Source organism: Anoplopoma fimbria, chromosome 13 (genome assembly GCF_027596085.1).
Source record: "Anoplopoma fimbria isolate UVic2021 breed Golden Eagle Sablefish chromosome 13, Afim_UVic_2022, whole genome shotgun sequence".
Classification (NCBI taxonomy): domain Eukaryota; kingdom Metazoa; phylum Chordata; class Actinopteri; order Perciformes; family Anoplopomatidae; genus Anoplopoma; species Anoplopoma fimbria.
Window position 1 is genome coordinate 3567349 of NC_072461.1, and position 134257 is coordinate 3701605.

Below are 134257 nucleotides of genomic sequence, written 5' to 3' on the forward strand. Positions count from 1 at the left end.
TGTATTTTCACAATAATTTACTTTGCAAATGTTACTGTACCTTACTGTTAAACCAATGCAATAGTAATTTAGTATGAATTTACATACAAATAATTTACAGTGCATAGGCTTAGTCTGGTGAAAGAGAGAAAATTGAGTTCAGAGGGTGTACGGTTGTATTTTTCTGTTTAATGTCGAAACAGGTGTGAGTTTATTTTGTTCATTAAAAGATTGAGCAGGTTTTTTTTAAGTTAGTTGATCAGTGGATTCAATGGCATCAGGGCCTCCCAGGATGGACAGAAATGAAATAGATGTCATGTTTACAGAATGAACAACATATCAGAATATTGATGATATCTAGGTTGCTTAAAGAAGTTGTATCTTCAGTTAGCACCTCTTTACTAGATATCATCAATCTGTCTGTAAGTAGACCAATCAAAACATGAAACGAAGTGTGTTTTACGATAAGTCATATTTCCTGCAGTCAATGGATATTTTACAATATAATAAAGTATTCAGACTTTTACTGTGAAATTAATGCAAAGCGTGGCTATTACAGCCATGATCACTGCACACTACCAACAAGAAAGCAAATACACTACATTTAAGGAATTTCCCACTTAAGGAATTCTGACCCTAGTATACTACAATGTAGTAATTATAACATTTACTACACTGGCCCATCTTTTTACCTGAAAACAAACTTCATTTTATTTTAATTATTAACTTAATTTAGAGCATCATTTTGTAGATCCTCTTCCAATTTGCACCAAGTGCAAAAGCTCCTATCTGCAAAATGATTTGATGTTTTGCTCTTCGGCCATCGATAAGCAATTTAAGGTTCTTTAATGCTATTGTAAGGGATTCTCACCATAAGGCATATGGGCGGTCAAAAACCCACCTCCCATTTTTTTAAAAATGTTAAAAATGAGGACACACAAGCATGAGTTTCACAGATCTTTTTAATGAATGTCATCCCTGATTGCTTCAAGATCAATTTTAGCATATCATATGATAAAATGCAAATCCATAGTTTTATAAAAGATCAGCGAGTTCATTTTTATTATTCAGAGCAAATTGCTGATATTTTTGAAAGAGTGAGAGGTTAAAACCAGCACAGAAGTTTAGCTTGTAAGAGGAGCCTTTTGAGTGTACTTTTAATTATGCATAATAAGTGTCAAATGTGAGCATGAATGCAATCTGCATGAATGCAATCTGTATATATATATATATATATATATATATATATATAATATATACATATTTTAAATGATCATCTGATAAACAAACATAGAGCAGTACAAACCTCAGAATAAACTGACAGAATGAAATAGAATGCATGATTCAACCATAGCTGAACCCCACCCCCGTCTCCTCTCCCTCTTTGCTGGTGCCAGGGATGCTTGATAGAGAGATGCAGTCTGAAGCTGAGCAGGAACAGAGAGTAAGAAAGAAAAACAGTGAGAGAAAGAAAAAGCTGGATACAGAGAGAATTAATCATAGAGAATAAATACTTCACAAGGACATCTCAGGATGTGTGAAATATTTCACAAGTTCATCTTGGGGCTTCGTGACTTCATAAAGGAGTATTTTCTTAGTTTCTGGGACTATGAGACACCAAAGGTAATGGTGGTTAAAAACAAAACCCTTGGATTCATATACAGAGGTGTTCAGTTTCTTGTGATCACCTATTTCATCTGGTAAGCTTCATGTTTGTGTATTTGCATGCTAAAGAGGACAATCTGAAAGGCTGTGTTAACTTCACATTGTTGATTTTTCTCCATATGTTGTAATCAGATGTCTGTGTTAGTTTTAGTGCTTCTTTCAGGATTGAAGAAATATAAAATTGCTTGTTTGTCAGTAAAAGGCTTAAGTGTGTAAAAAGAGTGCATACTGATAAAAAAATGCACTCTGATTTAAATTCTTATTATCTTCTTGTTTGCAATTAACAGGAAACAAACAACATAATGATGGAGACACAATTGATGTACATTAGAGAATGTAGCTCCCTATGGAGTCTTTCTGTCAATTAGAAGACATGTTGTTTGAACTGCGGAGACTTTAAATATGTGAAGATATGATTATTCATCTTATTGTTTCAAATCTTAAACAATTTCTTTGATTAGATGTCTTGAGTTTTATGATTAAAGTGCGTCAGTTTTTCTTTTTCTCTTGGCTTCAGCATAGAGGGCTGAACAGATTGAGTAATGTAATCTGATACCTCCAATAGTATCTACATCATGACAGAAAATCTGATGTTGCATCTGTTTGCTCTATCATCCTGAAGGTATGTCTTCATAAGTCAGAAAGCCTACCAAGAGAGTGAAACTCGTCCAGAGAGCTCAGTTTACACGCTCATGAAAGGCATAGCAGTTCATGGAGATGATATCTTGGACACTGTGGAGTACGCTCGACCCTCAGAGGTGAGTCCAGAACAAATGCTGCAGTAAAATCAAGGAAGTCTCACGTCCTGCGCTCTGTCAGCATCATTATGTCTTCATGTCAGAGTAAACCTTACTGACTAATAGTATTTTTGTGGCACATTCCTCACAGGGTGGTGATGTGATTAGTACAATATTGAGACGAGAAGTTACCTATGATCAGAGGCAAGGAAACTGCGCTGAGGTGAGAGGTCAATTAAATCTTTCTCAACAATAACATTTACAAGTATGCAAGAACAGACAATGCTGTACTGTGTCTTATTTCACTTCAGCACTTCAAAGTTGCCAATGCCAACTGTACGAGAGACTCTGACTGTGTCGAGGGAGAGGTTGACTTTGATGGCCATGGTAATGCTTTTACTTCTCATAAAACCATTGTTCAAGCTTTGTCGGTGTGTAGTTGCCATATTTTGTAGCTGTTTTAAACACTTTCTTACAGGCAAAAGGACCGGCAGATGTGTTCAGTACTACAACCACACCTTCAAAACCTGTGAGATCCAAACATGGTGTCCTATTGAGGAGTACGCTGTAGTAAGGTAAGGCAAATGATAGATAGATAGATTTCGGTCATTATTTATATAGGTGCACAACTGTGAGCTAAATGCACGTCCTATTAAGGTTTAAGACAGCAGATGTTATTGCAAATTAGAAAAAAACTATTACATACTACAACCTGGGGTCAGGACCCCCTCAAAGGGCCACAAGATAAATCTAAGGGGTTGAGAGACAATTAACAAAATAAGAAATCAGAAGAAAGATATTTCTGCTACACAAAATTACTTACATTTTTTTCAAACTTTTGTCTAGTCTACAAGTCTGCTTTTTGCTTTTAAATCATTGAATGTTTTTAAATCCAAAGGCCCTTTAAAATCATTCAAATGAACAATTTTGGTAAGATAAAATCACTCTATAGTGGAACTGGCAACTATTTGCAAATTTCCCCGCTGCGGGACTAATAAAGGATTATCTTATCTTATCTCTTATCTTATGAGATGGGGTTGCAAGCCAAAAAGGTTGTTAACCACTTGCACAAATGGCAGTTAGACCCATGGAAAGATAATGAGATGACGGGCCTTAGTTTTAGGGCGCCTGTGCCAAGCACCCATTGATGGTTAGACCGAAGATGTTGTAATAATGAATTATTGTTGGTACAGTAACAAAGAAACACGATTCACAAAAGTATAGACTTACTGTCAAAATATTGCGACTTTTAGCTAGCTTAATGGCTGGCATGGTTAGCAGTAAAACTGATAGCAGAAAAACTGAATTAACGAATCAACAATAACAAAACAGTTGTAATACAAGAGACAGACACAACAGAAAATGCTCCAACCAGGGCATTTGGGGACAAAATGGTGGTGAATATTTAGCTGAAACCAAATGACGGTGGAGGAAACAAGATTACTCTAATTATTTTGTGTTTTCAACAGAGAACCAGCATTAGTGGAGGCCATCAATTTCACAGTGTTTATCAGGAACTCCATCCACTTCCCCAGATTTAAAGTGCTGAGGTAGAGTACCTACACACACACACACACACACGCACGCACACACACACACACACACACACACACACACACACACACACACACACACACACACTGAAGCCAGAGAGCTGCAGAAGTTCAGAAGAGCTCTTGTTCTTGTCTTTGGCAGGGGAAATATTAAAGATGCTGGAAACAAGCGTAACATACAGAAATACCTCAATAAGTGTCATTATAATGAGGAGAAAGAGCCCTACTGTCCAAACTTCCGCCTGGGTTACATCGCAGATCAAGCCAGGGAGAAGTTCAGTGAGCTCTGCAAGACTGTGAGTAAAATATGTCTTCTTGGACCCATGTGTCTTATTTTAAACAATGCATACTGCCTTCATCATATTTTCATGATGTAGGTGTTAAAAATGACCTACTCTGTTACAGTGTAGTATTGCTTAAGAAAAGATATGCTGTGTTGTTGCTCAGGGAGGAGTGATCGGGGTTTTCATCAACTGGAAGTGTAACCTGGACCTGGACTCTTCTCACTGTAAACCCACGTACTCCTTCCGCCGTCTTGATCTCAGGAAGGATCAGGTCAACTCTGGTTACTATTACAGGTGAGCTTCAACACACAACGCTAACCATTTTGTTCAGTATGTTTTTGCCACTTTGGCACCTGGTATGAGTCCCAGCCTTAACCCTTGTAATGTCTGTGTAATTGTGCAGGTTTGCCAAATATTACAGTAAGGATGGGGTAGAGTCTCGGACGCTCATCAAGGCCTACGGCATCCGCTTGGATGTCATAGTTCACGGACATGTAAGTGGAAACTCTATCATTTATTTCCAGCTTACTGTCATTGTGTTATTTACATATCATTTCTATTTTTCAGGCTGGTAAATTCAGTCCCATCCCAACCATCATCAGCACTGTGACGGCAATGACTTCAGTTGGGATTGTGAGTCATCACTACGCTCATTTCTTATCTTTAGACTTTAAGGTGAAAGCCGTCGCTCTCGGCACAACAAACTGATATTCCTTTTTCTGTCGCTCCTCTAGTGTGCTATTATCTGTGATTGGATCATGCTGACTTTTCTTGACAAGAATGAAGTCTATAGTGACAGAAAATTTGATGAGGTGAGTAAAAGGCATCCTTTATTCAACCTCAACACATATATGTTCATTAAAGGTTTTATATCTCACAAAAATAGCTTAAAAGAATAGCTCAATAATCCATTTTTATGAATATAGATGTATCCAAGTACATCATTTGGTAACAGCTTCTCAATACATTTTTATTAATTTTATATTAGTTACCAATTTGGTGGTCATGGTAGTTACCAGTAAATACCTGTTGTGTTTATTTAAGGAAAAGTAATCATCATCTTAACAAACTGACAAGTACATTTAAATTATTTCCTGAATGATATGTAGTAACAGCAGTATTCTCGAAAAGGATTCTGCATTGTATTTTGAGTACTGTACACATCTTTTCACAGAAATAAATAGTAAAACTATTGGTGGTTGAATCTATTTAATGAGCGAGCAGTGTGTTTGGTCATTAAGAGAAGGATATCTGTCTCCGCAGATTGTCAAGGAGCCCGCGGTGCCCATTCCTACAGAGCTCAGCTACATCAACAGCTACGGCTCAAACCATTCAGACCTGTCAGACGGCGTACCGTTGTAATGTCGTCATGAGTGTGGACGCTCCTCTGAGTGGGGCCTCAGGAGTCTGCAGCAGCTCAGTTATGGGCTGCCAGCGGTCGCCATGCTGTTGTTAGTTGACATTAACTGACAGAGAACCAGTGACAGAGGAGGCATCATCTGACAGACAGCTGGTTCTCTCAAAGTATCTACCTGTGCAGTGAATACAGCTCATATATCATCATAAACCTGATGGACCTGAACGTGTGTGACAATGAAGTTAATTGTTTCTCTTTCACTTGACATCACTTGCATTAACACCACTGCTTATTTTCTAAACTAAACCATTTCATAAAAGCAAAAAGTATCGAGAAACATTACAAACTATACTCATTTCTATCAGTGTATTGTGGACATTCAATGCAATAAATGTCTTCTATCAACTCAAGTTCTTACTGAATTTCTCTGTCAACAGTACATCATGAGACATTGACCTCTTCTCTTATAAATCTTAGTTATTACAAACTAAAACATGTATAAAGAGCCATAACATTCTGATTTATTTCCTTTGTCTTCCAACCTGTTCAGCATAACGATAGATACAGGAAGAAACAGCCAGGAGACACAAGGAGAGCTATGAGCAGTAATCAAATAACACTGACATTTTCCTTGAAATGGTTTCTGTAACAAGATTGTGGGGAGGAGTGAATCCATCTTGATGCCTGAGAGCAATACAGATGTCAGTGGTGAAAATGACTTAAGACTATAAGGTTTAATGGATCGATATCTGCCACGATGGAGGGAGCAGGCACATGTCAGTTTGCAAGTTGTTTATGATATGTAAAGAGCTGTAAATTCATATAAGGTTGCATCTTAAACTGGTAGTGGTTGTGTTAATCGATTCCAGAGCGAAGCTTAATAACTGCTGTCTGATCTAAGATGTTTTTATTAACAATTGAAAATGTAACGAAGTAAGTCACAGGCCATTAGTGCTCCTTCGTCCGTCACGTTTCAGGGAGATACTCTAAAGAGCCGATCTAGTTGTGCCTGAGATTAAAATCTGAAATGTGATTACTTGTCTGGGAGACGCCCATCAGCAGGCAAAGTGAGTCATCTGTGGGGGCAACGCGGTTACAGTGAAGGATGTGCATGGGGTAAGATCATGATCCGGACCTGCTCACAATAAACATGATTTTCACATTCAGTAACAATAAAAAAAAATAATAATTCACAACCAGCTATAAGCGCCTGATCTTTTCATATCATCACTGTTAAAATTGATCAAGCTGAATTAAAATGAAAAAAAGACTTAAAAAGGTTCAGATTTGCTCAATAACTCCACAAACATAAAACCCAAAAACAGAGAATCGAAATTATCTTTGAAACTGCCCCACCAAAGAAAAACTAAAATTAACGATTAAGCAATTAGCGATAAAGCAGCATCACTTAGTAGACATAATAAATGGGGGGGGGGGGTGTCAATTCAGAGTAGTTCAGGTCACATAACCATAACAGACACATTAGCAGCCAAATGGGGAGGAAGCTCAGCTGATGTGTGACGAAGTCCCCAGAGTCGATGGCACTCAGGATGTTTATGCTTTTTTCCCCTTTGAGGCAGAACTGCAGTGCATTTCTACAGCACAGAGTGAAATAACTGAGCAGCGAAAGCATTCAGGCTCACAGGTAAAACACAATATTTATTAACAGTCAAAATGAAATTCACAAACATACATCATTTTCTTACGGCATTATCAACACTTAAACATATCTACAGTCCACATATTTCTCCTTTAACCTGTCCTGATTACCAAACATCAGATCAGCATAGAAACAGACGTCATTGAGGCAGATGAACAAGTGCATGAAAAGAGTCCGAATAGAGTGTTTCCATATTGAGAAGTGGTTGCCACAGCTGCAGCTGAGGGAGGGTCGGATGTCACTTTCATTTTGCGCTCTGGCTGATCTGTGGGCTCATAACAAGTAACCACTCAATGGTCTCCTCGAGGAAGCTCATGCTGTAGTGGGACGCTATGTTGCGAAACACAGCGATCTGCTCGGAGAAGCTCTTTAAATGGGAGAGAGGGGGGGGAAAAAACAACAACTGTGAGAACAACGTCAAATGGGAAGAATCATATACTTTCATCTAAAAATTGAATTGAGGAGATGAATTTGAAAGTAGGAACCTTTGTTGGGAACGTGAGTTCAAAGTCTCCGGCACATCTGCAGTACAGAGGCATGTTTGCTTCCTTCACTCCTTTACATTTGGTACATACCTAAAATCACAAAGTGCTTTTTAGCAGTGAGGCAACTTCAGCAAAATGATTAAGTGTCGTATAACAGATTCTGACCATTAATGACTTCTTCACCATCAACGTTTCATTTGTTTGTTGATACTGATGGTACCTGTAGGATTACTGCCCTACTAACTGTCCTAATCTTTACAACAGAGATTCTCAGAAGAGATTCTTTCAATATTGTTTTTAAGCTCAAACCTTTTTTTCTTTAAAGTTAATTTCGCATTTGACTTTATTTGAGTAAAATGAAACTAGAGATACAGACAGGAAACATTGGGGGAGAGGGGGGTGACATACAACAAAAGGAAAACATTACAGTTTATTTTTTATGTATTAACCATGAGGATTACTGACAGCCCAAAAATTGTTATCTAGTTAATAATCTATTCAGTACATAAAATAATAATTTTTCCCTCACCAGGTCCTGCAGCGTGTAGCTCATCAGTTTCTTCTGCAGAGCTTCAACCAGAGCCATCTCAATACACTCAGTCTCATACTGCGCCTGGCAGTTGGAGCAGAACCACTGAGGCAAAACCGATCCATCCTGAGGAGAGGAAATCACATTTTATATAACTGGAATCAGGAGTAATAACAGCGTTAAATAATATGCCACCATATCAGTGCTCCTCCTCTCACTTGTGCCACAGATGGGTCCTTGCAGAGGTCGAGGTCCCGACAGAAATTGCATTGGTGGCAGATGACCTCTGGCAGGACGTAGGAGCTACAGGGGTCACAGAACTGGGCTTCCCCTGAAAACTCTCCCACGTCCACCAGACGCAGGAGGTCTCTCTTCAGCTTGTTCACCTGGTTCACTATGTTGGCATCCAGTGAAAGGACCTGGACAGACAAATCGGAATTGCCGCATGGTGAGAGGAAAGTCATGACTACATGCAACACGTGAAAAGAGCTCTGTACTTTGTAATATACCTGGCAGACATATTTGATAAACTCCAGTGCTGGGTTGTTGAGTGGCAGGTGGGATCCAGGCAGGACGGGGAACATCTCTGAGGGCTGGTTAACACTCCTGGTACCTGTCACCTTCTTTTGGATTTTTTGAGTGATGGTGAAAAAGTTCTGCGTCAGCTCATTTGACACATATTCCTGGGAGAAGGAGATCATTCCTGTGGGGGAGAGTAAAAAAAAACGACATCCCATCTGAGAGGCAATCCATCTAAATACAATTGAAATCTCCCCTTCATAGGTTTTAAGTGGAACAGACACTTGTCTGTAGTGACTCTAATAAGCATCTTACCAGGAAGCGCACTCAAATCCCCCACGGCCTGCTGGGAAGCCTGGCTGCCTCCACGTCTCTTGACTGGCGTTGCTCCAGGAGCGTTCCGTCTCAGCTCCTCTTTCATGCTGTGATACACCGCCGCAAGGTAGGCTGGCGTGGAAAGATTGTGCGTTAGAATTGGTAGAAAGAGATGACCCATAAATGTATTATATAATAATGTATAAATATGTTTTTACCAGAAACAATCATGAGAAAGTATTTCTGGCAGGAGGCAGTTTGGGGCAGATACTGCATGATGTTCCAGTTGCTCTCAATCAGCTCCTCCACCTCATCTGTCTCTCTATCGCCATCATCTTCCTCAACGTCAGCTTCATCCTCGTCTTCATCCTCACTGCCTTCCTCATCTCCCTCCTCCCGGCTCTTTTTCTTCTGTTTGGCTGCTTCCTGAAAAAGACATGTAGTAATGAATTTTGTGTTCTTCTACTTTAATCAGTGCCAATACATTATAAAGGTAGAAGTTACAGTTTGAATTACCTCTCCGCACATGACGCTGGAGGGCAGTTTGCCCTTCACACCGCCGTAGTTGGCTGGATCCATCCACAGCAGGAACTCCCAGCAGCGGGAGAAGGAGATGGACAAAGAGTGGAATATTTCTCTGGAGTGGATGCTAGAGGAGAAACAGCCAGGGAGGTCATTTTTCAGTTAAAATATGATGATTGAGAAGTCATTGTCTTTGATAAAATACAGTATTGAGATATTTTGGGGATGACCACTATACTTTCAAAACATTTAAACACAAGAAATGGTCATTAGCAGTATTGGCGAAACAGTTAAAATCATGTTCAGAAATGCTGCTGCAATGCTGAACTGAAGGCAAGAACAACTTTTGGTGTTAACCATAGCAATATTTCAATAACCAAAGTCCCCATAAGATATTTTGTTTACCGTTACAATATCAATATTATTAATTTTTTATATATTGGCTCAAATTCACCCTTAACATTTTCCCTCCCTCAGTCTAATGGGCAGTTCTTCTCTTTTAACTTTGCCTTACAGTATTCACTTCCAATGTTGGATACTGCAACACCATCTATGGCTAACAACGAACTGTTGTAATGGGTAATGATGGTTTTTCTTCTGATTTTAATGTTCCAACTTTACTTCACACTACAGAAGACAAACCGACAAAGACACAGTCCAAATTGCATAAATCTATTGATTACATTCCTTCACAAAGCAAAAATCTATACATACACTCTCTCCAGACATGCAGAGGGTAACGTCTGACCTGTTGGTGATGTATTCCACGTAGCCGATGGCATCATCTATCCTGCGTTTCTTGGTGCACAACATGATCCTGTTGAAGTTCCCGTACACCACAGTGGAGCCGAGACGTTTAAACTCTGAAACCAACCTGACAGCAGAATGAGAGAAAGATTAATAAAAGATGATGATTTTGTTGTTGTTAGGCATATCAATAGGTGGAGATACAATGCCTATAAAAAGTATTCACTCCCTTGGATTTTTCACCCTTTTGTTGCTTTTATACATGAAATCATGGTCAATATAATTTGGCTTTTTTGACCAGAATTTGCACAAATAAAAACCTCTTTAATATCAAAGTTCAATTAATTAAAAATATATAAGGTAAAGTAAATGATTGCATAAATATTCACCCCCTTCAGGTCAGTATTTAGTAGATGCACCTTTGGCTGCAATCACAGCACTGAGTCTGTGTGGATATGTCTCAATCAGGCTGGCACATCTGGACACTGCAATTTTTCTCCATTCTTCCTTGCAAAACAGCTCAAGCTCTGTCAGGTTGCTCGGGGATCGGGCGTGAACAGCTCTTTTCAAGTCCAGCCACAAATTCTCGATTGGATTGAGATCTGGGCTTTGACTTGGCCACTCCAGAACATTCACCTTGTTGTCTTTGAACCATTTCTGTGGAGCTTTTGCTGTATGCTTGGGGTCGTTGTCTTGCTGGAAAATAAGACAACGACGAATAGTCGTAGTTCTCTTGCAGACTGAGTCAGATTATCTCCCAGGATTTGGCGATATTTTTATGCATTCATGTTCCACTCTACCTTTAGAAGCCTTCAAGGGCCTGCTGCTGAGAAGCATCCCCAGAGCATGATGCTGCCACCACCATGCTTCCCGGTGGAGATGGTGTTTGTGGTGATGTGCAGTGTTTGGTGTTTGCCGAACATAGCGTCTAGTCTGATGGCCAAAAAGCTCAATTTTTGTCTCATCAGACCAAAGAATGTTCTTCCAATTGACCTTGGAGTCTCCCACATGCCTTTGGGCGAATTCCAGGCAAGATTTCATATGAGCTTTTTTCAACAGTGGCTTACAGCTTCGACTGGTGAAGAACCAGGGCAACAGTTGTTGTATGTACAGTCTCTCCCATCTGAGCCACTGAAGCTTTTAACTCCTTCAGAGTGGTCGTAGGTGTCTTGGTGGCCTCCCTCACCAGTTATTTTACACTATATATTTTTAATTAATTGACATTAGTTTGTAAAAATCTGTTTTCAATTTGACATGAAAAAAGCATTTTTTGCAAATTCTTGTCAAAAAAGCCAAATTATATTGACCACAATTTCATGTATAAAAGCAACAAAAGGGGAAAACATCCAAGGGGGGGTGAATCCTTTTTTTAAAGGCATTGTATATCAATGCGGCATAAAAAGATAAAAGCATCACAATGAGAATCACAGATCACACGTTTAATCCAATTCAAAACCAGACAATAATATTTGACCGCAGGATAGCTCAGCAAATCAAAAACTATTAATTAGTTTCGCCCTCATAAAAGACGCTTAACTTAACTCCATTATTGCTCTCTGCATTATTGCTCTCTGCATTATTGCTCTCTGCATACTTTACACAAAAGATTTAACATTTAACTAAATATGTGTCTAAATAAACAAACTTTTTTTTTTGCAGTATAGAGACGATGTGGCACTCACTGTAGAAACACCTTCTTCATCATATTGTTCAAGGTGCGGTGCAGAGCGGGGTCATAGAGCAGGGAGCTCGGGGAGCGCAGCCAGCGGTAGAAGTGCATCACCTGGTTGTCTGCATACACGTTGTGGAACTGCGTGATCTCTCTGACCCATCCGACCACCATGCTCTTCAAGATCCTGCTCATACAACACAGAGCAAAACACTGAGGTGATTGAAACGCGACATGCATCCTTGCCACACCTCTATTGTTAGACCATATGCATGTGGGTTTGAATAGTCACACACAACAGATGTTTACCTGAAGGTGTTGGAGCAGAGAGCAGTCTCATCATAGCTAGCGAGAGCGCTGGCTCCCTGGTTCCCTGACATCATATCCTCCAACGAGGCCTGCTGGATCACATCAAAACTGACACCCAGACTAGCTCCACCCTCCATGTCATTGACGTGTTGTGATTGGAGGATGGTGTTAACTGCCAGGCTTTGAAGGTCCAACTCCACACACACTGAAAGAAACAGAAACAGGATCGTCCATAAGGACAGAGGAAGAGGCTTCAGTAAATATACAGTGGCTTGATGATGTATTGGGTCTTCTTGGACGCAGATCAAGTGTGTTCCTGGTGTGTGAGCACCTGTGGAATAGCATCCTTGAGCATTGATCTCCACAGAGCCCCTGTCATCGTTTTCCATGACCAGGCGACTGTCATCGGCCTCTTTTCCTCCGAGATCGGGCCTGGCTGTGGGCGAAAGCCACAGCAGGTGGTTGTGTTTCCGTAGATGTCTTGCCAGGAACAAGTCCGAGCCGAAGATGGACACGTCCGGAGGCAAGTTCCCCACAGGTAAGTGGTAGTACCTGAGAGCAAGAGACATCGTATGAGTTTTTACAAGTTCAAATGTTTCCTGAATGCTGTCAACACAAAGCACAAACTGAAGACAGACTTTATTAGAGACTACGGCGACAAAGCGAGCATGCTGGGGTGTTGGTAGATAAGATGAAATCCACAGAGCTAGCAGTGTGTAGTTCGTACCTGGCCATGTCGAAAGCCTGTGACAAGCAGCTGTCCAGGTTGAGGTAGTGGCGGATCATGCGGCGGGCACCGTGGCGTTGCCAGTCCAGCACGTTATAGCTGATCTCATCGACCACATGTACTGGAACGACTGGAAACTCTTCAAGCACCGGCATCCCTGCTGCCAACCGCCTCAACTCCCAGTTTGACTGCACCGCGATGAGGGTGGGCCCACGCCGCTCCTCCTGTAAACAGCAACGGCGTAAACATCACCAGTTTAGCCACACGAACAGAAGTAGCTATGTCGTTGTATGTAATAATTATGAGATATTTTGATAGCTCCAGTGTGTCTGACCTTGTAGTTTAGCAGTATGCGTTGAATTGCTCGATTAATAGCCTTCGCATCATTTTCAGCTCGGACCTCGAAGTTGTGTTTCTCTGGAGGCAGGAGTTCTTCGCTCGTCTTCTCCAGGAGAGCAATGCGCTCAGCTGTGTAGAGGTTAGTCAGGTTGGGCATCTGGTTGCTTCTGACCTTAGGAGATAAAATGAAAGCTGATCTTAAGGATTGTTCTCTGCCAGCTGCAGATACATCAACATTAATATCAGCCTTATTTGGTCCTTTGAGAAAAAACCCCCAAAAAAACACCTCTACCATTAAGCTTTCACTAAAGCCACCATGCATTTGTTGGCACTGGAGGAACCTCACTTGACAAGATATGAGTCAAAACACCGACACGATGACCTTGGAAGAAATAGAGAAACATGTGGTTCTTACTGTGTCCAGGACAAAGATGCTGGCTTTGCGCTGAGAGGGGATGAACAGGCCAAACAGAGCCTTGTGACCCTGACTGTGATGATACAGGTACATGTGGCGAACACTCCCTGAGGAGAGAGAGGAAACCACCATGTAAAACGTGTTACAGACAACAAGTTCATGAGCAGGCCAAATATTAGTATAAATAAAAACAATAATCTTGATCAAATCATTCTCACATCAATTCAAAATGACCAGTGTGTCTTACCAGGTTCCAGGTAGCTGAACTGGGCCAGAGATCTCATCTCCAGATGCTCCAGGTCAAAAGTGTCAGCCTCCCTGCCAGCCAGATCCCTCACAACATGTTTATTGACCATACACACACATCCAAGCTGCACCAGTGCACGAAACAGCAATGGGACCTGAAAGAGAGCGTTGATTTCGGTTTACAAAGGCATACAAACTGGACTCGCATACAAAAAGCATCATGAATGAGGTTATGAAAACCTCCTGGAGGTGTATATATATATATATATGATACCTGTGTTTCATAGACTCCTTCAATGTCCGGAGCAGACAGGTCAGCGTTGATCTCATTGATGTGCTCCTGGTACATGTCCTCTGGTACACAGTACTCATAGAGGTAGTACACTATGTTGGAGCGAGGCAGCATGCGGTTCACCTGAAGACGAAAATATGTATTTGGTCAACTTTTTTACGACAACACGTGTATAAAAACTGCAATGCATTTTTTACTGCATTTTTTTATTGCATGCCTTTTTGTATGTGGCTCCCTCCTCCTGTTTTGGGACTTTCTGATTGACATAAAAGACCCGAGGGATGTTGAGCTTCATGCAATGGAGGTCATTTCCAATCACAGCCCACAACTTGTACAGACCAGGATGACTAGTCTCTGCAATCTGAGAGGAACATGAGAGAAGTTTAGAGGATTTTGGTATTTGTTAAACTGACTGTAGCATGATAATGGGTGACTTTGCCTCACCTGCACAATTTGCCAAGGCATGTCCAGGATGCTGCGTGCTGTTCTGCGTAGGAAGCTTCCCAGGCCGGTGGTGGGGCCATCTCTGATCACTCCTCCGCCTACGGGTTGAGCTTCCCCATCCAGCAGCCTCCTCCTCTTCTTTCTCTCCTTCCTCTGTCTCAGCTGCAGCTCCCACTTCTTCTTATGGTAACGCAGCCAAACTAGCCGCTCCTCCTGTATACAGACACAATAGTGTTTTGAGAAGTTTTGTAATATAGCTTTGGGAATACGAGAAAAAAATTGTCTCAAAAATATCCGTGTCATTTTCAAATATATTCATCAGGCATTAGACACAACCTGAAGATGAGGAATCATCTGACGCAACCGGCTACACTTTGTGCTTGTTGCCGCGAGCTTACCCGTGTCTTTCCCATAGGTGGGGGTGGCCCCAGGATCTCTCTCCAGGACTGAGTGAGCACAACATCCTGAGACTCCACCTGGCTGTCCTCTCCCTGAGAAGCCCGCTTCCGCTTTGTGCTGATGAGGATGGCTGGCTGCAGAGGTTTGGCTGGCCTCCCAAAGTCCTCTATGTCCGCAGCTTGGCCTGCTTCAAGAGGCTGATGGGCCACCTGAGGGGAAAAGAGGCCATTTAGAAAAGAAGAAAACGGTGCATAATGGGGCAGCAGGGTGGACTAGTGGCTGGAGACACTGTCTCTCACCAGAAGAAACTCAGCTTGGTAAATATCTGCACATCCCACGAGTTTATGACAGAGGACTGTGTTGACAGTTTGTCAGAACATTGTGCTGAGAGGTGAACACACCTGTCTCTTGCCCTCACTGGTGAACAGCTCACTGATTTTCTTTTGCTTGTAGATATCATTTTTCTCCAGGAGTTTCTTGTGAAGCCAGTCAGGGTGCCTCACTCTGGGTACTGGATTCTTCACCTGATGATGAACAGAAACAATTAAAATGCTATCTACACATCAGCCAAGAATAGACTGTGAGATCAATACAACGTGATTGATTTTTACCTGTTGAAGAGCTGCAGGGATGGTGATGATTTTCTGGATGGCACTACCCAACCGCTCTATGTAATAACTCCAATCAAGAATCTGAAAGGGCCCACCAACAGAAATTTGAATGTCAGAGCAAATTCAATCAGAAAACTAAAAGCAAGTGCTTTTAAATGCATAAAATGTTTGTTTACAAACTCACAGAGCGGATGTCCAAATCATGAAGGCTGGGCATTTTCAACCACTTACGAAGGAAATGTTTTTTCACGCTGGGCTCTGCCTGGAAGATGGCCAGAGGAATGGCTCTGATGGAGAAAGACACAAATCAATTAGTGTCAAACACAAAGCTTTTATTTCTTGTTCTCTACAAACATTTACCATCCAGCATCATTTTATTTGATCCCACCAACATCAGAAAATCTATTATATCCATTATCACGGGAGTGTGGCTTTCAACCAAGTTGTTTTTGTACACGTTTTCGGCATTATGGGCCCTTATTGGACAACTTACATTGTAGATAGATATTGAAAAGCCAGGAGAGATCCTGGCTAAAGCATCTGGATCAAATTGTATCATCACTTCATAACTACAATGTCGTACAGTGACACTGGAGGATAATGGAGCCGTCATTAATTAATAACAGGTCGAAATGTCCACTGTAAAAATAAAAAAGACACATGGAGAACACAAACAGCCACTCAGACCTGGAATCTGTCTCACCTTGAACCTGCTTACACAGCTTGGCTTTGATACCAAAGGGTGAACATTTTATAGAATATATACAATGTTAATGAATGTCTACTGTAAAAGTTTGAGTAATAAAAGTGTATTTTCAGAGCTGTTGTCCCACCTTTCTGTGACAGGCGAACCCTCGGGTTTCCGGGAGATGACATAGCGACAGCTCAGACCAGCGTCTTTCACCATTTGGTCTCCCAGGAACTCAGCCAGTCTCTTAGCTGTGCTGATAGATGTGGACTTCTGCTCTCCGTAGTCCTCCAGCCTTCTGGACATTGAACGATTCTCTGAAATCAGTTCAAACAGCTCTATATCGGGCATGTTGGCAGCCTGGAAAACCAATGAAATAAATCAAATCAGCTTTGTGTGAAGAAGACAACGCCTGGTTAACCCAAGTTACACAAAACACGTTTGAAAGCATGATGTGAATATCTTGTAATACTAGAATGTGTTTTATACATTTAGATCACAGGTTTTTACCTTGCTGTACAGAACATCCAGCCAGTAGTCAGCCACTTTGGCCACGGAGTCGTACACCTCCTCCAGAGTGGTTCCTTTGAGGAAAGCCTCAAACACTGATGACTGAAAAATCTTAATGAGCTGGAGCTCTCCCCTTCTCTTCACTTCAAAACCCTTCAACTCAGCCAGAGAGCCGTCCTCATTAAACACAGCGTACCTAAAATGAACAGAGGACACTTAAATCATAACCATTGAATATTTTAAAAATGAACTTTGCCCATTCACCAATGTTAGTAAAAAATCCATCTGAGCAACCAGAGACAGTCCAATACAACATTTAATCACAAAAAACACAATGCTCTAGTGCTTTACCTTTTCTTCAGCTTCTTCCCTTCCTCCTTTGAGGCAGGCAGGATCATGGCCAGGTACGGTCCGTCCACCTCAAAGAAGATGCTATTCTCTGCCCTGATGTTGTAATCGAGGGAAGCAGGGTCCACCAGCTCGTGGTACTGATCGTTGGTGAATCCCTCCTTCACCAAGATGTTCAGCATGGCCCCTGGGTAAGAGATGGTCACCTTGGGCTTCTTCTCATTGCTGGTTTTCACCACAAAGTTCTCAGGGAAGGTGTTGGGCAGGACACACCAGATACCATCAGTGTCCAACTCCAGGGGCCTCCTGAGTCGCGGCGCAGAAGTTAAGTTAACATATTAGGGAGTTTGCTGACGTCTTTAATTTCATCAGGCAAGAACACGCTGTTAGAAGCTAATTCAGTTATGCTGCCGTAATATGACCTGCAATATAAACAGCATCTGCTACTAAAGTAAATGGGGTAGGAGCTAAAGAGAGTTAGACAAAAACAATACAGCAGGCACTGGATACAAGCCCAAATGTTGGCAAGCACCTGCTGATGAATCATTGTAAAACAAGGCGGTGGATCCCTTCCAGCTCCATCTTTCCTTAGTTGGAGCTGACCCTGCACCAACCAAAGAGATACATTCTGCGATGAGGCATCTCATTATCGGTATGACACTCACCCTATTTGTTCGATGAGCTCTCTGGCCTGAGTGATGATGTTGGCTCCAGTGTAGCACACAATGCCAGCCATCTCCATGGAGTACCAGCGCGCTCTGATGGAAACACAAAGGCAGCACAGACATCAGGTCTGCAGCAGAGTGCATGCTTACGAGCTCATGTAACAGTGAAAGAAAGAAGATATTTGATGATGAAAACAGTAGTTGACTCCTACCCTTTCCTCATGACGTAGCCGTAGAAGGAGTTGAGAATACATTTGTGAGCCAGCTGAAGAGAATCGTACAGGATCTCCATGTTTTTGCAGCGCTTCATCTCAGCAGCGTCTCCGTTGTCCTGAGCTGCTGACAGTTTCTTCTTCCACACCTTGAGCAAAGGTAACAAGTAGTTAACAGCAATTTCAATGGGCAAGGAGAATTTCAAGCACAGAGGGCAATTACAAATGTATGAGCTTTTAACGGCTGAACTTTTAGAAATTCAAAGGAAAAACACATTCAAAACATATAGAAACATGTTATAAATTTAAAATAGCATACAACATGGGGATGATTGTAATTTCCTTTGCTGTAAATACCAAAATGTACCTTGTGAAGTCCTTTGAATTCGTAGCGCCGATCTCTGAAAGCTCTCACGGTGTCGACGTAGAAGGAGTTTTCTCTCTGACAGATTGTGGTGACTCGCTCCTCCCGCCGGGTGACGTGGGTCTTCTTATAGGCCCTCTTACAGTAGTCTGAGACAAAGACAAGACAGGTCAAACTATGGTTCGAAAACCAGAATTTTAAAATGCTTATATAATCAAAATCAACAAAGAAAAGAAAAGTACCTGCCAGTCGTTTCTTCTCATGTTTGGCCTGGTCCTCCCTGTTGAGGTTGTGGAAGGCCCGAGGTGGACCGTTTGGGAAAAACGGTGGGAACTTCTCAGACTCAAGTTGCTGCTGGATGCGGTGGAACTCACTGCGGCTGGCAGGCACTGCAGACGGAGGGAACATTGTGAATTTTCTTTTACTGTATTCAACCCCACATGAACACTGTAGAAGCACTGTTGGCAGGTTTTGAGTCTTTTAGCTCCTCAGTTCTTTGCCATAAACATAAGAACACGACTTTACAACAATAACTTACTGATTTCCCCTCTCCATTGCCAGGCCATCCTCCTCTGGCAGGTGGCACCAGGCTTGTTAAAGTCACAGGCAGCACAAGTGGCCTCATCAACCATCGCAGACGGCTGTAAAAGTAGAAAATTAAGAATTGAATTCCATGCTTTTCTATACGTTTCATCCCATTCGTTTTACTTTTGTGTTTTCTTTTACCTGCAGGCGGTTAGTGAGGATGATATTGGGGTACATCGCCCCAACATCCAAATGGTATATGAGGGGGCATTCAATCCTGTTTGGGACCTCCTTCAGGGAAGTCAGCTTGTTTTTAATCTCCTCGCAAACCTGAGAAGAAAAAAAACATATTTTAGAACATCAACTTTTAAAAACCAAATTTGGTAAAAAAATGAACAAAAAAGAAACACCCTAAAGGAAAAACTGAAAAGTCATCGTACCTCATTAAAGTTGGTGACTTGATCCAAAGGTATTTTCTCTTCTTCCTCAATGGCATGGCGCATCGTCTTCTCAACTCTTTGCAGCAGAAAGTCAAATGCAGCTGGGTTCTGTCAACACACCAGACCGAACTGAACGCTTAAAACAAACACAAAGCAGGAAAGCGAAAAACCAGCTATAAGTTGAACTGAGATGTACCATCTTAAAACGGCACGGGATGTCACTGCGAAACACTCCTGACTCCAGCGCCTCCACATGGCCGCCCACGTAGGTCTCAGAGTCCATGACGTGGCCGTCGTCTGTCAGTTTGTTGAAGACCTGCTCCTGCTTGTTGGGGAAGACAATGTTTGCGTGGAAGGCCTGCACCATGAGCAGAGCTTCACATAGAGTCCCAGAGCCTTTACGCAGCACCTAGAAGAAAAGATGTGATTATTTCAAAATAGGCTATATTTTTTTAGATTTACATTTTTCTATCATATTTTTTTTTTGCAAATGCACTCATAGGACAAACCTCATCAGGCTCCATTGGGATGATGGTGCACAAAGCGAAGATGAAGGGGTGAACATATTTCATGTACAGGTAATATGTGGCCACGGCATCTGACACAGAGTAGGTAGCTAAAGTCTAACAGAAAAGTAGAGAAAAGAAGTCAACAAAAGAAAAATAAAACCCACAATTGAATGCTGTAAAAACTGAAGTTCATCAGTGTACCTGCGGCTCTTCAGTTGCCATGCGGCACATCTCCTCCGGGTCCAGCTCCACTGGGTCGTAGCCCAATTTGGCCTTTGCAGCTGCCTTCAAATTATGACTTCCCACCGGCAGATAGCTGTCTCTCTTTACCCACCTGACCCAGAGGAAAAGCAGGTTGGAAGGATGAGGTCAGAAAATTTAAATTATCTTAAATTAATCCCTATGTGTATGTTTACCTAAACCACACTGAGATAATTTTAACAGCGTCCGATGGGTACAAACCTTAAGCAGTCCATGTGGATGGCTTGACTGGACTTGTACTCTCCCTGGTTATCCTTCTGGAAACCGATCTCCCGGTGCATGTTTAGTCCATGGAGGGCAGCCCGAGTCTCAATGAAAGGCCTTGAAAGAGAGGAAACAAGGTGAGACAGGTGAGAGATAAGCATCAGAGTAGATGAATCAATTTAAAGAAACAGCAAATGGCGGCTCACCAGTCAAAGAAGTCTCCGTTGTAGGTCACAAAGATGTTTGGCTTGGTTTCTTGAACGTGATCAAACCACCTCTGAATGAGAGCCGCCTGCAGACAAAGTAAGGTCCCCACATGTTATGACGCTGACGCAACCACAGAGCGTTACATTTACACTAAACAGAAATATAAATGCAACACTTTGGTTTTCGCTCCTATTTCCCATGAGTTCGAATAAAAGATCTAAGACTTTATCAATGCACTGAAAAGGCTTATTTCTCTCAAATTTTGTGTAAAAAATGTGTTTAAATCGACGTTGGTGAGCACTTCTCCTTTGCCCAGACAATCCATCAACCTGATAGGTTTGGCATATACAGATGCTGATTAAACAGCATCATTATTACTCAGGAGTGCACTGGGCTGGTCACAATAAAAGGCAAGTATAAATGTGCAGTTTCAACTTGAAAAAAAAAAAAATGTATGTATCAGGCACGCTGATCTATGATTTGCAAAGAAGAAATACTAACACAGATTTAAAATTATTTGTGACCGATATTTGGGAAAGATAATCCTTATGAGTGCATAGTCAAAAGATCTTTTAATTTAACTCGCAAAATATGGGGACGTTTTTACTTGTTTATTATATATACTTTCAAGTGCTTCAATCTTTGATGACACTCTAGTATATCTACCTCATCATCCTCGTTGAAAACAGTGAAAGGCCCTTCATATTCAGGTTTGGGAGTGAATTCAAAATCCTCAATGTTCTCAGAGACAATCTCTCTGTTTGTGATCAGAAACCCCTATAAAAAGTAAACACAATGTTAAAGTAAAACTGACACATACATTGATAAACAGAATAAAACACATCATAAATATAACTCACCTGCCCATCAATCATGTAGGAGATCATCATAATCTGATCGCTCTCTGCGTCCGGGAATTTCAGTGGAAGCTTGGTGGTCTCGATGTCGAAAGCCATAACAACAGGGTCCTAAAAAGATAAAGAAACAGTGATTTACTGAAGTCGCTGAATTAATGACGGATCCCACGTTGCAACATAATTAATAAAATCTTCATACTGGTCGCTCCACGAGATCATCTCTCCGAACAATCTCTGGTGGGTAAGCGCTGCCTCTGTATCGAACATTATACCAGTGAGCCTGAGAAATAAAGAGAGTAGCGATCAGAACAACCAGCATGTGTATCTTCTGACACATTGGGACGACAGGAATCTATCTTTACCACGTGGATCTTGAGGTCGATGGACAATCGCACATGATAGGGCACATCGTACTCTCTCATGTCCACTATGTTGTCTAGCTGGTCTGAAATCCTCTTTGACATCCCGTCTTCATCTGCTGAGGTCACATTGCCACCCGATAAGGCGCTGAAAAAACCAACAAAGGTGTCAGCCGATCAATATTTAACTGGAAATAACATCTTATTAGAAGCTGAGTGGACTGATGGTACCTTGATAACATCGAGGTGTAGGAGTCATTGGACTGCTCCCTCTCTCTGTTCTTGCGTACTGCCGGGGAGATCTCACGCTTGACCTTCATGAGTTCGTCCACGGTGCTGAATGAGAGCTTGATGTAGCTTCTCTTCAGGCCGACTAGATGGTTTGGCTGAGGAGAGCAGGTCAGCATAGTTCAAATCTTCTTCTTGAACAGCTTTTATTTTTGTTATACGATATGACACACTTTAACGCTGGCAAAGGACACTAAAAACAAAACTCTCACCAGGTCTAGGTCCTCTTTTGGGATAACTTCAAGCTTTGCCACCTTTCCTTGAAACTTTCTCGACATGTACGAGATCACTTCCCTCTCACAGTTCTGGAAGAAAAGTTGTCTTTAAGGAAAAAGTTGTTGGAAATGATTACATGGCATAAGAATCAAATGACAAACGCTGTCTTACCTTTTTAGTAGCAATATAGAAATATGGCTTGAATGGGAGGGCCACCTGCAGGACACAGGTGAGGAGGAATATATTAGAGCAGTGGAAAAGGCTGTGAGGTGTATGCACATTTTATTGTTTCATTATTATGTTATTAAAAAAAATAATGCTCCCCCAACAAACCTTAAACCTTCTTCCATCGTCCTGTATGAAATAATAGTCCACAGCACTGATCATCCGCTTGTCATCGTCCAGGACCTCAGTCTAGAAAGAGAAAAGTGTCACATTTTAATATCAGACATTCAAGAGGCCACACATGACACCGTGTGTATATAAACTCACAGGATGCATGTTGATCAGCCAGCCCGTTTTCTCCCCCGGCTCCTTCATCCTGTCGAACCCGAAGCGGGCATCCATCTCGTCGGTGAACTGGCTCCGCTCGATCCGCTTGAGGGCCGACATCGCGGATCCATCGTCCCTGGTTTCAAACACACAAAACAGCTTCATCACACAACAGGTTGCTTATAAAATATATTGTGTCCGATGTGAAAGGGGAAATGAACTCACTGGTTCTCCTGGTCGCCTCCACTTTGTCCTTGCTGCGCTTTGTACCGTCCACTGTTTTGGAAAACCATCTTCTATCAAGGTCTGCCGGCTGCAAATCGGCGAAATAAATAAAACTCCCGCTAACTTTGCATGAGTCTGTCAGCAAAGCCGCATTTCAGATGATGTTGAAGGTATTTTAAAGTCTGGACCTCCGGTTTTCTCTGTCGCTGTCACTGACGCTGCTTGTGTTTTCTTATTTTGGCGCGTCCTCACAGTTCCCGCGAAATCAGCACAGAGCGGAAGAGGAACAAAGATCGTTTATTAGAAAGATGACTCACGCAGACTAAAATATCAGCGCCCTTTTTGAGGTCGGATTGAGTGGTAAGATAAAAGCCCGATGGACACCTTTGTCATCTCTCATTTATCCCAATGTCATTGAAAGCAGCAGGAGGCATAGGGAACAGACAGCCATTTTGAAGACCGAACAATTAGTGGTTCTTTCGTTTAAGCCATCTTTTTAAGCACGTAGTGAAACGTGTTTGTCTATACACGATCTTCGGAGGGATTCCTCTTTCCTGGGAGGAGCTTGAAACCCCTCCCTGCTCATGTTTACCATCACAGCGAGGAGGAAGGAGGAGGTGGCGTGGAGGATTGTGGTGGGAGGCTGAAGCAGAGACGGGACTAGAGGTAGGTGACTGTGACATTTCCTGCTGCTGTCAGGAAAATCATTTAAACTGTGTAATTACCTTCAGCGGCGCAGTTTGAGGTCTGGGTGGAAATAAACATTGAAGAATGTAGTTTAAATCAAATAACCCAGTTTCTGATGTCAGCTAACTCACTAGCGTGGTGTGTACTGCAGCAGCAACAACAACAACGACTGATAAGTGACCGCTTTAAAAGGTCAATTAATCACTTGAACCCGAAGTGTATGTCGTTGACACAAATCTACTTCATTGATCTTAAAGAGCAGGTGAAGTTTCCTGTCTTGCAAAAAAAGCAATGTCAGAATTGACATTTCCTGCGTTGTCTGCCATGCAAGGTGATTATTTGTTGTGAGCAAGGAACAGCACACTGTTATGTGTTTAGTTCATCTGGCAGGTGATGAGTCCTGAGTTTAGTCAGGGACACTTTGAGTACATTTGACGGTCGGTTGAGGTCAGCATGGAGCTAAAGTAACACTTAAGATACCGTTATCTTCTTTTATTATATAGTGGAGTAACTAGCATTTCATTTAGATGATCAGTACTGTAAGAAACAAATACATATTTCAAAGGAAACTCTGAAAGTGTTTTTTTTTAAAATATTACACATGAAATGAAAACCTTTGAATGCTATTCTGATGAAGGAATGGTCTTGAATATTGGGCCTCATCAGAAAAGTGAAGGCTCAGCATTTTCTTTGTTTCAGTCAAAGTCAAAGTGGCTCCAGAGGACAAATGCCTCCTTGTCTCTGTATTGAATGCCCCGTTCACATTCATATTAATTAATGTTAATTTATATTTGAAATACAGATTCAAGTATAAGGAGTCAATGTTTGCTTCACGCAGATATTAAGATATCCTTCATTTATATATTTTTTATTTCGTGCCTTCAGATGCCAATTAATACTGTTTGTGTATGTGTTTGTGCCTCCTCACCCTCCTCACCCTCCTCACCCTTCATTCCCTCAGTGTTGACCTTTAGCCCATATAAAGCAGCCACACTTGGCTTTCATGGCAGCTGTTACAGACAGGCAGATTACTGGACACCGGCTTGGAAGGGTAGCCTGCCAGACACTACTACTATAGTTAACCTTAGCTATCCTAATTTATGGCTATTATTGTTAAAGTTGAGTTTGAAAGAAACCCACAGATATTTTCTCAAGTTACCCAGCATGCCTCTGTCCTGAGAGGGCTTCCGGCCTCTGATCACCTCAGGAGAAATGTCTTCAGACTAGATTAGTCTAGATTAGCACTAACCCTAACCCACAGACGGCTTTTCCACATAACATTATCAGAAAAAGCAGCCTAATTGAGGTATAACTGATTTTTGAGGCTGACATTGATATTTGACAATTAAGAATTCTGATTAATTATATATTGACAGACTTTTTACTTACACACTTTTTGGAAACAATAATCCTAATAATCCTTGATAAGGATCCCTTTAATGTGGTTGTTAGTGAGTTTTGACAAAGACTTGTACTGAATGAGACATTTTGCCTGTCAGTGCTCTATAGGGGACAAAGTATGCAATGGTGTCACTGTGATATAATAATGTAATATAATATGTTATACATTTATCAGTCAACGGTCACTTTTAATGCCACAAAAGCTATTATTACCATGTGGGGTGAAAGAGATATCACATAATGATCTTTTGAAGCTGGCTCCCTTATGTGATGAACTGTATATGTTACTGTCATCTCTCATTTGACATATGATGTATACTTTGCTCTTGTTGCAGTCTCAGGAGGATGTCTGTGAATGTTTCCATTAGCAGTTTTGGGATTAATCCTAGGATTATTGTTGCTACTCTGGAGAAATAAAACGGTAGCAATGCCCGTGAAAGGAGACAAATCTCCGTCTGGCTGTGGTCCACCTGAAGCTGAGGAGGACATGCCCACTACACAATCCCCTCATCCAGGTGAACAATCCCTGTCAACGGTTCCTACTACCTCAACAAACAATGAGGATAACAGTCCTCAGGCCAGCAGTGCCTCTGCGGGTCTTGAAGTTAAAACCGTGGACACAGAGGCTCTGCAGGCGTCCTCTGAGATCAATTCTGAAAAGTCATCATTGCGAACGAAAACCCAGAAACCTTCCAAAACCAAGGGGCCAATGCTGAGCTCAGCGCCCGATGTGAGGGAACGCCTCAAGTTCATTCTTGGAGCATCGGAGGACAACTCTTCAGACGAGGAGCCTCTGGTCACCAAACCTCCAAGCGGTGCATCTCAGCCACCAACATCCACCCCAAAACCTTCTCCTCAGCAGAGGTCTTCTGCAGTGCCACAGTCCAGCTCCTCAGGCATGAAGTAAGAGCTTGTTTCTTTTTATCTGATTGAATGTCAGCTGTCTAGGGTCAGGCATGTTTTCATCTCTATACACAGCCGAAAAGCCTTGTCTAGAAGTTGTAACTCTTGCTTTTCTCACGCTAGATATTAGTCTGAGGGTCGAATATGAACTGGTTTTTTTAAGATCTGGCAGAGGATGAATTTTCTCAAACTATGTGGGTCAACCACGTGGCCACGTTGGTGACGTGCCGTTATTTTCCGACTTGCCCTGTCTCCACAAGCTGTGTCTGATCACCTGACTGCTTGGTGTTGACCTGCACTGTTGTCGCATGCCAAACAGCCCTGGCTCTATTATTGGAACAAGAGCCTGCACCAAACGACTTTGAAAACTGTGGTGTGACTCTTGGTTACAACACAGCACACAAAAAAACCTTCACAAATTTTTTATTTCATTTCATTTTTTACAGGCGGCATAGTGGAGAGTTATTTTTCTACCAAGCGATGGTACATGATGTCAATCATATCATATGAACGTCGGTCAGAGAGGTTGTTTGGTGCATGCAGCTACATGCTCAGCTTGACATACTTAGTTGGATTGATTCACCAAAATGTGTGCTAGCAGAACTTGTGGGAAGCATCATGAAGGAGAACAAGGTAAGAGATTTTCCTCTCTATTATCTCAAGCTTGGAATCATCTTCCTGCAGTTCAGAGGAGAAGTTTTGTTGCAGAAGAGGATGCACTTTTGAAAAATGTTTATAGTGAAAACAAATCTGTTTGTACATGTGGGTTCAAAGGTTTCAGCCTTTTCAGATCCAAACACTTTGGCTACAGATTAAGCTTGGATAGTAGTTGCTTTCTTTTATACATGAAGTAGAATGAACACTTTTGTCCTGGTGTCGGCCTTCTCTCATTGTATATTTAGAAGGAGCCGCCTGTGATCTGTCACAGGGGATCTGTAGATTTTTTTTGCTGCAAATGTGGGAGGGGAAAAGGGAGGGAGCACATGAGAGGAAGCACTTTGTAGAAGTTGCTTTGTTTTAGATGTTTTAGATGTCAAATTCTAGTTTCCCCTCTTAAAGGCATTAAAGTAAAACGTATAATGGAGGAGAACAGCTGTCAAGGTCTCAACTTGTTTCCATATCTCTGAAGGTAAGTGCTATTAAAAGTTGGTATCCGTTTTTTGTAATTTGATACTGTTGCTGCTAAGTTTATTCTGTTACAGCTGCAGTAATTACTTAGTACGAAAGTAGAATAGATACCGAAGCAACTTCTGCTGACATGTTTGTGAACAGAGGATCACTTGTGTGGTCTTACTGTTGTTATGTAACTGAACAGAGCTTGTCTTGGCTAACACAAGTTTGAGGAAATAAAAAAAGAATCCCACCCACAACGTGTACCCTTGAGGAGGGAAGTGTAAAACAGACAATAGCAACTATGAAGCGGTAAAGAAATAAGCCAACAAGACCAAGTCATGCTTGTAAATAGATCCTCCTTGGTTGGTTTAGTAAAGTACGTGTGTAAATGAACTTCTGCCTCGTATCCTGCAAAGATATTAGAAAGTGGATAAACATGGGAAGACTGCATGACACAGAGCTGCTAAAGTTTATCAAAAACTAACTCAATAGCGGTGCAATCTCTATTCCCTGAACATTACCGGAGTTAAGGTTAAAGTTCCTATCGGGCCAACTTAACTATATCGCTCACTGATGCAACACAGGTGTTTCTCAGTGATATCTCAACATGGAACAGTGTTTCTTTTGAGCTGGCTTGTGGTGCAATAGCAATGAGACTTTGGAATGAGCCAGGTTTGAGCCAGCTGATAATCATGGTAGGTAATACAATCTCAAGTTATTGCAAAACACGGTAATGTTGCTTCGCATTTGTTCTCTTAAACTGAGCAGTGTTTAAAATGTTTCTTATTATGTGTGTTGTAATACAGGTGCTGTTTGAATTATAAAGGTTTTCAAACAATGAAATTTACATGTCAGTGACTTAATACCCTTTTGAATCTTTGAGGAATCTGAAGTCAAAAATATCCACATGTCAGTAAACCGGATGAGATGTTCCACTTTTATAACATAAAAATGAAGCTTGTGATTGTAAAACCACAATGCTTTAGTTGTTTTTTTATGCGATAAGATGATTACATTGACAGCAAGATAACAAAGCGGCAGAATTCATTGGTCATGCAGCCGGCAAGGAAACACTTGTAGGCTCAACTGAACTCTACTGATAATTATTATCACTGACTACTATGTTGAAATAACCCAATAGTCCTTCTTGAATTTAGAATATCTGTTAAAACTGCAGTAAACGAGAAGGCTATAAGTTAAATTTCACTTAACCAAGGACCGAAGTAATGAAGCATACGCATGCAAACTGGAGGCTCCGGTTCATGCCAACATACTTACATACACTGCCAGGTATCACTAAAACTAGCTCAGCTGGTTGATTTATGATTATTTTGAATATTTCTGAATATATTTTATTTTTATCAGTCATTACTCCTGCTCAAGCGGCTGGAACCAACCTTGTACATCTGTTGCGTGATTAAGCTAAGGTAAAGTCTGTATGAATGCATCAGGCTGATGGCCAACTCATTCCACCAGTTGACTCCTCTGAAGAGCAGTTGTAAGGTGTTGTTTTAAAGATAAGGTTGGAAATAAATGGACTGGTCCACGGTCTCTTTGCTGTAGAGGAGAGAGAGTGAACTTTGATTGTCAGTGCTGCTGCTCCCTTGTTGCTGTATAGTTTGTGTTCAAGTTCCTGGATTATTTGATATCAGTTTCAGCTGATATATAGAGCGGAAAACACCCAGGTTATTGTGCTTTGCTGTGTAATTGGACAAGACAACTAACCATGACCTTTCCACTCCAGGCCTAGCATGTCTGGTCTTCATTTGGTGAAAAAAGGACGTGAACACAGAAAGATGGATCTACAGAGGGACTTCACCGTGGCCTCTCCTGCAGAGTTTGTTACCCGATTTGGTGGCAACCGCGTCATCGAAAAAGTAAGATTGAAATTCTTCCCTGTATTTTCTTTATCTCAGTATGTCATTGCTTAATGACCATTGCAGCATTTCTGTCTTTCTTAAGGCTACACAAGTGGTTTCTCTTTCTGTTGCAGGTGCTGATCGCTAACAACGGCATAGCTGCAGTCAAATGTATGCGTTCTATCCGTCGCTGGTCCTACGAAATGTTTCGTAATGAAAGGACCATCCGTTTTGTTGTCATGGTTACCCCTGAAGACTTGAAAGCTAATGCAGGTCATTGTCAACCTATACTTATCAGTTTTTATTACAAACCAGAAAAATGTCACCAAGCCAAGGCAGCTGTTGACCAAAGTGACAGAAAGTGATTTTCTTGAGAGCTTGTACTGGATAATTGATGATCATCTGTCATATGTTGCTCGTTTCCCTTATAGAATACATTAAAATGGCGGACCATTATGTGCCTGTACCTGGAGGGCCCAACAACAACAACTACGCCAACGTAGAGCTGATAGTTGACATTGCTAAAAGAATCCCAGTGCAGGTACTCTTTGACTTTTATGTTTTTTCTGGTCTGTAACCTCTTTTGACCTTGCCTACTTGTTAAACAAACAACTGATAAATGTTATACCTGTGTGTATCACTCTTAACAGGCTGTATGGGCTGGTTGGGGTCATGCCTCAGAAAATCCCAAACTGCCTGATCTGTTGGACAAAGCAGGAATATCGTTCTTAGGTAAAAATCCATTTTGAAACCACAGAAAGTTCACATCAATTTAATTTTGATTTATTTCTACCTGTGTCCGATCTCATTGTTCACTGACTGTATTTCTCTCAGGGCCGTCCAGTAAGGCCATGTGGGCTCTGGGGGATAAAGTGGCTTCTTCCATTGTGGCTCAGAGTGCTGACATTCCCACACTGCCATGGAGCGGATCAGGTGAGGATTTACCTCAGGTAGCATACTGTATTATATAGTAACACAAACTCTGCTTATTGTATTTATGTTCTCTGCATGTGTGTTGTGTTGCTCCAGGTCTGAGAGTGGACTGGGAAGAGGACGACCAGTTCCTGGGCAATGTAATCAGTGTTCCTCCGATGATCTACACACAGGGCTGTGTTATTGATGTAGATGATGGGATGGCAGTAAGTATATTTAGCAAAGTCATCAGAATAATTTCTTCACAATTGCTCCTTTTTTAACCAAACTATTATTCCCTTCATGGAAGAATCTTTTTGCAAAATTACATTTTATTTGGTGTTTCTTTAAAGGGGGCTGAAAGAATTGGTTATCCCGTTGTCATCAAGGCCTCTGAAGGTGGAGGTGGAAAGGGTATCCGGAAAGTAGAAAATTCTGATGATTTTCCAAGCCTCTTTAGACAGGTTTGATTTGATTAATACGCCCTTTTTACACAGTCGAATTTGATGTAATTCTGACAGCTAAGTTGGTTTGTTATTTTGAGTGCAGGTTCAGACAGAAGTACCCGGCTCGCCTATCTTCATCATGCAGCTGGCTCAGCATGCCAGACACCTTGAGGTTCAGATACTGGCTGATGAGTACGGAAACGCCATCTCTCTCTTTGGACGAGACTGCTCCATCCAGAGAAGGCACCAGAAGATCATAGAGGAGGCTCCTGCCACCATAGCTGCTCCTTCAACATTCGAGCAAATGGAACAGGTTAGTTTACGTTACTGCTTGTACGTATTTCACCACCAAAATGAACTTGTCTGGTTAAGACTTGACATTTTGTCTCCTTTTTCTGGTCCAGTATGCTGTGCGATTGGCCAAGATGGTGGGTTATGTGAGTGCAGGTACTGTGGAATATCTTTACTCTGAAGACGGAAGTTTTCATTTCCTGGAGCTGAATCCTCGCATGCAGGTGGAACATCCCTGTACAGAGATGATCGGTGATGTGAACCTGCCAGCTGCCCAGCTTCAGGTAAAAGAAGAAAAATTATACCATAGGAACAAAATTAGTAATTTTCTTGCAAATGACATTATAGCCAGAGATCCAGTCCTTCCGTTTTAATTTTGTTTCATCTCTTATAGATTGCTATGGGCATCCCGCTTCATAGAATTAAGGATATCCGCATGCTTTATGGAGAAACTCCATGGGGTGACACCGTTATTAACTTTGAGAATCCAGAATGCATGCCAAGTCCAAGAGGGCACGTCATAGCTGCACGCATCACCAGTGAGAACCCTGATGAGGTAGACCTCAATTTCACCAACACACCTTTTTGTTATGTTCTTTTGATTTGCATCACTCAATCGTCATCCTTGTGCTCCCTAACAGGGGTTTAAGCCCAGTTCCGGCACCGTGCAGGAGCTGAACTTCCGCAGCAGTAAAAACGTCTGGGGTTATTTCAGCGTTGGGGCAACTGGAGGCCTGCATGAATTTGCAGATTCCCAGTTTGGACACTGTTTCTCTTGGGGTGAAAACCGCGAAGAAGCCATCTCGTGAGCATCTTTTTAGTTCCAATAATTTTTTGATATCTCTAATCTTTAACAATTAAAGCTTTAAGGAGATGCCTTCAAGGCCACAGCCAATAACGCCTCATTGTTGTTACTGCCCTTGATGTTATAAAACAATGTTGAAACTGCAATGACCTGGCAATAGTATAATAAAATCAAATCTTAGAAGATATTCAATATACTTTTACAATAAAAGCAATTTCTTTATAGTAGATTTAGTTTAATATCATATGGAATTTTAGCATTAAAAAAAATCACAATCTCATAGGATAGATGTGTTTATTAGCTGTCATATTTGCCATGTGCTTCAGGAACATGGTGGTGGCTTTGAAGGAGCTGTCCATTAGAGGGGACTTCAGGACCACGGTTGAATATCTCATTAAGTTACTAGAGACGGAAAGCTTCAGAAATAATGATATCGACACCGGCTGGCTGGATCATCTCATTGCAGAGAAAGTGCAGGTAGGAGACTGAGGACCTTAACCTTCACCATAAATCACTACACGGCTATGTACTTGGTCACTGAAGTTGTGTGTAGTTGTTTGTTTAATGAAGCTACATGATCTTCCTACAGGCTGAGAGACCAGATACCATGCTGGGTATTGTTTGCGGGGCTTTGCATGTTGCTGATGCAAGCTTCCAAAAGAGCATGTCTGATTACCTGCATTCACTGGAAAGGTCAGTCGACACAGTCCCCTCTTATTAATGTCTCACTACAATTCTCCCTGTATCTTTATATGTTTGACTTATTAAAAACTACTGCCTCTATAGAGGCCAAGTACTGCCTGCAGCCAGTCTCCTCAACTCTGTCAATGTGGAATTAATATATGAAGGAGTCAAGTTCTGCCTCAAGGTACCTGCGTCATTCCCTTCACACGTTCCTTGTTTGACTCGTCCCTGTTTTAATCAATACGTTATCACTTCTGTTATCTGAAGGTTGCTCGCCAATCCCCAACAACGTATGTCATCATGATGAACGATTCCAACATCGAGATAGACGTCCACAGGCTGAGTGATGGGGGCCTCCTGCTGTCCTATGACGGCAGCAGCTACACCACCTACATGAAGGAGGAAGTGGACAGGCAAGAGCTCTTGAATCTGTAGATCTAGTTTTATCTATTCGTTGACTAACGTTTCTCTGAATTACCTCATCCCCTGCAGCTATCGCATCACCGTTGGCAACAAGACTTGTGTATTTGAGAAGGAGAAGGATCCGACAGTGCTGAGGTCGCCCACTGCTGGTAAACTGCTGCAGTACGTGGTAGACGAAGGAGTCCACGTTTCTTCAGGAGAGACCTATGCAGAGATTGAGGTGAATGTCACAGATGTTGGTAAAATTGATTTCTTGAGGCTACTTTTATTGACTGGCTGTTTGCGCTGTGGTTTCAGGTGATGAAGATGGTGATGACGTTGACAGTGCAGCAGCCTGGTTGTGTTCACTTTGTCAAGAGACCTGGAGCTGTTCTGGAGCCTGGCTGTGTGGTGGCACGTGTAGACCTGGATGACCCCAGCAGTATACATCGGGTAAATTAATGGAACATCATATAACACCAAATTGTTGATTGTGCCTTGTAATTCATGCCACTTAACATATAATACACATAACATTATTGTGATGTTCAGGTCTCGGCTAAAAAGTATAAAATCTTGACCTGATAGTTACGCTTTTGTAACTTCTGCCTGGTAAAAAAACTAAAATGATATTCTGTGTCCCATGTTTCATTTTGAATCTGTTCTTTCGTGCTTTCACCTCCTGTCATAGGTGGAGCTCAACACGGCCATATTGCCATCGCAGCAACCCCTGCCCATTGCTGGTGAAAAGCTTCACCAGGTGTTTCACTGTGTGCTGGAAAACTTGGTGAAAGTCATGGCCGGCTATTGCCTTGAGGAGCCCTTGTATAGCAGCAAGGTACGCAGCAGGCTTTATGCCCCTACAGATTCTTAAACGATATCATCGGTGTTAATCATATGTGCATGTTCATGTCTGCAGCTGAAACAGTGGTTGGCTACCCTGATGAAGACCCTAAGGGACCCCTCGCTGCCGCTGTTGGAACTCCAGGAGATCATGACAAGCTTGGCTAGTCGCATTCCTTCCAGTGTGGAGAAAGATATCCGTAAAGTCATGGCTCAGTACGCGAGCAACATCACCTCTGTCCTCTGCCAGTTCCCGAGCCAAAGGGTGAGAGATGCTGATGCAAGATGACATGTTGGTGGTTGCAGTTGTGCAAGTTCTTAATTTAATCTAAAGTTGTTTCTCTTTGTTTATTCCAGATTGCAAATATTCTAGACAGCCATGCAGCAACCCTGCAGAGGAAGACTGACCGAGAGGTGTTCTTCATGAACACTCAGAGTATTGTTCAGCTGGTACAGAGGTTAGTTTTTAACTTTTTTGTCAGATGCAGATTGTACAGCAGCAATACATAACGTATGGAACAATATCCCATTGATTGACACATGTCTGAACGTGGCTGGTCCAGGTATCGCAGTGGAATTCGTGGTTACATGAAGTCTGTGGTGCTCGATCTGCTGAAGAGATACCTGCAAGTAGAGATACAGTTTCAACAAGGTGACATTAATACATTAAACTCTAGATGAGTCATTTTCTTTAATAACCATCGATTGTTTGTCATAGCTAACGTCATGGTGCTCTTGTTCTCACTAACAGCTCACTTCGACAAGTGTGTCATCAACCTGCGAGAGCAGCACAAACCTGACATGAACCCTGTGCTGGAGTACATCTTCTCTCACGCCCAGGTCTCCAAGAAGAACATCCTGGTCACAATGCTCATAGTAAGGCCTCAACACTGCCACGCATAAGTGAAACAATCCACAACACTAAAGGTTTAGTGAAAGACACTTTGTACACTGTGTAGGACCAACTGTGTGGGAGGGATCCCATGCTAGCAGATGAACTGATGGCCATTCTGAACGAGCTCACGCAGCTTAGCAAGATGGAGAACTCAAAGGTGGCCTTGAGAGCCAGACAGGTAACGTCTAAGACTGCCTTTTAAGTGTCAGTTAAACACTATTCTGTTTGATTTAATTGTGTTTAATCTTGCTAAAAGACAGGATACTTCAAGCTGGATACTTTGAGGGACCATCACCTATTAAAGATCAGGTTATTCCATCTGTATGGATTTGATATGATATTTGTAAATGTGTCATAGGTCTTGATTGCATCCCATTTACCAGCATATGAACTAAGGCACAACCAGGTAGAGTCAATCTTCCTGTCAGCCATTGACATGTACGGCCACCAGTTTTGTCCAGAAAACTTGAAGGTCAGTCTCCCTGTCTGCAGAAATTTCATTGTAATCACCATTTCTTTTAGCAGCTTGAATATAAAATTAATATTTTTTTTCTTTGGCACAGAAACTCATTCTCTCTGAAACCTCAATTTTTGATGTTTTGCCCAATTTCTTCTATCACTCCAACCAAGTTGTCTGCATGGCTGCTTTGGAGGTACAGTCATGATATTAACACCTTCTTTCTTATGCATTCCTTTTTCTTAAGTAGTGATAATCTCTTGTTTTGTCTTGACTCTCAGGTGTATGTGCGCAGAGGTTACATTGCCTATGAGCTAAACAGCATCCAGCATCACCAGCTGCAGGATGGAACATGCGCTGTAGACTTCCAGTTTATGCTGCCATCATCACATCCAAACAGGTTAAAAAAGTTCCTTCACTGAACTACACTTTAAATCACACATTGTTGCCTGAATTACTGGCGAATCACTACCACTTCATAAACTGGACAGATATTGCATCAACACAGCATTAGAGGCTGTGATGTTGTCACAGTGTGTGGGGGCTTTATAGAACAATACCTCACTTTGTGGCTGTTTATAGATGAATCCAGGCTTCACAAAATACTTACAAAAACTTTTGTTTTGCTGTTGTTCAGCCTTTACCGAGCCTGCGTTATGACCTGATAGATCAATAAACATAAATTGAATAGTTATCCTGTTCAGTGGTGCAGAGCCTATACACTGCTGCTGTAACTGCTCACGGCTAACAGTGATTGCAGAATGCTTTTACCTGCTGAACATTAATGTGATTGTGCACAGCATCCTGTTTAGTGCTTTAATCTTAATCATAATGCCTTAAGCTAGAGGTACAGCTTGATCATCCACTGCTGATATTCACCTGTCAATCATCTGATTTCAGAGGGAGCAACCCTACTCACAGCAGGTAGAGTAAAGCTCCTCTCAACCAGCCAAACCACCTGATCGTGTGTATGTCTCACAGCAATGCATGCAGAATGTGCTGTGTTGCTTCTTTTCTTCTGTCCTGTGAAACCAGAAACCTTTGCTTAAGGACTCCTCTAACAAGTCCTTCTCAATTCACTCTTTAGCAGATCTTCTTCATATGTTTTTTTGTTGCTTAGCAATACTGAGCTTTTTGAGAGGTTCATCTTTTATTTGATCAATGTCCCTCTTAGAAACTTCAAGCCTGATATTTTGTTGAATGCTGCCGAATGGAGAGCCTGTACTCTGAAGCATCAGACTTGGATTCTTGATTTGCAACTCCCAATCAGATATAGTAACAATAGCTCTTGATAACAACAATGCATAATCTCTTTCTATTCAATTCATGAAATGTGCCTATCAATTCTGTGTAGCTTTAATTGGATATGAGGGTGATCATACTTGCTTTTTGTCGAATAGATAAGAACATCCAGACTTGCTTCCATTGCTCTCTGTATTAATATTTGTTATCTTTACTGTTTACTGTTTTTTGCTGAAACAAACCTGTCCATGTGATCATTCAGTCTTGCTGTTACTGTTTGTGTGTCTGTATTTCAGGGTTCCCGTGCCAGTGAGTGGATCAAGCCACTTTCAAATGAGGCGGCAGAGCAGTGAACTCTTCCTGGAGGGAGCCTTTTCTCCACCCTGCCAGCGCATGGGCGCCATGGTGGCTTTCCACTGTTTCGACGACTTCAAAAGGTCACTCTTAACTTGATAATAATTTACCTTTCTCTCCTCTGTATAAGTGGAAAAGACTTGTAAAAAGTTGCATGTTGATGTGTTTCTGTTTCTTTTGCAGGAATTTTGATGAGGTGCTCTTCAGCTTTGCAGACCCACTCTTGGAGAGTGCTCCGTTCTCAGAGTCCTGCTCCAGTCTGTTTGAGGAGGAGAACTTCAAGGTGAGCGCTGTGGGTGTGTAAGAGTCCCTTTCTTATCAATAAAAACGCTGTTTTCATCTGTACCACTATAGCCACAGAGTTCTCCCTCATCCCCTACAGAACACAAAGGAAAACCCGATCCACATCATTAACGTGTCCATAAAAACAGCAGACACAGAAGACGATGACGCCCTGGTTACAGCCTTCACCGCCTTTGCCCAGTCAAAGGTCAGCTAGCTACTTAAATCAAGTCCAATTCTTATTATTGTGAGATATTGTTTCAGTTTTTTTATATTTAATAAAAAATTGTGGTGTTGTTTTTTTACAGCGAGCTGTCCTCTTTGAATATGGAATCAGGCGAATCACATTTTTGATTGCACAGAAGGTAAATGCACACAATTTAGTTGGTACTATGCTGTAACTGATAACTGAGTCTTTTATTGATAATGAAAGATAGCTAATAAGTGGCTTATGTGTATATGTATATCTTGTTAACTCCGTTGCATTTATGATTCTGGCTGAATACTTTGTTTACAAAAATTGAACTCAATATCTAACATAATAATGTAGATACACTGTTCTCAGCATAGCTGTCCTCTCTTATAAATCCATAGTATTGTCTATAAACTAGATGTAATGCGACATTTGGGCTGCAGTTCAAATATTTTTTTCCAAATAAATGACCACAGCTTCAATCATTTTGTTCAGTAAAGCTCCAAGTATAACTGCTTTGGACAAGTAGACATTTACTGTGTAAATACACTTGGTTGTTATCTGATTATTTTCATTTTAATATGTAATTTCAACAGAGAGAATTCCCCAAGTTCTTTACTTTCAGAGCCAGAGATAGGGTAAGTTTTTCTTCATGAATACTCTAGTTATAGAATTGATAATCAAGTCGCAGTTAGTTAATGAGCTGAAATGCTGCTGTCTGAGGTGATGATGACCCGTCCTGCTTCTCTCCTCAGTTCCAGGAGGATCGTATTTACCGTAATCTGGAGCCGGCTTTAGCGTTTCAGCTGGAGCTCAACCGCATGAGGAACTTTGACCTGACAGCCGTTCCCTGTGCCAACCACAAGATGCAGCTGTACCTCGGTGCTGCTCGTGTTCAGGAGGGAGCTGAAGTCACAGATTACCGCTTCTTCATACGAGCTATTATCCGCCACTCCGATCTCATTACAAAGGTTAGGGGAGCAACTGGAAATCACAGCTCATTGATTCTTTGAAAAAAATAGACATCATTAGTACTTGTTATATTTTTAGATTTACTTTTTTCCCAAAATGAAAAGTTTATAATCTCATGATTACAGAAAATGTTAGTAATATTTGGTTATTGGTATTTTTTGGGTGATTTAAATCTCTTTTTTAACACAACCAGGAAGCCTCCTTTGAATACCTTCAAAATGAGGGAGAACGTCTCCTGTTGGAGGCCATGGATGAGTTGGAGGTGGCTTTCAGTAACACCAGTGTCCGCACAGACTGCAACCATATCTTCCTCAACTTCGTCCCCACTGTCATTATGGACCCCTCTAAGGTCAGGTTTCAGCACTTATATGCTACAACTACAAGTATTATCTTTTATGACTGCGTGTGTTTGTATGTTTACTTAGACATTTTGTTTAGCTTTTTTCGTGTATATCAGTTTTATCTCTCGGTGGTCTTTTTTTCTCTTCTTGTGACTCTCAGATAGAGGAGTCTGTTCGCTCCATGGTGATGCGCTACGGCAGCCGTCTTTGGAAGCTGCGGGTCATGCAGGCTGAGCTGAAGATCAACATCCGTCTGACACCAACCGGGAATGCCATCCCTGTCCGCCTGTTTCTCACTAATGAGTCTGGCTATTACTTGGACATCAGCCTGTACAATGAGGTCACCAACCCAAGTTCTGGACAGGTAAGGACAGTGGACTGAGGTGGCCCCATTCAAGCATTTTGTGAAATTCAATTGTAACCAAAAGAGGTGGTATGAGGCAGGATATTTTTTCTGTGTGGATGTTTCATGGTTGCATGTTCATGGTCAAACGAATCACTAATTTCCCTTTCCAGATCATGTTCCAGTCATATGGAGATAAGCAGGGTCCTCTGCATGGCATGCTGATCAGCACTCCTTATGTGACCAAAGACCTGCTGCAAGCCAAACGCTTCCAGGCTCAAACTCTCGGGACCACATACGTCTATGACTTTCCTGAGATGTTCAGACAGGTACTGCTAACTCGCTGAATTAGGTTTAGTTTATTTATTTTTTCTTGTTCCCAAGATGTCTGACTCATACTTGAAATTTCCCTGTAGGCACTGTTTAAGCTGTGGGGTCCAGGGGACAAATACCCTAAAGATGTGCTGGTGTGCACCGAGCTGGTTCTGGACCCTCAAGGTCGACTCGTGCAGATGAACCGCCTGCCTGGAGACAATGATGTAGGATGCTTTTTAAGGCATTGATGTCAGTTCATGCTTTCTTAGTGTGCTGATGCTGATGATCACTAAAATAACTATACTTAAACAGGTGGGAATGGTTGCCTTCAGGATGAAGATGAAGACTCCAGAGTACCCAGAAGGCAGAGATATCATTGTAATCTGCAATGACATCACTTACATGATTGGCTCATTTGGTCCTCAAGAGGATGAGCTGTTCCTCAGGGCGTCTGAGTTGGCTCGGGCTGAGGGCATTCCCCGCATTTATGTTTCAGCCAACAGCGGAGCACGCATCGGCCTCGCTGAAGAGATCAAAAACATGTTCCAGGTGGCCTGGATTGACCCCACTGACCCCTACAAGGTGATTCTACTGATATTTCTACTAATATTTACATTAAACAGGTTGAGGCACTGACCACCGGAAATAGTGTAGCAACATGTATGTGTGTTTTTTTAAATTTCTTATCACAATTTATTTCTGTTTCTCTGCAGGGTTTCAGGTACCTCTACCTGACACCGCAGGACTACACTCGTATCAGCTCCACCAACGCAGTTCACTGTCACCATGTAGAGGAAGGTGGAGAGTCCAGGTAGGACAAATCATAGGTTGATCTCATAAAGTAAAACATTCGGCTGAATTAAATTTCATTGACACCCTTAATTTGTGTCTGTGGGATAATAGAGATTTAGTCCAACATGGTCTTCACCACTGTGTACAGGTACATCATCACAGACGTCATAGGGAATGACGACGGTCTCGGGGTTGAAAACCTGCGAGGTTCTGGCACCATTGCTGGAGAAACATCTCAGGCATATGAGGAGATTATTACAATTAGTATGGTGAGAACGTGGATCTGATTTATCTGAGTAAGAAGAACACAAGTGATCCTCTTGGACGTTTTCACGTGAGTCACTTATGATGCTCTTACAGGTGACGTGTCGCTCTATTGGAATTGGAGCCTATCTGGTCCGTTTGGGACAGAGAGTGATTCAGGTGGAAAACTCTCACATTATCCTGACTGGGGCAGGTGCTCTGAACAAGGTTAGTTTGTTTAACTATTGTCACTGTTATTGATGAATAGAAAAATTGATTTAATTACAAATAAAGAACTTTGTTTGGATCTTGTCCATCCATGGATGTATTATGAGACACTGGATACAGTGTTGGAGGCAATCTCGTTCATTCGTATGAAAGTTGCTATGAAAAAGCATTTTTTTATGGCCCATCACATGAAGGACCTAGAAGTTTAATGCCACCATTTGGCCACTATGTCAAATTGTTTTCAGAAGGCCCAGCACTCTTTCCGATGGCGTTGATCCGTCAGGGTTTGCTCCTGAAGTTTTGTGTAAATGCTTGTTTGCCAGAAAAATGCTTTCCTGGGATGTTAAGGTTTTTTTTGTTATGCATCGGATCTGGTGGTTTGAGCAATTACTGTATTTGAAAAAAAAAGTAAAATTTAAACAGTTAAGCCTACTTTTTGCCTACTGTATCTGCCTACTGCCAAATAGTATGCTAAATGATGCTGTAGACAGAGCCAATCAAAGAGAGATTACTTTGTTGGTATCTGCTTTAGGCTAAATGATTAGTGGTGACTTCAGGTAAGGGGGTGTTCAAACAAGCAACTTGAGGAACAGAAGCTGGTGAACACTTGAGCACAAGAGGACCTGAATTTTTTTTTACTGTATCTTTAGATTTTTATTATTAATTTACCACTCCAGTAATAAAATAAATGTTGAAGGCTGATGTGAACTTGCCCAGCCGTGGTCGTTGAAATTTCTGTTTTTATGCAGGTTTTGGGCAGAGAGGTCTATACATCCAACAACCAGCTGGGCGGGGTCCAGATCATGCACAATAATGGAGTCACGCACACAACCGTGCCAGATGACTTTGAGGGCGTCTTCACCATCCTCCAGTGGCTCTCCTACATGCCAAAGGTACTGCTGAACATGTACAAGATCATGTAGTGAGACTTTAAGGTCTTTAAAATGATATGACCAACCCTTCAGATCCCTAACTATAGTTCTTCTTCTCCTGACAGAACAAACACTCCCCTGTGCCCGTCGTATCATCTACAGATCCAGTAGACAGAGAGATAGAATATACTCCTACTAAAGCCCCGTACAACCCCCGCTGGATGCTGGCTGGGAGACCTCACCCCAGTGAGTAATGAGATGCAATAAAACATTTGAAAGCCATCTTTTTCAGTAATCAGCCTGGTTAATTTTCTTTTTGTCTGCATTAATGTTATTAGCGGTGAAAGGTGCCTGGCAGAGCGGATTCTTCGACAACGGCTCTTTCATGGAGATAATGGAGTCTTGGGCTCAGACCGTGGTAGTGGGCAGAGCACGGTAAACCTGTGTGCACTCAATGTACACACTAAAATATTATATATTTGTTTTTAAAACTTTACACATTGTTTATTCACTTTTATTGATTAAAAACAGGTTAGGAGGAATTCCCCTTGGTGTCATTGCCGTTGAAACACGCACAGTTGAGTTCACTGTCCCAGCTGATCCAGCAAACCTGGATTCAGAATCTAAAGTGAGTAAATGTCAGCACATGTTTATGATTCAAAAGTGTTACATCACTGAACCTCACCTCTACTCATGTTTTTGTGTGTTCATGTCAGGTTATGCAGCAGGCGGGCCAGGTGTGGTTTCCAGATTCAGCCTTTAAAACAGCTCAGGCCATTTGTGACTTCAACCGTGAACATCTTCCTCTCATGGTGTTTGCCAACTGGAGAGGCTTCTCTGGTGGAATGAAAGGTACCAGATGAATATTAAACTTTGCAGAGAAACTGCATTACATCGAAGAGTTTTTTTATTAAATAAAATATCTGTTTATGCCCATTTTTCTCCCAGATATGTACGACCAGATACTGAAGTTTGGCGCCTACATTGTGGACGCACTGCGTGGTTTCCATCAGCCGGTGCTGGTGTACATCCCACCACATGCTGAGCTTAGAGGAGGATCATGGGTGGTGATAGACCCCACCATCAACCCACTCTGTATGGAGCTCTATGCAGACAGGGAGAGCAGGTACATAAAGAGACTCTTTTTTTTAAATGGTTACTCTCTGGAGTTCCCAACCTAAGAAAAATGTGTGTTTGTGAGAATAACCAGACTTTTTTGTCTCCCTGTTGCTGTTGTGCTTTCTGTGTCCAGAGGTGGTGTCCTGGAGGCTGAGGGTACAGTGGAGATTAAATTCAGAAGGAAGGACCTACTGAAGACCATGAGAAGACTAGATTCAGTCTATGCTAGTCTGGTGGAGCAGCTTGGTAAAGGCAATTTCTTTCTCAACCCACTAAACCTCTTCAATTCATTTTCCTTTTAATTTCCACACATCTGGGATGTTCATAACCTCAATCACTCACCTCTGTTTCCATCAGCTTCCCCAGAGCTGTCGGAAAAACAGTGCAAAGAGCTTGAGTCAAAGCTCAAAGCCAGGGAGGAATTCCTGTTGCCCATTTACCACCAGGTGGCAGTGCAGTTTGTAGATCTTCATGACACCCCAGGGAGGATGCAGGAGAAGGGTGTCATCTCTGTGAGTGTGCACTTCATGAACACTGATGTTATGACTGGCAATATGTGTGTGTAAAGTTAAAGGCAGCAAGTAAACTTGTGTAAAACGACTGGTTGGTAGAGGCATACAACTGCAAGGCAGTAATTCTAGTTAAACTCTTTACAGGATATTTTGGATTGGAAGAACGTGCGGACCTTCTTCTACTGGCGTCTGCGTCGGCTCTTGTTGGAGCAGGTGGTGAAGTGTGAGATTCTGCAGGCCAACAAGGACCTCAGTGATGGACACATGCAGTCCATGCTTCGGCGCTGGTTTGTTGAAACAGAAGGAACAGTTAAGGTATGTTATGACACTCAGAGACAGCTCAAGGGCTAATCGGTCGAATTCTGCCAAAAGAAACACATTCATCAATAAAAAAACTGTATGGGCATGGGAGAATTTTTGCGTGACATAGTTGTCAAGTAATGCTTTTTTCCCCCCTTCTTACTGTGAACATTATCAACACTTGTGTACTGTAAGACTTAAAAAGCTAATGCAACTTTCCAGTAGCAGTTTTTTGCCTCCGACCCGATAATATGTGGTTGCTTTTGTTTTTGAGTGATTTATTGTTAAAACTGATCAGAGATTTAAAGGTGCTTCTGTCTGCTTCTCCAGGTCTACCTCTGGGATAATAACAAAGTAGTAGTTGAGTGGCTCGAGAAGCATTTGACCAAGGAGGATGGCATACGGTCAGGAATCCGAGAGAACATCAAGTACCTGAAAAGGGAAAACACTTTGAAACACATCCACAGGTATGAAGACACACTCACACAAATTCTGTGAGCTATTGATATGGGCTTATTTTTATTGCAATAATCTTATCAATGCCAAAAAGCCCTGACCCCTGAGTCCCAGCTAATCTTTAAATGATTTTAGCTGTTGAATGTAACATTACAGAGCTACATTGTGGACATAAATAGATAAAGTACTAGCTAATAGAGTCACAATGACTCCATCAGTTTGGTCATGTTTAGCTCACATGGTCTGAAGAACATAACACTACAGCTACACTGACCAGACAGCTTAATCTTAAATCATTTATGGCGAACAGACCAAAGAGATTCCCGTATTTAAGCTGTTGAGTCAATCGTATATTTGAGACCTTGCTGAGATACATTTAAATCATATGTTCTAATGCACAAATAACAGAATATACTGGAGACCATACCAGACCAGATCTCTGCATTTTCTGCAATGATTTACTTCAGCATGTTCCTCTTGTGTTCCAGCCTGGTGCAGGCGAACCCTGACGTAGCCATGGACTGCATCATCCACATGAGCCAGAATATCACTCCGTCCCAGAGGGGCAAGCTCTTACATGTGCTGGCAACTATGGACAGCACCAGCACCAATTAAGCTGCAGAGCTTCATCAGATTATATTATTAGTAAGAGAACAAAACAATGCTCTAGTTGATTGTACTGTATTGGTAAAGAGGTGGGAAATCAGCATTTTTAGGGGTATAGTTGGGGCACAAAGTGACTTATTCCTTAGCGATCACATAAACACTACAGTGCTGTCTGTCGTAAACATTGCTGTTGAATGGCTTCTTTGCAAGGACGTCATGATCCGTTTTACTCATGACTGACTGACAGACAAAGAGTTTGTCTTTTACATTTTGGAGGAAAGCACTCAGTCATTTCAGCTGCTCGGTCCAGGAACTTTCTGGTTCACAAACTATGTATTTGCACATAATAGTGTGACAGTGTAACTAGGTCTGTTCAGTCTATTGAGGCCTGAGTTGCACAAGCTTCACTAAGTGGGATACTCTATGTTTTAAATAGAGATTTTTTGTTAAACTTTGAATGTAGCTCGGACAACTGCTCAATTCTTTGACTGATTTTCAAGTAAAACAACCAATTTTTTTTGCGTTGACTAATAATTAAATTTGACCAGTATTGTAATGCAGAAATGCATAATTAAGATTTTTTTTTTTTCCTTCTAAAAAGTATTGACTTAGTTGTCCAACTCAGCCGTCCATCTTTTCATTGTCACTTTCAGTCTGTTTATGTGTATCTATGCTTTAGTGTTTTGTGTTCTAAGAAAATGTATTGAATGATAGTGTGACACTGTATGTGATACTTCTGAGCTTTTCATTCAATTTTGTGTGTATATCTCTGATATAATGCAGTATTTCTTAAGACTCAGGTTGGACTATAATCGCCAAAGTGGTTCGCCCAAGTGATGGCTTAATTTGCCTCTCCACTGATCAAAACAGTGCCATTTAATGTAAATGTATATAGACTCTGTCCTGTGTCTTGTATTCTACTGAAGGCTCTTTGTTAATAAATGTCATTGATATATTTTTTGCAAAACAAACTTATTTTATTCATCCCTTTTGATTTTTATTATGATCAAATTAATGAACATAATACACATCTGACTTTGAGGCATGTTAATCACATTGTGTAAAAGAATAATGTGTAAAATCTGGATTATTCAAAGTGTTGGCACACATCTGCATTTTGGAATGAAATGGGTAAATACAGTTGAAAGAAAGCTTTTCTGTGGCGATAGCAATTGGAAACATTCAAATATATACAGCAAAAGATTGATGGAGTCATCACCTTCTCCAGCTGCCTTTTCATAAATATAAATAAAACATCACAGCAATAATGTCTAGCACAATACAACAGACAAGAGACGGGGCGCTACAGTATGGTAGGGCCTTTAAACGCAGACGAAACAGTAGAAAAATGGCGGATGCTAACTTACACGTACAAATCTCCACATAGTCTTTGTACTCATACAGGCTTTGAGTCTTTGCTCGGCAAAGCTAGATATTATAAGTCTTACACACTTTTTTTCTTACAGCCACATCTTAATTCATCAGCAGTTTCAGTTCTTAAGGAGCAACTTTCTTGTGGACTGCAAGTGAAATGATGTTCAAACATCCTTCTCCAAGTAGTTCCCAGCTGACTGTAAAAGAGCTGTGTGATTTGTATGTTTTGAAGCACGACAGAAACCAGAAGTCAGACTTTGAGCTCAGTTTTCTTCAGTTGGTGTCCACAGATATCCACAGACAGTTGAATGAAACAGGTTGACTCTGCAGGAGACAGTTCAGCTGCTTTATAACAGGGCGATGGGCTTGCTGTTGGCTGGCGCGCCCATGTACTGAGAAGACAGGTGGTCCTGGGAGGTGTAGGAAGCGTAGAGGCCCGTAACTTGCACATCTGACAGCTGCAGGTTTGATCCATTGGAGACGGGAGTCATGTTGGCTGTTCCCAAGTCACAGTCTGATAGTCGGAGGGGTGAGTTACTGAAGGTACCCAAAGCATCCAGGTTAAAGCTGTCGTCCTTCATTTCCTCCCACAGATTACCTGAGCAGATCGATAGAGAGGTCAGTGCACTGATGCAACAACACATTGATTATATAGCAAACAAAAAACTGTTAAAAATATATTCACCTTGAAGGGCAAAGTCCATGATGCTGGGGTCCAGTGCATCCACCTCTGTGTGTGTATCACCGTGCATACTGTAGAAATCATCTGGCGGCTTGCTGGAGTGCTGGTTGAGTGGACTGTGGCACAAGTCAGGGACCGTGTGGAGGGGAGGTGTCTGGGCTGGTGCAGGGGACATAGGGGCCAGACGGGCCTGAGCATGGAGCTGGGCCTGAAGCTGGTGGTGGTGGTGGTGCATGGGTAAACAGGGCAGGGACAGCGTGACTATTGGCTGAGGCTGCATCTGGGCTGGGACGGACAGCGGGAGGCCAGTGGGGCAGCCGGGCAGCCGGGTCATGCCGGGCTCTAAAGCCTTACGTCTACAGTTCTCCGGGCGGTCTGTGATCAGTTTGTCCAACTCATCTGCAGGAAAAACAAAAACAAATCAGACTTAGTTAAAACGTGATGTCAGATTTTGAAAACTTGTTCCCTTTTTTTTTTTTTTTTTTTTTAAGAGTAGACCCTCAACGAAATTGATTTCTAACCAGGGTTGGCCATGCTGCGGCGGATGGCTGGGAGGTCCTTGCGTTTCCACTTCTGCATCTCTTCCTCCATCTTGTCAATTTTGGCAGGGTTCAGCGCCCACAGACAGCCCTTACGGGATGAGCTGCTCGTCTTGTTCTCCACTTTCTCAAAGCATTTGTTTAAGGACAGGTTGTGTCTGACTGAGTTCTTCCATCCATCAGGTGCAGTCTGCAAGGAGAGATGTGGTATGTTATGAGTCACACTCTATTTCACTTTATTTACATGTACCTTCTCTTTTAGTCCTTCTCTGTCATTTTTATAGAGTATCATACCTTGAAATAAGGGAAGTGTTCCTTCATAAAGCTATAGATCTCACTGACTGGGAGGCTGCCAGTTTTGCTGTTCTTCAGAGCCATGGCAATCAAACAGCTGAAAATAAATCACAAAAAAATCTTTATTTGGGAGTTATTCACAGCAGAGAAGGTGAAACACACTAAAGATAATCCAGGAGATATGGCAGTTATTATTTTATTATATCTACATAACTGAGGTCTGACCTGTAGGAATAGATTGGCTTGGGAAAAGACTTGGGCTGCAGCTCCTGGTCTTGTGGAGCCAGACGAGGTTGGGTGAAAAGACTTTGGTTGTTGAAAGAGACATTGCTATACAGCCCACCAGTGGAACACTATAAAGAAAAAAAGGGAAAATAATAAGTCTAAAGTACCTTTATCATTTGGATTTATTCATTTTGACCAATTTACCAAAAAAGAACAAGTACATTGTACATTATTAGCTGAGAGTTGGTACCTGTTGTCCAGTTTGGGTCAGAGAGTACACCTGCTGGGGTGTAGGCTGGTAGACTGAGGTAGGACACTGGTATCCTGGAGAGGGCAGCCCATTCATGGAGAAGGGAGACATCTGTGAAGCAGATGATATCTGTCAATCAACCCTATAAAACACAGCGCGGACACTCTTTTCTTTGCATTGCTGTTAAAACTTACACTTCCGCTGTGGGTGTTAATGATGCTGATTCCCAGAGGGCTGTGCTGCATGTTGCTCTGGAGGTGGAGCATGGAGCCTTGACCCGCTGCCATCGCAGTCATGTTGCTCAGCTGAGCTGTGAGAAGAAAAAGCCTGATTACTATTAGATTAACTGAAAGTTCACTGAAAAAACTTATTCAGATCTTTTTTTATTTTGAGTGCTTTCTATTCATTCAGAGAGTTACAGTGTGGTATAAGGGGTTTGGAGATGTTGACTGTAGCGTACAGTACAGTAGAACGGGGCTTACTTGAATTTCCCCCATGGGGATCAATAAAGGAATATAATAATAATTGTTTAGTTGTTTTTTTATACTTGTGGCACCAAAAAAAAATAAAAAATGTTTAAGAAGCTTACCATTTACAGACTTTATCATTTATTTCTCTCTTCACAGAAACAAAGTGGACAGTGGTTCGCAATTATGTTCAGTATGGGGTCTGTGGATTGTCTTTTAAGAAACACTTCCATTATGTTAAGCGTTCTTTGAATCAGTTGAGCCCAATGTTAACTTAAGCAAAAGCTCATTGCTCAAACTCCACACCAAGTATATCCAAATTGATTAATCTCAGAGCTTAACTGTCATATGTTTTAGTGAAGAACAGTTCCCATTGGCAAAAAAAAAAATCAATATTGTGTCGGCCATTGATCATTATCTTTTGCTATAAAACTGTGCTTTTAGCTGCAGAGACCAGTAATCCAGAAGTTGCCAGGCAGTGCTGATTCATCCAATCAGAGAGACGTTGCAGTTTTTGAATGTTGCACTGTCCCCTCCCTGTCCTCTCACCTGTCTGTTGCTCCAACAAGCTGCCTTGGGAGGGCCCGTTACTGTGGCCCCGGCTATCAACCATCTGCTGTAGTCGGGGCACATCCACAGAGGTGAGCCATGACAGAGACTGCAGGTCCCCAGGGAGGTCCTCCTCCCTCAGCTGGGAGGGGTCCGTGGTCAGAAGCCTTATAGAGAGAAGGAGGAGGAGGGGGGAGGTTTAAGGGGAGGTTAACACGGCTGTCAGCTCAGACACACACAGACCAAACGGGGAATTTAAATCTAAACACTTGATAGAACATTTTGTCCTTCAAAGTCAAAACCACTGTAATGAGTCTGAATGTGGGCAAACAGAGATGAAAGCTGCTCAGTGAAGCCGTGTATTAGCCGTGCCATCCAGGATTTACCATAAGTAGATTAACTACAAGTGTTATTTAGCAGTGACAGATTTAATCAACAATGAGGGAGTTAAATTTGCTTTCCATTCATTGTCTGTTGAGATTGTTTTTTTCTTATAGTTGTGGCACACTGATCTTTGATTTCGGCATAGTTAATACTTGTCTACTTAATTGATCACGATGAAAACAAATTAAAAAAATAAAATAAATGCAAATATAATTACATTTTATGTAGTATTTTATGTTTCGCCTAAGAATATATTTTTTTAAAGCCCATAATTTAATGAATGCTGTGCTATAAATTTGGATTAAATGTAGGATTTGTGTTTAATAGTACACTGCCAGTACCAATCAGCTTTCAGTCATTACGTCTTTTATGTGGCGAGTCTCAAAGAGAAAGAAAAGAAAAGAGAGGAATCCTCTTGAATCCTCTCCAGTCTCCTCTGCACACACACACTTACTGTGCAAGGGTTTAGTAATTGGGGTCGCTATGACAACACATATTCAGTTAGGGTCTGTGGACAGTGTAGGAGCTCACCCCCCCTCATACACACACAAATCTCCTAATAAAAAAATCAACCCTGTGTCAGGTGACCACAGTCTCGCCTTTCACCATTGGCTGAATCATAAGTAAACAACGCATGAGATCGTTTGAAACATGGGACAGCAGCACATGTTGCCTGCAACAGTTGGCCTTGTCTATTGAAAAATGATCACCTATTGTGTCCCAAACGACAAATCTGCCCAGTGGCACGTGGCTCTATTGTCTTCCCCAGACCCTTCCTTGATTGTCTCTGTCGTTTCTTTTCTTTACACAGCCCCCTGCATTAATCTGTTGGAATGACAGCCCTCACATAAGAGGGACAAATAGGATGCCATCTGCTTCCCTGTCCCTTTCCAGCCTCTATCCTCACTGCCCCCAACCCCCCACCATCCCCCCAACCCCCTTGGGCCAGAGAGGGGGCGCAAATGTAGTTTGAGGTCAGGGCTCTGTGTCTGCCGTCTGAATAAGTGACATCATTGCAGCCAGAAATCAGCAGCACACGTCCCAGAACACCTTGCATGCGCCGGCAAATGAAATTTAGAGTGATCATCCCTCTGCAGCAGGTGGCATTGTGAAGTTTAACACCCTGCGTGTTAGTGGGACAATATCTCAGCTGGAGCTGTGAAGTTTAGTGCACTTTTTGTGAGACTGACTCTCATTCTTTTTCTTTTTATCCACCTTGCTGCTGGGAAATAATGCTGAAGCATAATAAATTGGAGAGTTTATGACTGATTGAATGTTAAAGTGACTTATTTCACCTTTTGTTTAGTATTTAAAAAAAACACAAAGTACAATTACGATGTACATTATTTGCTATGGCTTTTCTTTCACCCATTTGTTTCACAAATTAACTAAAATTTGCATTTTTCCATTAAAAATACCCAATACAATAGAAACATATAGATGTAACATGGGGGGTATTCCCACCTCCCCTCCTCTACCAGCAACATAGAAATTGCTCACTGATGCAAAACATGTTGAGCTGGTGTCTCCATGTATCATCCAAGCCTTCCTAGAGGTTCAACAACACTAAATATTGCACCTCCTCCTCCCTCCCTCCCTGCCTCCCTCCTTTTCTAATTGGGAGCCACTTGTGCATACTGGTGACCCAGAGCGCCCGTCTCCCCCTGAGCCGGCAGGCCAAGGGGCTCAGGCTCTCCGTGTGCCGACAGCGGGAGTGTAAACAGAGCTGATGGTTTCTGACAGATCCATTCAGACTGAAAATCATTTATTCTTCAGGTTTTTTTTTTTCTCTGTCCTTTTTCATGAAACCCCCCATGCACAAAAAGAACTGTCCATCTACCTTTTTTAGACATAGTGGGGTTGGACAGCTTGTACCATGACCATTTGAGAAACACCTTAAAGGGTTTAAATTAAGAAAAATACACTTTTTACCTATTGAGGCATCACATATTTGATCCAAAAAGTTTTTGACAATATGCAACAAAAAAAATTGGTTGTTTAGCGCTCGAAGCCCGAATATAACTGAACATATTTTAAATCACAAGTCTTACCTGTAGTCCTGTGGAGACGGATGATGCCCAGCATTCTCAATTATTCCTGACATCCTGGATGTAATTCCACCTTCTATCATTTCCCAGGATATGTGGTACCACTGCAATGAAATAAATCAAAATGAACACACGTTAGGTCATGCCCCCAATGAGTCTTCAAACTGAAATAAACAAGCTATGTGGAATAAATGATCACAGTACTTATAATATTATTCAAATTGTAAATAAACATGATGGAACAGCATGTTTATTTCTGTAAAAAATAAAAATGCTCAACAAAAAGCAAACATTTTAAACTCAAATGTAAGTCTCAATGAACATTAAACACAGGAATAGACTTATTAAAAAAAGAAATGAATAGTAGTGCACACATTTCTATGTGGCATGAGTGTGCCTTTGTTGTGACTGAAGCCCATTTTACAGTTTGAATGTTTTTTGATCCTCTAATTGAATTTAATGAAAAAACATAGAATAATATAGCTTGTATTCAATAAGCATTCATTGCATTTCTTACATAACAGTTTGGTCACATTAGCTCCAGTTTAAATGTTATTTAGCCTGCCTACAGAGAAATTAAGGTTAAAGTCTAAACAATCATTAAAATGTCAATATTCTCATCAAAAAACAACAATGCTACAAAGACTATGATGCGGAAAGAAATAAAATAAAATACAAAAAATCACCTGTTTTGTATGATATTGAAGAAAGTGTGAGCCGGCCGAGAGACTTAGTACTGTATTTCTGCTGTGCTGCACTTGATTCTCCAAAAAACCGTTTTTAAATTTCCCTCTCTGGAGCTGTCCAGCGCTCACGCATGCGCAGTGGAGACTTCAACAGAGCTTCCAGCAGGAGGATCCCATGAGTTTGACAGCTGCTGTTAATGCAGTGCCTGTTAACAGAACATCCACACCTCCCACAGCAGAAGTAGAGATGTTGAGATGTTATGTTCTCTCAGTTTTGGGGGGACTTTGTGGTGTGCTCCTCCAACAAGTGTGTTGCTGCATTAAAAGTCAGGTCCTACTCCATCCAGACATTGTAGTCCTCTTATTATATGATGATCAAATAGATGCAATTATAAATGGAGGCTCCCTGTCTGTGTATCTCCAGTGACAACTTAATAAAACACAAAATACATGAACTCAGGCCTAAATCCTGTTGAGGCTATTTAGACAAGTACTGCAAAAAAAGGTAAGAGTATTTAAAAAAAAATACATTTCAGCCAAGCGCAATAACAGCAACAGTGAAAACACCTGTGTTGGAGGAAAAAAAGGTAAGCTTGAACAACATTAAGTATCCATTTCCTCCTGTCAGGTTATTCCCAGTAAGCTCCGTCGATCAGGTCTGAGTCGCTGCTTGTGGTGGCAACTGTGTATGTGAGTGGGAACTTTTTTTTTTTTTCTTTTTCTTTTCAAGGGAAGTGCTTGTAGATCATTTGCTTCCCGCCGCTGTGGCCGCGTCCTGCTCCTCTCAGCAGTGGGAAAAAGAGCCGGGGAGGCGGGTATAGGGAGGGCAGGGGGCCGGTGGGCTGCTCCGTGTGTGTGTGTGTGTGTGTGTGTGTGTGTGTGTGTGTGTGTGTGTGTGTGTGTGTGTGTGTGTGTGTGTGTGTGTGTGTGTGTGTGTGTGTGTGTGTGTGTGTGTGTGTGTGTGTGTGTGTGTGTGTGTGTGCGTGTGTGTGTGTGTGTGTGTGTGTGTGTGTGTGTGTGTGTGTGTGTGTGTGTGTGTGTGTGTGTGTGTGTGTGTGTGTGTGTGTGTGTGTGTGTGTGTGTGTGTGTGTGTGTGTGTGTGTGTGTGTGTGTGCGTGTGTGTGTGTGTGTGTGTGTGTGTGTGTGTGTGTGTGTGTGTGTGTGTGTGTGTGTGTGTGTGTGTGTGTGTGTGTGTGTGTGTGTGTGTGTGTGTGTGTGTGTGTGTGTGTGTGTGTGTGTGTGTGTGTGTGTGTGTGTGTGTGTGTGTGTGTGTGTGTGTGTGTGTGTGTGTGTGTGTGTGTGTGTGTGTGTGTGTGTGTGTGTGTGTGTGTGTGTGTGTGTGTGTGTGTGTGTGTGTGTGTGTGTGTGCGTGTGTGTGTGTGTGTGTGTGTGTGTGTGTGTGTGTGTGTGTGTGTGTGTGTGTGTGTGTGTGTGTGTGTGTGTGTGTGTGTGTGTGTGTGTGTGTGTGTGTGTGTGTGTGTGGTGTGTCTGTGTGTGTGTGTGTGTGTGTGTGTGTGTGTGTGTGTGTGTGTGTGTGTGTGTGTGTGTGTGTGTGTGTGTGTGTGCGTGTGTGTGTGTGTGCTGTGTGTGTGTGTGTGTGTGTGTGGGCTGTGTGTGTGTGTGTGTGTGTGTGTGTGTGTGTGTGTGTGTGTGTGTGTGTGTGCGTGTGTGTGTGGGCTGCTGTGTGTGTGTGTGTGTGTGTGTGTGTGTGCTGTGTGTGTGTGTGTGTGTGTGTGTGTGTGTGTGTGTGTGTGTGTGTGTGTGTGTGTGTGTGTGTGTGTGTGCTGTGTGTGTGTGTGTGGGCTGCTGTGTGTGTGTGTGTGTGTGTGTGTGTGTGTGTGTGTGTGTGTGTGTGTGTGTGTGTGTGTGTGTGCTGTGTGTGTGTGTGTGTGTGTGTGTGTGTGTGTGTGTGTGTGTGTGTTTCAGTACACTTAAGACTAATAACCTAGAAAATACAAAAGTACTCTTTCCCCTCCTGATCACTTCTTAAGATGAAGTGTAAGCAAAACATTTCTAACTAGAATGCCCAATGTGTAATGACTTGTTTTACACAAAGCATCTTTGATATAGGTGACATTTCTGTCTGTAAATATTATATTTCAGTTATTGTGTTTTTCTACTGTTTTTATTGCTTATTTATAATACTTGTTTTTTTATTTTTCATTTTTTATTTTTATTTTTATCTTGTCTTTCTTTAAGATAAGATAAGATAAGATAAGATAAGATAAGATTTATTAGTCCCGCAGCATTAAATTTGCAGGCTTACAGCAGCATAGAGTTAAAGTGCACACAAGAGACATAGTAAAGAAAGACAAGATAAAAAATAAAAATAAAAATAAAAATGAAAAGTAAAAAAACCAAAAAAAAACCAAGTATTATAAATAAGCAATAAAAACAGTAGAAAAACACAATAACTGAAATATAATATTTACAGACAGAAAAAAAAAACTATATTGTGTGCACTTTAACTCTATGCTGCTGTAAGCCTGCAAATTTCCCCGCTGGGGACTAATAAAGGATTATCTTATCTTATCTTATCTTATCTTATCTTATTTTAATGTGATTGTTAAGGATAGTTAGACTTAGACTAATTTACTTTTTCCCCATGTCCATAGGTAGAGGATTCATCTTTGTCTGCAAAACGATAATCAGTTTGATTAGTAGAGTATTTGTTTGTTGTATTTGTTTGTTGCTGTGAGCCGACTGACACCCACTGCTACTTCCATTATTATTATTAGTCACATTACTATCCCTATTTATTAATCACATTACTATCCCTATTTATTAATCACATTACTATCCCTATTTATTAATCACATTACTATCCCTATTTATTAATCACATTACTATCCCTATTTATTAATCACATTACTATCCCTATTTTATTAATCACATTACTATCCCTATTTATTAATCACATTACTATCCCTATTTATTAATCACATTACTATCCCTATTTATTAATCACATTACTATCCCTATTTATTAATCACATTACTATCCCTATTTTCATGGCTATAATTCTACTGTAATAATTGCTGCTGTTATTATAAGTAGTCTTATTATATGAATCATTTATGTCATATACATTGAATGTGTTGTATCTCTGTTATGCTGTTCATTCTGGTCACATGACATCTATTGCATTCTGTCCATCCTGGGAGAAGGATCCCTCCTCTGTCGTTCTCCCAGAGGTTTCTTCCTTTTTTCTCCCTGTTAAAGGGTTTTTTTAGGGGAGTTTTTCCTGTGAATGTGAGGGAAGGACAGAGGATGTCTCATGTGCACAGATTGTAAAGCCCTCTGAGGCAAATTTGTAATTTGTGATTCTGGGCTATACAAAATAAACTGAATTGAATTGAAATAAACTGAATTTAATTACCTATTTCTGGGGGAAATGCATTAGTAGGACAATCTGATCTCAGGCATTCATGGACCCCAGGGGTCCTTATGGGAACTCCAGGGGTCCACTCCCCACCAAGGAAAAGTTACATTTTTACGTTGTTTGAATAACAAGACATTTTATGGGTTGTCTTCCAATTTAAATATCTCACTTTAATCTGTTTTATGAATCGAGAATGACAGAAATCTTCCTGCATTAGACAAGTGAAAACGTCTGAAGTTCTAAATGAGATGACAAAAGTAGGTATGTTGGTTTTTTTTTTTATATAGCAGACTTAAATGTGAAACCTGCTGGAGATTTAAATTTACATCCGGAAATTAAAGGGGAATTCCTTGAAGTCTGTAGGGAGACTGCAGTGACAGCAGCAGTGTCAGCCCCATGGGACCCTACAGATGGTCACAATAGGGACAATCAATGATTACATGCATGAACATAACGGACAAAAACAAGACCATCCTAAGAGAGAAGATCCTGGAGGTCCTAAAGCCCGCGGGGTTGTGATCTAGGTGCTCACAGTGTGTGTGTGGAAGGAAACTTTAGGTCAAGAGCAGGGTGATGATGGTATAATTGAAGTAGCAGGATGACCACTGATCAGCTTACAAATGCCACAGCTTCACATCAGCCAGAATGTCCCTGAACAGTTCATTTATAAATTAATATGTGTAAGTGCCAGCTGCAGGGGTTGGACAAAAAAAACTGAAACTTCCACCTGGCTGACACAATTAGTCCAAAGACCATGAAAATAATCTATCTAAAACTATTAAGATTTAGTTTACGTGATAGTAATATTTATGTATTTGGGTTTAAACATGTGTTAGTCTGAAAAAACAAGCTATTTGATGATGTAAAAGTTTAAAAAAATGATTTCATGGACCAGCACAGATTAATTGATTAATGGAGAAAATAAGTGTAAAATTGATCAATGCAGCCCTCTTAGAAATACAATATAGCAGCACCTTTAACTGTCACTCACTGACAGCTAAAGGTCTGACAAAATGTTCCTTTTTGCCAGTGTAGTTTTTTTGTGTTTTCCTCTTACTGCTTAAAATATTTTTTTATGCAATTGGAAAAGCCTCATTATGAGCTTCTGAAAACTATTGTATATCTTTTTTTGTAAGGTGTTTTTTGTTATTCTGTCCCTGTGCACCTGTGAATGTCTTTAGTCTGTATTAGCATATTTGAGTTATTAAAAAGTAAGGTGCTATTTATTTTATCCTATTAAGTCAATGGCAATGACGCTGAGAGCTTGTGTGATGCATTTAGGAAAGAGCACGAGGACTCCCTGCAGCTCAGGAACACACAGTGACGTCCCTCCTCAATCATGCCTGTTCAGGAGTAATGTGGAAACAATAGGATCACCGCCTGAGGGCTGGCCTGTGTTTGTAGCCTGTGTTTTTGTCTTGCACCAAGTGTTTACTAAAAACACATCAGCCCCTCTGAGAACGAGGTCAGCTTGCTCCCTCTAATCTCCTCTGCAGGCTGAGACACAGTGTCCCCCAGAACAAGGTGTCACCCAGAGTGACCCTCTGGCCACACAGAGGAAACTGCTTTCAGCCATGCTTAGCCAAGGCGCAGCATCAGTGTCCTGCCAAAGATTGTTTTCTCAGTGAAACTCCAACGAGGACGGAGCAGCCTGTCAGGCCTCCGGTTGTCCAGTCAATGGTCAGTCAGCCTGGGACGACTTACAACAGGTGTCGGTGTGTTTTATGACAAAACAATGATCAAATGTCACAGCATCAAAGATTCATCTGTAGCATCTTTCAACTTTATAGTCAAAGACTATCAATTACATCAAGCAACTAAAAATATTTTTTTCCTATACAGTATTATAATAGTGTGCTAACAGAAGTTTAAATGGATCAGTTAAGTCCTTTATGTGCAACTCAGCGATATGATATAATGAACTTGTATTAAAGGGTCAGTTCACCCAAATCACAGAGAAGCAACATAAAATCCCTTGAAATATTAAGCCATGTAGACAGTTCTAGTTTTACTTGGTGTCATTTGTATTGTCCACTTAATGCACTAAGTTCGATGCAGTTTATACTCATTATTGCTCAAAAGAAGTAGAATGGGGGTGAACTTGTGAGTATTTCCATTTCATTCTAATTTATAGTTCTCCACTGCAAGTCAAAGGGAAATTTTACTTTTACAGTTTAAGATTTTATATTTAAAAGGTATGATCAGTTTATACAGTATGATACATGTTATAGATTATTCTGTACAATAATATATTAAGTAGTTCAAATATAATTATATAGATATACACATAATGTATAATAATATATTTTTCACAGGGGGCATTTCTCTGCAGTTTTCTTTTGACACATAAGTTATGTTTTGCAACTAATTCTTACCTACTTTTACTTAAGTATGCAGGATTTTTACTTCCAATGGAGTATTTTCACATTGTATTATCACAAGGAAAAGAGATAAATATATATTTACTAATGCCAGACTTCAAAACCATAAGTTTTCAGAGTATTGGTCAATATTTGTCAAGCTTAAATGCTCCTGCAGGTCCCATTATACCGTTCTCTCTCCTACACTGCAGGTGACTTCTCCGGACAGACGGCTGGACTTCACACTCCTATTGTCCTGCATGATCACAGAAAAACGTATATTGAAGGTTTAGAGAGGTCAATGGTGTTAACCTTTGAGTGACCTGTGTCAACACCAAAGCTTCTGGTCTGAGGCGAGGTCAGTCCTTTTCAGTGCCCTAAAGGGTAAAGATGGAGCAAAAGTCCTCTTCTTTTTCCACATCCAATTGAGTTTAAAAGAGCCTCATTTCCAAAAGAGCTCTCAGTAACTTTTTTATGTGTCACAGCAGGGACATGGTGTCCTCTAAGGATGGCACTCAGACACCCCTAAGTCAAGCTGTCTGAATTACTGTGCATTTAGTTTCTGCAGTGACCTTTCAGAGGTTATCTGAGCTGACAAATATTTTATCCTGACATGTAAGCATGTGATGGGGGAAGAAAATGGTCAAATCAAGTGTAATGCAATGCATTTTTTTATTGTGCAGTACATCAAACAGGGACATAATAAGAACTCACAATGACATAACTATGTTGCATATCCTTCTCGTCTATTAACCAAGACAGAAATAATATATAATCAAAAAAGAAATGTCCAATTTAGGGTATGAAGTAACCTTACTGACACCCGCATTTTGGGTCTGAAATGATGACAGGGCCCGAGCTTCGTTACGCTGCTCCGAAAAATTTGAATAATGGACTATGAAAGAAGGATAGATCCAAAGAAAGGGACAAGGGAAGAAAGAAGGTCTTTGGGAAAAGAGGAATTAGATAGGAAGAGATGGAGAAATAAAAGGGAGGGAAACAGTGAAATGGAGACAAAATGAGAAGGAGAGAAGAGAGAGAGAGGGGGCAGTAGTGGTTTGATGTGAGTGTTATCATCAGCTCTCATTCTCAGCATGGAATCTATAATGGGAAAATCAACCTCTCTGACTCCTGTGTAATTGGATTTGCCGGGTCTCGTGCTGAATCAGAGCCCAGTGGGTAGCACAAAGCTTGTTAAGATTGGACAAGCATTGCTAGGCCGCTGGGCCAGGGGGAGAGGTGGGGCGTTGGCAGAGGTAACCTTGACAACTTTTCTTGAGTGAAGAGTGAATAATTCAAATGTGTTGATGAACACTCAACTGGTCAGCCATTATAGACAATTGACTGAAAGCTTTCCAAACATGAATCAATCTATACATTGAGTGAAGCCTGATCTCTTCTCAGGTTGAGGTCACCAGAGCAGAGACAATGGACACCTGTATTAACCTGAGGGCTGTGTGTTTTCTAATGAGGGTTACCAGGTAACAGAAGTAAACACTTCCACCATCTCCACAAGGCACAAATACTTTAAGACACAGTCATTTTGTTCACAAAAAAGCTTCACAAGAAATTTAAATTCCTGTACCAAATTATCAAATAAGTAGTTGTTTATCCATTTATGCCTTATTGTTATCTATATGAATAGCATGCAAACAGAATCTAGGCTCAGCGCATTCAGTGAGTCAGCAGATCAAGCATCTAGTTGAAGTCAATAACTACTGTGTTCAAACTACATTACTATTGTAAAGAAAACGCTCATGCAGTTCTGTTAATTTGTACCATTAAAAACACCGGTGATTATGCGCCTATGAAAACATAGTTATGAATTTTTTATTCCATTTCTGCCAATAAATCCCCCTAAATCCTACACACTGGACCTTTTAAAGGGCACGCTAGGTTAAAGGTGCTGACCACAAATCGCCCCGTCCCTGGTTCAGGTCCAGCCAAGGAACTTTGTTACCTGACATTTCCCATCTTTCTTTCCCTTCACTGCCTGTCACTTCTTCATCGTCATCTCAGAAAGAATTTTAGACTTATAGACTTATAGACATTTGAATGCTGTTGGATGAACTTAATTAAAGGTGCTGTTAGTTGATAATTAGTCTTGCATAGCCATACTAATCTCCACAGCACTGTGATAGCGTTAAAGAAAGGTCTGGCTCTACACATTATCATTCTGATATGGGGGAAAAAAGGTATTTCTTTACACCATCACAATCGTCTTAGGCGGCGCTAGGCACCGGATGCAACGACGGTACCGCTGTGCAGATAGCCAGAGGGGGGGGGATGCCAGCTAAAATAGGTGGCCAACTACAGCTTATACCCACAGTCTACATCTGGTGAGTAGGACTAGTTTGGAATTGTTTCCACTCAAGCAAAACATGCGGTAAATGCATTTGGGCATCAACCCAGTAGCATTTTACAGAAGCTCTAAGCATTTGCAGCTCAGTCTGTTAAAAACAATGGTGCTCCCCCTGATCAGCATTGTCAAACTGAGTAATAAAGCAGTTGGTGATCAGCCTGTAATGTATCCATCTAATCAAAGATCAGTAACCAGATCTATACTGTGCCATCACGAAAAGAAGGCCACTAAGGGCTTTTACACTGTTGCAGTGATGTAATGGAGCTTGAGAGAGAAGAAGGAGAGAGGGAAAGGGGGATGGTTGGACTGGTGTGGTCTGGATCTTGTTTCTGTATCGTTATGTTACACTCAGTAGAGCAGTAGATACCTAGGTAAGCACTGTGTAAGATCTCCCTGTCCATCCACCTCCCGTTGCATGAATGATTAAGCACCGGCCCACAGTGCCCTGAGGATGATGCGGAACAGCATATGTGCACACAGGCCTCCATGACCCAACACTACTTTGACTGCATCATACTGGATGAATGAGCTACTGAAAACCAGGGGAGAAAACAGTAAATGTGTTTTCTTAATAGTTTTATAGAAGCTGGACTTTTGCCAACTAACTGTCAGCAATCCAGTGTTTACAGGTTCACTGATTGTCTCCATGCAAGCAGACACAGGAGGACACGCTATTCTTGTCTAATTTCTCTGGAGGGATTTTCTTTACAGTTTGGATCCTCTTTGAAAATCTGTATCTGACAGCAGATTAATACAACTTCAGAAATGCAGGTTTGAGTTTTCTTTTGTGTTGTTATGTGTTCATTTTGTCACCATTTTTGTTGCATTTTTAATTGTTTTCTGCAGTTTAGATGTCATATTATAAGTACTGTCAAGTTGTTACAGGACGTTTTAATAATTCAGTGTGAATATATTTTCTGTGAGTTGTGTGTTGGGACCCAGTTCCTGAAAGCTAAAACAATCTTTATCCCATTGTAAGTCACACTTTATGGCTAAAAGTTAGATGAGAATATTGATACCTCTGTCATACAAACTTAAATATGAAACTACAGCCAGCAACCAGTTAGATTAGTTCAGCACAAAGCTTGGAAACAAGGAATAGAGCTCGCCTGGATCAGTTTGAAGGTAACAAAATCTGCCTCCCACCCCTCTAACACTCACTAAATTAACATGTTTTATCTTTTAAAACAAAAAACAAAAGTGTAAAAACTGCAAATCAAATTTTAATTTTAGTCTCTCTCATGATCCCATCACAATAGTGACTGTAAAAAGTTTCAGTTCTAAGGCTCTAAAAATGGAAACATGACCAACTAATCAGGCAATCAGGCAGATAAGAGGGAGATAAACGTTCCTTTTACTTTATTGTAAACTGCAGTGTCCTAGCAGCAGCCCCCCCGCCCTCATCTGAAGCTACCTCTACGTCTCACACAGATGAGGTCACCCTGTCTCAGGCAACACTGACACTCTAGAACAAGATGAGGGACCATCTCTTAATTAAAATACAATTGGTTGTGCTCTTTGGCAACAAAGCAATTCACCTGATCTGACAATGGCTTAGTGGATTCATTACATAATCATTCTTTCCGCTGTGCATGTGATTGGGCCGACGATTGTTTAATTAACTAGAATTACAACCTAGTGCACTTTGTTTGTATTATATAAAGCTACAAATAACATATGAACAAGGAGACGTTTGTGTGCTTTCTTCAACTCTTTCTTTCTTGTCCTTCTGGACTGAGAACGCCCATTCAATGTTCAGCCTTTCCAGCACAGTGTCATTAGAAACACTTGTGCATGCTGCAGACAGCTTCCTTAGAAAGAAATACCTGCAGGACATCAAAGTAAACCTGAATGGAAAACAGCAGACGTTCAGATTTTGTCAGTGAACTGAATGAAAACCTTAAACATTAGCATTATCATCACCCCTGAATTCATTAATCCTTCTCTTGACAGGAGCTTATCTGTTCATGTTATTACTTGTAATACTGTATGGCAGATCCCTAAGTCACGCTGTCCCAGCATATTGTCTGCTTGTGCTGCCCTGAGAGAAGTTTGTTCCCATGAAGAAAGGGGGTGTCACAGATACACCACACCAGCACCACTACCATCACATCGCCAGATTGATTCTGACGTCCAAAAAAGGGTTCCTTCAATGATATTGTTCACCTGTCTCATTGGCTTAAAGTGGGTGGCTGGGAGGGGGAGGGGGGAGGCTGTGGGAAGGGGGTCGGGTGAGGGTTATTGGTGGGGACACGGGGTAAGGGGTATTGTTGATGAGCGGGGTGAGAGCATTGGGGTAAGGGGCTGACAGGTGGGGGAAAAAAACACTCTCATCTGACTAGCCTCCTCTATCCTACCATGGGGCCCCGTGTGAGCAAAGTAATGAAGTCCAAATTACAGCACAGGATTGCTTAGAACAAGCCTCTATTGTTCGCCCTCGGGGCAAACTAAATGAGTGTCACAGCAAGCAGCGGGGCACAGACCGTTACTGCACTATTTAGTCTGTCCCGTTGTCTCAAGACGGCCCCGTTTCAGAGGTTCTCAGATCAGACAAATACTGCTCCCCTCCTCCCCCCTCCTCCGCCTTCCCCCTTCCTCTGTACAGCCAACCCCTCCCCAACTCCTCACCCCAAAATAGGCCAAATCTCCTCTATTGTGTTTCGACTGCCTAGTGTGAAATTCACTGTGACGTTAAATGTTTTCTAATGAATAATTACTGAATGGATATGCAGGGGGAATATGTGTAATGGATTGTAGACTGCATTTTAAAGACGTCTTTTTTGTCTCTGCTCCGTGGTATTTACAGGACAAAAACACTCGGCCTTTCTCAGAAGAAATGAGGGCCATAGGCGGAGGATAGAGGCGAGGGGGAGGAAGGGGGAGGAGGGCTTTGTGTCAATTAGATCCAATGGATTATCTTTTTTAATGTTTTTACAGAGAGAGTTGAGAATCAAAGGACTTCTGCGTCCAAAGAAGAGAGAGAGAAAAATACAAAACCAACAAAAGCTGTGAAAACCTTTGGTCTAAGTGTTGGTGCTGAGAATGCAAAACAGACTGGTGGAATTTTTCCCACTATGCCTCTTAAATGTGCCGCTGTTTTGGGCTCCCCCAGTCCATTTGCACAGTGTGCTGTGTTTGGTTGGTGTGTCAGCTCTAGTGAACTGCGGGCTTCCAGCCAAGGTCTCTGTGTGCTGTGTAGCGATCATTAGCTTATGTCTGTTCGTCTGCACAATCACAGAGCTTTGCTTCAAAGACACATAGGACCTCGAGACCTTTTATTTCAATAAAACTAACAGGGACCATGTTTGTGCTTTTTCTGATGCTTTTTTTCAGCTCCGTCCTCCCCCATGGAGCCATTTATACAAACACACATTCATCCAGTTGCATTTGTCAAAATAAATGTCTGAGAATCTTGAATATCATTGTTATGCATGTTAAAATATGTTACACTTGTTATTGTTACTCGGCAGAGTTTGTGTCCTCTAAAGTTTAGAGTTAATTTTACTAATAAAGAGACTGAGTTGTTAATTAAGTAGTATTGAATATATAAAATAGAGAAATCCTCAGCTTATGATGCTAAACACCATGAATACTCCCACTGGTATTAGGTTGTGCATCTGGCTTCCTTATGGTTGATACAACTTGTTGCACAGGGTCAGCTGGACATGGAGGGCGCCCTCACTGCCAGGGATCGGGTTGGGATCCAGGATTTTGTGCTCCTGGATGAAACCACCGAGGCGGCCTTCCTCAGCAACCTGAAGAAACGCTTCAGCAAAGATCTTATATATGTGAGTTTCGGAAACGACTTTAAAATCCTGCTGTCCACTAATGTGTGTGCATCTCAACAATTAACATGAACATTTTAATTCTTCAGACCTACATTGGCACATTGGTAGTGTCTGTGAATCCCTATAAAGAACTGGACATCTACAATCACAAACAGATGGATCTCTACATGGGGGTTAACTTTTTCGAGCTTCCACCACACATGTGAGTATGAAAACTACGAATATTTGTGCATGTGTGTGTGGTAAGTTTTCTTAGGGTTTGTCTGTGAAATATTCTGATTGATCTGCATAATTACAGCTATGCCTTGGCAGACAACGCCTACCACACCATGCTGACAGAGTTTAACAATCACTTCATCCTCATCTCCGGAGAAAGTGGAGCGGGGAAGACGGAGGCCTCCAAGAAGATTCTGCAGTATTATGCTGTCAGCTGTCCGAGCACCACTCTGCTCAACACCGTCAGGGACAAAATGCTCATGTCCAACCCTGTCCTCGAGGTCTGGCTGTAACTTGTGATATATCTTTGAAATGACATGCCGAACAGCAGGTTGTGATAACAGTTATTATTCTGTATGTTATGGTGTTCCCCCACAGGCTTTCGGCAATGCCAAAACATTGAAAAATGACAACTCAAGTCGATTTGGGAAGTATATGGACATTCAGTTTGACAGCCAGGTAAGGATCAAGGGACAGATTCACAGTAGCACTTTCAATATACACATGAATACATTTCAATTAGGAAAGAAAAACATTAAGAGGTTTATGAGAAGTCCTTTAATTACAGTTCAAACCTTTTTAAAATAAGCATTACTCTCAAAAAGTCTGTAGAGGTTGATACTCCAGCAACACTAGTATAAAGAATAACTTTATACCCTTCATTAGGGTCATCCAGAGCCTGACCCTGATGGACATAAGCTGAAATACATTGGTGTCCGTATTCATTTTAGAACTTAAGGATTCATTTGTTCATCCAAAACATTTTAAATTAGAGAAGAAATTTAACATTAATTTAATAATACTGAAATATAGCTTTCAATAAGAAGATATTTTGTCCCAAGAGGATATTTATATCTGCAAGTTGTAGAGGTGCTGTCTTTAGGATCATGATACCCATAGGGGGATGCTGTCGGAGGCCATATCCTGAACTACCTGCTGGAGAAGTCAAGAGTCGTGCATCAGAATCACGGAGAGAGAAACTTCCACATCTTCTACCAGCTAGTGGGGGGAGGAGAGGAGGACCTACTGCACCAGCTGGGCCTGGAGAGAGACTGCCAGCATTACAACTATCTAACCCAAGTATGTTTAACTCAGAGACCCTGTTTTGATAAAATAGATTCATTAGACAATAATACACATTGACAAGGTGCTGCTATGTTTGCTGTTTCTAACAGGGAGAGTGTGCCATTGTGTCGTCCATAAATGACAGAAATGACTGGAAAACGGTCAAAAATGCACTTCAAATCATCAACATTGATGAGATTAACACTAATGTAAGTTGGGGGCTGATGATAATGAATTTACTCACTCACTCTTACGTACTAGCTTTGCATTGATTTACATTTTTTTCATCCTGTGCAGCACTTGTTTGGGGCCGTTGCGAGTGTTCTCCACTTGGGAAATGTTCATTTTGACTCCGATAGTAAAGGCCGTGCCCTCCTGAACAACAACAATGCAGAGCTGCGCTGGGTCTCAAATGTAAGAAAATAGAAATGAAAATATCTTTAGATATCCAGGATTATTACAAACAGTCAAAGTATAAACTGAATGTCATTTTTTTTCATGTAGCTACTAGGCGTTGATGCTCAGAGTCTCCAGGAGGTACTCACATACAGGAAGATTGAAGCCAAAAAAGATCAGGTGCATGCATGTTAAAATGTGCGTTAGTTTTATTTATGATAAGGTTGTGTTTCTATTTAAACCTTCCCTTTAGTGTTTAAAATTCAGCCATGATTTTGTCTCACTGTAAAGGTCCTTAGCCCATTCACAATCGATCATGCCATCTATGCCAGAGATGCCTTGGCCAAAGCCATCTATGGACAGACCTTCACCTGGCTGGTCAACAAGATCAACGAATCCATAGAGAACAAGGTGGGGAGAAGAAGAGCATGTGACAAATAACAAATGAGGATGAGTTCTTAACTGACTTTATACTTTATTCGCCAGGACCTTTCAAGGAAGAATGTGATAGGGCTTTTGGACATATATGGATTTGAGGTTTTCTATGTTAACAGGTGGGCAGAAATCTTTCCTATTCTAACATCGTGGTTTGATTTGATTATGTTTGATACCCTGATAAAGTCTGTTATGTAACATCTGAAATTTGCATGGGAAACTGCACATGTATTATTGATTGTGTGACGATGATTTCTTACTGAGTTTTGCCTGTTTGTCATGATCTATTTCATCAGTTTTGAGCAGTTCTGTATAAACTACTGCAACGAGAAGTTGCAGCAGCTTTTCATCCAATTGACACTCAAGGCTGAGCAGGAAGAATATGAAGCAGAAGATATTGAGGTAAACCTGTGTGGGATAATGAATCAATGAAGATGATATATAGAGTGTGTTTACACTGGCTGGTGTTAAATGGATTTCCATTAATAACCTGTTTTTATGTTTCTCCCCTCCAGTGGGAGCCAGTTCAATTCTTCAACAACAAGATCATCTGTGACCTGGTGGAGGAGAAACACAGAGGGATCATATCTATACTGGTGTGTATTCACTGGGAGAGAACAGTTTATTGAAGGAACAACAGTGAAGCTGACGTATTGCCGTATGTTGATGATAATCCTGCAGGATGAGGAGTGTCTCAGGCCAGGAGATGCCACGGATCTCACCTTCCTGGAGAGACTGGAAGAAAAGATGGCAAATCACCCTCACTTTGTCACGTGAGCTTAAAACTAACCTTAACACATCACACACATCTGCAGGATATTTCAAAAGTAGGGAGGTTTACATGACCAGTGTTGCACATTTGGTTATTAAACATTAGTTTAATTATATATGCACTCAATCTAAACGATTCTGTTTAATTCAAAGCTTCTCCTCAACACTGAAGTGTAACTCTGTTCGTTAAACGTTCTGCTGACTGGTCTCTCGTGAGCGAGCCGACAGTGAGCTGATAGAGATGGAGGATTAGGATTGTGTTTGTAAAGCCTCTCGTTCTTCAGCCCTGTCTCTCTCCACCTCTTTGACTACAGGCACAAACTGGCTGACAAAATGACACGTAAGACTCTGGAGAGGGGAGATTTCCGTCTCCTGCATTATGCCGGGGAGGTCACCTACTGCGTTGTGGGTAAAATAAACCACGATGTCAAGCCCTGTTACTGAAACATCTAAACTTTTTCTTTTCATCTGACTAACAGCTTTTTTGTGAAATTTTAGGTTTCCTGGACAAAAACAATGACCTATTATATAAAAACATAAAAGATGTAAGTCTGTTAATTAACATTTTATATTATTTGAGGCAAGGAGTGCTACTATGTAGGAAACCCTGTTAGTACCTTGGTTATCATCAATAGTGTAGACCTTCAGGCTAAAGCTCACAAACTTTTCTTCCAATGTATTTTCTTTATAGCCTTGCTAGCACAGTGAACTCCTATTTCTTTATTGTTATCATATAATCATATTCATAGACCTTTCACAGCAGATATATTGCCATATCATAGCAGAAATTGAACAGATGAACCTAATCACATTAATGGTGGCTCTGTTCCTCTGTTATTGCAATGCAGCCTTAACAGAGTTATTTGTTACATCCGTGTTTGACAAGTGTAGAAAAAAATCTATTTAACTTTAGTTTCTCTTGCTGTAAAAAAAAAAAACAAGAGCTGTTGGAAATGTTTGAGTATCACACGTTATGGTGAATTGGTGTGTTTAATTCTATGTGTGCTATCTCAACTTCTCATAGCTGATTTGTCAGTCTAAAAATGCCATAGTCAGAGAGACTTTCTCCACAATGGATACGGACAGCAGGCGAAGACCAGAAACAGTGAGTCCAAGTTTGACCCTCTACAACTCACTTCTGTATTACTAATTAAGGGGATGTTATATATTATAAGCAGTGCTGTGCTGTGGCCCAGAGCTACAAGTCATCTACAACCATTCATTTTCTGGTCTTTATCCAGAGTGGGAACAGAGAACTTCTTTTGCACAGTGTAATTTGCAAGCACACAAAAGATATATACAACCAAACCAAAATGATCTCCACCTACAACTATAAAATCACAAGATACAAGCTAGTACCCATTATCCAATTAACTATCTTCAAAAATAACACATCATTTACCAAAGAAAGGACTGTAGTCCAAACAGGATGTAAGTGTGGTAAACAGTTTGACATTTTTTATGGAGTGAGTTTTCTTAAGAGAAAAAATATGCACACTGTAGATTATAAATGAGAAGAAACAAATCAGTAAGTCATCTAGAACAGTGGTTCTCAATCTTTTTGAGTCACGACACCCCAGAATATTCAGGTTGGTGGTTGCAACACTGCCGCCCAGTGTGATTGCTCTAATAAATAAAATGAAAAACATTCCCCAGCCTACAATACATCATTTTATATTTTTCCTCCACAACCGTTTGGCAACCCCCAGAAATGATTTCATGACCACCTTGTGGGTCGTGATCCCAAGGTTGAGGACCACTGGTCTAAATAGAGTGACTACTGAGACAAAGGCAGGTCATCTTTTCTCTGTCATTGGCAGTCTGACTGTGTCATCATTAAGGCACTTGTTTGTGACAGATGAACTGTTGGGGATTATGACCCTTGTGTTGTGTCTGTAGGTGGCGACCCAGTTTAAGAGCAGCCTGCTGAAGCTGACAGAGATCCTCATGGCTAAAGAGGCCTGGTACATACGCTGTCTAAAATCCAATGAGTCCAAGCAGCCAGGTACTAGAATTAATAAAACATACATGAAACTATTTTGTTAACAGGATGGTAATGTTTGATTCATGTCTCTTTCAAACAATCACAGGTCAATTTGATGAAGCTCTGATCAGACACCAGGTGAAGTACCTAGGCCTGATGGAGCACCTCAGAGTCAGGAGAGCTGGTTTTGCGTACAGACGCAAATATGAGGTCTTCTTAAAGCGGTATGGAGGACCACAGAGCTTGAGCCTCGTGCTTGATTCTTAAATCAAAACCCTCTGTTTAAGTAGTTACTCTCCAGTGCATTTTTTGAGTGGGGTGTATGGTGCGTCTTGCAGATATAAACCCCTCTGCCCGGCCACCTGGCCTCACTGGAGAGGACTGCCTGCTGATGGAGTGGAAGTGCTGGTTCAACATCTTGGCTACTTGCCAAATGAGTACAAAATGGGACGGTGAGGAAAGCACTAACTAAATACAACAGAAAGAACACATTTTATGAGTATCCAAAAACATTTATTTATGTTTTCCTTTGTTTAAGTACCAAAATATTCATCCGTCATCCGAGGACACTTTATGCCACAGAGGATGCATTTGAAAAATGCAAACATGAACTGGGTGAGTGCAAATCTGGTAGAATTAAGTCGTGTTGTGCACAGTGATCTAATATTATGCTCTGAATTTGCAGCAACGAGGCTCCAGGCCAAATACAAAGGATACAAAGCAAAGGGAGAGTTCAAAAAACAGAAAGAAGCTGGTAAATGCCACAATGCATGATGTTGTGATATGTGAGTAAAGGAGACTTACACAACTTCTCTTTATTTTTATTTTCATTTCAGCCACTAAGATTGAAACGTGCTGGAGAGGAGTGCAGGCTAGGAAGGAGAGAGAGAGGAGAGCCTGGGCTGTAAAAGTCATCAAGAAGTAAGAAAGGAGATGAAACATCTTTACACAGCTCCTCTCAATCCTAATGTCAACTTTTCATTGATACAATATTTTACAATCGCTTTTAGATTTATTAAAGGTTACATGACCAGAGGAGAAGCAAAAAACACAGATAACTCAGAGTACCTGGCCTTTGTGAGACAAAACTACTTGAACAGGCTCAAAGGCAACCTGCCAAAGACGGTTTTGGATAAAACCACCTGGCAAACTCCACCAGCAGTGTTGACAGAGGTACAGCGATTAATCAGCTTCTTTGTAAAACCAATAACGTTCAAGCTTAACTTTTATTTTGACTCTGTGCATGTTTCTGTTCTCGCCAGACATCAGAGATCCTGCGTAAGCTTCACTACCGTCTTATGGTGCGGAGGTATGTGAGAGGCATCACACCCCAGAAAAAAGCCCAGGTAGCATACATGTAAATACATTATCCAGGACTACATCATTATATTAACTTTTTGTGGTGATCAACTTTGTACTTTTGTCCCTTCAGTTTCAACTGAAGCTTCTTACCAGCTCCATCTTCAAGGGCAAGAAGGAGAGTTATCCACAGAGTGTCCCTCAACCTTTTGTGGACACCAGAATCAGTAAGTAGCACATACATTCATATTACCCCCTTTTTCTGTTGATTATTTTTACATCATTTAATATCTCTAGGTGAACAAGAAATAAACACGAGGGTTCTACAGATGATTCGCAATGAGCACATCAAGGTAATAAAATGTCAATATGCACCCAGAGAAATAAAATGTACAGGCTCACATCAAACACAACTCACTGTGTTGTGTTCTGTGTTTCTGTACAGTACAGTGTCCCGGTGATTAAATATGATCGGAACGGTTTCAAACCAAGGCCACGACAGCTTATCCTCACCCAGACAGCTGCTTATGTGGTAGAGGAGGCCAAGATCAAACAGAGAGTGCTGTACACCTCTCTCAAAGGTAAGGACAATGTGAAATTATACATTTCACCATTAGGGTTGTTTTCATATTGGGCTTAAAGTGTCTGTAATTTACTCATTGCAGGTATTTCGGTCAGTAACTTGACGGACGGTATCATCGTATTCCACATAACATGTGAGGACCCTAAACAGAAGGTTTGTGGATTTATGTTATATATATGGAGATATTTGGGCTTGTCAGCACAGTCTCTTTTTCTCTTGGGCCACTAATATAGCACTGGGAAAGTTTTATTATGTGTAAATGGAAAAGATCAGATATAGTGAAACTAAAGAAACGTTGATATTCTGACTCGAGTACAAAATAACAGAGATCAAAAGAGCGCTTTCTTCAGTGTTAAAGCAGCTTTACTCTACTGAATATTATTAAAAAGAAGCATTAAATGCTGAGTAAATTACTAAATCATACAGCTTATTTACAGAAAAGATTATCAGGTAGAAGTTTTTTTAAATCCGATAGAAAATGACATTTTGTATGTAGGTTCCACTTGTCTGATTCTGTATTCATTTGTGATTGTTTCACAAAGGGGGACCTTGTAATGCAGTGCGACCACTTGTTTGAGTTTTTGACCAAACTCAGTGTCATTGCTAACAAACAGAATGCAATCAAAGTGGTTCAGGGCAGGTGAGTCTGTGTTTAACAAAAAATCTAACATGTTGTCTTTGATATGTGCTTCAATCTAAAACTCTTGTGCATCGGCTCTCAGCATCAAGATTGAAATCCAGGCGGGTAAAGAGAGTGCGGTGGACTTCAGCACCGGACAGGAGCCCATGGTGTACAAGAACAAGAACGGACACCTCATGGTGGTGAGATGACTGCTGTTATGATGAAGTGATATATGACGCTCTGCTCAGACAAAAGCATACAATATGAATCAAGCTGTTTGCCACCGCAGGTAGCCACTCGGGCTCGGACACGGTAACATGTGTGGGGTTGAGACGACACACAAGAAGCCCCTGCATATTTCATCAGGAGACCCCTGAGGGGAGATCAGCATGTCTAAAGGAAACACACCTGACCAGAAGCACTTTAGAAACCCTGGATGAGCCTGCTTTGTTGTACAGCAACACGTTTCACATCTGTACATATAAGTTGATGATGAATTTCACTTTTCCACCAAAGAATATTAAACCTTGAAGTTTTAACATCATTCTGTGCTTAAGAGAGGGTTTGTCACTGCTGTTTTGAGCACTAAAGTTCAAATAAATGCCTGAAATTGGGACTGTAAATCAAACATAACTACTTTAATATAAAAAAAGCAATTACTCTGCTTCAAAGAATGTGGAATTCTGATTGTCAAAATGAAGCCATATGTGTTATACTTTTGTATTTCCACTGACAAAGGGAAATATGCTAATCTAAAACAGAACAAAAGAATATTTGTAGAAATTTATTTGTGATAAAGTATGTATAAATATAAAACATACATATATGTTCACTTCTGTACAACAGACCTACAAGTACTGTGATTGTTAGACATATTTCAACTAAAACCTATTGTGTGCAAACAGTACATTCTCCAATGAATGCGGCGATGAAGGACAGGTCTAATTTCTCTCTCTGTTAAAAGCTTGTAGACCGGATTCCCTTCCTGCCAGGGAGATCTCTGGTTACAGTCATTCACTTCAACCTCAGCATTCATCCTTCCATCACCCCGGTACATTTAACACCTCAGGTCACAGCTCAAGTTCCCTCCACTGGAAATAATAGTGATCATTTATGGGAGTGGGGGAAAAATGCAAAAATGTTAAAACTAAATATGGCAGAAGCACTACAGTGTAATGTTGTACCCACCGGTGATATCTTCACTAGAAAAAATTAATACAATTCAAAAAATGTAATTGCTATCATCTGCAGGCTACATAATAGCCTTGGTAACATAGTCTAAGAGTAAAATAGTGCCCCCATGTGGCCCAATTGTATACAACATCCTAGTTAATCTACTGATGACCTTACAGTGGACACGTCAGAACCATGGTAAGGAGAAGCAAAAATTATGTACATTAATCTTTAGCTGCTAACATGATATCATTCTTGTTCTCCTGGATGTTATGTAGTAAGGACCTAAAATAACTCTTTCTACTTTTTGTTTTCACACAATCAGGTAAAACTGTGGTCACCTGCAGTTTTAAATGCAAACACTCACGTGTATGGGTTCCTGCACACTCGCAGAAAACAGTGATAGAAGTTATCATGGCCAACAAACAGCGAACAAAACACTACAGCCTGTCCGATTACACAACAAAGATGACATACAAACAAACACAAAATCACATCGCCACTACACACTGTTGTATGACACGTATCTCATCGTAGTCTCCTGGAGAAAAAGCTGGTAAAATCAGAGTGGGAGTGAGACAGAAAGGCGCTGGGTGATGTAAGGCACAAGCGTGGTGCAAACACTGTCCGGGGTCAGAGACACAGGCTGCTGGGTCGAAGGAGAAAGGTCACTGGTGGTGGTGTGTGCGGTCATCGGGTCGTTTGATATGAATCCTACGAACTCGCTCAATTCGATCTCGCTCCTCGTCCTCGTCCAGATGATGAGAACGTCCTGCAGCGCCCCCTGTCGCCTCCAGAAGGGCGTTGTCTGGACCCCTCCCATCATGGGACTCATACAGGAGGATGTTGAGGGTCTCCTCATAGATTCGTGCCTCAGGGAACTCCACCTAGCAGGGTAGTAGAGTGTAACACAACAGATTAGAGAGATATTTAAACAACATTCTGTAGCTCAATATTTACAAAAGACCAAAGAACTCTTCAGAGTGGTGATATAACAAATATATATTTACCTTTGTCTGCTTCTTTTCTGTGGCATAAACAATAGAGGTGCAGCACACTTCAGCAATCTTGCGTCCCTGGCCATAAAACGACCAACAACAGATCTCATCCCCAATCACGTCTTTGATGAAGAGTACTCGTCCGTTGAACCGCAATGACAGTTTGTCAAACAGCTCAATATTTTTCAGCATGTTGTCATCAGAATTGCTGGTGGGGAAAAAAAAAATGTATAACAGGATGGTTATTTATTTAAACAACTTTTAAGGTTTCCCCACATTATGTTTCATCTTAATTACACATGCTAACTCCTGATATCAGATGAAGAGAACTCACCTGGTATATGAATACTTGTTGTTGCTTCGGTTATACAGCAGTTTGACAGTAGGCTGCAAAGACACAGAAGTTTGTATTTTGAAAGAAAAATGACTAATTTCTTATTTACAATTTCTATTGTTATCAAACATTAGAAATTCAGCACGCAGAGTAAAACAACATAACCTACCTTATTTGAGGTTGCAATAAGCTTTTGCTCTTCCTTAGATGATGTCATCAGAGGCACTTTACAGAGGGGTTCATAAGATTCTTTGTTCTGTACGAGAAAATAACGTATTTATTATTTGCATTTAAAAACGTTCCACCTGCAAAACTGGAACATTCAGTATATAATAACAGAAGCGAGGCCACCGGGTGGAACAGAGGTGGCTGGAGATGGTTTTGTACATTCGATTTTCTTAACCATGGATAAATGTTTAATATCAAAATAAATTCGATCTTTAGAATGTTCTCAATAATGAGACCTTTCCATTACTAATAGTGTAATAATAATATAAAGTGCAGTCCACTGAAATGAATACTTTTACACATATTTCATTATTTAATTAACACTTTTAGGTGGAATGATTGGAATTCCAGAAATGTTTCCAAAGAAATAGGAATTAGTTATGGTTCTGTGGAGTTCATTTAACAAAAGTTCTGAAGAGTTAATATATTGCCCTGACAGCCCAATGAGGTGATGGTACCTGCAAGGCAGCTGTGCATTCATCAGCTAGGCCTTGGACAAGATAATACTTGGCCTCAGCGAGCAGTTCCTCGGTTTCCCGTCGGCTGTCTGGGAGTGGCACTGCCCCGTCTCTAAGGTAGTTAAGGATTGTTCCGAAATGTTTCCCACAGCGATCAATCAAAATCCAACCTTTAGCAATGAAATGGTGAAACATTAGTTAATTTAAGATCATGGCCAGTGCATGGCTGACATAAACCCTGCATATCATTTAAACATTTTCGCCAACAGCTCACCTTCACTATCTGTGAGGACCTCCATCCTGCCACTGAACATGGCTTTGAGCATCGTGTCCTGTTTGGTTAGCGTCTGCATTGTAGTGTAGTACAGTGCCCCCCCCACATTTAACTTCACATATTTAGAGCTGGGGCTGGAGCCCTTGAAGGACGTAGTTCGGGTTGTAGCTGCCGGCACTGCCGAGCTCACCACACTCTCTCCTGACATCTCTTCCTGTGAAAGAAAAGGACAAAATATAGTGACACCTGAATCAGGACTGGTGTGTCAGTGGATCAGCTTGGTTTAAGGCAGTGAGTGAAAACAGATTATTAACACACAGGTCTATATTAATGTTGATGGCTTTTCTAATCTGCAAAATGACTCCAATAATTGAACAGTTTGTGACTCGAGTTGTATAGTTTTATTGTGACTTTGCCAATGGTAAATAAATAAATATAATCAAGGCCGGGGCAATCATTTTACTATTATAATGGCTTTTCTGGAAATATGTTACTCACGAAAAATGTATAATAAGAATAAGAGAATAAGAGACGCCTAATCGCAATAAATCATAAAAAACTGTGGCGATATGTACAATTTATATAGACATGTTTCTTTTCGCAAGTATTTATGTTCATGCTGCCATGATAAAGCTACCAAAAAGCTGTAAAAGTAAAGTCTCAGACAGCACTAACGTTACAGTCTTGTTCTGTAACATTGAACCGCATCCCTACATCCAGAGATGCTAACTAGTCATTTGATTATAGCAGCACTGCTAATGACCGAGCTAACTAGTTAGCATCAACTAAAGTTATCAATATTATCACACATCTGGCAACAAAAGACACATATTATGACACTGGCTGTTTGAACATCTCGACATGACGTTGTTAACCGGTTCGTGACTGTATTTTGATCACACATTAGTATATTTACCATAGAAGCCGCAGCAGACTTTATAGTTGTCGCTTGCTAACGTCAGTCAGCTAACACCCACTTCCTTCCGGTCCAACGCTGCGCAGTTATAAAAAAATGACGTAAACTTCCCTGTGAACTGTTTAAAGGGACAGCTGGCATTATTTAGTTAAACGTTACAGAGAGTTCAAAGTGAGGTAAAACGAGACACGATGCCACTCCCCACCTCAGCCCTCGCTCTGTCACACTACTTTAATCAACTTACTGAGGAGCAAAGCTTTAATTGCATTAGATTCCACATTTCCGCTTTTGAAGGTGTAACAGTGATAACAGTCCGTCCCCCCCCCGGACACTTACTCACCTGCCGGGACGAAACCTTTATCCGGTAGCAGAATTACAATATTGTTGTTTTGAAAACATGAACAAATATACTTTGCTTTTTCTGAGATTTCTTTTTTGACAAACAATCTCATATAAGGATTTTATAAATCAAGACAAACTCTAGCCGGACGCATTTAGTGCGACACAGGGGATTAATGGCCGCAGTCAATGTACGGATCGCCGCTCATTGTTTACATTTCGAAACAGTATGTCCACCGTGTTTTTCAGTCTGTCATTGATGCAGACGCCACCCTAACACCACTATGAGGATAAATATCGCTAAATGGATGTGAAAGTATTCTCCGTGAGAGAGTATCGAGTCGACCAGCGGCGAACTAGCCCCGTGTGCTAACTAACCCAGCTCCATCTTCCCTGTGTCGTCCGCTGCTCCAAAGATGGCAAGTTAGTCCGACAAATGACTGAAGAGGTATAGAGCCAGTCGAGCCTGAAGGCCAGACACAATCTTAATTTGAGGAAAAACGCACGTAAGTTCACTCAAAATGCGATGATGTGCAGTTGTTGGGATGCTACATTATCAGTCATACTGTTAATAAAGCAGATATGTGCTCTGCCAATGCATTCATGCGGTTGATCAGTTTATAGAAAGTTTGTTAAATGCTTTTTTTTTACCCCCACAGGGTGCACAATGTTTAGTGTACCCCAAAGCTCCAAGTCCGAGTTCCTGGACAAAGCCAGGCAGGCCAGGGAGGAGAGGAGAGGACAGAAGGACAAGGAGAAATCCGCAACACACATCCAAGCCCTGGTCAGGAGATTTCTCTGTCGCTGCAGACTCCAGAAGCAAATACGGTAGTCTCTAATCTTATTTATTGCAGATTTACTTGTCACCTATTCTTTGCAAAGCTTTGAGTTCAGTCTGTGTGTCGGCTCAATGCTCATGTCTGTGTCTCACCAGGAAAGAGGTTGACGACTATTTTCAAGCTTCTGAAACCGGGACATCAAAAAGAAATGCACTTTCAATTTTTAAAATTGCTAGGAAATTACTTTTCGTATATCGCCTAGAGGATAAAATGGTGAGTTGCAGCTTTGCTGTTGAGGCAAAACATTTATAACAAGTTGTACAAGTTAGTTCACTTTCATAATCATGTTGTATCCTTTACCTGTTTATGCTTACCTTTTGTCAAGGCCAGTGTTTGAGAGACTGTTTTAAACATAGCAGTAGTAGTTTATACTCTTGTTTTTGGTTGTTACATTGCACAGAGGTTCGAGAAGCTCTGTCGTGCAATCCTTGCAAGCATGGAGGTTGAAAATGAACCTAAAGTGAGTGTGCATATACTTTTACCAACCACATACTAAACAGTCATTAAGTTAGATTTTTGTCACAGTGACTGCTCTCACATTTGGCCCTCAGGTCTGGTATGTTTCCTTGGCTCTCTCCAAAGACCTCACCATTCCCTGGCTGAAACAGATAAAAGATGTGCTGTGGACCTGCTGTCAACTACTGAAAAATTTAAAGGTAAGTCTTGATTTGACATTTTTTAATATTATTGTTATGACTGTAACTGTACATTTCACCATCTGTTTTGTCGTACGCAGCCTGACATACTTCAGGACAATAAATTGGTAACACTTTACCTCTCCATGCTGGTGACCTTCACGGACACTTTAACCTGGCGGATAGTCCGAGGGAAGGGTGAGTCTCAGGGCTGATGTTGTTGTTATTATAAACATCTCTTTTGTTATTGCAGGACATGCTTTCTGATAAAAAAAACATTATTACAACATTATTTTAGGAGAAGCGCTCAGACCCGCTTTGACGAGGATTTGTGAAAATATCATGGGCCATCTCAATCAAAAGGGATTCTATTCAATACTGCAGGTTCAGTATTACAGCTCATACTTTTTCACTTTTATCAAGAGATTCAAGGAAGTATTGTGACACATATTTCCTTCTTATTTTATTCTTAATGAAAATGCATATTTGCACGTCATCTTCACCTTTTCTTATTTAGATCTTGCTGACTAATGGCTTGGCTCGTTCAAAACCGTCTCTCTCCAAAGGCACTCTTACAGCTATCTTCTCTTTGTCGTTAAGGTGAGCTGGGAGCTAGTAATTTGGTGGTTGTAATTGCTACTCAAAAATAATTTGATGTAGTTTTAATACATGAAATGGAGGTGACATGTTGTATCCATTCTGTTTCATCCATTTAGCTTCATGTTCTCTGTGGCTTTATTTTCCAGGCCAGTCATTGCGGCTCACTTCTCTGATAACCTACTAAGATCATTCCTCCTTCACATCATGTCAGTTCCAGCCGTCGTATCCCACCTCAGCACACTTACTCCAGAGGTAAAAGCCCCGTCACATGTTGTTGTTGCATAATAATAATTTGTACCTTTTTTAGAGAGTAGGTTATAATATCTGGTCCATCTCAACAGTGTATGGCGTCCATCCAGACGCATGACCTGCTGCGTAAGTTCATTCTGTTTCTCAGCCGGGAAGAACAGTGTTTGGACATCTGCGTGTGTCTCGAGGGAAGCCACACACTCTGCTTACTCGGTATAGTATTTTGGATAAATGTGTGCTTTGATGCGATCTAGCTCTGCACGGAGAGAATCGTTGTGTGTCCCGTGGACTGTTAATTTTAATGTTGCCGACTGCATCTTTTTCATTTTTTGATAGGCAACCTGATTCACTTGGGCTTCCTTAATGAGAAAGTCCTTGAAGATGAGGCCAATCATTTTGTGAAAGACCTGACTGACATGCTGTCCTACTGCCAGAGATATGTATCCCAAAAGAAGTCCAACCTCACCCACTGGCACCCTGTCCTGGGCTGGTTCTCCCAAACTGTAGACTACGGGTCAGTGAAATACTTGATATAGAAAAACGGGTTCCCAGGAGACTCAAAATATACAATCAGAGGAAAGGTTGGAAACCCTTTGAATGCAAAAATTAACATTTTAATTTCTGAGATAGCACAAAAGCTAATTGTGCTTTAAAGACAAAGAAGACGCAGAGATGTGTTGCTAAACTTGCTCAGGCTGCCTGGTATCTCCTGAGGAGGAGCTGTATTTTTAATTGTGTGGTCTATGTAGACTGTATATTAAACCATCATGTGTTGTGCAACTTTAAAGCATAGTTATTTGTGTACTTTTCAAAAAAACGATTGACATGTAATTAACTAGTTTCTTAGTTTTCTTTTGTTAAAGGAAAAAAACGCAGGTATTTATACTTGAATTTGTGTCCCCTCTGTCTCCTCTGTCTCCCGTTCTCTGTAGTCTGAATGAGTCCATGCCACTGGTCACTAAACAGCTTCAGTACCTGTGGGGTGTTTCTGTCATTCGGACGCTCTTCAGTGACGTCCTCTCTAAAAAGCTAGAGAGTCTGGAGCCTACTCCTCCACCCCCGCAGCCTAGCACCTCACAAAACAATCTACCAGTTAAAAGTGAGTTATTAACTCAAACATATTCTAACACTTTAAGGGAATTGTAAAAGGTTTAAAGAGGTCCTTGGCGGTTCTTTGAATCTCCGGTTATTTGTGTTTTGACAGATCTCTTCAAGCGGGCATTTCAGAAGTCTGCTTCTGTTCGGAACATCCTGAAACCAGTGGGAGGGAAGCGAGTCGACTCAGCTGAAGTTCAGAAGGTGTGCAGCATCTGTGTGCTCTACCAGACTGCTCTGTCTACACTAACGCAGATACGACTCCAGATACTCACCGGTCAGTCCCAGAATCTTTCACCTTTTGTGTCATACAAACATTCAGTATTTTGGAAGCATCCTGGAAAGTTCATGATTAAGTCTGGCGCTCTGCATTCTCTGCAGGTCTGACGCATCTTGATGACCTTTTGCCTAAACTTTGGGCCTTCATCTGTGAGCTTGGCCCTCAAGGAGGCCTTAAACTCTTCATGGAGTGTCTGAACAACGACACTGAAGAGTCCAAGCAGCTCCTGGCTATGCTCATGCTCTTCTGTGACTGCTCACGGCACCTCATCACGTAATTTTATTTTTATTATTATTATTATTATTATTATTTTTATTGTAGTGTGCATGAAAAGCCCCATGTAGCAGCAACATTTATTGACGCACTGTCAATGTGTTACAGAATTCTGGATGACATTGAAGTCTATGAAGAACAAACATCTTTCAAGATCGAAGAACTCATAACCATCTCTTCCTTTCTGAACACATTTGTGTTCAAGATGGTATGGGATGGCATCTTAGGTGAGTGTGTGACCTCACTGAATCTTGACAGTTATGATGAATGGCAACTAATTGAAAAAATGTATGTTTAACTGAAAAAGCTGTTTTAAATCTAATAGAAAATGCTAAAGGGGAGAAACTGGAGTTGTTCCACAGCGTTCATGGCTGGTTGATGGTGCTTTATGAGCGGGACTGCAGGCGACGATTCTCTCCTGATGACCACTGGCTACGCAAGTAAATACAAACACTGATTAGATGTTAATAACCTAAACACATTGGCCTTCTGTTTCTGCTTTGTGATCACGTTTAAAAGCTCTTCTTTACATGTAAATTTCCCCGCTGCGGGACTAATAAAGGATTATCTTACATCTTTGTGGTGTTGCATTCAGGGACCTGAAGCCCAGCCTGTTGTTCCAAGAGCTGGAGAAAGGCAAGAGAAGAGCCCAGCTTTTACTGCAGTACATCCCACATGTCATCCCACATAAAAATGTGAGTAAAAATAAAACTTTCTTTTAAGGCAGAGTGCCCTTTTCATTTTCAGTTGTATAATTACATTTCCTCTCATTTTAGAGGGTGCTGCTGTTCAGGAACATCGTTACAAAGGAGAAAGAAAATTTAGGTTTGGTAGAAACAAGCTCTGCTTCACCACATGTCACCCATATTACCATTCGTCGCTCACGGATGTTAGAGGTATGGAGTCATCAGATGAGATAGATTTTTTTTTTTTTAAGGAGAGCAAAAATGTCCATTCAAGTTGATCCTCAGTAACACTTTGTATTTCTCTGTCCTAAGGATGGATATGACCAGCTCCGCAGATTACCGGCAAATTCCATCAAAGGCGTCATTCGGGTCAAGTTTGTCAACGATCTTGGAGTAGACGAGGCTGGTATCGATCAGGATGGTGTGTTCAAAGAGTTTCTAGAGGAGATCATTAAGAAAGTGTTCAATCCTGCTCTCAACCTGTTCAAGGTAAGCCCGGCAGATAGAAAGCTTTTTTTAAGCATCACACTTCTGCTGCTGACATTGATGTTCTGATGTTCTGTACGATATTTATGTTCTGTAGACTACGAGTGGGAATGAAAGGCTGTATCCTTCACCAACATCTTACATCCATGAGAACCATTTGCAGCTGTTTGAGTTTGTTGGGAAGATGCTCGGGAAAGCCATATATGAGGTATATTTGTTGATTTATTTGTTGTTCTGTTTTGGGTTATCGTCTGCAAATGTGTAACTGTAACTTCCGTATGCTCAGGGCATCGTTGTGGACGTCCCTTTTGCCTCCTTCTTCCTCAGTCAAGTCATGGGGCACCACCACAGCACTTTCTACAGCTCCATCGACGAGCTGCCCTCGCTGGACTCTGAGTTTTACAAGAACCTCACTTCCATCAAAGTCAGCTAGAATTACACTTGGACAAATTGTCACAAATTTATCCCATTTTTTTTTTTTTTATCTCCATCTTACATCTTTTATTTTATTTGTTTTATTTTCAGCGCTACGATGGAGATGTAGGGGATCTAGGGCTGTCGTTATCATACGATGAGGATGTTATGGGGCAGGTAAGAACAGACGGTGCAAAATACATGATACAGCTTAGAGAAATACATGAAATTCATAAGCTACTTTGTATGTTCCTTACAGCTTGTCTGTCATGAGTTGATACCTGGTGGGAAAACCATGCCAGTCACCAATGAAAACAAGTATGTAAATTCATATCCGTTCTAAAGAAATAACAGGGTATTGACTCTTTTTTTTTTTTTAAATCTAAAATGTTTCTGATTGTTGTGTACTCAATGCTCACTGTCTAATGCTGTCCTTAACTCTACCATTTCCTTCAGGATCAGCTACATCCACCTCATGGCTCACTTTCGGATGCACACGCAGATTAAGGAACAAACTGCAGCTTTCATCCGTGGCTTCCGCAGCATTATTAACCCAGAGTGGCTGCACATGTTTTCCACGCCTGAGGTTCAGCGTCTTGTCTCAGGAGACAATGCAGAGATTGATCTCGATGACCTCAAGTAGGCGACAATTCTTCTTCTTCACTTGCCGTGCCATTACAACAGTTAAACTAATTGTCATAGACGTCTCCTCAGTAAATGTGTCCCAAATCTAGCAGAACTTTTCTCTTGATTCAGAAGTCTCCTCAATCCAAATATTTGTTAGAGGTGCTTGGACTTTTTCCTTCATCTATCCTGTGCACAGAGATGCTCATCATTGTTGTCTTTGCCGCTCTTTCTCAGGAAGCACACGGTCTACTATGGAGGTTTTCACAGCAGCCATCGTGTCATCATCTGGCTGTGGGACATCCTGTCCAGTGACTTCACTTCTGAAGAGCGGGCTATGTTCCTTAAAGTAAAGTATTTGTTAATGTCACAGCAGAAATCTGTTCATTTCTACCCCCAAGTGCTTTTCAATTGTCTCATTTATTCCTGTGTATGTTTTACAGTTTGTTACCAGCTGCTCCAGGCCGCCTCTTCTAGGTTTTGCCTACCTCAAACCACCTTTCTCTATCCGTTGTGTGGAGGTTTCAGATGATCAGGTAAGAAGCAGGAGTAAATTGATGCAGATTAAAAGTTGGGGAGCACCCATGTGTTACGTGTGTACTAACGGAGCATTTCTTGCGTCTAGGACACCGGAGACACCCTTGGCAGTGTTCTTAGGGGCTTCTTCACAATCCGCAAAAAGGAGCCTGGTGGTCGACTTCCCACTTCATCAACATGCTTTAACCTGCTCAAGTTGCCCAATTACAGCAAGAAGAGCATCTTGCGTGACAAGCTGCGCTACGCTATCAGTATGAACACAGGCTTTGAGCTCTCCTAACTCAGTTGCATCAGGACAATCGTGGCAGGAGGCTTGTGTTAAGCAGCCTGAGCCGAGCAAGAGGCTCGACATACCTGGACTGGAGCATGTCAAGTCAAAGGGGCATCACCTAAACAAAAGGGGAACCATAAAGGACCTACAAACTCTCCTTTTGTCTCTTTTTAAAGCTGGACGAGCTCTGCTCTACGTCAGCCCACTCCCTAACTTCAAAGGGGATGATGTTTCTGCAGCACAATCCAATTTTTAGCACCTCCCTTTGCCACTCCTAGAATTCAATATGTTGTCTATTTAACTTGATGAAATACGGATATACAGTGGCTAGAACTCTCATTCTCAGGCTTAACAGAATCACGCTTGGATCTTACTCTCCCATTTTAAGAAAACTGGAAAGCAATACAGATGCAATGCAAACCATTATACACACGGTCGACTCACTCAAGTGAAACCATGCGTTGTTAATATACTTACAAGCCTGGACTCCATTATCCAAGCAACTTTGAGCTGATATTGGAGGAGTCTTAAAATGTTCTACTGAACATAATGCATCTTTTATAAATGGAAGACAAATCAATGTCTTGTGTTCACCCTCCATGAAGGAGGAGTGGCTCACAGCAGTGATCCTGTGTTGATTGCATTATGTACCATTTGGAGGGAAATTATTTTGACCTCGCTCCATTTCTCCTCACTAAAAGACGCTGCAGTCACCTGAGAGTCGCTGGTCTGCTGGGTTTTATGTTCTCATTTGAAAATCTGCCTCCGTTCTGGTGAAGCAGCAGTGATTCTTGACAAGAAAAAAAAAAAATTGGTTCCTGCTGTTTATTGATTTAGAAAAGATGTCCATGCTGTAGCTTTTTATTTTTGAGTAAAAAATAAACTGGAAATGTTTGAGTACTAAATTGTACCTGTCCAGTAAATCAGACACAGCAGGTCAATGTTACACATCTGTGCTTGACCGTGTCACTCCAAAAATGAAAAGTAAAGTTAATCAATGATGTTAGTCTTCATACTTAATACTAGTAAAACTGAAGATTTCTCACAACACCTTTGAATAACGCTGAGTGCCTCATATATTTCCACCCCCCTTTGCTCTCACATGTCTGACTGTAACCAATAACCACGTATATCGGAAACAAGCCATAGAAACGGGGGCTATGTACCTGGACTTATTCTCTGCTCCTACTAACAAACAAGCGCAGAAACCCAACCACTCTACTACCACTGCAGCAACAACAACATCAACAACCGAGGAGGGTTTACTACGATGCCCTCGGACTCTGTGGACTTTATGAGCCATGCGGAAAAGAATTCTGGGTTTAAAAACCTCTCAACATGATGTCACGGACTGGTTCTTGCTTGATTTTATGTTCCCTTGGATTGAAATGTTGCGGAAGTGGACACAAGGGGGACCGTTACCTTATCAGCCTAAATATTACTTAACACAGGGTTCAATTAGATCATAAAGTCGAGGAAGTTAGTCATTTACCAGGAAGAGGACTAGAACTTCCAAAGACAGGATTAAAAAGTAAATATAAGATCTTTAACATGTTCTTTATTATGCAAAAAAATGTTTTCTGTCATGAATGAGTATTCTTGTCACTGCTCATTATTGCCATGATTTTAACTAGTAATATCATGTGAAAACAACAAAAAAGTGACTATAATGTTATTTAACACTGGTCGTATTCAAGTAACCTGCAGAATACTAATGAGATCAAACCATTTTCTGATTAGACAAATCAGTCAGGAGGATCTCCAGCTCTCCTCCTCCTAATCTATTCCAGCCAGAAGTGGAAACACTGCGAATGGATTTCAACGACATGCTATCCTTAAGTGTGTGCAAGTGTGCACGATAGATGAAAGATACCTCAAAAGCTTGTCTGTCTCATGATGAGGTCACTCATCTGATTTAAAATGATGTCAAGAATAGGCTAGACTTTAAGTGTACCGGTGGACTGCTGATGCTGACCGTTGACTATCTGCTCTTTTATTACAAAAAATAATAAAAATGACCCTTGAAATGTTCCCACTTTTCCTGTGAAAGTTTTCATCTCTTCTTCAAGTGTCTTTGAGACTGGCTGCACTACAGTATGGAGTGTGTTGTTGTAAAAAAAAAAAACGTTTCCCATGTAAGATTTGTCCATGTGTAAGATACTTTTTTGTCTATGTAATGTTAAATCATGTATACCAGTATTATATAAATCATTTACTTTGAATCATGTGTGTTTTTTCCCCTCTAAAGCCCAGGCTGACAATGTTTTTTAGGGATGCTCCGTGTTTGATATCGGGCTGATACTGACTCAAACAGCTGGATCAGGTATCGGTGACGATGGGGCCGATCTGTTAAGTTCTATTCTGTTTATATTTACATTAAATACTGGAATTTTAATTCCTGTTCAAGATTTGTTGCTGCATTAAAATGTTAACACTTGGATTGCAATTTTTGTTAATTTTAGAGATTTATTTTTTTTTACCATTTTTTTTTACCTGGTCTACAATTTATTATTTTAAGAATAAATAACAATTCAGTAAATATATACCTATGTATTTAATTGTTGTATTTTGTTTACAGAGTTAGAAAAGCAAGGTTTCAATTAAGCCTGGTGTTTCCTTACACATACAAGAATGATCCCAGTCACCTTCACACAGTGAGACATACAGCTTATTAATTTAACACACGTGTCGGATCGGTGCATCCATAACGCCACATTCAATTACAGTTTATTACAAACACCTGCTGAGTCTGGAAACCCACTGTGGAATGGATCATCTGCGCATGACAGAAGTGTATAGTTGACAGTAGGGTGATTGACATCAAACCCGGTTTCAAAACATGAACATTTGTGATTGAGAATGTGTCATACTACCACAAATACTTATTTCCTAGTACTGTGCGTGGCGGATTATGGTGAATGTCTGGCTCACACTCTCCATTGTGCTCGGTCCCTGCACTGCGTGACCCTTCATGAGAGGTGAGAGGTGCTGTTGGGAGGACTTCCACAACTCTCCACCAGAACCTGCAGAACAGCCATGAGCAGTCCGCCGAGCCCTTCTCCGTTCCGATGGTTCAAAGCCCTGCAAAGGTAACTTTAAATATCCAGATTACATTAACAGATTATTTATTCCACTTGTTCATGTGTTTACATTCCGTCAATTGATGATATGGGCCTTGAGTTGCTGGGTTCAAGATTATCAGTACAACACCTGATTGGCTGGACTTGTTAGTAGGATTTTCACGATCCTCTCAGCCAGTGGGGCTTTTTTACTTAACCGGTGGTTGGTTTTGAATGCGCACTAACTCCATTCAGAAAAGGTCCAGCAGTGGAGATTTCTTGACTGGAATAAACATGAGCAGAAAAATAAGGGCCTGCTATGCTTGTCAGAGGAATGGCCGGTTAACATGCAGAAGGTATGGTGATAAACTATGGATTTGAAGATGTGTTTAAATGTCCTGTGGTGTTAAAACTAGTAACTTGACTTGTTTCAGGACCAGGCTGGGGGAGCCCTGTCTGAAGACATATCCTCTTGAGTGTGAGGATCTGCTGAGGAGAGCGAGAGTCGCCTTTAAAGCGGGACGCACCATCAAGGAGGTCTTCAGACTGGCTCAGCTAGAGGCTTTGGTGCGGATGCTTGAGGAACACGAGTGTGATTTTGTGGATGCTCTTGGAAGGGACCTCCATAAGGTGAAGGGTGAAGCAGTCAGCTAGATTCGTTATGCTTATCAAAAAACAGGAGACCTGACATTTAACTTAATGGTCCAATTAGTAACTGAATTGTTTTTTTAACCAGCCAAGGTTTGAGACAGTTGTGTCGGAATTGATTCTGGTCAAGAACGAGGCGCTTCATGCCATCAACAACCTTAAGAAGTGGATGCAGCCGCAGCACATGGAAAGAAACCTGGTGAGTTTGTTGCTGCTATTTTTCCAATAACTTCTTCAAAATATTATTGGGATTATTCACGATTTTCACAATCTTTTTGGAGAGAACATTCTGTCTCGCTGCCACAAAGAAAGCATTGTGCCTGTTCCACCAAAGCAGATTAAAACTTCAGTTGCCTTGACCTTTCTGTAGGAACGAAGTGGGCTAATGTATTTTTCTTTCTGTTTGTCAAACTGTGCACTAATCAACCCTCACTCTGAGAGTTCTGTATCACTTGTAACATAATTTGAGTTTGTCTGATTGGTGTAGTCAACCACGTTGGACGAGTGTCTAATATCCAGTGAGCCGCTGGGGGTGGTGTTTATCATGGGGACCTGGTGCAGTCCAGTCCAAACGTGTCTGGTGCCGCTGGTAGGGGCCATCGCAGCAGGTGCACAGACTCAAGACACTCATTCAATCAGTTTAATTCTAGTATTATTTATCCTCACTCAGGCTTACTGATTGTATTTTCCGAATTTGTGTAGGAAACTGTGCAATCATCAGCCCCTGTGAGTGGACCGCTCACACGGCAGAGCTCCTTCATCGTCTCATCCCCTTCTTCTTGGACAATGTGAGTTATTTTATAGCAGGAGGATGAAAAGTTTTAAATTTGCAAGTTACAGCAGATCTTGTTTGTCTTGAAGTCTTACCAAGTTGACTTTTTGTGGGTCTTTTAGCTCAAATATTGAGCGGTTGAGTAAATGCTTATCCTGTGCTCATTTGAGCCTAATGACTAATTTGTATGAATCCACTTTGAGAAGTATAAAGTTGTTTTGTGTGCTTTTAAAGAAGGCAATAGTTCACATTCAAGTGAGCAGTTTTAATGACTTTAAAGAGGTAAGATGTGGTCAAATCTGGGAGTGAAGAGAGATACATCTAAGACAGACTCAAAAGATGACTCTCAAACTATGATTTTGAAGTCGTAGGCCCACTATGTGTATTGATTAGCAGGAAGGACCGACAATGCAACAGTAAAAAATGTATATTTTCTAAGATTTTTGTTTTCCTCAAGGAATGTTTCCATGGGATTCTGGCTGGCACGAATGACCTGCCTGAAGTTGTGGAACTTAAATTTGACCATGTGTTCTTTACAGGTAAAGCAAAATGTAGCTATAAAATCATTAAGTGATTAAATATTAAATTATACATTCTATCATTCTGTCTGTTAATATAATATTTTAGAGACTGTTTTTTAAGGGATTTGACTTAATTATTTCACTTTACTGTTTGATTACTTATTTATTATCCTTGTTATTTATATATACTTATATATCTCTTATTTGTTTGTTTGCACTACCCACTCTGCTGCTGTAATCCTGCAAATGTCCCCAGTGTGGGACTAATAAAGGATTATCTTATCTTATTTTATCTTACATTAAGGATGTCTGTCAATCCCTAGGCAACAGGGAGGAGGGTAGCAGGATTGCGCAGGCTGCAGCTTGTACACTCACACCCGTCACCCTGATTTTGGGTGGCAAGAACCCATGTTATGTGGACCAACACTGTGACATTTCCACCACCGCACAACGCATCACTTGGGCTCGTTTTCACAATGCTGGACAGAGTTTGGTGGCTCCTGACTACATCCTGTGCCACACAGATGTCCAAGCACGGCTAGTGCAGGCCCTGAAGTGCTGCCTAATGCAGTTCTACGGCTCTGATCCCATAGAGTCCCGCAGCTATGGCCGCATGGTCAATCTAGAGATCTTCAATCATACAAGAAACGTGCTGTGGAGATCTGGCAAGGTGGCTGTTGGTGGCCAAGTCATAGAAGCAGAGAAATATATCGGTATGCATAAAAACAAAGCAAACAGTGTCCTATGCATTACATTTAATACCAATGTTAACTGATTTTTTCTGTCTGAAGCCCCAACGATTTTGACGGGGGTAGCAGAATCAGATCCCATCATGCAACAGGACATTTTGGGCCCAGTTCTTCCTATTCTGACTGTAAACAATATGGAGGAAGCAATTGCTTTCATTAATAAGCAAGATAAACCCCTCTGTGTGTATGCATATTCCACCAACAGCAAGGTACATGAAGGACTCAAGTTTAGACACTGTATACATAGTACTGATGTGTTTTCGGATCCACAGTTGGCTTTTCTAACAATGCAGGTCGTCTCAAGGCTAATGAGTGAGACATCTAGTGGAAGCTTCTGCTCCAATGACAGCATCCTGCAGAGTCTGATGGTGGCTCTGCCATTCGGTGGAGTTGGTAAGTAGGTGGCAGCAGAGTCAAATTATTAAAAAAAATACTTGTGGAACAATATTACTTATGATTTATCAACGCTCCCAATACTTTTTTAACAGGTCCCAGTGGAATGGGTTCCTACCATGGCCGCCAAAGCTTTGATACCTTCTCTCACAGGAAATCATGCCTGCTAAGAGGCACACGGTTCGAGTGTGTAACCTATCTGCGTTATCCACCCTATGAGGACCGCAATCTGTCTCTAATGACATGGGCCACTACCCTGTCCCAGAAGAGCCAGGGCTGGTGCCAGATCCTATGACTGTGTGGAAGGTGTGTTTGAAAAAAGCTGAGTGTCCCTCAAGTCCAGATCAGTCCTGACCTGCAAATGTATTGTATTAAAAATAAATGAGAACAAAATCTACTTGGTGCAGCCACATCTAACAGAGGTAGAGCAATAGAAACAGAGGTTGTTCAATCCCTGGGTGATGACAATTATAAAAGCAACAAGAACAAAAGATAATCTGCAGTATTTGAAGATCTCAGCTGCAGTACAACTAACTCAACTCATACTGTACCTGTTTGATGAATTATTAATTGTGGAAAACCAGGCGGTACATGTATTTGCTGAATGGTTTAAGATTAAGCCAATGTGAAGTTTATTACTGCCTTTATTTACACAATATGCCAAGAAGAAAGTAGAAACAAAATAAGAGAATATTTTGGACCACATTCATATTTATTAAAAAAATTACACTAAAAGTGAAATCTCTGCAACACAAACTATCCCCAAAAACAAATTAGTCTTTGTCTTATCCTTCATGTGGGATCTGGTCATTCGGGTCTTTTGTAGATCGTCTCCTCTTTGCCTTCTTTCGTTGCTGCATATCTGGCCGCAGTGAACAAGTAGTCGCTTAATCTGAGTAAACATGTTGGGACATTTATATTATTATTATGTCCAATAGAGAAACTAGGTTCTCATATTAATTTTGAAGGCACTGGACTGACCTGTTCAAAAACTTGGCAACATCTGGATCTGCCTCACCTGACCGCACAATTGGAGCAACACTATAACAAAGACAAAGATCCATCAGAACCTGCTGAGCCGCAAAAGCAAGATAAAGGGGGTCATTTAATGTAATTCAAGGCAAGGAACGTGCTGCAACTGACCTGCGTTCTGCCCTCCGACACACTGTCCGAGCCAAGTGCAAAGCGGCGCTGCTTTTCCCTCCAGACTGCGAAACACATAGCAAAAGTATCAGTCAGCAGGAAAACCTGGACTTTCATTAATTCTGTATCTCACAAATGCAATAATGGGCTTACAGGTAAAATGAAGTTGGTCAGTGGAGGGAGTTCTTCTGTAAATGTATCAATCCAGTTTTCCAGGTCTGCAATTGGCTGTGCAGTAAATTTTGTTTTCTCTTACAAAAACAGAACAGAAAAATACAAAACCCATGAGATTTTCAAAACAGACAAGAAAATATTGACCTGCATTAGACCAGCCAGCAAGTGCATACTTATGTGACTGTCTCTTGCAGATGATCGAGGAGTTGCAATATTGGAGCCCACATCTTGTAGAATGCACTGGATCTGCCATGAAAAAAGCAAAATACTGTCAGATGTCTTATATCTGGCTCACGTACAATGTCTGCAATAAAGGAAGTTTGCAAATTCAACATGAAAATCAAACCTTGTCCAGCTGATATGTAAACGTGTGGCCTTTGTCGAGGCAAAATTCTCTCGCCAAGCTGTAATGTCCAATTTAACACGGTCACTTCAGGTGAGGCAGATTATAGAACAAGAAAGTTGACTGTGACAGGAGAAAAGTAGAAACTTTACCCTATAGTTGATGATAGCTCATCTGCATTTCCCAAGGCCTCAAAAATATGATCTTCCTTTGGCCTCCTTTCTCCTGTAAATGTACTTGAGAAACCTTTTGGGGGACACAGCCAGAATTTAGTCAACTTTTTTAAGATCGTTGCATGGTAAAAGTCCTGTAACATGTATGGTTGTCCTAGTAAAGTTGAAAAGACAACCTTTGTCTCCAGTTTTGGTGTATATTTTGGGTACCCTGTTGTCTCCTTCAGTTGCATAACTGTAGGGAAAAGGGAAGACAGGGATAAGGATTTAGACGACAATAACTTTGATATAAACCAACAGATAAACATGCATGTATACAGTATAATAACGCTGCATGTCTGTTTTCACTGGCTCTTTAACTTTTTCGTTTTAATCAATACTGCAGCTCAATATGACTTGAGCTGTTACATAAACAGTTACAACATGAGTTCATTTGCACGCCTCCTTTGAATAAGAAACATGGATGTATATTACCTTCTGCCTGAATACCATGTGTTTCTCGTCCGATGCTCGTTTATGAGCCTGCCTGTCCTTACAACACAACGGAGGTAAGCAGGTTTGATAATAAACGAAGCCATGTGAATGCTAACGAATAGCTGCTAAAGGTGAAGGAGAGCTGGAAATGTCTGCGCAGAGTATCCGTAGTTTATGGGCGTTTCCTTATCATCGCATGATTGGTCAGCTCACCGTGTGGTTTGAGAGCGCTGGTCGCTGATTGGACAGAATAATGTACGCTCAACTTTCCCGGGCGCCTATTGGCTACTGAAAGTCAACCCCATGTTGGCCCCTCCCACCGCGTATCAGCTGTGTTTTTGACATGTTTTTATCACGTTTAAGACAGTCTGTGCTCAGAACAAGTGCATGTTTTGACCCAACAATGCTCTGTTAAACTCTCTCTATGTGTCGAGTCTCCGTGGGGCAGAGTTATCAACAGCTTGCTGCTGCTTCAGAGGATTAACACTGGCTAAAGGTGGTTAAGCTAGCTTATAACAACACTGTCAAAGACCAGTTTAAGTGAAAGCTGCCCTGTTCTGCACTCAGAAATGCAAGTCAAGGACTTATTGGTGTCTGCTCCAGGGAAGGCGATCCTCCACGGAGAGCATGCTGTTGTGCACGGAAAGGTAACTTGAAAGAGAAGTTAAGAGCTAACTGATAAGTTACTGAGTGTGTGAGATTTAAAGATTTAAAGTGAAGCTGGGTAGGAAAAGGACACAAAACATATTAAAGTACCAACACTTTGCACGTCTAAGCAGTTTTCTAAAAAAAGTTTTAAATGCAATGTTCCTACCCTCCTATCACTAGTTTAATTTAAGTAACTTAAATGAAAAGTATTTTCTTACTGTACTGCAAAGATATGGAAACCACTTATAACCTGGAAGGTAGTAAAAAAGGCTCATTCAATAGACAGAAAAGCTATTGTATGTCTTGGAACATTATTTTAACTAATGTGCACTGAGTTGATCCCAATTTGTTCTTTGCTCCATAACAGGTGGCTCTTGCTGTGAGTTTGAACCTGAGAACATATTTAAGGTTGAAAGGCACCACGGCAGGCAATGTTTGCATCAACCTCCCAAATATTGACACATTCCTCTGCTGGGACCTGTCTGACCTGAAGCAGCTCGTTTCTTACTCCTGTGGTAAGTGGTGGTGCAGCACTGGGGATCATTAACACATTGCATACACTGTCATTTTTAATGTTGGATCTCCATCATGCTTCTCATAGTCCAGTATATGCAGTGACATTTTTAGTCTACAAAACGATTTTAATTAATGACCAATTAACTCCAATCACATCTAATCATCATATAAGTTACCGCAGCTTTAAAATAATGTCTATTTAGGCTCTAATGCAGCAATAAACGCCATCTTCCACATATTGTCTCTGGACTTTGTTATTTTATCAGTCTTTGGACATGCCATTAACCGGGACATCTTACCCTTGGCCAGATTAAAAGAGTTTGCAGTATTTCTTATACACTATCATATATGCCTCTTTTTTCATACAGATCAAAGTGTGTGTTGTGATATTATTCTAGTGATCCTGATGATTGCTGTGTCTTGTAACTCATCTTAACAGGTAAGAGTGAGGAGGTGAAACGTCTGGATGCGGAACTTATGAAGAGACTGCGTGAATTTGTTGGTGTCACCAATGGAAACTTGGATACTTGCAACATGGCCACACTAGCCTTCCTCTACATCTACCTCTCAGTATTTGGATCAGGGTGAGATAGTTCTTACCAGCATTTGTTCCTTTTATTATAATGGCAAGTTGGCTCCGAGGGCAACAAAAATAACATTACACCTTGCAGATATTTTTTGATACTAAAGAAAACCAGAGACCAGGCCCATAAAATATCATCCTGTTGCAGAGCTGTAGCACCAGTTGTTTCAGGCAAATCTCGGGCATCTTTGTCAAGGAAAATAACAAAAGCAACACTTAAAAAACGCAGAAGTAGACATGTGCATGTGCTCCATCTACAGGCAATGGAAGGCAATAATGTATTTGCACATCCGACTCTGCAGATTTAGCACCTTAGCGCCCTGCAGGCAATGACTGTTGCAACTTCATTTCTTTTTATTAGGTGTAAAATATTGCATTTTGTGTGCACTTTGCTCGTTTCATCATGAGTCCTCTGTTCTACAGAATTGTCTTCCTGTGTGCTTTGGTGAGAGGAGGGGGAGGGGAGTCCTCACAATATTTGAGACTCACTTGTCTGATGGTTAAATCCTGCAATAATAATGTATCATTTCCATTAATTATTTTTATTTGAGCATAAAGGTAGCACAAGCGTGAAATGTAAAACCTCAAAATCACACAATACAAAAATCTGTTGGAAGAAAGCTGAAATACAGCAGCTGTAACACTCATTGCCTGAAGGTGACATAACTGTTAATATTGCAGCTCGCAAAGTGTTTCAATATTTTCATATGGCAAAACACCTCAACCTGCCACATCTGAATTTTTTAGTTTAATTGTGAGCTACAAGCCAGTTCAAATTAAATTAAATTGGGTTGATTTATGTCATATATCACGTATAACATGGTAAACTGTCATTGTACTTCAATGTATCATGTTGGGCTAATTTGATTAACACATGTTGCATTGTGACTACAGCACATGCTAACGAGGAAATTAAATGATGCTGATTTGCTCAGCTTTTGTATCATCTAAAGTCTGTAAACAAACTGGTTGATTTGTCATAAGAAGAAGTAATTCAATCTCTTTTAGAAATGTTTTACCTATTTATGTTGATTAGTTTCCCTGCACCTGAAAAATTTCCTCCACCTTGAAATAAAGATAGTCAAAAGAGACAGACATAAAAGCAGGATGTTAGTTTTGCAGCTGCGAGCACGGAAGATGCTCAGGAACATTAGAGCCGCAGGTTGTCCAGACGTTAAATCGGCGCTGACACGGTGCTGCCGTGTCTGAAAGAGGTGATGGGTTCTGACAGGTTGGCCACTAATGATAGTCTGGCACTGGGCACACTGCAGCCTTTAACAAGTCTGGATGTGTTTTACCCTCAAGAGACGACCTGGACAATCATTTTAGAGTATTCTCCTGTCGGCCCAAAAGCAGCTTCCCTGACAGACATTGACGGCAATGTCAAGCTAGTTTCTGTTGCATAAAAAAGTGTATGGATTACTTAATATTAAACACTCCTTATAGTTATGTGTATACTGTAACCGTACCAGTTATATATTACGTAAAGTAAATGAGGAGAATGAGACTTGTTTACTTAATTATTAAGTAAGTCATAGATACAGCATTTAAGCGTTTGTATACAAACATGGGCTCAGTTTTTATGTTTATTTCCTCAGTGAGCTGCCCAGCTTGACGGTGACTGTGTGGTCTGAGCTGCCTACTGGAGCGGGACTCGGGTCAAGTGCCGCCTTCTCAGTGTGTTTAAGTGCAGCTCTGCTCTGTGCAAGTGGAACCATCCCCGCTCCTCTGAAAGAGTGGGATCACACTGCCAGGTAACGACATTATATTAAGGGAATGTCTCTTTTATGAACTGTGTATGCAGTTTAAGTAGACCATTGTGAGAATAGACAGAATTCTGAGGCTTGAGGATGAATATCCCCTAAAAAAGGATCACAGATGTGATTTTACGTCTCACATGTCTTATACTGTGCAAACAATCTCACTAATAGTTTTTTTTTGAAAAGTTTACAGAGAATAAAAGACCTTGAAATTCAACAATATACTACTCTAATAGAATAAACTGATCCATGTTTGAGATCAACACTACAACATTAATGCCTGTGCAGTATAATGCAATCCAAACAGTGGCCTGCATGCTATAAATACAATTTTGAGAAGCTATAGTGTTACAATTATGATGGATGTGTCAATATTTTTTTTTTTTAAATTTGCCTTTCAAGTGTTATCGCCAAATGACTGTATAATTATGACACAAAAAGCAGCACAAAACAACTAACAGAGAAATGAGATGGCAAAATATTCTACTTTTATCAAAATACAATACTGTCCCATTTCAGCCCTTTCTCTTTCCATAATTTTGAATTGCATATATTGGTGACTTGAAATCATTTTTTCTTTTTTGAACTGATTTCAAGTACATACACACAAGCTGCCCACATGAATGCTATTTACTAAGATCTGTATAAACCGTTGAGACGGACAAGAATTAAATCCATAGTTTGTGGTGTTTTCATTCTTTATTATCCTCTATTGACTTTGCTCAACACTCAATACAAATAACACTAAAAAAAACAAAGTTTAAACAAACAAGAAGATCACAACAACACAAGTCTGTTACAGTGTGCCCAGGCTGTTGAAGGCAGTAACGACGGAAGGCACATACATTTTTTTTGTAGAGTAGTTGTCTATCTGCAGCCAGAGGGGGAGAAGTGTGAAGACTGGGGGCTTTATTTGAGACTGCATTATGTTTGAGAAACATAAATCCCAAGCAGCTTCTGTATAATGATTGATTGAACAGCCATACATGTGTACCAGTGTTTGGTTTGGAGATGAATAGGTAGTTAGAGGTTAGGTCTGTGAGGGTCTGTTGGGATACTAAGTTCTTCTTTTAATTTACAAATAATTGCAGGTGGTGTCAGGAGGACCTGGAGCGGATCAACAGCTGGGCTTTCCAAGGGGAGATGATCATCCATGGTAATCCTTCTGGAGTAGACAACGCTGTAGGAACATGGGGTGAGGCCTGATATTATCATTGCAGTACATATGGTGCTATACGTCCCTATGTCTCCGTGGACTCAGAGCACCAAGTAATAGAGTCACCACTGTTCATTATCATTAGATGATTATCTATTTAATGATTTTGATTTCCCTGTATGAAGGTGGCATGCTGAGATTCTTGGCCGGGAAGATAATACCACTGAGCAGGTAATTATATTGATTAACATTTTTTGATTTGATTAAATTTAAAAACAGTACACAGTGAATTAATAAAATTCATATTGTTTTCCTAACAGAAAACTGATTAAAGTGAATACAACGTCTATACCACCTCTCAGATCTGTCTGCTCTACTTTGCAGGGTGCCGTTACTAAGAATCCTCCTCACTAACACCAAAGTACCACGTAGCACCAAGGTACTTGTTGCCAGGGTGAAGGACAAGATTAACAAGGTACTAAATGGTTTCTTCCTCCCCCGTGTGTTACTTGCCAACACTGTAATTAATATAATAGGCGGTGCATTTGCATGGCAGATACTCAAGAGCCTGGCGTTGAGGGCCTTCATAAAATATTGAAATTAAACTCTTAGCCAGCACCCCTGTGTGCTGTTGCCTTGGTGACACCAGCAGGTGTGCAAATTTCTGCCCAACACATGGATCAGTCTGGATGGTGTGGGGGCAGTGAAGTGATCTGGCCGGAGCACAACCACAATCAAACCTGCCATTTAACAATCTCTATTTGTAAAAAGCTGTTTTTTAAACATATGCACAAAGACGTCTGTTGCTTTCACTCAGTCTTCAGTAATGACTCAGCGTAAAGATGCTGTGCACAAGTGATGTTGGGGATGTTGATTTGCTCTTTTTGTTTTCGTCCCCTGTAGTTTCCCTCTATCATGAACCCGGTGCTTGACTCAGTTGATGCCATTTCCTGCACTTGTGAGAAAGTCCTCTCAGAGATGACCTGTGAGCCCATCACTGGAGAGCACTACAATATTCTAGAGGTACAGAATATAAATAGAATGTATAAAGCATCATAAGCGAGTCCTTGAGATGTTACGTCAGTAGAACTAATACTGATAAAAATAGCATGTTCTTTTTTCAATGTAAAATGTCTTAAACCAGAAATTCCATTTTTACAGCCTAATTCTCTGCCAATGTTAACAACAGCTGTGTCATATTATTTACAGGAGCTCATGGACATTAACCAGCATCATCTGAATGTGATGGGTGTGGGGCACCCTTCCCTGGACACACTGTGCCGGGTCACATTAACCAAAGGGCTCCATAGCAAGCTTACCGGTGCAGGGGGAGGAGGCTGTGGCATCACCCTTCTGAGACCAGGTACTGTAGGCTCTGTATGCAACAACAGTGTGCTTTTTCAATGTTTGGAAAAACGTAAACGGTCTGTGTCTTTAAAAAAACAAAAAAAGTTCACAACTAAAAAAGGTGGCACATCATCGAAGCAAAAAATGCCGATAAAGCTTTACATTTTATTAAAATATCATTACAGATGCGTTTTTCGCCTTCTTCAGAGCATCAATAGTGTTAACACTTGACTGTTTTTAAGGGAGATAACACAATTCAAACTTCTATCTATCGTAAACCAACTGACAGTAATACCTTTCAACATGCAACTAGTAACACACAAAGAACAATATACTTACAGGCCTTTTTTTAAGATTACATCACTACTTATCATCTTCTGCTGACTTTGTCAAAATCAAATTAAACTGTGAACAGATTAGAATTAGAGGGCACCCTTCAAAGGTGATTGATGCTGCATTTCAACGTGCCAAAATAAACGCAAAAGAAGATTTGCCCCACGAAACAAAATGAATCCCAAGCATTATTTGTCAAACACTGCTCTGCAGAAATTAGAAATATTATCAGAGTGTGTTTCAGGAGATCACTAAACGGCCTCCTCTATTCTCTTATGGAAGGTCTGAAAGGTAACTCTAGACGTTGACATTGTGCACAATGTAATAATACTTACAAGTTAAGGGCTGCAAACAGCCATTAACTTTTTCTATTGACCAGTTTATAAACTGCAACTCTACAAAAATGGTCTGTATGTTGACCTGCTCTTCTGTGGCCTGGATAGGACGAACTAAAAGAGCTCTTAAAGTTGGTATTTCTGAGCATAAAACAGCTTTACATGGAGGCAAAACACGGCCCGCCATCCTCTCTGCGGTTCACTGGCTTTGAAAAAGTGAATCTTATTAGAAGAGGAGATCTACCATTCCTGTATTTATAGTTTTACTTTGAAACATTTGATGCATGATACAGCCGTTGTTCCTGTAAACCTGTTGTCTCAACTAGTTTGTATTTTGTCAGCAGAGTTACTAATCCTTTGATATCAAATTAAAAGCTCACTTTGTCCAGGCATTTCTGTGTCTTCCAATGGATTTGCCCTTTAATGGATTGAATTTGATAAGGGATGTTTGATGAACCAAACTGTCACAACAAATGTTCTGTTTTCCTCAAACGCTCCCTCACTCTTCCTCTCTGAAACAACGATTTGATTGGCAGGAAATGATGAGAAGGCTGCACAAGAGGCGTCCTTTGGTTTGCGGGTACTACTGTGGAATTGGTTATAAGGAAATGATATCATCCTCTCTCTGACAAAACAAACAAGCAAAGAACCTGCAAATTCAGTCTTTGTTTATGCCTGAAGCCTGTAGCAGACTGAATTTTTATACATCTAAATTCCTCTAAATATATTTTCAAATGCTCTTTATCTATTTTTCAAATAGATTGTCTGGTTTCTGTCTTCTCTAATGTTCTCAGAGAATCAGTGTTAAAAGCGCTATGAGTTGCTCCTGCATCTGAAGCTTTAAATTTAAACTTGAGGTATGGTTAGAATTATTATTACTGTACAGTTGAAGCGGGCTTTGGACCATTTCATCTGCAACAAACAGCAGGGAAATGCAAGACGTTTGGTAGGATCACACCATGCAGAGTCCTCATTTTCTACATCTGTGAGGTAATTTGCTTCAGTGAAGAGGTTTTGTGTGGCTCGGTTGTTGTCCTTTTGCTGTAAGTGATCCCTGAAAGCACCACTGTAGCCTGTTTAGTCATGTACACTAAACACATTAAACAACATCTGTCTCGTTAGCTTGTAATCCATTTTTCTTTTAATGTTTAACTGTGGCCCACACTGACATAACTTTTTTTGACATGACTTCATTATGACTTGTTTGTTTTGTAGAAACGGACTCCTCTGTTGTCCAGACTACGGTGCAGGACTTGAAAGACTGCGGCTTTGACTGCTGGGAAACAAGTATTGGCGGGCCGGGTGTCCAGCAGCACTCTCCTCTCTCCGTTAAGGAGGAAGTTCTGGAGATTTTAAACCGTTACTGAGACTGTGGCTGAACAAGAGGACAGCTTGTCTTCTTGTTGCTTTTACCTGAAGTCTGCTCAACTAATGAAGTGAGATGAGTGGACCAAGGAACATTTCACACTGAGCAGAGCTGGACAGAGCTTCCTGAATATTTTATTGGTTTTGAAACTAACAACAAGGCAACTGTGTCTCTAACAAATAACTGATATTAATTTTGAACTGTGGGGAAAAAAAATGTGTATTGAACACTTTGTCCACTAGATGGCATCAGAGTTGCACAAATATTTTTTATGAAGTAGGCTTTTATGGTAAGAGGCTCTGATAAATTGATTAATATATATATGTGAAGCACTGGCAGAATTAATTTATAGTTTCATCAAAATGATTAAGGCAGAGGGGCCAACACACCTTAATGGATCAGATGATTGTCAGTCATTAATTTCACTCTTGGCATTGTAACACGCAATGTTGTAAGGTAACCGCTAGAATGAAGGTGATTATTTTACAGAGAAAGAGATGACAGAGAAAATGTTTGTTAAATAAAAAAATTGGGGGGTTCTTTAACAAAACCCAATGATTATTATTCAGATTTCATCATTCTGCAAAGAGGTTTATCTAATTTGACGATTTACCTTTAACAGAAAAGCAAATACAAAATAATGCTGAAACCAAATCATTTTCTGTGATTTATTTATCTTATACCTCTTGAAAAACAATATGAATTATCTCTTAGGGTTAGGTCTTTTTTTTAATTTCAAAATAATGCATGCCACGCGCCGTTCGTTTCTGCAGTTAAAGACCATCTAGCTGTTTGTTTTGCTAATGGAGGAACGGGGAGATGGGGACAGCAGGAGTGTGTGGCCTCTCTGGAGCCTCTGGATTAGTGCCACTAAAATGTGAATCAACAACCAGCATCCTTCTGTGAGTCACACATTTGTGCTGACACATATATACACACACACACACACACACACACACACACACACACACACACACACACACACACACACACATGGACATACTCACCAGCTTTCCCAAATTGTCCTCCACCTAATTGCTCATCCTCCTTAGCATTACGAAATATTCTGCAGACGCAGTAGAAGGATCTGTTTAGAATATCCCTGATTTGGGGAAAAGGTCATAGTGGGATTCAGTTGAGTTGAATATCCATTTCATTTTCTATTTTTTAAATGTCATGAAGATTGAGTTGTACGAATCTGGCAGTGTACGTGAGTACACAACATTTGTCACCCTCCCTCCTTTTCCGCCTGGCGCCCCCTCTGTCCTCTTGAATTGTGTCATCTTTATGTCAGGGCAGCCCCCCGTCAGTGCGCCGCACAGTTGCCCCTAACCCCTGCTGGAATTTAATTACCACTGCGCTTTTCAATTGAAATGGCATTGACGAGGGGGGACAAGAGGGAGACAACAGAGCCTGCTTCATTTGAAGCCCCTCTCTTTCTCTTCCGTCTCATTCTCTCTCACTCCTTTTACCCCTGCAAGGCACAGATGGGTTTTTTTTATCAATGTCAGCGCCTGCTTCTTTCTGCTCTGATGAATAGAATCTAAAGAGGCCCTGAGATTATTTCAGATAACAGAGGGGGTGAAGAAAGAGGTCAAGGACAGAGGGAGAATGTCAGAATGAGAGAGATGCTGTCCGATCATTTAACATTTAACGTTTAGGGAGTTTTGTCTGGACGGATCAATGTGGCAGAATCAAGGATGTATAATTCATTTAGTCGAAACAGGAGGAATGAAATGTTAAATGTGAATCTGCTGAGTGGTCATGCTCAGTGTGGCACGTTCCCTCTGGTCTCTCAGTCCCCTGGTGAAATGCTTGTCAGGAGCCATTAAGATTGAACACAGAATTAGACGTGACTGACAAGATATCATGTTGCTGTTGGCTACTGGTTTGACTAACAGGGATTCAGCGTATGACTTCCTATAGTGAGCATTTGCATTAACATATAGAGGCCTCTGGATCACAGTGTGTTGTCCATTCTTATAATGAAAAACGACGTGTGTATATTATAATATATGTCAGGATATGAAAGGGGATGTGCAATTGGCCGCGGCAGAGAAGATTTGTGTGACCATTCTCTCCCAGCATTTGTATCGGCACACTGACTGAGGCAACATCCACATCATGAGCTCTTCTCAGTCCTGATGGGCTGCATGATCCTCCTGGGGGTGTTTGCCCTTTAGGGTAAGTGGGGGGTGGCGGACTGTGTTAGTTGCCGGGGTCCAATTAAGACAGTAGAGAACAAGAACGCTGCCAAAGGATTAAGTTTTAGGGAAGAACATTGGATTGTTCCTTTTAGTCCAGGCTAGTGCCAGCTTCCCCTGAAATAGGCAGTTGGAATTTAAGTTTCAGCATTAACCCTCTTGGACCTCATAATGAAGCAATGACTACTTGGAACCCCGCCTTCATTAGTTGAATATGTTTTCCAAAATTATCCAGTTATTCATATATTCACACAAAAAAAAATAATCTATAGCCAGACTAGTAAACTGAAGTTATGTGCGATCACAATGCCTCAAAATTACAATGCTGATGTTTAGCATGAGTACTGTTTTTAGCATGCTAGCATGCTAACATTTGACTATTCATTGTTTTGCGACCCATTGTGGGTCTCCTGAACCTCTCCTTGAAGGGACGGTTGAAGTGTTTTAGAGTTGGGTTGTATTAGGTTCTTATCCTTCAGTAGACGGCGGTCCACACGCCCCCAGTTTGGAGAAGCAGCCAGGAGTACCGACATGAGAGTAAAGCAAACTACAGCTGTGGATAAGGGCAGCAACAAAACGTATTTTAGAAACCTAAAAGAAAGGCACACATGAAAAATCGATATCAGTTTAATTAAACTCTATATTTAGAATATTTTCACCGCTGTCTCTTGCGGTCAGACAGCCTTTTCCTACCGGGAACTGAACTGAGTGTGTAACTTATCTATACTGTTGTTACAAATGGAGTCTGGTGGCTTTGACAAGAGCATAGATAAGTTTCACTTTAAGTTCAGTTTCTAGATGAGAACATTTTCTATTTATAGCATACACCTAAACTCATATATTATATATTTTTTAGGTGTCCAAACTATGTTTTGATGCTGCCCCCGTCCACAGCAGTGCATTAATCTGCTCTCATGCTTCTACTCCGGTCTGTTTCTCTAAACTCGCGGTGTGCCGACCGCCGTTTACACCGGCTATGGATAAGAACCTCATAAAGCTCCACTTCAAAAGGCCTCAACTATCACTTTGACTCTCTGACTCCGAAAAAAAGTTGCGAATGAGGTTTGCACCTGGAGGATTGTTTGGTCTAGAACTGGGCTTCCCTCATGTTTACGTATTGGACCCACAGCGTACAGACCTGCTTGAGCTGTATTATTGTAAACATCTGAAACACAAGACACAGAGCGACTCCTTGTTCACGTCCCATTTTCCATCATTGAATTAACTGTATCATGTCACTGTATCGATCCTGTAATTGATTCTGTGAAGACGAGGGCACCTGAAACATACTCTGTCATCCCTCAGTGCCAGGAGCGCCTTTGTTTAATTGCAGGCCAAGGCGCTGCTTTTTCTTGTTGCCTTTGAAAATCCTCATTGATTTTTATACCACCCTTCATCCTTGCTCTTCTCCGTTTTAAGAGCAAATCCCTGGCGTAGGAGTTGCCCAGAATGTAAAAGTATGAAATCTGTCGGTGATTTTCACAGGGCCTCCAGGTGCTATTCATACACGTTAACCCTGACCGTAAATAAGGCAGGCTTCTTTGTTTTAAACTGAGGAAGGAAGAAAAGAGGCTGAGCTACATTGTGCCAGTCCCTGTCTCATATGAGACCAGTTAAATGTGAGGTTGTGTTGGAAACACCCTCATCATACCGGGAGGGTCAAAGTTCATCAGTCTGCCTGTTTGGATTGTTTTTGTTAAAATCTTAGGAGAAAAGAGTTAAGTCCAGTTTTGCTCGTTACTTTTTAACAGCAAACAGTTTAATTTATTTTCTTTTTATGATGTGCATGAATGTATGGCTTCTGTAGTAGAAATACATTATACATTGACAAAACATTTATTAATCTGACGCCAGTAATCCAAACCGGAATTGTAATAGATCCATTTTTTTTTTGTCATCCTATAAACTGCAGTTTAGAAATAAATATATATTCAGTGCATTAGGGGTCTATAAAGAACAAAAATATCCTAAATGAAATTTGATTTGCATTAATTTGAGAAGCAGCTTATCCAACATTCATACTTTGAACTTGCTTTGAATTAGAAATAGGTTCTCATCGTTTCCCTGGGATTGCAGCCAATTTATTGGATTCATTTTTTTTTCTCTCTGAGGCTCAGGGAGGAGGATGATCTCAAAATGTTATCACATGACACCGTGTGATTGATGGACCATTAAAATGTCAGCCAGATGTACTTAAAACCACAGCTTTTAGGTTGATAAATTACAGCACAAATGGATACATAAAGCTGTTAGAAACAAATATTCCCATCTAGAGCTATTCTGCAGTCAGAAGGTAATGGATTTCCTATCTGCTTGTCTGTCTGTCTCTCTGTGTGTATCTTTCTGCACATTTCCCCCTCTCCCAGTGTCTCTCGACCACTGCAGTCATGTAATTACAATGGTACAGGTAGGAGTGTTCATATTTCATCTGCTGCATTCACGATAACATCTCATAATCCGAAAGCGTTGCAGAATTGGTATCTCGTTGCTCATGCATTATGAATGAGTCACTGATTGCTTTTTTGCATAGATTAGCAATCATTTCACAGAAATCGTTCATATAAAAATGTGCCAGGAGGGTTCTATCTCTTTTTCTGAAGAGTTGAGGTGACACATCCCGCCGCTTCTTAAGATAAGACGGATCAGGTGATACCACTTCTCTCCCTTGCCCCTCTGCTCCTTCTTTTGCTCTCTGATTTATTTCTCTATGCATATCATCATGGGGTCGGGGATAAGTGTAATTTTCAGCCCACTTTGCAACTGATTGCTCACTTAGTGAATATATTCAGCATCTGCAGTGTTATTGTGTTTGGAGCCAAGTGGCTAAGTACCACTGATATTCTTTGGCATCAAAGTAAACACTTGCTGACTCCAGAAGGGCACAGGGAGAAGCAAATCTTCTTCAAAGCTCTGAGATTGTGCTCAGCGCATATGGATTTCAGTGACCTCTGGTTGTCCCGACTGCCTCAGATTGGCATAACACGTAAGGAACTTGTATGGTCTCGTGGTTAGGAAAATAGGCTGGTGACTAGGTCGCAGTGTAAAGTCCCAGCTGAAGTTTACATACCACTTTTGTTTCCTGGCAGGCAAATAACCAGTTTTGCGCGAGTCAAATGTGTTTCACAGAGCATGTAAAGAGTTTTATAAACGGTGCGAGCCGTACAACCATGATTGTTTTATTGTTGCTGAGAGCAGTGTGTAGACTCGACATGAGACCGAGTTAAACTTAAAAGGACTAATACATAAAAGCTTCATTAGAAATTTTAAATCAAGCTTTTGTCTGAACTTGGATTTCAGCACCGCCTTGTTGCTGATCGAATAACGAAGGAATAGTGTCGACAGCAGGAGGTGTGTGGACGTGTGGATGCCTGCGTTGCGTCTCCCATCGTAACCTCTGGCCTTTGCCCCCTCCCCCACATGGGCAGACTCTCAGCCAAGGCCCTGTGGAGGTTGGTGCCCTCTGCCTGACAGCCTGTCACTGTGCTATGGTGGTGATTTTTTTCTGCAGGAGATGGTGTCTGATTGGGAGCAGTGTGTGAATAGCCCTGTCACACTCGATAAGCCAGCAAGACGACCTGTGACGGGGACATATGGCATGTTTGACAGGGAGAGAGGGTGCGAATCGCACTGAATGATAAAATGGTGTTTTTCCCCCTTCGGCAATGTCATGCTTTCAGGCAAGCGTGTGGACCATCGCTCACTCAAGCGGCTGACTCCGGCCTCCTTGTGACATCTCCTTCAAGGTCCTGGGTTTCTCTGCCTCGCGCCCGGCCAATTCTGACACTACAAGCCTATGCTGCTCACAGCTGCTCCGTTAGCTTGTCGATGTTGGGAACATAATTGGATATCAGTTTAGTTTAGTGATGCAGACTGGGAAATTCATTGTAAGAGCCATTTGTCAGAACTCCTTTTAAATCTCAGTGGTGCTGTAGCCCTTCATCCCGTCTCTTTACAGACAGTCGCACGCCTCACACTGTTGATTAATACACACACACAGTCTCATCAGAGGACTGTCATTGCTGGGTTCAGCCTCCTCAGGACCCTGGTTTATTTAAAGGGCCATGGACACATGAAGAAAGGAGAAGAAAACGAAAGGAGGAAGGAGACAAACAGGCTTGGATTTAAGTGTGTCAGGTAAATTATTGAGTTGAACTGCACGCCTCTCATCCTTACTGTCAGCTGGGTCTTGACTTCTGGTGTTGCAGCCTCAACTTCTATCCTTTCAAGTGTCACATTGTCTGTGTTTGTGGCCGTGACAGACAGCCCAGGTGTCACACTCAGGCTTCAGTGCACCATCAGGCGCCTCTGCTCTGGTCCCCAGTGGCTCACAGTCAGAGAGACAGCACAGTCCAATAACCCCTCTCCAACCCAGCATGTCTCGCTCCCCGGGGACTCCCCTGTGGAATTTACTCTCTGTCCATTGGGCCAGAACTTAGAAACTCTGCCAATGGTCACATGATCCTGCTTTCACTCTGAATGCTAATTATAACACTCCAACTGTTACAGTGCAACTGCCATTGTTGTGACTGTTTCTGCTGCTTCTTTCAACAAGAAACTTTTTGGAAGCCAAAGATCTCCTCCTCTGGTATAGATCAGGTTATCAATCTACAATTAATGATTCAGTATAAAGTTTTAAAAATGGCCTCATGTAATATGTAATCTGTATGGCAGTAAGTCATTAGCACATTTATTCAGTTACTGCACTTAATAAGAACTTCACCTTCCATTATCTGCTACGCTGCACTTTTACTCCACTACGTTTCTAACAATATTGTACCTCTTACTCTATTTTCATTATTTTCTTACTCATTTTAACAACCATAGTTACAAGTTTATTGGCAGATAAACATTTTACACACAAGATATATGATCTGCTTATAAGATAAGATAATTTGCTGTAGATAAAACTACCCAACAGTTTATAAAGTAGTTACAAATTGTGTCTTCTCAACTTGTTAAAACATCAAAATGCTGCTCACCACTTGATGCATCGGAAAAATAATAACAAAATATACTAATATAACACTTCACAAGTGCTTTTGATATTTAAAGTTATTTTTGAAGTAAAATTCAAGGGATTAGTTTCACTTTCAATCTGAAGGCTTCCTTAACCACTGCAGTCGGGACATGGTTAATTTAATTGAATCATGAGATATTAGATACATTTACCACATTTACAATAGCAGAAAATACTGTATGTCTATTTTTCAAAACACATACTTTTTTAGAGCTTGTTGTTGTCACTGACCTTGGGTTTGTGACTTCTTAACATAGTAGTAATACATTATTTTTGACTTTTGATTACTTATTTTAATTTTTTTAATTGAAACTAATTCTTGTTCAAAGTTAAAGTTAAATGAGTCTGGCTGCCTGTGTATGTTTACATATGATTAGAGGGTGTTGCATAATGCAGTCTCAGTTTGGCCTTCAGTTCTTGTATATCCATAAATTGTGTTGACATTTTCCCATTTCTCAGAGCTGCTATCTCTGACTATGTGAGCACTTTGTGACAGCTGCTGTTCCACTGGACACAGTTTCAAGCTGAGCAGAGATAGGCCAGGACCTTCACTCATTGACCCCGCATCAGATTTTTTTTGTTCTGGATTCCATCAATAAGGCCTGAGTGGCAGGCTATCCTCTCATACAGCCGCTCTGTCGAATGCTTAAGCAGACTCGGCCTTGCAATGAGATATGACCTCAGTGCTGCAATCGTCCTGCTGCAGACAGTTCCATCAGGAGACAAGAAGGGGTTTCCATCATCCGCTGCCCATTAGTGGTTTGATGATTGTTTGTTAATCAGCTGTTAGGGTCCTTGGTCGTCAGATAAACTTTAGTCAAGCAGCCATTTTGAGGATTTTGTCATGTTTTATTTCCTGCATTTTCCTAGAAGATTATAGGGATAGCTGGCACTACAACAATATTCATAAATATGCATCAGGCTTTGTTAAACACTAGAAGCACAAAAGTGTCCATTTTGCATGATTGCGTTCACTTACAGGCGGATAATATTGTGGAGGGAGCCATTCAACTCTTTGATTAGCCAACAAGATCTGTGAATGTTGTGAAAAAATATTCACATGAAAAAAAAAAAAGATTTCTATAATGTGTATCTTGATATAAAATGTTCATTATTACATTTTAATATATTGAAAATATTAGATTAATTATTGAGTATCATATAAGATATTTTAGTTATGTCTAGAAATCGGAAAATTAAAATGGAATACATTTAAATGCCACAGTCTCAGCTTTATAGATTTTTAAGGAAATTATAATGAATTCACAGCTCAAGCGTTTATTACTGATTTCTGTTTAAGCAGAAAATTATTCAACTCTTGCTGAACACATTTTAAAATATCCTGTCTTTACCAATCATGTATTACATTCATATCAGGAATCCAATGATTATTTCTCTGCCTGGACTGCTTTTTATGTACTTGTGATCTTTTTCGTTAGATGTGTAAAAAGTGGGGGAAAAAACCACAACCACTGAGGATGAACACTGAAGTATTTAGTCCTCATCGGTAGTCATGAGGGCATCAGCACTGATGAGCATGGTCAGGGTCACGGCACTTAACTCTCCAAAGGAGGACCAGTGCTTGTAATCACATAATATGTATGATCTCTCATTCAAGTGGAGCTGACATTCGGCAAATGGTTTCATGGAGCTGTGAGAGTTTTGCTCTCTGCATGCTCAGTATGATGTGTATATACCCATTATGTAAAGCATCTCAAATGTAGGCTGTAATGCTCAGGTTGGAAGAATGATTGACAAAATATTGACCATTACTTTTAGCACAGCGTGTGGACTGCTATGCTGCAGTAGATGTTTAATTTGTCTGTGTTCTGCAGTTCAGAAATTGAACCCGAGGGGATCATGCAGGAGCTGAAGCCCTCTCTCTCCGCTGTCTCTCCCTCTCTGTAATTAAGAACAACATTTTGTGTTAGATTATAGGGGAACCCATCGTGCCATTGAACTGGTCTGCCTGATTAATAAAAGGCAGCTAATTTCAGTGCAGGAAGGCAGCGCTCCAAAATGGCTCCTAATTACACATTAGGAGTGTGAAAGGCTCCTGCCGCTCCGGCCTCAATCCTCCACTCAACCCACACCCCTCCCCAGCTGGGCTGCGTTTGCTGGCCCACCAGCACATTAACGCTGCTCCCAGGAGTGGCTAATTCCAGCCAACCCGTCGGCACAATCAGTGGCAGATGTCAGGAATCGAAGATGATGAATTATGAATATCCCGGAGATGTGGATAGGATACCATCATTGGGGAAGGGGGGGGAGAGATTCCTTTATTTCTGTGCCATTTTGGGCAGCCAAATAAGCAGACAGATTCAGAAGGAGTGTGCAGTGGTCGGATAGATTGATTTCTATTCGTCATTATAAATGGTGTCCGACTGAAATTGGATGTTTTAGTGAAGTCGTCAAGGACTTTATGAGTTTGAGGGGCTGTCTGGCAGCACAGGGACTGTGTCTGACTGTGATAGTGGTAATGACTTCCTCTTCTCTCTCCCCTGGGTGGTCAACTCAAGGGCTCAGGCAGCTGGGAATGATGTCCCAGAGAGGGCAACATGAACCTCTCAGTGCACAGCATTTGCATGGCGACATGATTACAGCTGAAAATTGAGGAGGTGTGGTGAGGGTCGGGTCGGGCCGGGGGTGGAAGGTGGTGACAGTAACAGCTGCAGAGAAAAGGGCAGGAAATGGAGAGCAGTTGTGTTTGTTGCCATTGAGCCACATCCACAGAGGCATAATGGGGATGTTTTGATGAAGCATTATAAATCTGTGCTTGACGCATTGCATTTCCATAACTTGTAGCCTTTTTTTCTCCTTATTAAATCTAAGTTGAAACAGAGATTGAGTTCAGCTGAGCTTAACTGTAATAGATTGTTATCCAGGATCAAATATGTGGCTTTTAAACTGGAGGCAGGTGCAGGGGCTCAAAGTATGCCTGACCTTTGCACATACCCTTTTCATGTGAATGGAGGGGAAGCAGTGGACACTATCTGCTGTATCCGGGGACCTTGAGACACGCTGATGGAATCGGATTCCTTGTCAAAGCAGATGTCAAACTGATGCTGTGGTCTATTACTGACCGACCAGCCTACCGGTCAGCCGGCTGCCGATATGTGAACCTTCACCTGGACATCTGTGGGGGGTCACAACGGCGATGAGGGTTGAGCCTGGGGCAGGCTGCCAGGCCAGACTTCACCTTGCCACTTCCAATGAGCCCACAGTACATTTCCTCTGCCTTCCTGCCATTCATCACCACACCATGACAGGCAAATTCATCTGAGCAGGAAAGAGAAGCTAATCCTCTATATCTGAGACAGTGATAGACTTGCTGCTCCACAGGACCAATGAAATTAGGCTAAAACGGCTGTGGGGCTTCACAGGAAATTGGCCTTGCCAATCATTCGCAGCAACTCAGTGTTGTACCACAATCCTCAAATTTAATGTCAATCTAGCCTGCATCTGTTCACTTACACTGCCCTATTTTCATAATGCAAATGTATCCATCTCTGACTTTGATTGCCCTCTCACTAAGAAGTTGCTGCTTTAACGTGATGTGGAGATTAATGTAGAAAGATGTTTGGAATCCATAATTCGGGACTTCCGAGGTAAACAGTAGCCCTATGTCCATACTAAAGGATCAAGTATATATTATTTTAGATCTCTCCAATGCTCTGTATGGCTGTGTTGATGTAATTTCAACCCATTTTCCTGATGAGTGCCTCAGTTCGGACGCCCACACAGCTCCTCATAATCGCAGCGGTCAGCATATAAGTGGGCCCTCCACCAGCAACTCAGCAATATTGAAAAGTGAAAATCTATTCATCAACATGTTTTTCCGGTAACTACATCTGAATGCAGAGTGGAATCCCCAATAGGGTTGAGTCATTACTTTCAGTAAAATAACTCCATTAAATAAGAGCGAACACAAAGCTGTCCCCCACACACAGCCTCTACTTTTCCCCCGAGCTGCAGTCCCTCCTGCTGTCTCCCAGAGCTCTGGGATCAGAAACACTAATACTATCTGCCAGTTCAGTTCTACATAGATTTGTGAGGAGACCAGGGGTGATCATTTACCCCCCCCCTTTTTTTTTTTTCTCCCCTCAGGTGACACTCTGAAATATATTTTGTGTGCCCTTTCACTTCAGACGAGCTCAGTGTGGAGGAAGCCCAGAGGAGACTAATGAGAGAGCACAGGGGTATGGCTCCGTCTGCCTCCATGCCTCATTTTTCTTGATTTCAGCCGCTCCAGTGTCGGCATGGGCTCCTGCTGGTCAGGTGATGGCGGTGCCAGCTGGTGCATCCAGCTCGGACGGACAGCGATTCATTTCCCCCAGCTGGTGATTTATGGCACGGCAAAGCAGAGAGAAGCTGGTGTGCATGGCACCAGGCCGCCTGAGTTAGTGCACTGTCCGGCCCCGTCATGCTTTACCACACAGCGGGCTGGACTGCCTAATTTACGCTGGCAGACAGTCACATATATCACACCCCGTCTGGCCAATGAAGATTGGTGGTGTTTGAAAGGGTTTGTACACACAGTCGATTTTACCCACATGTTACTCCCTGTCCGGCATTGCAACAAGGAATATTATTTTTCTTTTTTGTCTCCTTCTTTGTCTATTTCATCTTTCATGCTTCATTGCTGCACCTCTTTTTGTTCTCTCTCATCTCTATCTTTCTCCATCGCCCCCTCTCTCAGTGTGTGGACGTAATGTGAAGTGACTGTGTTGGAGGGAGGCCCTCTCTTACTGGGCCGGCTCCTGAGGACTGTGCCCTTCTGTTCAGGAAAACTGGGGGAGGTCACAGTAGGTAGCTCCCTCGAGCCATGGCGTATTAATGCCTGGGCTGACCTCGGTGATAAGAGGGAAGCTTTGGGCGCATGTTTGATTCATGAGTCCATCCTCAGTGGGCCCTGGGGGGCTTTTTCCACTGCTGTCCTTTTACTGGCAGGGTGGAGGGTTGCTGCAGGGGAGATCAGTCCTGTCTGTCACAGAGAGGTTGGGGTGTGATAAAGGCACAGGGCTGGGAGTGGGCCAGAGCACACAGATCGGCCCCTGTGTATCGGACACAAGCAATGACTTAATGGTGGGCGGTGATGCGACAGGCCAGTGTTGAGGGTTATTAGAAAGGATATCGGTGATGGGGCCTGACATCATGAGCACCCCACCTGCCTGGAGGAGGGTTTGTTCAGGAGTGGGGTGAGAAAGCGAGTTGAAGGGCACTTGGCAGTTCCACTTCTTTCAGTCTTTTTTTTTTTTCTTTTTTCTTATTTTACATTTTCTACCATTTCAAAATATTGGACGTGTCTGAGGGCTGGCAGAAAGGAGTGAGATGGCTCAGATGGGGTGGAAGATGGGGTTTGTGGGAGTAAGCCGACACAGTTTCAGTTCCAGCACATATCTCCAAATGACATCCTCTGGAGTTTGGTTAGGGATTACTCCTGTCTAATCCTGACAAATGCTGCAGAGTGAGACACATCTCTGACAACAGAGCAACTACTGTACACAGCATGTGATGACCATGGTGATCGGTTTAAATAAGAGCAGGGTACAGGACATACTCTCATGTGCTCACAACATAAATAGCTGCATGTGCTCTGATGGAAAATCTTTATTAACAACATGAGAATTGCCATAAACAGAATGACAAAGTCAAATTTTACAAATTTAGAGAATATTTTGCTCACTAAATGGTCAATGAAACATTTGTGTTTCGCAAAATGTGAGTTTTCAGGCCATGGTTGCATGCTTTCACAAGAAATGGTTTTCTAAAAGCCCAGATCTGGGTAATTACAGTGCACATACACAGAGAGAGAGGGAGGCACATCCTTGAACAACAGTATCTTGCCAGACACTTCAGAGCTCCTAATGCCAGCTGTTTGAATGTGGCTATGTAATACATAATCCTGATTTGTGTTCCTTTCAGTCACCAAAAGATCTGTACATGCCTCAAAGAAACTTGTCAAGGCTTTTCAGCGCACATTGCCTTCTCACAATCAAGTCGATGCTTGTCAACGTTACTGCTATCAAAATAGTCACAGAAGGGAGGGGCAATCCATTTTTCACATATCCCATTGCTGTCACCTCCTTGTGCCCGTCACTAATCTTTAAAAGCTATTTGCAGTTTTAATATAGATCTCAAATCCCGTTTTGCTGTCTCTCTTCCTCTTATGCACACACACACACACACACACACACACACACACACACACACACACACACACACACACACACACACACACACACACACACACACACACACACACACACACACACACTCATTGTTCTTCTTTTGTGGTTTGATGGAGAGCTGGGTTTGGTGGGTAGAGCAAGCCTTCTCATTCCTCCACGCGTTCCCATGGTCGTGCTTTTGTTTTAGCTAAGCCGGTGCCCCCGGATTAAAGTGAAAATAATCCTTCTTTCATTGTTGTTTTTGTTTTGAAAAACCTGCTGAAAAGCGATCTGTTGATTTGTCTCTCATCTTTCACAGATTAAGTTTAAATTGAACGATGAAAGGGGAATTTACTGGTAATGTCTGTTTGTGTTTGTGCGTGCTACGGCAGAGGTAACGTTGACTTTGTTTCTTCTGGTGATTTTGTTTTGAACACGGTTGAGTGAAGAAGCTCTACAACCTTTTCCAATTTTACAAAGTGTTGTGTACACATTGTAAGTGTAGTGTGGTGTGGGGCGCATTTGCTGTGAAATGTTCTGTATGTTTAATTCATCCAATCTCTGATTCATATCCACTTGAATTATTGTCTGGCCCTGCAGCCAAGCTACCCATTTGTGTCAGATGGCAGACTAATGGTGATATTAATGAAGTCATTGCTTTAGTCAGAAAATCAATAGTCACTCAAAACAGTCAATGCAAGCGAGTCGGCTCGAATGGTGACCTAGTTCCCATGTAATGACAGCTCCTAACCCATTCTTCATTGTGTGATGCTTACAGCATCTGCTACCATACTGCCATACCATCATATTTGTGCAACTAAACACTGTGGAATACATTGTGCAGCATCGCAGAGTATATAAGGAGAAAATTGGGGCAGCTGTAATTTCTTTGTTTGTATGTGGCAATCAAAACTGCGAAGCAAAAATGAATTTGTTGATGCGTCACACGACTAGTAATACAAATATCATTCCACATCATTAGCTGTGAACAAATGGCACCAGGACACATCAACCCAGTATTCTTTTGGCCACAGAAGGCAAGGGGCCAAGTGGGGCCGGGAGTTTAACCTGGATTTGGCATTAAACAGCCCGGCTGTTATTGTTGGGTCTGTAAAGGACCAGGCAGCGTTAGAGTTGGAGTGGGGCCACGCAGAGGTCAGCAGGCCTCAGTGGTCAACTGAGCAATGAGGAAAAGGTGTGAGGGGCCTCTGTACCAGCTCTGGTTCCTGCTTACAGAAGCAGCCCTGCACCTCACTGACATCAGTCAAAACTCACGACTGTGTTATTACTGTGTTCTGTTGTGTGCTCGGAGATGAATAGGCTCTGCATTCAGATCAACAAAGAGCCTTGGCATGCATACAGGAGCAGGAAGTGGGAATTCTAATACTGCTTTATCATGGGCAGTAAAAGAAGACAATACGAGCTGTCCCCTCTGAACTGGTTTAGTGAACACTCAAATCCCCATCTTCTGTAGAGAGATACGCCCTGCAAGTTATTTCATAGAGAAGACTTTTTTTTTCCAAAGTGGTTTTCAATGGCATGAGTGCTTACTGGTTCCAGCGCTGTGAGCTTCAGTGAGAATCAGTCACACCTGCTGTATAAGTGACAAGTCTTATGTTATCCCTGGAGTTACCATGCAACAGTCACACAAGACAATTATCTCTGTACACTTGTGTAATAATTACTTTGCTTATGATATGTTGTGGTAAATATAATAAATTATAAATGTAATTCATCTCTTCTCTTTCCGCATATGTATAGTTTTCATGAAAGCAGAAAGGAGTAAAATTATATTTTACCACAACGGCTATAGGGCTTGTCTGTCACCAGCCTCCGGTGTCAATACTCAACATCAACAGAGTGCAACTGTGGCAGTTGCAGTAATGTCACTTAGCATCCCCCGACACCATTCTCTCAACAGGTATTCCCTGTTTTGGTGCTTAGATGACAACAATGGCGATGCTCTCTAAAACGTCTGGTCAAATCTGCCATAGGTTTTCAGTTAGGTTGAGATCTGCTCACTACAAAGGTCATAGCTATTTGATTCACAATATTTTCATACTTTTCAAACAATTCAGTGACCCAAGAATTTGCAAAGAAGCACATGTTAAGGCTTTTCTCTATATTGTTATTGGTCTATGCTGGGTAAAATACAGTAAACCTTCGTGCTCAAAACTGAAATTGCACTGCAACAATGCTAAAGTTAAAATGTGCAGAGCTTGATAATAATGATTGTTTGTGCACAAAGGGCATTAATCTGCGTCTGTGGGGCTAACTGAGGAACAGCGACGCGAGTCAGCGTCTCCTCTGTGGGCTGCAGAGCAGATGCAGCTAAAATGCTGTTACCAGAGACAGCTTGGTCCTCGGGCTAAACTCAAATACCCAAATGCCAACCCCCTCCCCCCATCCCCACCCACCACCCCCTCAACCCCTTCAGCAAAACTTCCACATTTTAATCCAATAGTGTGCATAGAGCTTGGGGAAATGATATTTAGGAGACAATGAGTGCCCTGCAGAGAAAAAGAACGGAGGGGGGATTAGAGTGTGTCTCTGAAGTGGCTTTGACTCCCCTACTGATGGAGAGTAATTAAAGCAACCTACTGTGTTGTCGATGTTGCTAAAGGGGGATAATAATGAAACATCACAGCTCATAGAGCTCCGGCCTGCAGCACCTTACTTTGGCCTGAAGGCCTGATTAGTAGCAAACTCACTATGTAGGTTGTTCCTAGACTTAAAACGTATTACTAAGACTCACAGCAACACGCTGCTGCTTTCAAATGTTATGTGATCACAGGCTCCTTTGATGTGTGTCTAATATAATTTACGTTTTGATCAGATGGTACATAAGTCAGAAGTACACACACTACCTGGCCCCTCCAATTACAACTGAGCTGAGAGATAACTATCACAGTTATCTAAGATCACTATTTCCACAACACAACAATTACACACAAAACTGTGTAAAGTATGTGACTCACCCTTATTGCCTGACTCCTCTTATCTTCCTTTAAGATAATCTGCCAAGCCCCAAATGCCACTGCCTGCATCTTGAAACATGTCAGTGGGCTCAACAAAGTGTATCTTTGATACAGCATGGAATAAAATGGATGACTGACTTACACATAGTGTTCAGACTCTGAGCTGTGGTGTCAAACAAACACCTGCTCTCCTGTCTCCTCTCTGTAGGTTACTGAGGGTCACATCAGCTGTGAGTCCTTTGAAATTTTTACCAAAAGCCCTAAAAACTTTACAGCCACCTGACAGACACCTGGCTGCTGAAGTGACCCTGTACGGGTGTATTATTGGGATGGTAATGTTTAATTTTATGTCCGGACATTGAGGCAATTTTGGCATCATCATGTGCTTGTCAAGTTGGACTTGTCTTTGTAATTATACAAATCAATTTATTGGTCATATTAGATGTAAAGTTTAGGTCTGGGACAGAGACTTACACTTTGCTATTTTCTCTTGAAATAATTTTAAATGGTAATAATGCAATATAATTTGATAATTTCCTATGGATGATTTGTCACTGCAACAACAAAGCAGAGGTGTTTGTTGTTCCCTTCTTTATAAATAATACTAGCATTAGGGCTGTTGTGAAACAGATCACGCCTTCACAAGGCTGTTAAGACATCGGCTGAGCTGGATGCTTGCAGCTAACAGGGCTAACAGTGCAAAAAAGGTGCTGACAGAGCTAACGGTGTTTATATCTGAGGGGGAACAGGAGGGGAAATGCCACGCTTCTGCAACAATACTGTCTATTTTTCAGTTGTAACTGCTGGATGAGAGCAGTGCAGCTAACCAGTGTGGCACGCCCATGTGAACCAACATGCTCTAAAAACACCACAGATGACCCGGCTATGTCAACAAAGAACGGAGAAGCTCGGATAACAACACACACAGAGCGAGAGGGACTTCATTTTCTGCTCAGGTAGACATTACTCCACGATATATTTACAAAGATATTAGTTGTTTACTGCTTTATTAATGCTTTGAATGTCCTGTATAGAACCTTTAAGTCGGCAACATTTAATTTAATTTGAGTTGAGCACAATGTTACTATCCCAAGTTTAGAATCCACACACGATGTTTTCAAAACATTTATTCAAATGTATTCATCCTCAGTGGAATTTTTTGTTCCTCAGAGTCGAAATCCTTATGTTCCATATTCATCAGGATCAAACGCTTATCATGTCTGTACTTTCGATCCCCCCAATAAACAGACTTTTCTCGTACAGTGCAGTTTAGATTTTCACATGGTTAAAAAGTGGAACTGGTATTACAGGTGAGACTGTGGCAAGTTTCACCTAGTCTATTTCTGTCAAGATCAACAGTTGCCATCTCATCATGAGTGGTTTGGTTTGGAGGCAGTTCAGAGTGTATTAAAGCAGAGGTCGCAGTAGAAACAGCTGGGATAATGCTCAATCTTCCTAGACACATGTGGATAATGGATCATTTTCATTCCAATTCCCATGCGTTTGCGCAAGTTAGGGGGTATACAGCAAGGGTGGAGGAGTCAGCAGATGTTAAATTAGGCATGGAGTGAATACATAATGAGCTATTAAGGCAGGAAAACATGTCCTGAATATGGTGGTATGTTGCACACAGATCCCAAATGGTCAAAAGACTCCGTCTCAAAGCCTCACCCCCTGGAGTGGGCCCAGCGGGGGAGAGGATATGGGGAGGATGGATTTTTTGAGGAGGCCAATTCTGACGCTTTTTTTGAATTTTGGATTTCAGCATTTAGGTCAAACTTTACCTCGGGTCTTGAAACCATCTGCTCCTGGGATGCAGGCCAAGGCCACAGGGCAGGCTTGTGTTAGCAAGCAGGAAGCCGGCGCCATCTCAGGCTCTATGAAGAGGCCCTGTAGAGCCCCGCAAATCCCTGTGATGTGCCCTCTCCCTACCCTGTGTTTCAGGTGTTTTCCCTTTTTAGCTGCATCCTCCAGGGAGCCAGCTTTAAAATGGATGATTGCCTGCGACCGTCGCATTAAAAGCATTAATCCCGCTCTTATCAAGCAGCGAATGATGAATTAGGAGCGTCAGCTCTGGGCTCACCTTTGTTGTCATTTGAACAGAATCAAAGCTTTAAATCACAGGGCTGCACCTGGTAATAGGAGGGGGGATGGCGTTCTAATGCTGTGTGTGACAGAGCCGCATTGCTTCCAGCTGATTTAATAAGTCCAGAAGGAGGGGTTGGCGCAGGGCTAAATGAAAATTTGAGCAAGGTTTTAAAATATATGATTGCAGGATGAAACGGCAGTTGCCCTCATTTCTCTTTTGTTAGAGTTCCTTTACCTTGCTGTGTAATTCAAGTCATCTGAATTTGAGCTGTCATTCAGTCATTCTCAAGCCGGTTTTTGGTAATGTTTGTATTAATGCAGCATTGTATGTGCTCAGAGTACGCCACTTGCTTTCCCTTTTCATGGCTGGGGCCAATGGGAATTCAAGTCCTCTTTGAAAGATCAGACCGACTTGCTGATGTTTTTGACAAGTTTCCACTGGGGAAGGCCATGTTATAATCAAGGTTGATTTGTTTAGAGGTAGAGCATGTGTCAGTACAGGAGCAGAGAACATGCTCTACCAGCAGTAGGACATTCACTCCCAGTGGTGCTGAGCTGCTGCAACACTTTTTGCAACTCACAACAATAGCAGGTTGTGCTGCTTTTATAACACTACTGATCTGATACAATATGTCCGTGTGGTGTGAATTTTACTGACTACATTTCATATTGAGGCGGAGGAGTGCACCGATTGAACACGACAAAACAAATCAACCCTAGCTTTTTACGTGTACATGTTTGCATATTTTAATGAAATTAAATTGTTTATGAGCAACATTTAAGCAGCTAACCTCTCTTGTTTATGGACTGCTGCCGTGTATTTATCATAAAAACATGCGTGGAATTAAGCAACTGCTTTAATGAGAAAAGACAATTCAACTCTATTATTAAATTATTTTACCACTTTCATTTCTGTAAATTCCCACATCAAAGCAGCTCATTACAATTTGTTAATTAAACCTAGAATAAATGAATCTCACTTCAAAATGCAGCAAATGAGAGTAGATTTCTTTTTTTTCATCAAAATATGGTTTTGACTTCAGTAGCCTAGTTTTTTTTTTCTGCATCATCTGAGGCAGCTAAAGGTGATTTTCCACTTTCTAAATTATATTACTTTTCCCACGTCCCCATCTTCTATACTATTCCTATTTTCCTCATTTCTTTTCTGAACACCCACAAGGTCTGCAAAGCACTCAGCCAGCTCAATCCATACCCTTCAAGTAGCATGGAGACCACTCTCCTTTAAGTCTGTAAATGCTGCAGAGAAATATGTGAAAAGACAGTTATGTTGCAGTGAATATTAATGGCTCTTTGAGTGCTTGCTCCCTGGTAAACAGAAGGATTGAGTTGACATGTAGCCAAAGACATAATTTAAATCTGGGGAGGTCACAGGAAACATTAGCAAATTATCTACCCAATGCCTTCCAAGATCTCCCGGCAGATAATGGAAAAGCCAATCTATTTGGCTGATCGGTATCTTATCGGTATAGGCTGAGAAAAGCTCACAGTAATTTCACTTGATATGATAGAAGATTTCCCTTCACTTTGAGATTAGGTTTGCCTCAGGGGTCTGTGCTATAATTGTAAGCTCCTAACAAGGTGAAACATTGGTGGAATTCACAACTATATTCTTCATGAAACATACATACTCATCTCCCTCTGTGAGACAACTACATTGTGTGAGATGAGCATGTGTGAGTAAACATGCATGTCCTGCGGTTGATAGTTTGGATAAAGTGGGGCGACTATTGTCAAAATGTTTCCTGTAATGCAATGTAAAATGTCATATCCAATACTGGTATTCCATGTCTAAGTTTTCTAATAATGTATACCTAGTTAAATATTATTTTCATTTAGTGTTAGTTTTATTTTTCTATGAAAGTTAGAACCAAACGACACCAACTGAGAGACCGTTCCACAAAGCCATGCCGCTAGCATGGCTAAAAATTTAAAATCCAAAACAGATGGGAAGGGAGATAGATGGATGGATGAGAAGAGGGATGAATCATTCATTTAATCATAATGTTATCCAAGGTGCGGCCAAAATATCATACCACTCAGTCTAAATTATGTTTTTCTGCCATTATGGGGTCATTCATGGTGATAAATGTTTGCACTTGATGTTGGTAAAGCGGTTGTCTGTGACCTTAAAGATGTGGAAATGAGCCATCAGTGAACTTGAGGCCATCTGTTGCACATCTGCAGACTGAAGGTCCGTCTACTTCCAGAGGAAGAGCGGAGGAGAGGAGAGGAGAGGAGAGGGGGAGACAGAGACAGAGTTGAGTCTTACCTTAATCTTCTTTCTATCCAGTCAGATTCCATCAGACTGGTTTCTTTCCCATATTGCTCTGCCCTCTGAGGTTTTGTTTTAGTTAGGCCCGGCTGAGCTACCTTCAGAAAAACGTTGGTCAATCTTGACGGGAATGAGCTCTGACAGTTGTGGCTATAAAGTGGAAACAGATACAAGGCCTTTTGTATGGCCTCTGGAATTCCACAGCTCTCTGGAGCCAAATCAGCTGTCCTTTACACCTATCGATCCGAGACCATTGATTCCTCCGCCGATTTAATTTGCTTTCTGGTGTCTGATTAGTAATGATTTACAGAGCCCTTTGTTCTCCAAGCAAAACCTGAAAACAGTCCTTTTGATGAATTATCTATTTTTTTTCTGTGCCCTTTCATGTATGAACCTTAAAAATTCATAGGTTATGATCCCACCCAGCAAAGAGGAGCATGTTCTGCCCTCTGGTGATCAGTGGGAATTGGAGGAGCCTGTTTTCAGCTCACCACAGTAAATCTAGCAGCAGAAGTCATCAACTCAAGATACACTCCCATGGAAGACTTGCTGACAGGTTTCTGCTGCTAGATTTATAAAGTATGGACAACCTTTGGTAGAGACTGGTTATTGACTATTTATATTAATGCATTTTAATGCAGTATTCCTTGATAAAATAAATTGGTAATATTAACTGTGTACCACTCAGGGTACATTGCTACTAGATAATCTCTTTCTAGGTGTTCCTGTATGATAAACTATAGCACTGCATTTTATTGAAAGGCGGTGTCAAGGAGTTGCCGGAGCTTCAGTAGAAATTCTGCAGATTTATACAAAAAGAAATAGCCTTAGTACTCGTGGCACTCCACTTCAGTTCCCGTTTTGTCCACCAACTCCTGTAAAAACAAAAGCACTTCAACGAGAGCCACTGGAGTCAGCAATAATGAGTAGTGAACCACAACAGTGAAAGATGTGTGTTGATCCTCAGTGGGATCAGCAGTACAGCAACTCCTTCATTCGTTTTGTTTCATGGATATCAGTCCCAATAATTTGGAAATAACATTATGATGTATATTATCATAGGAAAATAAATAATATATACATATACCGATATATGGTTTATACATACATATTAAAGTAAAGGGGTAAAAGTGCCTGCCACGCTCTCAACTTGGTGTAACCTCCTCCCACCATGCGGTGCAGACGGAGCTCTCAGGTCACAGCTGCAGCGTGCGGGGGATGTCAGGGCACGCCGGGTGGAAACCTGTGCCTGAGAGAAGTTTTGTTGAAGGGAAGATTTAGAGATTCTCCCCTGCTGTCAGGATGGAGGGCAGGAAGTGAAACTTGTACCAAAGCATCTCAGCTGGAGGCCGCACTCTTCCCTCTTGTGCCGTGACCCGCTGACTCCTGCTGCATCTTTCTGTGGTGTTTACAGCCCAGTGATAAAACATGAGAACGACTTTCATGAGCAACAAAGTATCCCGATAAAAACTAACATAAAAAGACAAACGTTCTGCACTCCTAATAGAAGCTTTAGTGCTAACCGTGTTAGCGTATTGACTGACAATTCTGGAAGATTTTGCAAGAGTAAGATGTCACATATTGTAAGAGTTTAGTAGATTCCATTAAGGAAATGTAGTGAGATGAGAAGAAATCAGTCAAATGTCTGTGCATGAGTCAGGAGATGTTTGACCTAGCATGAAGCCTGGACAGACTGGACACGCCCCCCCCTACAGCCAGAGCAATACTTGCTTTTTATATGCGTTTGCATGTGCATGATGGCTGCCTCATGTGTCCTGCATTTGCTTGGAGTGTTGGTCATGCATGTCCTCAGAAACTACAGGTGCACAAGATGCAATACACACATGACTGATATCGGCAGTATGGTGATATGACATGTGGTGCTTGATTTAGGGGCCTTACAATCCATCTACAATGGTGCCCCTGTCGTTTTTTTTGCTGTGATCTCAGAATTAAACAATAGTAACCTTCACAAGTGTCGAATGTGTATTGTTTACATCAAGCCTTCCTTTTTTTTTAGCTCTGACGTGAGCCAGGCTAGCTGTTTCCCCCAGCTTTCAGTTTTAATGCTAACTTAGTATTAAGCTAATCAAATAGACATATTACCCAAAATGTTGGGAAATATGTTTATTTGATTTCCTGCTGAGAGGAAATTATTACTACCAGTCATGACTGCATGTTTTATCAGCGGACACCTTATTTAGCTCCTATGTGCTCCACTGTGTTCACCAGGTAGCGTTCAGTTTATAGAGCTTGTTCACTGAGAGCGGTTTGAGAATACCAAAACAGTAAGTTGAGGGCCAGACAACTACAACAATGAGCTACATCTCACTATAAAGCTCTGTACAGCAGAGGGGAGCTGCAGATTGGGGTGATAATTCTCTTTAGGTTAATCATTATAAGTGATACCTTTCACGTGTCATATTTATTACCATTATTGTAATGGTATCACCAACACAGTTTGTAAATCAGAGCTGACAGTGCTTTTGAGAGTAACTTCACCCCAGGTCTGAGCCAAAAGTCAACCCAATGCATATTTTTTAAATACGCGAAAAGTGGGCAGGGTACTTGAGAATAAAACCACAGCCATGACAAAAGCCTCAATGCAGCGTCAACAGATATGAGTGGTAGAGCTAGGAGACTATTTTGCCGGGAGGACAGCGGGCGCCAGCCCTGGAGATGGACCATCCCGGCTTTAGCAACTCAAATTCAGCCAGAGCAAACCCTAGCACCCCTGTCTCCAGAGGGGCCGCCGGCTCTCCTCCCGGCTGCAGCCTCCGGCAGGGAGCAGAAGCCAAGTGCTGCCGCCAGCAGTTGCTGTGGATTTAGCAAGCTAACATTAGCCAGCGTTTGAGCCCTTTTCAGCCATGAAATAAATATTTTTATGTGAATTCGACAGATATGTTAATATTAAGATCAGCGTTGGTGTGTTTCATCATAGTACAGTCACTAGATTTAGTTTATAGCTTTGAAAACATGTTTAATGGTGCAGTTACTCTTCAACTACCAGTATGTAAGAGTCACATTTCCATATGGGGCGCTGTTGATGTGAAATAAAGGAAAGTCACGTAGCCTCTGGTGTGTAAATGTGAATGTTTGCCTCGAGTCATTTGACTGCCAACAGACATGAAGACCCGGGGGAAATGAGGTGTGACACACGGGCCCACACACGCCAGGTTGTGGCAGTTGTTGCTTTGATGATCCTGCGAGCTTATGGGTCTCCAGGTGAAACACAACTCCTTGTCCCAGACGTTGACTGTAAATATCCCACTGTTGTCTACACCACACCAGTAGGGGTTTGACTTTCCCTTCATGCCCTTTCATGTTATTTCCCCTTATGTGTTATTCACAGTCTTCCTGAGAACTTTCCTGATTTGTTGCTTTCCAAAGCAACAGCGCAGTAGATTATTATCCTTTGTTTTGTGTGTTCTGGACTGTCTGTGTGGAACAATGGGAGAAGATCTTCTCTGATTATTTGATAATTGATTATGATATTTGAGCCTTGTCTGCAGCAGCCCAGTAGATTACAAACTCTGTTGGGCAACCGGCTTCAAGAACCCCACACCTGGGCTGATGGTGAGATGGAAACAAAAGGATCCTTGATCAGCTCAAGATACCCCATCTTAAATAACCTGAAGCACAGCATTTGGGGAAAACAAACTTATTTGAGATGAAAGCAGTCTCTGTTCATGAGTACCCAAAAATCAAAGGCCAGCTGTGCCTCTTGGTATGTAAGATCATGTGTAGTGACATTGGTAATAAAACCAATTTGTTTTCAATCAGATAGAACATCTTGTGCCGAGATTCCTGTGTTTTTCGGAAACAGGCCTTGATTATTGTTCTGCCCTTGCCTTCAAAGTAAGCATCAATAACACCGCCTCATTCGCAGGTGTCAAAAGTACAATGCAATTCGAATACACACTGTCACATTCTCTCTTTCTGTCAAATTATTACTCTCTGTCTTTGCACTTTGTTTGCCATCAAAAAACATCAAGCAGGGGGCCCACATGTTGTTCTCAGGCTTCTGTTTGTGTTTGTATATGAGATTGTGTGAGTGCATGCATTTTATGTGCACAGTGGGTGTGCACTCAAACGCAAGCTGATGATGGCTTGTGACGGCACGATTGATTTCTGGCAAAAATAAAGCAAGCCGAGGCTGCGCCGAGACAGCAGGTGGAGATTTCTTTTAATGGCAGAGAGGCCCAGCCAGACTCCGCTGAGACACCTGGAGTGAGTATAGTGCTCTTAAGGTCAGGGTACGTGTGTGTGTGTGTGTGTGTGTGTGTGTGTGTGCATTCTGCATGGTGAACACACGGACAATCAGAGCTAGGCCATAGCATAACGTTTGATACAGAATGTTTTTCTTTGGATCATATTCATTGAAATAATCATTTCAGAGTGATCATTAACTAAAACCATTCTTCTCTCTGCAGCAAATAGTCCAGAAACCATATCTATTGCATAGGGCTTTAGAAAGATATATACCTAGTATAGTATACAGAGTTTGGAAGGTGATGTTTTTTTTCCAACCTTTCCGAAACTAAAAATAAAAGCTTGTAAGTAAGTTTCATTAATGGATTACAGTGTGTGTTTATCTGCTCTAAGGTAAACTGCTAACATTAGTGTGTCTTGCCAACAAGCTCACTATGTACATTTGTAACCAGGCGTTAATTCCAAGGCAAAGGGACTAAGGGGAAATTGAAAAAGCAAAACTTAACTCGTTGTGATTACAAATGCAATGCAAAGTCGCGAATAGAGGCAAATGTTAATTATGCAAAATGTCCAGTCATTTGTGTATTTGCGCATGTTGAAATAATCCAACCCAAGCAAGAAAATTGGATGATGCTGTGTCAAAAGCCATTCAGCATTGAGATACTATATTATTTATTTCGCCATACTTTTTATTTGTTAATTGAAACTAAATCTGTATATTTGGACTCACACAGCAGTAGTAAACTAGCCGACATGTGGCTTGCTAGATACAGTGAATACAGCTTGGTGAAATTCACAGAGCGCCCCCGGATGATGTTATGAGCCCAGACAGGCTGGCGTTTTGTTTTCCTGTTGTATCATTGACTTTCAGTACATCTGCAAAGCAGCAATAGAGATTTCGGCCATGTCTGATGGAACCGGTAAGCCTGCCTTCCTCTAGAATATCCAGCATGAGTGACCCGAATAAATACAAATGATCCCTTGGTCAGACTCGCGACTAACAGAAGGTGAAAATTTGCTTTGCATTGGGTGTGAACAGAACGTTAGTAAACCGTCGATTGTCTCTAATGCTGTATTTCCACTGCATAGTGAGGCACGGCTCCACTCAAGTTGACTCTCTCTTATTTGGTTTTCAGTTAGCCAAAGTTGGATAGTACCTGGTCACTTTTGGAACCACCTCGGTCAGGGTTTTATACTAAAAGGTGGAGTCAAAACACTGACGAACGCTTATTGGTCAGAGAGAATCATCACTAGTGCAAAACAGGACATCATGCAAAAAAAACTACCATTGAAATATATTCAATACAGCGATATTTGAATCCACTCGAGGCGAACCAGGTTTTAACAAAATGGTAGACGGCAAAACTACGCCCTACACTACGTACACTACGCTGCACAATTGACAAAAGACAGAAGTTTCTCTGTTTGGTTGCTGTTGGTGAAAGGATTCAGCGTGTTTTGTGTTGAAGATAATTTCATGGCAATTTGGCGCGGTGTGGGTATGGTGATTAGCTTAGAACACTGCCTTCGCGGTGGGTTACTATCTGCAGAGAAAAACGAATTCAAGAAAAGGACCTGGTACCAAAAAACGAGTTGAGTTGAACCATGCATGAGCCATTTGTCCTGTCTGAGTGCTGCAAACTTTCCTCTCCTCTGCTGTGGTGGTTGTGGCCGGGTGTCCTCTCACCTCCCCTCCCCAGAGGGCCCTCTCCCTTATTCAGTTCCCCCTTATCTGCCACATCAAAGGATCTTATTACGAGCTGTGACACCAGCCCCACCCTGATCCAACCTGTTCCTTCCATCACGTTTAAATAGCTTCACATTGTATTCATAATAGGTAATGTCATGCACTGCGGTCTCTGATGTCTCGCAGATTTCCCTTTCCTTTCCTCGCCTTTCATTTCTACTTCTCTCTTCCTATTTCAACCCCACATGCCCGACAGACGCCCCTCTATAAAATTCTCTTTTATTTATAGCTTGTTTGCTTTTTATAAGGCAGCTGTGTAGACCAAAGTCGCTCGTCTTGTTTGATGTGCACATCTCTCATCTGTGATTACAAAGTGAATCTTAAAAAAAAGAACAGGCTGTTAAATGAAAACGACTGGAGTGAAGCCTCCTTAGTGAAGATTATTCTGAAGGCATTTTATTTGCTTTCTCTCTATCGACAGCACATTCTGTAATGTGTCTGAGGTCCTCTCTGAAGACCTCCAGCACTCTATCCAGCTGACAGAGGGGCCTGTTTTGTTGATCCCACCTGGAAACTTCAGCATCCCAGACCGGTTCCCTACCTGCTCAGCTCAGGAGTCCCAGAGCAGCAGCCAAGACCGTGATTAACAGGAGTGGGGTCCCACTCTTGTCGCTTGCCGCTCTCATTTACCCACTTAATTTATTTACTAAACAGAGCAGTGCTTTTGGCTGGACGCCGCTCTTGTTCCCGCTAACGCTCTCCACAGCGGCACGGCTGTTAAAGAACAGAGCCGAGCTTTCCTTGTGTGTCGTAAATAATCTCCATGGCAGACTTTACTGGGGCCTCTGAGCACAGCCAGAGATGAATCTGATTATAATAGCGGATGGGGAGCTTTCGTGAGCTGCATTTATCATAACCATTGGGAAGACAATGGAATCTGGCAGAACTGATGGATCTTTAAATTTGTCTCCTCTTTGTGCTCACTAGGTTGACAGATATCACTCATTCCCCACCTACAGGCAGCCAATTAAATCGGTAGACAGTAGATGCTTTCCCTCGACTGACCCAGCTACAGTTGCAGGTGTGTGCGTGTACGCTGTGTGAGGAGTGTATTGGTGGGGGAGAGGGCACATGCAGAGTTTAGGCAGAGAAAGCACAACTGCAAGGACAACTTCTCCATCTCCTTCAGACATTTATCTGACACTTGAGAGTAATAGATGAAGGTTGCAGCATTTTTGGAAGGGGATGCCAGAGTTTTATTTCACAGGATGTTTTGTTTTTCCCGTGGAGGATTTATTTTGGCAGGGCTGTTACTCAGAAGCGCTGCTCTTTCCTCCCTCCTCTCTTCCTCTCTATCTATCTCTGTCCTCTCTTCATCTCCATCCTTTATTTCTCTCTGAGGCGCTGTCTCTTTCATACAGCCTCCCCTCCGTTTGATAAACTTTTGAGATTTTGTATAACAAAGCACACAAGAAACAACAGCCACGGGAAGAAAAAAAAGGACAATCACACTGTCAAGGTGCTTTGAAGAGCAGAGCACTGCAGCAGCAGATTAATGTCCTCATAAAGCGAGGGAGCTGATTTTGATGGAGGACTTTATAGATTTTGTAGGTGGACCACCTCCTTTGGGTGATATTTCTTTTCTCTTTTGTTCTACATACTTTAGGTAAAAAAAGAAGAAAGGGTGGAGCCAGCACAGGGGTTGATGGTGACTGTGACAATAACCGGATCAGCTACACAGTCAGCCATGTATATGAAAATTTCCGCCTTGTGGGAGAATGGCGTACTGTTTCAATGATTATTACCTCTCAGTAACAATAGACAGTTGCCTTTAGCCTCACAGTTTTCTGACAGCTGAACACTGATAATGCACCATTAAGAGGCAATTGTCCAAGAATGATTGGCCCCTTCCAAACAATGAATCACTAGTTACTTTGGAAATGTCCATAAAGAAAACAGCAGCAGCTATTGACGTGGGCAGGTAATGAAATGATAATACCTCGCAGATGGAACGGTTGTCAAGGAGTCATTGACCTTGATTCCTCCCGGAGTTCCTTTCTGTTCCTCCTGCTCAGGGTTGATAAGAGCAAACAGAGCGGCATCAAAAGATCTCTCAGATCAACACTTTTGTCTAACATGTAAGATGTAACACAAATGTAAAGATTTTCAGAATTTTACCCGGCCCACACAATGCGTATCTGTGTTTGATGATAACGAACTAAGGTGAGGGTCTACCTTCTCCTGGTGGAGTGATAACTCAGATGGTGTTTGCTTTATATAAAATCAAAAGCAAACAGCAGACCTTCCTGAACATTGACTGCATTTGATTGCATATTTGTCGATTGAGAGTTTGTGAAATGCAAAAGCTTTATGCTATGTATCTTCCCTTTTTTGTTGAGACCTTTTGATGAAATTCAATTCGATGGCCTGAACAGCAGAAAAAAGAGAGGGCTGATGGAGGAGAGTTAAGTCTGAGCCACGCAAGCCAGGGTAAGGAGACCTCCCTCTGGGCCTGGCAGCCCAATCCAGTTTATTGATTTTCTGTCCTCTTCTTCAACATCTGGAACGCGCAATACCCAATAGATTATGACAAACGTGCCCGCCAGAGACCACCGATCCTCTAATTGAACTTGATGGAGTACAGTTGGGGTTCAAAGGTTGGGAAAATCCGGTGACATAGCAGGTTTCTCTACTCCTCCCAGAGAAGCTCCTTGAAAGTCCATAAAACAGGCCGGGGTCTCAGTGAAAAAAGATGTGTCTTCCGTCCAACCGTCTCTCCTCTCTTGTCTTCTCCATGGCAGTGGACAGCAAGACATTCACCGCACCGCTGAGCACAATGGAGTCAGTGCTTTACAATAACAACCTCCTGCCAAAAGCACAAAAAAACAAGGCAGGAGAAAAGCTCAGTGCTCTATTTTGATGAAAGTAACAAGCACAGCTTGTTGTAAATAGGCTTTCTGAAGCCTGAGGCAGCTTTTCTCCCCAGGGGATGTGCTTTCTGCATCTCTCCCAGGGTTGCTGTCGCCAAAAGGTTCTCTCTGTAAGGGAAAAGGAGGCACAAACAAGAAGTTACCTCAACTCTTCTGGCAAGAGGAATTCATCCCTCAGTAGGTTACACTAGCTGGGATTTACCATCCATTCAGATTAGGAATAAGATGTTTGGGTTACAATACACAATGTGTATGGATCTTTTTGTTAGCTGTATTGTTAGGATTACAGTCCAGGTGCACACAGAGAGACATTGTTAGCTGAGTGTGTCGAGTTATTGAGCTACTGAGGAAAGATGTAGTGCCCTGTCTGTCTGCGAGCTCTTCCTCCTGATCCCTGATAACTCGGATGTGTGCTTATTCAAATGGGTTTTGCTCCGGGCACCCTCTTGCAAATCAGGTGCCATCCGCAGAGGCATTGTCACACAAATTAGAAACGGATGTTTTGGGCAGAGCGGAGGTGCAGAGTCTGTGGACATAGTTGATTTCTTTGAAACCAACTATCTCTCTCCACAGGAAGCTCAAGTCTCTCTCACCTCTTTCTCCCTTAAAGAGGACGTAAAAGATGATTGTCTCCAACCTGCCACCCACATTTGAGAGAGTAGTTTTTTTTTTTTTTTTGCTTTTAATAAATCTCCTCAAACCTCTCTCTTCAGTTACCTTCCTCCCCAATGCCTATAAGCCCCTCTGATCCTTTCCAATAATAATGGCATTGCCAGCCAATCTCTCTGAAAATGGGTTCAGCGCATACCTAATCCCATTTAATTACTTAGACACACAGGGCTCAGGACACACTCCTCAGGCGGCGGCCCCCCCTCTGTAAGCATGCCCTGTTTGCACCCCTTCCACCTCTTCTCATGAATTATGGATCCCTGGCTGCAAGCAAGGGGTGATCATTCCGCCTGCTCTGTCATAAGGCTCAGGGAGAGCCTTAGCTCAGTGTAAATATGGTGCCTGTCTGGGGTTGAGGTGCCCTATTGTGCGTGGTATTAAAAGCTCACCACTCTCCCTCTCAGTCCCTCCACCGCTGCAGTGCTCACAGCAGGGGGGCAGGGGTAATCGCACAGGCCTTCCAGCACTCTGCTCAACTGCAGCCGGGCTCACGCTGACCGGCATTATGGCTGACAGCAATCATACCTGAGAGGAGGGGAGAAATGAAAAGGAGATGGAAGCTGAAAACTGGAGAAATGGGCTGAATCAGCCCGGTTTTTGCTGTTGACATGTCAGCACAAATGCCGATTTACACAGTGAGAAAAAAAATCAACACTTTCAGTGTGATCGAATGTCATAGTCCGCCCGACCCTGTGCTCTGGGTGATGTAACGGTGATATGACTTGAACAGACGTTCCCTGAATGATAAGGGGTTTTGAATGCCAGGCAGTTGCTGTTTGCTGTTTTAACGGGGACATCTGTATGCTATCTGAACACTCTGAGTTGCTGCCACAGCGTTAGCAGCTGAGTACAGCAGAGGAGCACACTGGATAAATCATGTTGTCCACTCCTCATGTGCACAGGCTGACAGGATCAGACCTATCCTTTTCCAGCTGCTATCAGATGCGTCTGCTGCACACACCTCTGGGCATGATATACCATCCTCTTGTGACGCTCACTGGTTGGAAACATGACGGCATGTTTATTGAGAAGAAATGTCCACAAGAGCCTTCATCAGGGTTGCATACATTCACAGAAACCGCTAAATAAAGCACAAGATGGCCACCTAAGGACACAATAATTGGCAATGTCACAGTTCTCCCCTTGCCCTAGGAAAAGAAAAGAAAGATGATGTCTGTGTCAGCTCTGAGATGGTTCGATGCTGTCTGTCAGGCCCAGAGCACATTTCCCTGAGCTTGATACAGACAGGGCTTGTCTCGCTGCCCTCAGCAGCAGACAGACGTCTCATCTTTATCTCTCCAGATTTCTACCTAATCTGTTTCTCTCCCCTTGGCCTCTCTTCATGAATCTGTCATAAATCATTTTTGGATTCTGGCCCCGTTTGCACAGACTGTTTCATAAAGGGAGAGGAATGGGCATCAGATATCCAGACTAAATAGCGATCAAATTACACGGGATATGAAATGCTGTAGTTTGGAATCCATTATACTACTCAATAAGAGTCTTCTCACTGTAATATGTCAGCTCTGGCCCTGAAGGGACAAAGGCACAGATGGTACTGTATATGTGCAATATGCATATGACTGAACAGTCTAATAACTATGGTTGACAGCTGAGTGAACAAAGTACAAGCTGGTCGCACACAACTTGTTCAAAATACAAGCATGCCTCAGTATGAGACTTATGTACATTCAAAGTTGCCCCGTTTCAATACATTGTATATTGTATATTATACAAAAGATTTTCAAACACGAAAATCCAGTTCAAACACTGAAAATGAGTCTGCAGTTGTTTTCAAACCGCCCACACCAGGTGCTCTTATCCACAGATGAGGGTACCTCTTATGCTTAGCCTTCTTTACTGGTTACATTGATTCTGTAGGATAATTACAATGTTTTTTGTGTTTTTTTCCATTTTAGGGTTCACATGAAAACAAATTACATTCAATAACAAACTAAAGTGCTGATCGCACTAAATGGACTGGACCTATCTGCCTCCATCTGTTAAAACCACTGACTTTTTTTTTAAAAGGGCTCTTCATTTTGACAAGTACCATTGAAAATTCTGTCTCCATGGTAACGACAGACTCATTACATTTAATCCACTAATTGCTAACTAGCTCCACAATTGCTCGTAATTGCTTTGGGGACACAGTTAACCCCTTGGTTGGTATGTAGAGCGAGGCTACTTCTGCGAGAGTCGGACAAAGGCCAGAAAAGAAAGATGGTGCAGTGGAAACTCCACCCACCATATTCTACTCTCCCCCCCCCCCCCCCCCCTCCTAATGCCCGAAAAAAAACATGCACACTCCCTGCTCGTCATGCAAGCATTCCTAAATCTCCCAGCACACTATTAATTAATGGGGATGGTTGCCATGGTGATTGATCACCATATTCTCTGTCAGCACTATTTAGTCAAATGGGCCCTAATGTTTGTTTGTTAATGGAGCAGTAAACAATACTGCTGGAAGTCTTTTATTACCTCCTCAGCAGCTCTGCTAGCACCTGGGCCATTCAAGCGCATACAGTACACCCGGCATCAAACCAAAGAAATCTCCTCGCTCTGATGAATTGCAATTTCTTTGGCTGTCATGGTTAGTGAGATGGGAGACTAACATGATGATATTGTAACGTGTCTAACAACACTGAAGCCATTACAGCTTGCAAAAATCCCTGCCACATGTAATGACTTGAAAACAGTGAGCTACGTTGTAAAAGACATAAGAGTGCACACGTCTGCCAGGCCAAACAAAGGATTGTTTTATTAGTCATCTTTGTATTTTGTTAGGAAAGCTCTGATGGTACCAGTGTTGACATTAAAACAAGTCACACAAATGACTATGTGATGATGAAAACTCACAGAGCGACCAATGTGAAAACTGTTTTAGGTTATAGTGTGAGTGTGTGTGTGTCAGTGTGTGTGCGTTCACATGTTGTTGGAGTACGTTTTAGTGTGTGTGTATGAGTCAGGGCACTGAACAAACCCAAACCCCTTTGAAGAGTGAAAGGCTCAAAGGATGGAGAGGCAATCCGAGAACTTCACAGGCGCAGAGGGGAAATTGCCTTGAACCTTGAGGTGTATGAAAGTGCAATTTGTGTCCCATCTGTTCTGCTTCCCTTCCATTAGGAGGAAGGGTGCTCTAAGGCCACCGAGGGAAAAATGCCCCTGTGAGGGTCTCTGGGTACACAGAGGCTCTCGTAGATTTAATTTGCCAGACTAGTCGTTCCCTTTTCCTCTCTGTGTTATTAGAGCTTTGAATGTTATTACTTGGTCCTCTTTGTAATTTTTTTTTTTTCAAATGAAATAACAATGCATTTTGGTTTTGGGAAATTCAAAATGTACCTGACAAAAGTAGCTTTTTGATTCATGTGTCTGTGTGAGCCAATAAGCGATTTGGACTGTAATATCTCCACGGCATATTGACCATCTTTCCAGAAGAGATGAGGACATTGGAGAAGAGAGAATGAAAATGAGAGCGAGACAACCCTGCAGCTCTATTGCAACAGGAGTCTCTTCACCCTCACAGAATCCTGTCTCCGTCATACCTCTCTGCAAAGTGGCTGGATCGGCTTCCTTAACTTTTTGCCCTTTCTTCAGAGGGATTTGCATGACAGAAGCCAGGAGAGAAGATTGTTGCCCAGGCAACAGATTGCCCCCATTTGCAGTTGGAGTAGAGGTGTTACTAGAGGAGTTGGAAACCACGGCATCAGAGGTTAGATTAGAAGAGTAGGTGTTTGTCCCATACGACGAAAATGCATTGTGAATTAAGAAGCGAGGGAAATGTATGTTGTTGTGGATACGTTTGCTGAAGACAATGTAGTAGGAGGTCAGGGTGGTATGATGAGTCAAAAATCACTGGGCTTTAACCCAGGAGATTGTTGTTCATATCTTGTGTGAAGAAATTCCTTTTGTTGCCTAAACATCACCAAGTAATAGTTCTGTTTTGTTTCACTCTCGCAGTCTTTTTAAGTCAAACCATAAACCTTCCTACGTAGTTTTGTTCCCTAAACCTAATCAAGTAATTATTTTTTTTTTTGTTAACCATGTGTTTGAAACATTTTAGAACTGCGCCCATTCGGACAACATATTTCCCTGAAAACGGAATTGAGTGTTCAGAATTTTGTAGGAGACGGGGTTGGTTTGTCAGAGCTAATGTAGTAGAGTGCATTACTGGCACCCGAAAGAGCCTCTATCATCAGTTCCCAGTTTAAATATAGTGTTGGAGGGAAGGATTCTTTGAAGTAATTCTGGTGCATTAAGGGCCAACTGTTGACCATTTTAACTGGCAGGGATCAGCACAGACATTTACATTTGAATAGATATGTCCACAAGACCTTTTAGGGTTACATCCACACTAGTACATTTTGTATTTAAAACGCCTAACTTTTGCTTCATTTTCATAGTGTCCTCACTGCTACGCTGTTTTAGAACCCCTTAAATGGAGACGTTAAAAACATTGCTTAAGCAGTTTTTGTTTGAAATCTGGCGTGTTGCGTTTAAGTCTGGAAGGGCAAAAAGGGAGATCTTTGAAAACAATGACTAACACACCCACGTTTGCTTCTTGGCATTTTCAGGGTTGATAGTATGGGCAGAGATTATTTGTAAAACGTCGCTAAAATGGTCCTTTTAGATGGAGAAGTCTTTTAATCTTAAAACATGATTTTGAAACGAAAATGTTGTAAAGCAACACACAGACGCAGTGGAAATCATACTGAAAGTTTAGGGTGTTTATTATCATTTATGATAATAAACACTATGTTGAATACACTTCCTGTAAGTCGCTTTGGATAAAAGCGTCTGCTAAATGACTGTAATGTAATGTAATGTAATGTAATTTATCTGGGTATCACCATGATCATGTTTGCAGTCTTCTTTAGTTGGCAAGGTATGTTTGATATAGGCTACAAATAAAGCTAGCTAAAGTTAAATTGTTAAATTATCATTGTTGGTGTAGTTTTACGTTTTAGATAGAGAAAAAAGGCCAGTGACTGGGCGTTCGCTGCAG

At 41.5% G+C, this 134257-nt stretch overlaps 10 protein-coding genes across 12 annotated transcripts; 6 read left to right on the forward strand and 4 right to left on the reverse strand.

Moving 5' to 3' along the window:
• The first annotated feature begins 1397 nt into the window (after window positions 1-1397).
• Window positions 1398-5978, forward strand: p2rx2 (purinergic receptor P2X, ligand-gated ion channel, 2). The gene is made up of 12 exons (XM_054611515.1): window positions 1398-1679; window positions 2267-2402; window positions 2533-2604; window positions 2693-2768; window positions 2860-2956; window positions 3851-3931; window positions 4077-4230; window positions 4382-4512; window positions 4622-4712; window positions 4786-4851; window positions 4953-5030; window positions 5482-5978. The coding sequence occupies exons 1-12, from the start codon at window positions 1513-1515 to the stop codon at window positions 5578-5580; spliced, it is 1248 nt and encodes a 415-aa protein (XP_054467490.1). The 5' UTR covers window positions 1398-1512; the 3' UTR covers window positions 5581-5978.
• A 1236-nt stretch (window positions 5979-7214) lies between these two features.
• pole (polymerase (DNA directed), epsilon) lies at window positions 7215-23400 on the reverse strand. Its single transcript, XM_054610515.1, has 48 exons — window positions 23174-23400; window positions 22949-23084; window positions 22790-22870; window positions 22628-22672; window positions 22453-22545; window positions 22184-22338; window positions 21956-22100; window positions 21793-21873; window positions 21597-21704; window positions 21403-21513; window positions 20736-20821; window positions 20527-20646; window positions 20266-20398; window positions 20065-20178; window positions 19752-19964; window positions 19556-19663; window positions 19317-19445; window positions 19129-19231; window positions 18833-18979; window positions 18594-18739; window positions 18227-18375; window positions 18015-18107; window positions 17353-17655; window positions 17002-17197; window positions 16637-16851; window positions 15988-16090; window positions 15804-15884; window positions 15594-15716; window positions 15192-15401; window positions 14794-15006; window positions 14567-14710; window positions 14332-14472; window positions 14059-14212; window positions 13812-13918; window positions 13392-13568; window positions 13058-13281; window positions 12662-12882; window positions 12331-12535; window positions 12035-12208; window positions 10354-10479; window positions 9600-9732; window positions 9302-9509; window positions 9084-9215; window positions 8759-8952; window positions 8468-8668; window positions 8250-8375; window positions 7721-7810; window positions 7215-7602 (listed from the first exon to the last, which is right to left on the reverse strand). Exons 1-48 carry the CDS (start codon window positions 23239-23241, stop codon window positions 7480-7482), a joined length of 6888 nt encoding a protein of 2295 aa, XP_054466490.1. The 5' UTR covers window positions 23242-23400; the 3' UTR covers window positions 7215-7479.
• Window positions 23401-23792: 392 nt separating this feature from the next.
• acacb (acetyl-CoA carboxylase beta) lies at window positions 23793-45003 on the forward strand. 3 transcript variants are annotated; one of them, XM_054610512.1, is made up of 54 exons: window positions 23793-23839; window positions 25597-26164; window positions 29022-29154; window positions 29271-29409; window positions 29568-29677; window positions 29787-29868; window positions 29971-30069; window positions 30166-30275; window positions 30402-30512; window positions 30598-30807; window positions 30899-31069; window positions 31180-31341; window positions 31427-31590; window positions 31917-32067; window positions 32180-32283; window positions 32377-32458; window positions 32542-32687; window positions 32767-32917; window positions 32995-33129; window positions 33368-33514; window positions 33596-33784; window positions 33877-33977; window positions 34083-34171; window positions 34271-34395; window positions 34479-34592; window positions 34773-34886; window positions 34978-35067; window positions 35153-35271; window positions 35772-35795; window positions 36410-36550; window positions 36651-36750; window positions 36850-36957; window positions 37058-37114; window positions 37539-37580; window positions 37698-37913; window positions 38108-38263; window positions 38416-38619; window positions 38772-38927; window positions 39015-39137; window positions 39226-39495; window positions 39627-39724; window positions 39854-39974; window positions 40066-40176; window positions 40926-41069; window positions 41174-41294; window positions 41387-41483; window positions 41580-41676; window positions 41765-41900; window positions 41997-42174; window positions 42301-42413; window positions 42525-42679; window positions 42824-42994; window positions 43310-43446; window positions 43924-45003. In XM_054610512.1, exons 2-54 carry the CDS (start codon window positions 25617-25619, stop codon window positions 44048-44050), a joined length of 7299 nt encoding a protein of 2432 aa, XP_054466487.1. In that variant the 5' UTR covers window positions 23793-23839; window positions 25597-25616; the 3' UTR covers window positions 44051-45003. The 3 variants fall into 3 exon arrangements, with proteins under 3 accessions (XP_054466487.1, XP_054466488.1, XP_054466489.1); XM_054610513.1 differs by lacking the exon at window positions 35772-35795; XM_054610514.1 differs by lacking the exons at window positions 23793-23839; window positions 25597-26164 and adding an exon at window positions 27194-27293.
• Window positions 45004-45762: 759 nt separating this feature from the next.
• Window positions 45763-50936, reverse strand: foxn4 (forkhead box N4). Its single transcript, XM_054611624.1, has 9 exons — window positions 50857-50936; window positions 48422-48588; window positions 47600-47715; window positions 47406-47516; window positions 47156-47283; window positions 46931-47027; window positions 46619-46826; window positions 46101-46496; window positions 45763-46013 (listed from the first exon to the last, which is right to left on the reverse strand). The coding sequence occupies exons 1-9, from the start codon at window positions 50934-50936 to the stop codon at window positions 45763-45765; spliced, it is 1554 nt and encodes a 517-aa protein (XP_054467599.1).
• Window positions 50937-63302: 12366 nt separating this feature from the next.
• Window positions 63303-71118, forward strand: myo1ha (myosin IHa). Its single transcript, XM_054610332.1, has 31 exons — window positions 63303-63431; window positions 63518-63633; window positions 63730-63928; window positions 64026-64106; window positions 64548-64727; window positions 64823-64921; window positions 65010-65126; window positions 65217-65288; window positions 65400-65519; window positions 65595-65662; window positions 65840-65945; window positions 66059-66139; window positions 66225-66316; window positions 66629-66723; window positions 66813-66859; window positions 67339-67419; window positions 68214-68319; window positions 68405-68522; window positions 68637-68750; window positions 68837-68913; window positions 68984-69052; window positions 69135-69219; window positions 69309-69471; window positions 69561-69644; window positions 69731-69824; window positions 69895-69950; window positions 70043-70178; window positions 70263-70333; window positions 70723-70820; window positions 70903-71002; window positions 71092-71118. Exons 1-31 carry the CDS (start codon window positions 63309-63311, stop codon window positions 71116-71118), a joined length of 3075 nt encoding a protein of 1024 aa, XP_054466307.1. The 5' UTR covers window positions 63303-63308.
• A 455-nt stretch (window positions 71119-71573) lies between these two features.
• On the reverse strand, window positions 71574-75430 carry kctd10 (potassium channel tetramerization domain containing 10). The gene is made up of 7 exons (XM_054610930.1): window positions 75184-75430; window positions 74268-74481; window positions 73994-74163; window positions 73477-73563; window positions 73308-73360; window positions 72986-73181; window positions 71574-72862 (listed from the first exon to the last, which is right to left on the reverse strand). Exons 1-7 carry the CDS (start codon window positions 75184-75186, stop codon window positions 72644-72646), a joined length of 942 nt encoding a protein of 313 aa, XP_054466905.1. The 5' UTR covers window positions 75187-75430; the 3' UTR covers window positions 71574-72643.
• Window positions 75431-75692: 262 nt separating this feature from the next.
• Window positions 75693-84945, forward strand: ube3b (ubiquitin protein ligase E3B). The gene is made up of 27 exons (XM_054610576.1): window positions 75693-76028; window positions 76182-76350; window positions 76457-76574; window positions 76762-76821; window positions 76913-77017; window positions 77098-77194; window positions 77295-77380; window positions 77514-77596; window positions 77743-77848; window positions 77938-78058; window positions 78182-78359; window positions 78778-78944; window positions 79050-79217; window positions 79322-79493; window positions 79602-79720; window positions 79819-79933; window positions 80089-80188; window positions 80270-80389; window positions 80492-80668; window positions 80763-80873; window positions 80952-81089; window positions 81191-81256; window positions 81339-81397; window positions 81536-81718; window positions 81941-82052; window positions 82147-82239; window positions 82329-84945. Exons 2-27 carry the CDS (start codon window positions 76190-76192, stop codon window positions 82518-82520), a joined length of 3207 nt encoding a protein of 1068 aa, XP_054466551.1. The 5' UTR covers window positions 75693-76028; window positions 76182-76189; the 3' UTR covers window positions 82521-84945.
• Window positions 84946-85547: 602 nt separating this feature from the next.
• On the forward strand, window positions 85548-88948 carry aldh3b2 (aldehyde dehydrogenase 3 family, member B2). The gene is made up of 10 exons (XM_054611580.1): window positions 85548-85600; window positions 86005-86200; window positions 86307-86417; window positions 86706-86826; window positions 86921-87006; window positions 87448-87529; window positions 87835-88224; window positions 88303-88469; window positions 88554-88653; window positions 88749-88948. The coding sequence occupies exons 1-10, from the start codon at window positions 85548-85550 to the stop codon at window positions 88946-88948; spliced, it is 1506 nt and encodes a 501-aa protein (XP_054467555.1).
• Window positions 88949-89304: 356 nt separating this feature from the next.
• mmab (metabolism of cobalamin associated B) lies at window positions 89305-91128 on the reverse strand. Its single transcript, XM_054611389.1, has 9 exons — window positions 90961-91128; window positions 90663-90721; window positions 90466-90559; window positions 90317-90374; window positions 90144-90216; window positions 89950-90047; window positions 89797-89861; window positions 89635-89694; window positions 89305-89545 (listed from the first exon to the last, which is right to left on the reverse strand). The coding sequence occupies exons 1-9, from the start codon at window positions 91062-91064 to the stop codon at window positions 89461-89463; spliced, it is 696 nt and encodes a 231-aa protein (XP_054467364.1). The 5' UTR covers window positions 91065-91128; the 3' UTR covers window positions 89305-89460.
• Window positions 91129-91319: 191 nt separating this feature from the next.
• mvk (mevalonate kinase) lies at window positions 91320-99648 on the forward strand. The gene is made up of 10 exons (XM_054611243.1): window positions 91320-91607; window positions 91976-92123; window positions 92564-92708; window positions 94306-94461; window positions 95559-95662; window positions 95809-95854; window positions 96008-96098; window positions 96527-96646; window positions 96833-96986; window positions 98854-99648. The coding sequence occupies exons 1-10, from the start codon at window positions 91530-91532 to the stop codon at window positions 99003-99005; spliced, it is 1194 nt and encodes a 397-aa protein (XP_054467218.1). The 5' UTR covers window positions 91320-91529; the 3' UTR covers window positions 99006-99648.
• The last annotated feature ends 34609 nt before the right edge of the window (window positions 99649-134257 follow it).

Coding starts and splice junctions, on each gene's coding strand:
- kctd10 (XM_054610930.1), bottom strand. Junction 73,361..73,476: donor TTATTGCAACCTCAAATAAG/GTAGGTTATGTT, acceptor GTGTCTTTGCAG/CCTACTGTCAAACTGCTGTA. Junction 73,182..73,307: donor AACAAGTATTCATATACCAG/GTGAGTTCTCTT, acceptor TTTCCCCACCAG/CAATTCTGATGACAACATGC.
- p2rx2 (XM_054611515.1), top strand. CDS start 1,513: ATGTGTGAAATATTTCACAAGTTCATCTTGGGGCTTCGTGACTTCATA. Junction 2,769..2,859: donor GGTTGACTTTGATGGCCATG/GTAATGCTTTTA, acceptor ACTTTCTTACAG/GCAAAAGGACCGGCAGATGT. Junction 4,852..4,952: donor CAATGACTTCAGTTGGGATT/GTGAGTCATCAC, acceptor TCGCTCCTCTAG/TGTGCTATTATCTGTGATTG.
- foxn4 (XM_054611624.1), bottom strand. CDS start 50,936: ATGATAGAAGGTGGAATTACATCCAGGATGTCAGGAATAATTGAGAAT. Junction 48,589..50,856: donor CCGTCTCCACAGGACTACAG/GTAAGACTTGTG, acceptor TCTCTCTATAAG/GCTTCTGACCACGGACCCCT. Junction 46,827..46,930: donor AACACTTCCCTTATTTCAAG/GTATGATACTCT, acceptor CTCTCCTTGCAG/ACTGCACCTGATGGATGGAA.
- pole (XM_054610515.1), bottom strand. CDS start 23,241: ATGGTTTTCCAAAACAGTGGACGGTACAAAGCGCAGCAAGGACAAAGT. Junction 23,085..23,173: donor GGAGGCGACCAGGAGAACCA/GTGAGTTCATTT, acceptor GTTTGAAACCAG/GGACGATGGATCCGCGATGT. Junction 22,673..22,789: donor ACGATGGAAGAAGGTTTAAG/GTTTGTTGGGGG, acceptor TGTGTCCTGCAG/GTGGCCCTCCCATTCAAGCC.
- myo1ha (XM_054610332.1), top strand. CDS start 63,309: ATGGAGGGCGCCCTCACTGCCAGGGATCGGGTTGGGATCCAGGATTTT. Junction 65,289..65,399: donor TTGAAGCCAAAAAAGATCAG/GTGCATGCATGT, acceptor CTCACTGTAAAG/GTCCTTAGCCCATTCACAAT. Junction 69,825..69,894: donor TTTTGTGGACACCAGAATCA/GTAAGTAGCACA, acceptor TAATATCTCTAG/GTGAACAAGAAATAAACACG.
- ube3b (XM_054610576.1), top strand. CDS start 76,190: ATGTTTAGTGTACCCCAAAGCTCCAAGTCCGAGTTCCTGGACAAAGCC. Junction 78,059..78,181: donor CCACACACTCTGCTTACTCG/GTATAGTATTTT, acceptor ATTTTTTGATAG/GCAACCTGATTCACTTGGGC. Junction 81,257..81,338: donor ATGAGGATGTTATGGGGCAG/GTAAGAACAGAC, acceptor TGTTCCTTACAG/CTTGTCTGTCATGAGTTGAT.
- mmab (XM_054611389.1), bottom strand. CDS start 91,064: ATGGCTTCGTTTATTATCAAACCTGCTTACCTCCGTTGTGTTGTAAGG. Junction 89,862..89,949: donor TGACCAACTTCATTTTACCT/GTAAGCCCATTA, acceptor TGTGTTTCGCAG/TCTGGAGGGAAAAGCAGCGC. Junction 89,546..89,634: donor GTTGCCAAGTTTTTGAACAG/GTCAGTCCAGTG, acceptor ATGTTTACTCAG/ATTAAGCGACTACTTGTTCA.
- aldh3b2 (XM_054611580.1), top strand. CDS start 85,548: ATGAGCAGTCCGCCGAGCCCTTCTCCGTTCCGATGGTTCAAAGCCCTG. Junction 86,201..86,306: donor TTGGAAGGGACCTCCATAAG/GTGAAGGGTGAA, acceptor TTTTTTAACCAG/CCAAGGTTTGAGACAGTTGT. Junction 87,007..87,447: donor TCCCCTTCTTCTTGGACAAT/GTGAGTTATTTT, acceptor GTTTTCCTCAAG/GAATGTTTCCATGGGATTCT.
- mvk (XM_054611243.1), top strand. CDS start 91,530: ATGCAAGTCAAGGACTTATTGGTGTCTGCTCCAGGGAAGGCGATCCTC. Junction 91,608..91,975: donor ATGCTGTTGTGCACGGAAAG/GTAACTTGAAAG, acceptor GCTCCATAACAG/GTGGCTCTTGCTGTGAGTTT. Junction 96,647..96,832: donor AGCACTACAATATTCTAGAG/GTACAGAATATA, acceptor TATTATTTACAG/GAGCTCATGGACATTAACCA.
- acacb (XM_054610512.1), top strand. CDS start 25,617: ATGTTTCCATTAGCAGTTTTGGGATTAATCCTAGGATTATTGTTGCTA. Junction 33,130..33,367: donor ACCCCAGCAGTATACATCGG/GTAAATTAATGG, acceptor CTCCTGTCATAG/GTGGAGCTCAACACGGCCAT. Junction 35,796..36,409: donor AGCAACCCTACTCACAGCAG/GTAGAGTAAAGC, acceptor TCTGTATTTCAG/GGTTCCCGTGCCAGTGAGTG.